The following is a 136,295-nucleotide window of genomic DNA, read 5'->3' as shown; positions in this document are numbered from 1 at the left end:
CAATCAGGTTTGTGAGACATGACCTGCCCCCTCAAAAAGCCATGTTGACTATATCTAGTCAAACTATGGTTTTCCAAGTAATCATAAATCCTGTCTCCCAGAATCCTCACCAATACTTTGCTCACCACTGATGTAAGATTGACTGGTCTATAATTCCCAGGATTACATGGACAGGTTTTATCAGTTAGGACCATATTCACTGGAGTTTAGAAGAATGAGGGTGTATCTCATAGAAACTGATACAATTTGAACAGGATTATACAGGGCAGATACAAGAAGGATGTTTGCAGTCATCAGGGAGTCCACAACGATGGGATACATTTTCAGGATAAGTGGAAGGCCGTTTAGGACTTAGATTAGAAGAAATTTCTTCACCTCATGTGTGGTGAGCTTCTGGAACTCTCTTCTACAGCAAACTGTTGAGACCAAAATATTGAAGACTTTCAAGAAAGATGTCGATAAAGTCCTTCGGAATAAACAGATCAAAGGATATGGAGAGAAGATGGCAACATGACACAAAATTTGATGATTAGCCAGACTCAAAGGGATGAATGACCCACTCCTGCTCCTATTTCCTAGGTTTTGAAGGGGTGGGATGATGATAGAGAATTAATGATACAATGTTAACAGTGTGCAGGGGATTCTAGTGCAAAAGCTGTTGAAAAATTGGTTTAAAATGCCCATTGGATCCAGGACCTCATAACTAGTTGGTTCGAATACAAAAGGAGGGCAATTATGCTGCCAGAAACTAAATGGAAAATGCAGAAGAAACTCAGAAGATCTGGCAGCATCTGTTATGGTGCACCTTTTCAAAACCGATCATGACCAATGGTCACCACACGTTTCAAAAGATGTAGAGTCCTTAGGTGCATGCAAAGCAGGTCAACCAGACTGGTCCCAGACACAAGGGTTTTAAATTAGCAGCTTGGGCTGGCAAGGCTCACATTATAACACTTGGTCAAAAGGGCATTGAGGGGAGATTATATAACAGGCAATCAAACTATGACATATCTGATAGTACAAGAACAAGGTGACATAGATTAAACATTTTGGGCATGACATGCAGGTGGAGTGTGGAAAAGAACTGCTTTAGGCAGCCAGTGTTTGATTTAAATGGAGGGGTTTTCTTATGAGGATAGTTGGACCTGTGGTCATTGGAGTTGAGAGGAATGAGAGGTGATCTTAGTGAAATGTACAAGTTTCTTAGTGGGCTCAGCAGGATAGATGTGAGAGAGTATAAGTTCAAAGAATGTAGTCTCAGTGTAAGAGTTTGTATATTTAAAACAGAGATGAGGAGGAATTTCTATTCTCAGATCTCAGAGCACAGTGAATCCGTGGGATGCTTTTCAGTAGAGTGCTGTCAAGGTTGGATCATTAAATACATTCAAGATTGAGATAGTCTTTTTTTAAGTCATTATAGGAATGAGAGTGACGGGGAAATGTCAGGAAAATAGACTCTCAGATCAGCCATAATCTCAATGAATGGAGGAACCGACTGGACGGGCTAAACGGCCTACTTCTTGTGCCACCTCTTACGGTCTCTACTTAGACCTCACTGAACATGAAGGTGGTGGAAGCGTAAAGAATGATTTTGAAAGTGAGAGAGTGGGGATTTGAAAAAAAAGCTACAAGAATTTAGAGGGGAACTGCAACTCAATGATTTGCTCCGGGAGCAGCCAGTGAGGAGTAAAATGATGGAATAGCCCCCTTCTGTGTCGTAAGTGATCCTACGAAAAACCAGGATTCTTTAGTTTTCCTAAATGACCTAGAAAGATACAGGTTTGAAATAGTCACAACATGTCAATGTGAGATTGCTGCCAGATCACAGAAAGACCGCATATGTCCTCAAAATGCGAGGAGGATAAGACTTGCAATTGGAGTCGAGTCAGCCTTACATCGGCGGTGGGGAAACCTTTAGATGAAATGAGCATAAAGACATGTTTGTCTTTCAGAACATTTTAGTCGAAGAAACGACCTTCAGCTGGGACTTCAACAAAAGCAAATCTTTGGTAATTAATTTGAACTATTTGCTCAGACCAGAGCAATTCAGGAAAGACTAATAAGCATTGAGAACAGCAAGAGACTTCATCAGACATCGATGGGTTGGGAAAATGTAGAGACACAACCTCATGGTTACATTGCGGTTGGAAGAATGCGGCTTTGCGATTTGAACCAAATGGCGTAATTGCAAAATGACCGCAAGCATAGAGAGACCTGCGGAGGTATTGCATAAATCTTTGTCACAGGAGAAGATGAGGAGAGGCATTTTAGATCGGTTGGCATCATAAACAGAGAAACGCATTTAAAGGAAACCAAGAATGTATGCTCCAGCAGCTTAGAGCCGTGGCTCAGCCTCGGCGGCATTATTACGTTTATTATGCCAAACCTAAGGCGAGTTTACACATGAAAGGGCGTCGGATTTTAATAATGCGGCGACTCTGGGTGATATCATTGTGCAGAGACATTGATAAGGGTGTAAGGCGTCATTGCTGAGTTTGGTAGAGTTCATAAGGAGAACATCTTTCCCGTGACAGAAAACGCCATGGCGACAGAATAGTAACGATTTGCGAAGAATCAGATGCAAAACGTGCAATAAGTTTTTGTAGAGATTTATTAGTAATGCCGAACTGCCTACCTGAAAAGTCATTCACTGGTATTACTCAAAACAAGTCTGTTAACTCCTTAAATCAAATAAATGCAGGGCGGCGAGAAAGTGTTTGAGAATGGAATTAACTGTATTTTTCCATTTCCACACAAAAAGAAATCAGCCCGGAAAGAATGAGCTGAATGCTATTATTAATATATATCCTTCTGCGTTTTGCTGATTCGAAATTACTGGCCATGCCTCCGTGGAATTTAACTTCTATAAGATGACTTCTTTCACAGGCAACTAGCAAATAAACCACATTGCTGAGAAAAGTGTCCCAGGAAAGCACAAAATCCGAACGAAAATACAATGACTCAATATGAGAGGCAGGTCGAAGCGGACAGCAAGTCCAATGAGGCAGAAATTGGGCGACAAATCGGCTCTGGAATTAAAGATCGGTTAGAACGATATCAACACAGGTGGAAACAAACAGAAAATTCTGATAGACGCAGAAATTCGGCTGGTCAGATCTTTCTTTCTTTCGTTCGCTCTCTCTTTCTCGCTTTCTCGCTTTCTATCTCTCTCTAACTAAAGAAGATGTCATGATTTATTGTACCTTACAGAACTGTAGATTAAAACGGATTATGGATCCTCGCCGCTATAATTCTCTTTCTCTCTCACTGGGCACGAAGTTCTGACATTGACGGGAGGCTGCTGGTCACATGCCCCGATGTATTCTTTACCTGCGGGGCATTGTCTTTTCTGTTATATGTAATTCTATATAAAGGCAGGGAAAGTTCAATAGGCGTTAATGAAATTAAATATTATTAACTCCCCTTCATAGCTGATAAATTTGAATTCTAATCAGAAACCTGTCGGGCAACTTCGAGGTCACAGAACCCCGCCCCCTCTCACGCTTTTAACTTTAGTTTTGCCTAAATTGGTAATAACATCGGTTATTGGTTCGTCGATTCCAGTCGTCTGTGCCGTTGAAAACAAACTTTGCCAGGCCCAAATTTAACAACGTCTTTCTGCTGAACAAATAGATCCGCTGGTTAATGAACCCCACATCATCTTTTGACTGAATTTAGGTGCAGTTTTGCACAGATCACTGATCAGGTTCTCCTGCCTATCTCTGTAATACATTGGCGGAAATGCAGCGCTTGGGGATGTCTTTGCTGATTCTATACATTTCAGTGGGTAAGTAGGTCGCAATCGCGCTTTCCTGAAATCTGGAGATGTACTTTATCTCGGAGTGGTTTATTATTTTCCAGACATTCGCTATTTACTGGAGAATGTCCTTTTTAATAATTCTTTTTCTCATTTTACACAGCTCCCCAATGTTATTGTTGATTGTTTCACAAATTCCTATTCCGCAAAGACCAGAAAGAGACAAAAGTATAGGAAAGTAAATTCCCATTTGCTGATAAATGTTTCTTGAGTAGGTGTCGTTTTCTATTTCCTGTTCTGTGCACTGATTATGGAATACAGGTTTCTGGATTTGCCTGCTACCATGGAATTAGTCTCAATCCTTGTCTTATTTAAACACAAGATGCGGCGAGTGAATATTTTGCTGCGTGAGCTGGTGGACATTTAAATGTATTTATTAATTATATAATGTGACATGATAAAACGCAATGTATTAGGTTAAATTAAATAAAATGATTTTAATAGGTAGCCGATACTGCTTCATCCACCGAATGAATTCCGAACTAAAACATCAAAACATTGTCATTCCCGGTTAGTGTGAATGTGGTTTTATGATTTATGAGTTAATATTTCAAGCCACCTAAGGATAACATCGATTAAAATCCGTGAAATTATTTCTTTTGTGTGATTACAGTGAGTTTCCCGTTTTGATCTTGTACACATTTGGAATAATGATTTAATTTCATTAATCCACGTCACTTCCCACAACGGGGACGTTTCTCAGTCTGATAAATTGGAACCCAGTGGCAAACAGAGTGTAGACGATTTTCGACTTTTGTTATGCTCCTGCAGAAAGCAAGGTGTTAAACAAGACGACAAGAAGACGAATCAACAATTCCGGCGTTTCAGTAGCGAATAATTTATGGTTTCAGTTTGTGCAACACCGTTGTTGTTCTACAGGTTATCAAATTCTCCTAATATACCCGACAGAGACAAAAAAATCCACAAGAATGACATCTTCCGCCTTTCGCAAGAGTTCCTACGAGCACAATTTCAGCAAATGTACATTATTCTGAAAAAAAGGCACTGTAACATTTAACTTCTCAGGTGGATGTCTAAAGACTTGGTGAGAAACTCTCCTAATGTGCGCCAGATTGATGTTAACCAACTCTTTGTTTGTTCCTGTGTGCCGTGGGGTGATTGATGGCGGTGTTTAAAAAGTTCTGCAAAATAAAACACCAGAAAAATGCCAGATCCAGCCACACTCATTCGTCACCCGAGCGAATTAACTGATATTCTGATCATGTCCTATTATAACGATGGCTTGTGTGGCGGTTTCATTCCGTCCAGTTGTAACTTCTTTGATCAGATCCTCGACTTGATGAGAGTGGTGCTGGAAAAGCACAGCAGGTCAGGCAGCATCCCACGAGCAGGAAAATCGACGTTTCGGGCAAACGCCCTTCATCAGGAAGGACTGATGAAGGGCTTTTAACCGAAACGTCGATTTTCCTGCTCCTGGGATGCTGCCTGACCTGCTGTGCTTTTCCAGTACCACTCTAATCTTGACTCTAATCTCCAGCATCTGCAATACCCACTTTCACCTCGATCCGAGTGTTAATGAAAGGAAAGTCAGGCGCGTTTGTTTTTGCGGAGGCACACTGATGCCATTTTTATAATAAAGCAGGAAAACTCAGTAGTTTCAAACTTTGAAATGGATAAAGAAACAGGCGATATCAGAACTGCGCCACATTATCTCTCTCATCCTATGGAAAACAATATCCACACAATAAATAAAATGGGCTGCAAAATCGCTTTGATTTGAGCCCTATATTAGAGTTAATCATTCCAGCACCATTTAAAAGAATACCGTGCTGGTTTGGGAAAGGACGTCACGAGTAAACTAAATTTCTGAAGCTCTGATATTCCACTTTGTAAACATAACGCTCTTTCGTTTTTTGAACACTCTTCCACGTACTACCACACTGTCTCGGGTTGGTGCCGTACGAAAATAATTCCTTTACTCTGCGTCAAATTCTACCTGGTTACGCTGCCGTGAAGCAAATTTCGGCATTTTATGACGTGTGCAATTGTTTTATTGTGACTGTTACAGAACTATTAACATTATTCACGGTGATCTAAAATGTCAGAATTGACACACGTGAAAATCTGAATTCCATTTTAACGTAACGAACAGACTGAGACAGAAACAGTCCCTTCCATCGAGTCTCACAACGAGCTGTTTTAGAGATCCCTTGTTCCTCACTGGGAGACAAGTTTAAATACCGAGCAGGTCAAAGCCTCGTTAGCGGCGGGCTCACAAATTCACAGCTAGAGCTGCTAGCAGATGCAATGGTGGAAGTGTTGTTCAGCGTGTAGATCGGTGAATGTAGCAGGAAGATTTATAACAATCCAAAACCTATACCAGCCGTTAGGTGGCTGAAAGAAATGGCTGTCGCTAAATGCTGGTTCATATGCGACACAGCAGAAAGATGTATCGCAATTGTCTCTTTAGTAAGGATTCTGCTCCTAGATACTTTTAATTAACCTGTTATTATTAATCAATTTATGATTCTAACCTGTTCAGAAGTGTCATGGTACTCCATTGAGACGGGTGGGACTTAACCTTCTACTCCAGGGGTCGATATACTACTGTAGCACCACAAGAGCCCAGGATATTGTTCACAGATATTTTGTATCAAATCTGCTCAGCGGTGTTATTGCACACCTCTGGAGCAGTCGGAGACTAGTACAGGACCATTCTGGTCTCAGAGATAGGGACACTGTCACTGCATGAAAAGAGCCAAAGGGCTTTTATAAATTATGCGTAACTTTCATTTCTGTACGTAGGAAGGTGTAAAAATATTTAATCAGCCTGTGTAGGGATGTTATGTGTCACCTCTGGAGTAGGTAAGACCTGGACCTGGGCTTTTCTGACCACTGTTGCTGTGGGTCAAGTTTCTGATAATTCCTTCCTTTCAGCATTGTGGTTATAGCTACACCACATGAATGGCAATCGTTCAAGAAAGCAGCCAAACAGTACTTTATCATGACCGAATAGTAATGGTTAATAAATATCAAGCCAAGCCATATCAGAATTGTTACAATGCAGAAAGAAACCATTCAGTCCTTCACATCTGTGAAAATATAAACATAGTTCTAATTCCCAATCTGTTTCTCATAACTTTGCAGATTGCATCTATTTCAATAGTCACCGAATGCCATCTTTAATGCCTCAATTTAACTTGCTCCTACCACACTTTCAGGTAGTGCATTCCGGATACTAATACCCAGAGGGTAGGAAAATTGCTTCTCATTTTAAATTTGCTTCCTTTGCGAAACAGTTGAAACTGAATCTTCTGATCCTCAATCAATTGAGGAGTGAGGAAGGGTTCTTTTAAGCCACTCTGTTCAGAGCCTTCATGATTTTCAAAACTTCTGCCAAATCATACAACATCCAGATAAAGTCTAAAGAATAATAACACATTTTCTTTGAAAAGCTTCCTTGGACTTTTGTTGTTAAATTTTAATGTGAAGCTGGAATAAACGAACTACTTGCAAGGTTTCCATTTATGCAAAACGGCCATAAACTACACTGTTAGTAAAACTGGAAACCATGTTGAATTTATTCACAAATAGCATATCTGAATAAGTGCCAGGTATGATTAATGAAGCACAGAGAGTGTTATTTCTCTGACTAATGGTGTGATGGGATAAGTGATGTTAAATTGAGAATGTTTTTCTCATTGCTACATTGCTGAAATTCTGTGTACTTCCATGACTGGTGAGTCGACAGTAAATAGAATTTTTAGGATACATTTCAGTCATTCTTCTGTTTCTCATTATTACTGCTGATTTACATTGCGAGGTTACTCAACGATCAGTTTCAAATTTTGAGGGAAAATTGGGAAAGAGCTGAGGAGAAGATCTAACTAGATTTAACTTCAAAAGAGATTACCTGGCCTCAGTGGACAGAATAACATCCCAAGTTGGTAAATTCTTTGCTTTTCTGATTCTAATCTTCCGACAGAACATGATGTCAGGCATTATGCAATAAATATAGAATGTTAAGAAGTAAGAATTGGATATGGGATTACTTAGGTTCAGTTCCATTAATGCTACTAAACAGTCTCTGTTCTTAAATTTTTGCTTCTTAGAATTCACTTTCTTATTTTTCAGTTTCAACAATTGGTTCCTCTGTGCAACCTTCCAGTGAAGATACTACAGTTGAACCAGGCAAAGGTAACTGTTCTATCCAATTGGAGTTTAATATTTTGTAAAATATTAATTTTCATAATAAGATAATCTGGTGCGCTGATGTAATAACACTTGCTTGGAAGATAAGCGTCATGCATTTAGTTTTATGAACAAATACTTTATATGAATGATTTGGATGCAAATATTGGAGGTGTGGTTAGTACATTTGCAAAATAGGTGGTGTATTGGACAGTGAAGAAGATTATCTTAGAGTACAAAGGGACCTCAATCAGGTGGGCCAACAGGCCAAAATATGAGGTGTGAGGTGTTGCATTTTGGTAAGGCAAACCAGGGCAGTACTTATACAATAAAAGGTAGGGTTGTGGGGAGTGTTGCTGAACAAAAAGACCAAGAGGTGCAGGTGCGTGGTTCCTTGAAAGTGGAGTCACAGGCGGACCGAATAGTGAATAAGGCATTTGACACAATTGCCTTCATTGGTCTCAACATTGAGTATAGGAGCTGGGATGTCATGTTGCGGCTCTACAGGGTATTGGTGACGCCACTTTGGGAATACAATTGGTGTAAAATTCCGGTCCATTTTCTGCAGGAAGGACGTTGTTAAACGTGATAGGGTACAGAAGAGATTTGCAAGGATGTCGCCGGGAGTGGAAGGTTTGAGCGACAGGGAAAGGCTGAATAGATGGAACATTTCCCCCCAAGTACCAGAGATTGAAGGGTGACCTCAAAGAGGTTCATAAAATCATGAGGGTCATGGACAGGATGAATAGTTAAGGTCTTTTTCCTCGGGGGTGACAGGGGAGTCCAAAACTACAGGATATATGTTTAAGGTGAAAGGAGAAAGAGAAAAATGGACCTGAGGGGTAACTTTGTCACACCGAGAATAATGCATGTCTGCAATGAGCTGCCAGAGGAAGTAGTGGAGGTCAATGCAATTACAACATTTAAAAGGCATCTGGATGGGTATACAAATAGGAAGGGTTGAGCAGTCTCTGGGCAAGATACCAGCAAATGGGACTAGGTCAGATTTAGATATCTGGTCAGCATGGATTAATTGGACCAAAGGGTTAGTTTCCATGCTGTATTGCTCTCTGACCTTTTGGAAATATACTGGGACTCAGGGCCAGTAATCTGCTTTGCTCATTTGACAATGCTAAAAGGCATGCTCATAAGATGGTTTTGCTTGGATATGTGATTTCTTGTTTTAACAATAGTTAAATTCAGTTAACCTAGCAGAATGATCCGAAGTTTGCTAAAATATATCCTGCCATCATGTTTTAGGTACTGCACTTTCTTTCAATATTTCCAATATTTCTATATTGTGTGGATATTGAAGGGAAGGACATGGTTTCATTTTTGAATTTTGAGAGTTGTTTTGAAATGCGCTTGCTTGTATTTAAATGCAGTTTCTTAAAAAAAAAAGTCCTTGAGGTGAATAGTTCCAACTTCAGGAAGCAAAGCAGAGAAAAACATTGGGCTCTTGAGTCAGAAAAATGTTTCAGAATGATAGAAGGAGACAGAGGTAGAAAACATTTGTTTTAGAAAGACGGCACCATCCATAATCCGGTGAGTATGGAGGATCCTACCAGGCACAGTTTGCAGGTTTCTCTCAGAGAGAACAGCTGTGTGACAGCAAAGGGATTGTGAGCTTAGCAGTCTCCAAATCAGTTTTGCTACAAAGCCCACATGCGTGGTTTATTATCAGTTTAGATAGAAGGCTAGAAACAGAAGATTCTGGAAGAAGAATTTTAGATGCCCATGAAATGGAATAAGTTAGCTGTGTTAGTTCATTTAAGAGTCTCACAAAGAGATGTCAATGAAAGCTAAAGTTGAGTGAATCCAGAAGTTGGCAGGAAGAAATTGATTACAGTTATGCCAACTAAAGAAGGGATTTTAAAGTCAAAACAGGATTACGCTTCACTGAAGTTTGAGTGTCTGGAAGGTCGTTGAGGATAAAAAGGTTGAGTCATTATTTCTCATCTTTGTATTGTGACTATTTCCATGAATTCTTGTATTGTGCAAAATCGTATGTTTTGCTTTGTTTTCATGTGAGTAACATCGATGTTGTTTTAATGGTAAGTGGATTGTCAGCCTTTTGTCAATATGTTCAGTGACTGACCACTAAGATAAATAAATTACAAAAATAAACCTTATTATCTACCAATCCAGGGTTCACTCTGGGAAATACTTGTCCAGAATTATCATCAGCTGGAATGGGAACACTTGCAAGTGATAACCACTAGGTCATAGTCAAACTCAATAGTGATCCTAAAGAAATTAGAAAACGTTTTGCAGCAGAAAATAAACAGAAATTGTGAGAAACCTACATCCAGTTGTTGTGCTTTGTTTGTCCTGCAGTGTGACAACATTGCCTCACACAACGGACCTGAAAATCTCTTGCACAATTCCCTTGGAAGTTAAGACCTATAAGGTCTTATTAACTCCTTTGCATCTTGAATAATGCCTACAACTTTTACTTCTTCTACACGTTGTAAGCTCAAGTTGTGTCAATGGCCTCCAAATTACTAAGAGAACAAATAATTTCAAACACTACGCCAATACGTCAGTGATTGGAGCAAGGTCCCTTTACTAATTTCAGTACAAAAATGAAACAAAATCTGAAAATGTCACTTATTATAACTTATTTCCTCGCCTTATAACAAAAAAACTTAGAATTTTACTCAACATTTACCAGCGGCAGGTCCCATTGATTGTGATTAGAGACCAATCGAAAGCACAAAACACAAATATCACACCTTTTTTTGTCCATTCGTGGTATAAAGTTTCAAAGCTAAAAGTAATGCAACATGGAACAGTGAATCAATGCATACATATGCACTTGAATAGTAATTGGTGTACAGTAAATAGTGGTAGATTGAAATCCAACGAACTGAATTTTGCACAATTTGAATTTCTCGCCGATTAGTATTGAATTTAACATGCTGATAGATTTTCACTGATCTTAGTACTGCAATTTAGAACTATTTGGTCATGTAGGTAATACAATAAATAATTGCTAAAAATACGATTTTGCTTGTTTTTGCTCTGGATCGGTGGTACGTAATCTCAGTAATTGGCAATGCAGCCTTACAGCGGTTCAATTCCATCCTCGGGTGACTGCCCATGTGGAGTTTGCGTATTCTCCCCGTGTCTGCCATGGGTTACCTCCGGGTGCTCCGGTTTCGCACACAGTTTAAAGACGTGCTGGTTCGCTAGATTGGCCCGGGGTTTGGTGGGGGTTGGGTCTGTGCGCGATGCAGTTCGGAGGGCTCGATAGGCCTAAATGGCCTGCTTCCACACTCAAAGGATTCTATAATTCTGTGGACGTGTGCAACACTGGCAGTATCTCGTGTAATTTACGTTTCGTACCATCTCAGTTGACCTTGAATAATTCTGAATATATAATACATTGTTTCAAAGTCTGTAAGTTACATAAATAAAACATAAACGTGGATCAAAGGTAGCAAAAGAAAATTTCGACATGGATGCAAGTTAACTATCAAATAATTTTAAACCTTTAATTTAAAGTTAACGATTCCAGGATGACAATGTTACATCAGTCTGGGTGGTTTGCAATAATTAATGTCTCTGCTTGAATGTTTCACAGATTTGAGCGAATTGAGATTGGTGAGTCTGGAGGGGGCATGTGCTGGACAACTGCAGGTTCGTTACCGAGGTCAGTGGGGCTCCGTCTGTAGTAGCCTGTGGGATTCAACAGCTGGAGAAGTCGTCTGCAGACAGATTGGTTGCAACGCCTATCACACAGCAATGTTTCTACCCAACTCAGAAGAAACGGGACCTGTTTTGTTGGAGAAAGTTCAATGCAATGGAACTGAGTCATCACTGTCGGAATGCTCATTCAGTGCTTCAGACCAGCCGAGCTGTGAAACTGGGATGATTGTAGGCTTCTTATGTAAAGGTATTTGCGTCGTTGGCGTTTAATATTGGATACGCTTTTTCACATACCTTGATTGTTTGCATGTAGCATGTCCAAGAAAATATATGGCATTCCCCAAAGTGATCGTACATTGGCTATGCAGACACTAGAAGACACCTGCAAGGGGGACACGGAAAAATTCTGTAGAACGACAAACTGGTTAAAATATACTTACTTATACTGATAATCTACGTGTTTCCTTCAAAGTGACATGTGCAGATGCGAAAACTAATTTCAACATTTAAAACTGGGACACCCAGTTTTCCCTCATTTGTCTCAACCTGGCTACTTTGCTCAAGTTATCAAACTATATATCCAGTGCCCTGGGCTGGATAGAGAGAGGTTTGAAGTCAAGGTCTTCCCCCCCTGCCACTAAATCCACTGTCCAGTTACAGTTCCAACTCTGCCCAGAAATTGACTAAGCCGAAGCCTGGACATTTCATATATAGCTCCAAACTGCCCACATAGTGGACTAATTTTAACTCTGTAACATCATCCAGAAGCGGTCTGTTTAGCTCCTATGGCTCCCAATTCAACTCCGCGGTCTTTTAAATACCTTGACTTCCATATCAGTAATTTCTTGGTTTTTAAGCTCTTGATCCTGGCATTTAAGTCTCACCATTCCCTAGCCTCGCAACATATCTGCAAAAGTTCCAGGTCTACATTGTATTAAAGTCGCTATTTCCGACATATTATAACATGCTTGGGTAGGTGCGTCTTAAATCCCTATCACAAGGCACCACACTGCCACTGTACCATTTGAACCTTTACTCAAGTGCTGCAAGATAGATATTTTTTAATCAACCTGCTCTGGGATATCATCACAAATGTTTGAGGCAGGTGGCACTTGAACCCGGTCCTCTTGGTCTCAGGTAAGGAGACTACCACAAACACAAGAGCGCTTCAAATTATATGAGCTTTCCTCACTTCTTTATTTCTGGTCACTTGAGCAACAACACTTTTATCATTAATGGGGATGCCTACAGCTCCTTGGTCCCTGAACGTTGAAATTCCTTATCTAACTGGCTATGTCTCATTATCTTGCTTTACTCATTTCAGACACTCCTCAGTCCTAACTCTGATTATCTTCGTTAATTTTTCGCCATGTGGCAAGGTATCTTGCTTCTTTTATAGTACTTCTGTGAAGCAAGTTGTGACATTTTATACCCTTAAAAGCACGATGTTATTTTAAAATTGCATTGATTTATTGCCGGACCAAAACGTCTGAATGTACACCTAATCTGACATCATGGAGCTCAACATCTGGCATTGTTTATATATGGAGAAAGTGATGCTGGAGAGTCAGAGTTGAAAGGTGCAGTGCTGGAAAAGCACAGCAGGTCATGCAGCATCCGAAGAGCAGCAGAGTTGACGTTACGGGCGTAACTCTACTAAGAAAAGATGTTTTCTGTAGTTCCATTCCTGGATGTCCGTTGTCATTTGTGCCTCTGCTTCTCTGGTGATATCTTTCAGAATTCATAGTTTAAGAAAATCAATTGTGATAGTTGCAGTCAACCAAATTCAGCTGCTAACTACTAAACACTTTGTGTTCCTAACTAAAATTGTTCATACTTATTTCGAGCAAAGTCAAATGAGAATATTTGTTGCCTTCTATATCGCTAACATCTACTTTTCCAAAAAACTCTTTAACCATGTGTAGCTTTGACTAGTTAAGTTGTCCAATGGAAAAACATGACTGATCATAGCATGAGACATAATTTGCGGATACTTTGATGTCTTAGTCTCAATCAGTAAATAAGATACTAGGAAGATCAAAATGAATCTTGCTTATTCAGGCACATTGGTAGAATCCCTGCCTCTGGCCTATGATACCAAGTTTCAAGACCCACCTAACCCAACGGTGTGCAATAACAGGTGCAACCAGGTTGATTCAAGGTTCTTATAAAATTTGAAGCAATCCCAGACCACATCCTCTACCCCCCCCCCCCCCCCCCCCCCACTACTTCAAAAACAGAGGGTTAACACTTAGCTTGCTCTTTTTTTTGTGGGTGGGTGTTCACGATTGGCTAATGGATAAAGTTGCGTAACATACAAATGCACCCACCTCAACTTCATGACTGCCGCACTTTTTTTTATCCTCAAAGTTGCTCCTGTCCTCTACATTCAACCATGGCTGAGTTACATTGTCTCAAAACAGTGAGGTGCAACCAACCTTCTTTTATGGCAGGCTGTAATTTTTGAAAGAAAGTTGCGTAAAATTTGATGTTGAAAACTAACTTATGCCAAAGTGAACATTCAAACAGTAATGCCAAATTATCGGGTGATGGATATTGCGTAAGAGTGCTCAAAGAATGAGGTGAAGGCATTATTAGTTTGTGTTTTGGCTAGGAAACTCAAGTACGTTTAAGTAGTCTCATATCAGAAAACAAAATGCGCATAATCAACTGTCTCACATCAAGAGACACTTGAGACAAATGAATGAGATAATTAGTTTGGTTTTACCAGCTCGATGTTACTGGAATCAGGGAAAAATATGACATCGTTGTAATGTTAGTGGACCAGTTTTTAGCACTGATTGACGGTAGAATGGTCTATCAATGTTGCAACTGCAGGATAATTCTGTTGCTTTTATAAACTAAAACAATAATCTCCACTCCAGCTGATTTCTAATCTTTGTACTTCCTTTTGCACTGTCCACAATTCCAAATTAGATTTTTATCCATTCTGTCTGTTTTTTTTTATTCATAGTAATAATTACTAATGATCTATGACTTCTATTAAAACATCGCATGTTAAAAGATTGCTCTCTTGCTTCTATTGACCAACAGCTTTTATTTCTTCTTCTTCTCTGTAATGGTAAAGCTAACCTCTTGCTTGATAGACTTATATCAATTGAATGCTTTCAAATAGGAAGGATGGCCATAATATCTGTCGCGAGGTGATTTTAAACTGACGGCTTATTGCCTTTTGTTAAATTGGTGCATGAAAGCTAATGTGAATAATCTCAAATGTTCTTCCCTGACAGTCAGGCAAGTAGCTGCGCTGAAGGATGGAGGCAGCCCTTGTGCTGGAAGAGTTGAGGCTACTAGCTTTTCAGCAACTCGTATCCTCTGTGGCCGAATGTGGGATATGAATGAAGCTCATGCTTTCTGCAAATTCCTGAGCTGTGGTAACGCTGTATCTGCATCAGCAAATTCTCAGTTTGGGGCTGGTCATGCCCCGATGCTGAACATTGAACTTTACTGCAAAGGCACTGAGGATGATCCCTGGAAATGTGAGGTGAAACCTTTGACTCACAGAAACTGCTCGGCAGAGAAAGAAGCAGCTGGTGTTGTTTGTTCAGGTAACTTCTCTGCGTATATTATTTCAGATAATAAAATGCCATTGGCACTATTGTATTCCAAAACACTGACCAAATTGTGCAATCATGAAAAGTATGGCGTGTGTGCATTTATTGCCCATCCCAGTTGCCAAAGAGAGCTTGGTAGTGATTTGCTGTTGAACTACATACAATGTTGTTAAGTATCAATTTCCAGGATTTTCCCAGTGGCACTGAATGGATGGTAAATATTTCCAAGTCAAGATCATGAGTGGCGTGGAGATTAGTTTGCAGATGGCGGTATTCTCATGTACCTGCTGCCCTTGTCCTTCTACATGGTGGTGGTCATAGGGTTGAAAAGTGCTGTCCAACTTTGTGAATTTCTATAAGCCATCTTGTAAATGGTACACATTGCTGCTACTGAACATCAGTGACGGAGAGAGTGAATATGTTTGGTAACAAAGCAGTCAACTGTTTTGCTCTGGATTGTTCTGGGTGGTGACTGTGAGTGTTGTTGGAGTTGGATCATAAAGGAGATTATTCCATCACGTTTCTGATTCGTGCCTCTGACTCATAGACAAGACTCCGGAGAGTCAGGAGTTCAATTATGTGCTCCAGAATATTGTACTGCTGACCTGCCCTTGCAGGCAAAATACTTATATGACCTACAAGGATTGAACATGTTGCAAAGCTTTATACATTATGCAGTTCTTACTTTGGTAATCTCTTCTTGCAGTTGCTAATTTTTGGCGAGGATTAGAAATTACAGGGAAGCCTGTCTCTGGTTCGAACTAAAATGTTGCTTCAGCTGTGAAAAAGGTGCTGAGGGATAGATGGTATTAATTTACTCGCACGCTACAGCAGGCTGTCCAAATTGCAAGGAATAGAACTTGCTATAGGTTAGAGGGTGATAATAAAATGTAAGACACAGGAACATAAATAGACTATTTGTCTCATTAATACTGCTGCATCAAATTAGTTTATGACAAATTCATTTTTTATTTCACACATGGGATGTGGCATCATTTTCTCGGCCAGCATTTATTTCATTCCTTCATTGCTGTGGAACTGAATGGCTTGCTAGGTCATTTCAGAAAGTAGTTAAGAGTCAATCACAAAAAATGAAACTGCTGAAGAAGCTCAGCCGGTCTGACAGCGTCTGTAGAAAGAAAAGCAGGGTTAATTTTTCGAGTCCACAGAATCTTTGTAGGAATACTGCCATCAGTTTGAGATACACATGTAAACCAGAGCAGGTACAGATGACTTTCTTTCTGTAAAGGACATGAGTGATCCAAATGGATGTTTTATGACAATGGTTTAATGGTCATCATTAGAATCTTAATTCCAGCGTTTTATTGAATTTAATTTGCACCATCTGCTAGAGTGGGATTCGAATGTAGGGCCACAGAACATTACATGGGTATCTGAAATCCATTTGATAATCCGCAATTCCACTACCCCGCGTTTACCCACTATCACGTGACTTGTTCCTTTATAAAGAAATATTGCACCCTATATATTCTGAATGACATAACCTTGACAGCTTTCTGCTGTAAAGAACCCCACAGATTCACTATCCAACCATCTAAGAGAAGACATTTAAATTCATCTCTGTCTTGGAATGACAACACCTTATTCTGAAATAACTCCCGCTGGTCAAAGTCTCTCTATGCTAGCGAATACAGGAATAAGCAAATAGAAAAGATAAATGTGTGGCTGAAAAATTGGAACAGGAGAGAGCGCTTTAGGTTCCAGGACCAGAATCAAATTCATTTCAGGGCAAAATTTGAGTAGTTCAAGTCTGACAGTTTGCACCGGAACTGAACATACTGAACATACAAGGGTGTTCGGTCGTAAAGGTGGTGGACATTTAAACTAATTTGCCTGGTGATAGAATACAGATTGGATGGACAGTAGAGGATCATCGACAGACAAATAGAGAAGAACCAAGTCCGCCTAGAAGACAGTTCAAATATAGTCAAGTTAATACACAAGGGATCTTGGCAAGTCTGAATGGCATTATTTTAATGCATGAAGTAACGCAGATGAATTAACTGTTGTTTACGCAAGAGAATGCATAAAATTGCTGTCATAGAGACATGATTGAGGGAGGGACAGAAGTGAAAGCTCAATATTCCAGAGTGCAGTCACTTTAGGCAAGGTAATGAGGTGTGTAGAAGAGGAGGTGGTATCACAGTGGAGAACAATTTGTCAAGTACTGCAGCAAGGAAGGATGACATCCTGGAAGGTTCCATGAATTAGACCATATGAATAGAACTCCAAAACAAAGTGAGGGCAGTCACTTTGCTGGGTGCACTATAAATACCCAAACAGTTAGAGGGAGGCAGCAAGATAGACATGTAGGCAACTTCGAAGTGAAAATCTAATAGGATAACGATATTAGGTGATTTAACTTTCCCAATATTAATTGGAAAATACAATGTGTGAAAGGCTGAGAGGGATGGAATTCTTAAAATGTTCCCAGGATAATTTATTAAGCCACATTGCAGAAACTCCTTCAAGAGAAGGGGTGCAGCTGGATTGAATTTAAGGGCACTAAGCCATGCAAATGGGATGATTTGGTAAACGTAGCTATGATTCAATAAGATTTAACGTTATAATGGATAAGGTTAAAGCTATTCTGGAAATAAAGTTTTTATATTGAATGAATGTCAATTTTACTGAGATAAAACAGGATCGGACTAAAGTGGACTTGCAGGAAAATCTACGTCAAAGCAGTCAGAGACATTCAAAAGGGTAATAAACAAAATGCAGAGCCGTAAAGGATTAAATATATGAAGCGCATGAGAATAACCAAGGAAAGAAGAAGACCAATTAGGAACCAAAGTGGCAATCTGTATGCAGAACACAAAGACATTGTTGAAGTTTTAAATGAGCACTTTGCAACCATATTAATTGCAGAGAAGGACAAGAAACCAGGGATAAGAATTTGACGTGCTTGAATGAATTAGCACTGAGATATTAGTATTAGCATTCATAGTTTTAGCAGGCTCAACAGTGGAAAAATCCCCCACGCCCAGAAGACATGTATCTCAACCTGCTGTGGAAGGCAAGATAGGAGATTCCATAGGCTTTAAAATTAATTTCAAATCTTCACTGGCCACTGGAGGGATGCCGGATGACTGGAGAAGAGGTAATGTGATATTATTATTCAAGAGTGACAGGGATAAGCAATGAAACTAACAAGGAACAGAATTAATCTGTCTACAGGAGTAGTGCCAGAAGATTGGAGGCTAGCAAATGTGGCTCCCTTGTTCAAGAAGGGGAGTAGGGATAACCCTAGTAACTATAGGCCGGTGAGTCTCACTTCTGTTGTGGGCAAAGTCTTAGAGAGAATTGTAAGGGATGGGATTTATGAACATCTGGATAGGAATAATGTGATCAAAGATTGTCAGCATGGTTTTGTGAAGGGCAGGTCGTGCCTCACAAACCTTATTGAATTCTTTGAGAAGGTGACTAAGGAGGTGGACGAGGGGAAAGCAGTAGATGTGGTGTATATGGATTTTAGTAAGGTGTTTGATAAGGTTCCCCATGGTAGACTACTGCAAAAAATATGGAGGTATGGCATTGAGGGTGAGTTGGAGGTTTGGATTAGGAGTTGGCTGGCTGGAAGAAGACAGAGGGTAGTAGTTGATGGCAAAGGTTCATCTTGGAGTGCCGTCACTAGCGGTGTTCCGCAAGGATCTGTTTTGGGACCATTGCTGTTTGTCATTTTTATAAATGACCTGGAGGAGGGGTTAGAAGGTTGGGTGAGCAAGTTTGTGGATGATACGAAAGTCGGAGGAGTTGTAGACAGTGAGGAAGGATGCGGCAGGTTACAGCGGGATATAGATAAGCTGCAGAGCTGGGCAGAAAGGTGGCAAATGGAGTTCAATGTAGGTGATTCAAAGTGTGAGGTGATTCACTTTGGTAAGAGTAACAAAAAGATGGGGTACTGGGCTAATGATCGGATACTTGGTAGTGTGGATGAGCAGAGGGATCTTGGTGTCCATGTACACAGATCTTTGAAAGTTGCCACCCAGGTAAATAGTGCGGTGAAGAAGGCATTATGGCATACTGGCTTTTATTGGTAGAGGAATTGAGTTCCGTAGTCCTGAGATCATGTTGCAGTTGTATAAGACTCTGGTGCGGCCACATCTGGAGTATTGTGTGCAGTTTTGGTTGCCATACTATAGGAAGGATGTGGAGGCACTGGAACGGGTGCAAAGGAGGTTTACCAGGATGTTGCCTGGTATGGTAGGAAGATCGTATGAGGAAAGGCTGAGGCACTTGGGGTTGTTTTCATTGGAGAAAAGAAGGTTTGGGGGTGACTTGATAGAGGTGTACAAGATGATTAGGGGTTTAGATAGGGTTGACAGTGAGAATCTTTTTCCACATATGGAGTCAGCTATTACAAGGGGGCATAGCTTTAAATTAAGGGGTGGTAGGTATAGGACAGATGTTAGGGGTAGGTTCTTTACTCAGCGAGTCGTGAGTTCATGGAATGCCCTGCCAGTAGCAGTGGTGGACTCTCCCTCATTATGGGCATTTAAGCGGGCATTGGATAGGCATATGGAGGATAGTGGGCTAGTGTAGGTTAGGTGGGCTTGGATCGGCGCAACATCGAGGGCCGAAGGGCCTGTACTGTGCTGTATTCTTCTATGTTCTATGTTCTATGGATTGACAGCGATTAATCAATGCTAGTCAACATGGCTTTGTAAGGGGAAATTATGTCTCAGAAAAATGTGTGAATTTTTCAAGATTTGGAGATGCCAGTGTTGGACTGGGGTGTACAAAGTTAAAAATCACACAACACCAGGTTGTAGTCCAACAGGTTTAATTGGAAGCACACTAGCTTTCAGAGCGACACTCCTTCATCAGGTGATAGTGGAGGGCTCGATCGTAACACAGAATTTATAGCAAAAATTTGCAGTGTCATGTAACTGAAATTATACATTGAAAAATTGATTGTCTATTAAGCCTTTCATCTGTTAGAATACAGTGATAGTTTCACTTCTTTGATGTGTAAATCACAAAATCTTTTTTTAAAAGTTGCATTCTCGGGTTAGCTGTTAACAATGGTGATAGCTAGACAATATGTTGAAGGTGTTAGCCCCCTGTGTTCTCTGAGGAGAAAGTGAAGTCTGCAGATGCTGGATATCAGAGATGGAAATGTGTTGCTGGAAAAGCGCAGCAGGTCAGGCAGCATCTAGGGAACAGGAGAATCGACATTTCGGGCATTAGCCCTTCTTCAGGAACCTGTGTTCTCTGTCTATGACCTGATGTTTAGATTGATTCTAATCTAAAAAGTGAGATAACAGAGTTTTACATAAATTCATGCAGTTTTTGAGCTCAGAGTTCTTCATGAATGTATGCAGTTTTTGAGCAAAGTGTAATGTAACTCTGAAAGTACAAATTCACCCCACAAAATATATGTGTGCATGTGGGTCTTTGTCTGTCTGTGTGTGTGTCTGTCTGGGGTGGGGGTTGTGAGTGTGAGAAAGTGTGTGTGTGTAGTGAGTGCAGAATGTCTTAAGTCTGTGAGGGGTGCATGTGCGAGTGTGGGAGTGTGTGTGTCTATAAGGGAGTGTGTGTGTGTCTGTGTGCGCATCTGTGTGTACCTGTGTCCGTGTGTATGTGAGAGTGTGTATGTGTGTAGGAATATCTGTGTGTGTGTGTGTGTAGTGCAATGGTGATCACCTGTAATGTAACATGAACCCAAGGTCCCGGTTGAGGCCCTCCCTATGGGTACTGAACTTAGCTATCAGCCTCTGCTCGGCCACTTTCCTCTGCTGCCTGTCCGGAAGTCCACCATGGAGGATGGTTACCCCAAGGTCCAAGGCTGAATGTCCTGGACCACTGAAGTATTCCCCAACTGGGAGGGAACCCTCCTGTCTGTTTATTGTTGTGCAATGCCCATTCATCCGTTGTCGTAGCCTTTGCTCGGTTTCCCCAATGTACCATGCCTCTGCAATGTATAAGATAGACAACATTGGCTGAGTCACATGAGTACCTGCCATGTACAAGGTGGGAGGTGTTCCCATGCGTAATGGTAGTATCTATGCCCACAATCTGACACATCTTGCAGCGTCCACCGTGACAGGGTTGTATGGAGTTGTATGGTTGTATGGAGTCACCCCGGACAGACACACAGACAGACAAAGACCCACATGCACACATATAATTTGTGGGGTGAATTTGTACTTGCAGAGTTACATTACATTTTGCTCAAAAACTGCATACATTCATGTAGAACTCTGAGCTCAAAAACTGCATGAAATTATGTAAAACTCTGTTATCTCACTTTTTAGATTAGAATCAATCTAAACATCAGGTCATAGACAGAGAACACAGGGGGCTAACACCTTCAACATATTGTCTAGCTATCACCATTGTTAACAGCTAACCCGAGAATGCAACTTTTAAAAAAAGGTTTTTTGATTTACACATGAAAGAAGTGAAACTATCACTGTATTCTAACAGATGAAAGGCTTAACAGACAATCAATTTTTCAATGTATAATTTCAGTTACATGACACTGCAAATTTGTGTTACGATTGAGCCCTCCACTATCACCTGATGAAGGAGTGTCGCTCTGAAAGCAAGTGTGCTTCCAATTAAACCTGTTGGACTACAACCTGGTGTTGTGTGACTTTTGAATTTTTCAAGGAGGCGACAATGTGTATGGATGCTGCTAATGAGCTTGATATGGTTTACGTTGACTTCAGTAAGGCTTTTGACAAGGTCTCACTTCGCAGATGATACATTGAAATCTGGCAAATTAGTTTAGTCACAGGAAGCAAAGAGTGATGGTCAAACAATGCCATGTGCCTGTAAGCTTGAGTCCAGTGGTGTACCATAAGGTTTAATGTTGGCTGTTTTGTGTACATTAATGGCTGAGCATGAATGCAGGTAGTATGATCATAATTTTGCAGATGCCATACACATTAGTACCTGATAAATACAAAGAAGAATGTCGTAGACTACACATTGATGTAGCTAGATTTATCATATGGGCAGAACAGTTGCAAATGGAATACAAACCTGAAAAGAATGAGGTAATGATTTTCTGAGGGATTATCAAGGCAAGAGAGTACACATTGCATGGTAACAGCTTTGGAAGTACAGAGGATCTGAGGGATCTTGGTACCTATGTTCAAGACCCTGGAAGGTAACAGGGTGGAAAGATAAAATGGTTCAGAAGGCATAAGGAATATTTAAGGAGAAAGTGAGGACTGCAGATGCTGGAGATCAGAGCTGAAAATGTGTTGCTGGAAAAGCGCAGCAGGTCAGGCAGCATCCAAGGAACAGGAGAATCGACGTTTCGGGCATAAGCCCTTCTTCAGGATTCCTGTAAGTAATGTGCATTTCTGGTCATCACACTATGAGAAGCATGTGATTGTATTAGAGAAAGTGCAGAATAGCTTCATGAAGATGTTGCCTGGTCTGAAGTGATTCAGCTTTAAAGAGATTATATAGGCTGGGGCTGTTTTCCTGCAAACAGATAAGGCTGCAGAGTATCTGATTGAAGTGTGGAAAAACCCTTTGTTCCATCTGGCCCATGCCGACCAGAAATCTGAACCCAATCTAGTCCCACCTGCCCACACCTGGCCCACATCCCTGCAAACCCTTCCTAATCATATACCCCTCCAGATGCCTTTTAAATGTTGCAATTGTACTAACCTCCATCACTTCCTCTGGCAGCTCATTCCATACATGTACCACCCTCCACGACAAAGTTGCCCCTTACGTCTCTTTCATATCTTTCCCCTCTCACGCTCAACCAATGCCTCTGGTTATGGACTCCCTGACCCCAGGGAAGAGACTTTGTTCATTTATTCTATTCATGCCCCTCATGATTTTATAAACCTCTATAAGGTCACCCCTCAGCCTCTGGCACTCCAGGAAAAACAGCCATAACCTATTCAACCTCTCCCTATGGCTTTAATCCTCCAACCCTGGCAACATCTTTGTAAATCTTTTCTGAACTATCTCAAGTTTCACAACATCCTTCTGATAGGAAGGAGACCTGAATTGCATGCAATATTTCAAAAGTGGCCCGACCAATGTCCTCTACAGCTGCAACATGACCTCCCAATATCTGTACTCAATACTCTGACCAATAAAGGAAAGCATACAACCACCTTCTTCACTAGCCTATCTCCCTGCGACTCTACTTTCAAGGAGCTATGAAACTTGAACTATGACTCTAAGGCCTCTTTGTTCAGTAACACTAGGACCTAGATTTGCTTTCCCAAAATGCAGCACATCTCATTTATCTAAATTAAACTCCATCTGCCACTTCTCAGCCCATTAGCCCATTTGATCAAGATCCTGTTGTAATCTGAGGTAACCATCTTCGCTGTCCACTACACCTCCAATTTTGGTGTCATCTGCAAACTTACTAACTATATCTCTTGCTCACATCCAAGTCATTTATATAAAAGTAGTGGACCCAGCACCAATCTTTGTGGCACTCCATTGGTCACAGGCCTCCAGTCTGCAAAGCTACCCTTCACCATCACCCTCTGTCTTCTACCTTTGAGTCAGTTCTGTATCAAAATGGCTAGTTCTCCCTATATTCCATGAGATCTAACCTTGCTAATCAGTCTCCCATGGGAAACCCTGTCGAATGTCTTACTGAAGACCATATAGACCACATCCACTGCTCTGCCTTCATCAATCCTCTATGTTACTTCTTCAAAAAACTCAATCAAGTATGTGAGACATGATTTCCCACACACAAAGCCATGCTGACTATCCATAATCAGTCCTTGCCTTTCCAAATACATGTACATCCTGCCCCTCAAGATTCCCTCCAATAACTTGCCCACCACCGATGTCAAGATCACTGGTCTATAGTTCCCTGGCTTGTCCTTACCAGGCTTCTTAAACAGTGGCACTACATTAGCCAACCTCCAGCCTTCCAGCACTTCACTTGTTACTCTCAATGATACAAATATCTCAGCAAGGAGCCCAGCAATCACTTCTCAAGATTCCCAAAGAGTTCGAGGGTGCACCTGATCAGGTCCTGGCGATTTATCCACTTTTAAGCATTTTGAGACATCCAGCACTTCCTCCTCTATAATATGGACATTTTTTCAAGATGACACCAACTATTTCCCCACATTCTATATCTTCCATGTCCTTTTCCACAGCAAACACTGACGCAAAGCACTTTTTTATTATCTCTCCCATCTCTTGCGGTTCCACACAAAGGCTGCCTTGCTGATCTTTAAAGTGCCCTATTCTCTCCTTAGTTACCCTTTTGTCCTTAATGTATTTATAAAACCCCTTTGGATTCTCCTTAACTCTATTTGCTAAATCTATCTCATGTCTCCTTTTTGCCCTCTTGATTTCCCACTTAAGTATACTCCTACTGCCTTTATACTCTCCTAAAGTTTCACTTTGTCTTTCCCTGACATTTGCTTCCTTCTTTTTCTTAACCGAAGCCTCAATTTCTTTCGTCATCCAGCATTCCCTACACCTACCAGCCTTTCCTTTCACACTAACAGAAATATACCGTCTCTTGACTCTCGTTATCTCATTTCTGAAGGCTTACTATTTTCCAGCCGTCCATTTACCTGCGAACATCTGCCCCCAATCAGCCTTTGAGGGTTCTTGCCTAATACTGTCAAAATTAACCTTCCTCCAATTTAGAATTTCAACATTTGGATCTAGTCTATCATTTTCCATTACTATCTTGAAACTAATATAATTATGGTCACTGGCCCCAAACTGCTCCCCCACTTACACCTCAGTCACCTGCCCTGCCTTATTTCCCAAGAGTAGGTCAGGTTTTGCAGTTTCTCTAGCAGGTACATCCTCATATAGAATAAGAAAATTTTCTGGTACACACTTAACAAATTTGTCTCCATCTAAACCCTTAACACTATGACAGTCCCAGTCTATGTTTGGAAAGTTAAAATCTTTTACCATAACCACCCTATTTTTCTTACAGATAGCTGAGATCTCCTTACAAGCTTGTTTCTCAATTTCCCTCTGACTATTAGGGCATCTATAATACAATCCCAATCAGGTGATCATCCCTTTCTTATTTCTCAGTTCCACCCAAATAACCTTCCTGGAGGTATTTCCAGGAATACTCTCCCTCAGTACAGATGTAATGCTATCTCTTGTCAAAAACATCAATTCCTTCCTCTCTTGCCTCCCTTTCTGTCCTTCCTGTAGTATTTGTTTCCTAGAACATTAAGCTGCCAGTCCTGTCCAACCCTGTGCCACATTTCTGTAATTGCTAAGATATCCAGGTCCCATGTTCCTAATTATGACCTGAGTTCATCTGCCTTCCCTGTTAGGCCTCTTGCATTGAAATAATTGCTCTTTAATTTATCAGTCCTCCCTTTTTCTATGTTTTGTCTCTGCCTGCCCTGACTGTTTGACTCACTTCTTTCCTCAACTGTACCAGTCTCAGATTGATCTCTTTCCTCACTATCTCCCTGGGTCCCATCCCAACCTTACTAGTTTACATCCTTCCGAGCAGCTCCAGCAAATCTCCCTGCAAGTATATTAGTCCCCATCCAATTCAGGTGCAATCTATCCTTCTTGTACAGGTCACTTCTACCCCAGAAGAGATTCCATGTACCAGCTCCTCAGCCATGCATTCATCTGCGCTACCCTCCTATTCCTACCCTCACTAGTTCTCAGGGCCAGGAGTAATCCAAATATTACTACTCTCAAAGATCTCCAGAATCTCATTCTTTTTCCTTCCTATGTTGTTGGTTCCAATGTGTAAAATGACCTCCTGCTGGTACCTCGCCCCCTTAAGAACATTCTGCATCTTCTCTGAGACATCCTTGATCCTGGCACCAATGCATCATTCTGATTTTTCCTTGCTGGCCACAGAAACGTCTGTCTGTGCCTCGGACTAGAGTCACCCAAAACAGAATTGATCTCTTGGAACCCGATCTATCCCTTCTTGCATTAGAGCCAGTCTCCACACCAGAAACTTTACTCACATTAAGTGTGGGAAGTAAATTACAATTTCTGTGTTTCTCATAATACAGACTCCAGGTGTGACTAACTAGTGATGCATGGAATCATATCTTTTATTGCTATTTCATGATGCTGATATATGTGGTAATTCTTAAATGAAAAGAATGTTGGGTCATCATTCTTTTGGATACCAAATAACCTTGATAATAAAAATAATGTAGTTATGTACTTCATAAATAGCATTGCTAAGGTGAGGATTTATTTGATTGATTCCATCACCCGATTTAGATATGAGCTAGACTAACATTTACTGCCCGCCCTTAATTGCATACAGGAAAGTGGTGATCAGACATCTCTTCAACCCAAGAGTCCTTGTGGCATAGATAGAATCATAATGCCGTTAGGAAGGGATTTCTAGAATTTTACCACCTGGCAGAGGAATGGCAATATATTTTTAAGTCAGAATGATTATGATTTTGAAGGGAGCTTGCAAGTGTTGGTGTTTCATGTATTTGCTGCCTTTGATCTTCCTTTAGTGAGCAGTAGCAGTTGTGGAGAAGCCTTGCCAAGTTGCTGCTGCCCATATAGGAGAGGACACACAGTTGTCGCATTTCCTTTTTGTTCCCTCACAAAACAGTTAACATACTCAACTGTGTTAATTTCCACCTTTTTCATGTGGTAAGAACACTTGTAAAACCTTTTATAACTGTCAATAACAATTAATAATTGTGACATTTTGATGATAGAGAATTGTGGAATGGATAAAGATTTAGGAAAGCTATTTATTACCTATTACAGACGCATTTTACGACTTGATAACACTTTATTCCAAACGTATAGCTTGAAGGTTCAAATTGTAAAAATAAAATTCTGAGTTTGTATCAGTTGTGTGAACTATTTGAAATCCAACTTTGCATCGCAATGCTTTCAGGCCAATTCCTCATTTTATGTTTTTTTTTCACTGAGACTTAAAAATTAAAATGACAAGGTAAAATACAAATGAAAGCTCAAGTGTGATCCAGAAGCTCATGTTGAACTGTACCATGTGAGTCACTAAAAAATTGTAAAACAAAATATTATTTACTATTTGTAAGAAATAAAATGTGAGGAAAGGTCAATCAAATTTCATCATGAATTACCATTTCATCATTTGAACAATGCTAATCCCTGTTCGAAATAATGTTTTTGTTTTATGTTGTGGATTCAAGCTAATTATGTTGAAGATTTTATCCAATCTGTTTAAAACAACAGAACACAGAGAGCCAAGACTGGTTGGTGGAACGGATGGATGCTCTGGAAGATTGGAGATACAGAAAGGGAATACTTGGGGCACAGTGTGTGATTCACATTGGGATTCACAAGACGCTCGTGTGGTTTGTGCTTCCTTAAAATGTGGCGAAGTGATAGCAGTGCTCAGAGAGGCTCCGTTTGGAGAGGGCAGTGGTCCTGTGTGGCAGGATATCTATGAATGCCAGGGGAATGAGACCATTTTCTGGGACTGCCCGATGAGACCAAACAATCAAAAGAATTGCACACACAGACATGACGTCAGTATCATTTGCTCTGGTAAGTGTTTTGTAACTTCCGACTCCTAGATTCGAGTGGAATGCGAAGTTTAAAGTTCGTGCTATTTTCCTGTAGATTCGACATTTTTTCCAGCTTATGCGTCCGTCACTGATGTGAGAAACGTGGTTGATTTCAACATTTGGCCCAGATTGCTGTTCGCGTTTCAACGTGAGGATTCGAAGTGACGCTGGGCATTCCTTTCAATGTTTACGATCAAATTGATTTAATCGCCGTTTTCAAGGAGAAAGTTCGTTTGTGGTTCAAATTGAGCTAAAGAATCTTGTCCCAAAAAAGCAGCAGACAATGAAAAGGTTGGGAAACAAAGCTCAGAAACTAATACGAGAGCCGCTTCAACCCATGTTTCACAAAACCCCTCGGATTTCAATAGATTTTGTTCTCACCTGATAAACATGCAGTCAGAACAATAAATGCCCAATAGCTTCCACATGGTTCAGTCAATTTTATTCCGTGTTGCCACTTCGACATTTTATGAAATGGAAAGAATATCGTATCCGTTGTTTAGTTTCCACATTTTTTTGCACCAGAATCTCCAATAAATAAGCATCTTCCTGAACTATAATTCTATTTCGTTATTCTGTTTCACAATAATCTGGTGAATTTAACGTGAAAGCCTCCCTTCAGATGATTACTTCTGTTTGGCTTCCTTTCATTCACAGAATGTTGGTGTCACCCCTAATATTGAATTTCATCTTGACAATCAATATGTGTCCTACCTGTTGTATCTCCACAGCTCCTTCCACATCATCTATCCGTTATTACAGCGACATTTTGCTGTTGTCAAAGCTTCTTTGTCTCATAAAATTGTGGCACTGCAGACTCAATCTTTACTGAAATATCGAGATTTCCTTGCTCAAACAATCGCTTCAATATGCACTGTAGAGATGTACATTAGAGACATTTTTTCATTAGAATATGAATACAGCTTATGAACATGTATTGTTTCTGCACCAAGGTCAAAAGGGACCACGATTAGTTGGTGGTAATGATACCTGCTCAGGACGACTGGAGATACTGCTGGGTGACACCTGGGGCACAGTCTGCGATACCGACTGGGATTTACAGGATGCAGCTGTTGTCTGCAATCAACTCGGTTGTGGAGCCGCAATAGCAGCACCAGGAGGTGCATATTTTGGAGAGGGAACTGGGCAGATATGGAACGATATCTACGAATGTATCGGCAATGAAATGCACTTGCGTGACTGCCCGGTTTCATCCTCGGGACACCAAAAGTGCTCACACGGCAATGGTGCTGGGGTCATCTGTTCTGGTAGATGTTTCATTCAGCTTCACGTATTCGTTATAATCTAGCTGTATCTATTTTAATGTAAGATTTCTTGAGCGCATTGTATATCACGGTCCGTTGTCAGTGCGAAAGTCCGAATTCTTCTGCTTTGTAATAATTCCGCAAATTTGGATTGTGATAATTTCAGAGACGTGGGATGCAGCAGAGTGAGGGGTTCCTGAGAGCAGGATACCAGAGTCATTTACTTCCTAGCTTCAATGCATCTCCTTTGTCAGAAGAGATTGAAATTAATCAGATTTTACACTTCCTATGAGGAATATGCGCAGCACTAAAATATATAACCACAGGATGCCGAAAATTGTAAACAAGAACAGAAATTCCTGGAGGAACTCCGCAAGTCAGGCAGCACCTGTGGAGAGAGAAAGAGTTAATGTTTCGAGTCTAGGTCTGAAGCAGGGTCAGTGGGCTCTAAACGGTAACTTTGCTTTCTATCCCTAGATCCTGGCAGATTTGCTGAGCTTCTCCTGCAATTTCTGTTTTAGTTATAAATTTTCACAATTATGACACTCAGTAGAAACTAAAACCCCAAAATCTGTTGGAAATTCTGTTCCAAATGAGAGGTATAATTTGGCACTAATGTGAGTACGAGAGTGTGGTGCTGGAAAAGCACAGCATCCGAGAAGCGGGAGAATCGACGTCTCGTGCATAAGTCCTTCATCAAGAAGCATCTGCAGTCCTCACTTTCTCCATCAATGTGAGTACCTCAGTCTCAATATTGGCTTCCTAGTCTTTAGTGTAATTCGAACATTTATTTGGCACAAGAGGATCTCAGCAGTTCTGGCAGATATTCACAACTTAAGGATAGAGTTCTGAATAAATGTCACACTCAAAATGTTAACTCTGCTTCTTGCACTACATGCTACCAGACAAGTTGAGTTCCTCCAGAATTCTGTGTTCATTTTAACATGAGGATGGACCTGGTAGCTCAAAGGAGCACTATTGCAACTCACCAAAACTCTCTACCAGCACATTTCATTCCCAAGAAATCTACTACCTCTGAAAGCAAAGGCATTAAGCATAGAGTAATGTCACCCGTTCCAAGGCACCCTTCAGTTCACAGGCCGCCATGACTTGGAAACATATTGCCATTTCATCATCATTCCTGAGGCAACATATTGTACCTCCGTCACTCATCTGTGGCTGTAGGAACAGCATACAATCTGCTGTGGGATCAAAGGTAAACTCTGGCCTTTCCAACGCTATCGACATGTTCCGAAATACGAAAACAAAATGGCACTTCTATTTTTATTCATTCATGGAATGTGAGTATATTTTGGCGCACACAAACCGCACTTAAACTGAATGCTTTGGAAGGCCAGATGAAAAGGCGCTTCGGAGAAGACAATTGCTATGGGCTTGTGGCCACATCAGACGAAATGAGGAAATGCATTGTCCTTCTGATCAAAAATGTTCTGACTGAGGCTTCTCTTGAAACCTGAATCCCTTATCTAACTTGTTGATAACCTTTACAAAATGGATTTGTAATGCATGCCCCTTAAATTAATTGCATAATGGTAAACAGAATAACAATTTTTATAATTGATGTGCACATTTCAACTCTAAAATGCTAATTAACGTGGATTATCAAATTGCATTTGTACAGGTGAAGATTGGCAGATACGACTGGCCAATGGGGAGACCATTTGTGATGGCCGAGTCGAGGTTTATTATCGCGGCACTTGGGGGAGAGTGACTGACACTCAGTGGAATTTCAAGGATGCAGCTGTGGTTTGCAGACAACTGAATTGTGGCTCTGCAATTAACATTTACAACCACTCGAAGTTTGGCAAAGGCACAGGTCCATCCTTGATCAACAATGTCAAATGCAATGGCAATGAACCCTTCCTATGGAATTGCAGTTTTACACAAATGAAACAGTTGTCTGTTGCTGATGACGTGGGTGTGGTTTGCACTGGTAAGCGCTTCTTTAATTATGTAGGTTAAACTGTGTGCATAATTTTGCATAAAAATGAATATAAGCAGTCCGGGATAGTTTTTTTGAGCTTGTATTAGTTGAGCTTGACCATTTCATGCAGCTTTTACGTTACGTTCACCGAAGTAAGTTAACAAAGTCAAAATGCCATTTTGTACGAATATAGAAGTCAAAGAAGCTAAGAAGCTGTTAGTTTAAAAAAAAATGCACAGCTATGTATCCCAAAGAACTTATTCAAAAATTAATTGGTGTTTTGGTCTAAACCTCAATTAAGTTTACTTGAAGAAAAATAAATGAATCCAGTAGTTACCATGACTGGGCTTCATCGATTATGCATTGACAATTAAAATTACACTGCAAGTAATCAAAAATTTTAACTATATTGCTAATGGCATTTTGGAGAAGGAAATATTTAGTCACCTATATATAATCTTCCAACCCCTTGGCCAACTACAGCAGTGTCTATAACGAACAGAAGACTGTTGAATTTTAGATAAAGAAATTCTCATGTCATTACGTTCTGTGCTGTGAGGGTATGGGAGCAAATGACCACAACTTACGAAATTGATCCAGCAGCAATGTGCTCAATGTGATAAGTACAATAGGTTCAATTCATCATTAAGTAATGCCATTCTGGGGTAAAAAAATGAATTCTGTCAAAAACATCTTCAGTGTATACTGCAGTTGAAAGTGTGGGACGAACCTTTTCTACCCTTGCATTAAATATTCTTCACAAACCCACCTCCAGTTCCCTCTGTGGTAAAGACATTTATAGAAAAAGTACTGCGAGAGATGAAATTCCTTTCCATTCCTCCCTTAAGTGGGTGTCATTTGTACTGAAATGATGCTGTTTCCTTCTGGATTCTGCCACAAGAGAAAACAATCTCTCAGCATTCACCCTTCCAAATCCCTTAAGATTGTTATGTTTAAATAAGTGCAATAGCCAGTTCTGAAGAACGGTCTCTCAAACTGAAACGTTCCTCTTGTCATTCTTCTGAATTCCTGTCAGTTCAAACCAAGTCAAGTCAACCTCTCCTGATATGAAAATCCTTCCATCCCAAGACTAACATGGTGAACTCTCACTGGTTTGCTTCTAATTCCAGTAGATATTTCCTTTAATAAGGTGAACAAACTGTTCACATTATCACAAATGTAGTCTGATTTTTGCCTTGTACAGCACGAACAAGTGTGCCAAGTTTTTTTGCTCCCTCACTTAATCTGTCCTCACAGTTGGACTCCCTGTGTCATTCCTCACTATTTGCCTTCCCACCATTTTTTGTGTCATTTGAAAACTTGACAACTCATTTTCATCATCCAAACCACTAATAATTCTTGTTCCAGCACTGATTACAGTAGCACTCCTTTAGTTACAATTTGGCATCCAAAATATGTGCATTCTATCCCAATTCAGTCCTCAATTAATAAGTCTTCTATCCATGCTAAATTATTGCCCCAAATCCATAGATCCATGCTTTATTAAGCAGCTTAAAAGTGTGGCACCTTATCAAATTCCTTTTGTTCATCCAAATATATTACATCTAATGTTCTAATGTTCCTCTTCATCTATCTTTTTTTTAATCTCTTCAAATGTTAAGAATACAATAATGCTTTTCAGGCATGATTTCCCCTTCATGCAAAGTGACTCTGATAGAATTAGTGTGTGCTTCTAAATGCTTTGCTATCAAATCATAATACAGTAAATTCAAAAATTTTCAAAATGACAGGTGTTAATCTAACTGGCCGATAGTTACACGCTCTGTTTTAAATCTCCCTCACTTTTTGACCAAGAAACCTGTGGGCAGCTCCCAATTCTCTAAGACCTTTTCAGTTTGCAAGGTTTATTGAAAGAAGACATTTATTTACTGTCTCTGTAGCTACTTCCTTTTAAATCCTCAGGTTCAACCCATCAGGCACAGAACTTTATCAGACTTTAGCGCATTATTTTTCCTAATACTTCTTATCTAGTGATAGTTATTGTGTTCAATTTCTTTTCACTTTGCCCCTTGATTATTTAGGCTTTTTTGTATTGTTACTTGTGTCCTCTAACACGAAGTTTGCTATAAAGTATTTGTTCAACCCCTCTGCCAATTCTTGGCTCCTGTTATTATTTACTTTGCCCCATTCTTTAAGAAGCTAATCTTAATTATGGCCTCTCTCTTTTCCTTTTAACGTATTTAAAGAAGCTCTTATAGTCTATTTTTATGGCATTTACTAGTTTGTTTTCATAGTTTATTTTCTCCCTCTTATTATTTATTAATCATTTTCAGTTGGTTTTTAAAACATTCACAATTCCCTGATTTCCCACTAACTTTTGCCATAGCATTTTTTTTTCCAATTTATACTTTCCATTATTCCCCTGGATAATCATGTTTGATTGAACCCCTTCTTAGATTTTTTTTTTCTAACTGGACATGTCTTTAAGCAATTAATTGGTAGCATCATAACAGATTGTGGATTATGGATATTTCAACCAGAATTCCTGAAGAAGCGCCTTAGGGAAATAACATATCAAAATCGGTAATAGACAGGTTTATGCATTTTTTATACAACATGCTGATTGTCAAAATAAATTCAATCAGATCAAAACTCAAACTTTATATCATAAATATTCAAGAAAATAATGAATCATTTGGGAATAAAATCATTCACATAGCCAGTTTATTATCCACAATCCAAAGGAGCATTATTAGTAATACATCAATCCTTAAAGCTCATATTGAAGGGAATTTGTCAGGAATGACGCAGTGTTTCAGATGAATACATTCCCTTGTTACTGTTTATCATTACGGATGTCCTCAGTGAATCCACAGGAGTCAATACTGTTGAACAATACATAGATATTAGTACCCAAAAATTGATTAAGCAAAATGTTGAACCTAAGGCTCAGGGACAAGATTTTTTGCCTTTGTTAGATTTCGAAGAAAAAGCAAACTCAGTGTGAGTTGGCCAAAGAAAAAACGAAACTCTCAACAAACAACAAAACCAGATTAACAAAGTCATACAACTCAGAAACAGACCCTTCAATCCACCTCGTGTGCATTGAACAGACATCTCGATCTGACCGAGTTCCATTTGCCATTATTTGGCCCATATCTCTGTAAAATGTTCCTGTTTGCATACACATCCAGATGCCTTTTAAATGTCTTCATTTTACTAGCCTCCACCACTTCCTTTGGCAGCGCATTCCATACACTTAGTATCCTCTGCATCAAAACATTACCCTTCCGGCCCATCTCACCTTAAAACTATATTCTGTAGTTTTGGACACCCCATCCTAGGAAAATGACGTTGGCTATTCACTTTATCCATGGCTCTCATGATTCTATAAACTTCGAGAAGACTCAGCCTATTAAGCCTGTCCCTATAATTCAAATAGAAGAGACCTTAATTCGACATGTTGCTGGAGCGAATCTATTAACATTGACACCTGTCTTTGGGGAACAATTAAAATATCTGTTGCTCTTGGAAATTTGACTTGTCTGGTATCGCCATCACCTGGCATTGTAAAAATATTTTTCTTGTGTTTTACCTGATTGAGCCCTTTCAATTCCAGTGGTGTGACGGGTTACTGAGAAACCAAAGAGTCAAATTCCTAAAGATAAACTGAATTAAATCTAAATTTACAGGATTTGCCTCTTAAATTGCTGTACTTTCAATTACCATAACCTTTCTCGTATCACTGGATTAAAACCAAAAAAATATTAATAGCAAATACAAAAAAAGAAATTTATAGAATCTTAGTCAGAATTTATATATTCAGTCTTTATTGCCACGTTATTTCTTGCCCAATGACCCCTCGAACTATGCTGTTTACAACGGAAAATGCTGCAAATAACAATATCATGCAAATAGATTTCACGATCAACGTGACAAAAGAACTAATAATGGAGAAAAATGTCGTCATTGTTGTGCAGAACCATAACAACAAAGCGTTGTAAGAGAAATCAACAGTTAGAACAATTTTAGAGTTAAGAATATTAAGATAAAGCTGGACCATAGTGCTGCTCTCTCATTAGAGAGAGATGACTGTGGCGGTTTGACCTGAAGGTCACCACACCTTAGGCGAGGGCAGGTGTTGAGAGAGTGTTCATGTTAATCTCAGTCTATATGAGAATTAAAGTCACACTGACGGCATCACTTTGCATCACAAATCAGTGGTCCGCCTATGGAGGTACCGACGCCATGTTACGAGTTTGGGAATATATTTTGAGAATTGTAAATCATGCAGGTACCGTTCCCAGGAGCAGAAACTGTTTGATTTAATGATCCCTGTCCTGCAGATCATATTCAGATAAGATTGATGGATGGTGGAAGTCGCTGTGCTGGAAGGGTGGAGCTTTATTTCAGTGGAACCTGGGGAACTGTGTGTGATGACTCCTGGGATTTAGCAGATGCCCAAGTTGTCTGTAACCAGCTGAAGTGCGGACAGGCTTTAAATGCAACGATTTCCGGTTGGTTTGGTCCAAGCTTGGGGCCTATTTGGTTAGACAATGTGAAGTGTGGAGCGAATGATTCTCTCCTGTGGGAATGTCTGCCAGGCCGGTGGAGTGAGAACGACTGCAACCATAAAGAGGATGCTGGAGTTATCTGCTCAGGTGAGATTACTTTCAAAATTCAGCACTGCCAACGATACCTTTAATAAACCTAGAATCTGGATAATTGATTATTAGACTTGGTAATAATTGAATTTGACACTTTTAGCCTATTGCTCTTGCTGACAGTGAAAATTCTGTCAACCTAATCGCACGCCAACACTACGGAGTATGAGATATTAAGATGCAGTCTGCCACATTCTTTATGAAATTCTTTGAAATAATTGTCTACCGAGTGTTCTGCGAAAAGGAAAATCATCAAATTAATTTAGTTACGGATCCGCTTGATGTTGATTTATGCTCATTGTTTGTGGGTGGGCTGGAAACGAACAGAAGATTAATCTGGGCTTTGTTCTACAGAGCACAGGGCTCTGAGGCTGCAGGATGGAGCGAATCCCTGTCAGGGCAGAGTCGAGATTTTCTATAATGGAACCTGGGGGAGTGTTTGTTTCGATTCCTTTGGAATAAAGGAAGCGGACGTTGTTTGTCAACAACTCGGATGTGGCTCTGCCCAAGCTGTGGATCGTGATGTTACATTTGGAAGTGGTTCTGGACAGATCTGGCTCGACGATGTGAGCTGTCGTTCGTCTGACACAGTCCTGTGGGAATGTCTATCTTCACCATGGGGTGAAAATAACTGTAATCACCAGGAGGATGTCGGAGTTATTTGTTCAGGTGAGAACTGTCAACGGAGCCCGTTCGTCTTGAAATATTTCGCTAATGTTTAAACATTTCTATCACTCATAAACGTGAGATCACCCACAGCTCTGTTTAAGTCTAATAAGCCGAGTCCCATCACAACTGTCCTCGATGGCCTACATGCGCTGAGTGTCTGGCATTACTGGCTACGCCGGTATTGTCCAACCTTAATTGCCCGAGAGGAGGTGGTGGTGAGTCAGCCTCTTGAACGGTGATATTCCATGTACAGTAGTGTAGTAACATTCAAAGTGCTTATATGAAGAGATTTCCAGGAATTGAACGCGGCGTCAGTGAAGGGCGATATACTTCCAAGGCAGGATGGTGAGCTCCTTGGAGCACAACTTCAGGCGGCAGTGTACCCTGTAATTGATGTTCTAGGTGGCCATTTCGGGATTTTGAAATAAATTCTCATCCTCCTTTACAATTATCTACACAATTTTATCTATCCCTTTATCCGTGAACATCTCCAGTCCCACAACTCTCTGATATATTTGCCTCGCGTTAATTCTGACCCAATTTTCATGGTTAAGTTCAATAGCTCCACTATTCGTGACAATGCCTTCGGTTGTCTCTGTTCAAAGCCCTCTATTTCGCTTCTATAATCTCTCTATTTCTCTACATCCCTTCCCCCTTTTAACACACACCTTACAGCCTGCATCTTTGACCACGTTTTCTGTCATCTATTTTCATATCTCCTTCTACGCCTCGGTTTCATACGTTAGTTTTTAAATGTTCTCGTTGAAAGCGCTGACTAAAACAGCGACTGTTTTTTGAAGTAATCGATTATTCACTTTCAGAACTAAATCCTGGGAAAATGCACAATGATATGGACAGGAGGAAAAGTAACATGGAACCACTTTTGGAAGATTTTGGTAATTATTTTTAAAGATCCAATTCGTGATTAATAATAAAACAAATACAATCTATAAATGTCGTCACTTAATATTAATACAGCCAAGAGTGGGCAATTATCTTCCGCTGTGCACGCTGGTCAACTAGTTTAATTTTATATAACGCTACACAATGATCGGGAAAGGAGAACACATTTGCTTTTGACATCGACGAGCAGAGTACCCCGATCAGTGAGAGACCCAGGATCTTTAATAATGGTGCAGTCAAAGTAACTTCGTTGTTTGGAATTTGGAGCAGGGCAAATAAAGTAAGTGCCTAATTTCAAGTTGAGGTACCCCCTGGTTTCTTAGGAAATCTTTGTTTTTCTCTGCAGAGCTGCGGCTGGCTGCGGGATCGAACAACTGTTCGGGAAGAGTTGAAATATTTTTCAGTGGGACATGGGGAACGGTTTGTGATGATTCCTGGGACAGGCATGATGCCGCTGTTGTTTGCAGACAATTAAATTGCGGCGAGCCGGTCTGGGCTGTGGGAGAGAAGCTATTGGACCAAGCAAACGGCACAATTTGGATGGACGAGGTTCAGTGCAAGGGAAGTGAACTCTTCCTGTGGGACTGCCAATTGTCAGCAATGGGAGATCATGACTGTGACCACAAGGAGGACGTCAACGTGATCTGTTCTGGTACACAATTTTGACTTTAGCTTTTACTTTATCATTTTCAACTTTGCCTTCAAATCTACGGATAATGTTGTCCTTCGTACTGCAACCAACTCCCTCCCGAGAATTCACCAATTCTGGTCTTCTGCTCATCACTGCATCTTTTCACCGCTGTCATCGCCTCTTCTCCTCTCCAGAAACTAAACACTGAGATTCCACACCCAAACACACTTCATCACTTTGTCTTACCCTATGTTTTACATTCAGCGTGAAAACGTACTTCTTTGTCCAAATTTTCGGTCACCTAATCTAATAGATGTGAATCTGTGTCAAGTGTTCCCTCCTAATGTTCTGGAGGACAGTTAGTGGATTTAAATCTCACTATGGACGCTGCATAAATGCAAGGTGAGTGTGTAATCAATGTGTGGGAAAGAGATTCAAGGAACATGAGGAAATGTGTTAATTTGGGAGGAGTAATTAAAAATCCCTTACTGCTATATGTACACACTGACCTTTTATATTGTTGTCCATATGTTTCTTTTATGCAAAATGCATTAATTTGTTTTCTAATAGCACCAATCGACTGGGCTGTGCTTACTTTTAATACCAGGACTTTTAGGACACAAGATTCCTGTACAGGATATCACCGTATGTACAGAACCTGTAACTGCTGATGGAAAACTCCAGAGTTTATATAGCCCACTCTCATAACAGTCCCAAATGCTACACTGTTGAAGATAAATATGCTGTTCTGCATTTAGGTGCCACCTCATTACATTTTTGCACCATTCACAAGTTTTCAATGATACAGGTACTGGAACTTGTACTTATCCATTACAACCCTAGTGTGTTCATTTTCATGAATTACCAAATAATCTGATCTATCAATCTTGGAACCAAAGTGTACCACCTCACATTTCACTGCATTCAGCTCAATCAACTTTATGCCAAACTGATTAATCTATGAATCTGCAAGTTCTGCTCATGACTATAGTATGCATTTTTCCAACTATCTTGGCACCACCATGAAACTCGAATAATGGTTTCTTGCTTCAATTATAAAGTCATGTTTTACATTTATTTTCCAGCACCTGAACAGAATGGAACCACTTTTACAGTCAGTGCAAACAATGGTTAATACCAGTGTGAGATTGAAAAATGTCCAAACTTTCAAACGTTGGATTCATTTTGCATTCCTCAACTAAACTTCAATTAAATTTTGCCTTGAGTAATCAATATCATAATGCAATAACAATGTGTTCAACTGTAGGGTTAACCAGAAAAGATTTACAAGTGTGTTGCTGGGATGACCGGGTTTGAGCAATCAAGAGAGGCTTTTTTCCCAGATGTGTCAGAGGCTTATAAACCTTATAGAGGTTTATAAAATCGCAAAGGGCATGGATAGCGTGAGTAGTCAAGGTCTTTTTCCCAGGGTAGGGGAGTCTTAAACTCAAGGGCATATGGTTATGGTGAGAGGGGAAAGATTCAAGAGGGACCTGAGGGGCAATCTTTTTACAGAGTGTAGTGCACATATGGAATGAGTGGAGGAACTGGTGGAGGCTGGTACATTTACAGCATTTAAAATAATCCAGATGCGCACAAGAACAGGAAGGGTTCACAGGGATATGGGGCAAATTCTGGCAAATAAGACAAGATCAGTTTAGGATAATTGGTCAACATGGGCGATTTGGACTGCAGTTCTGTTTCCATGCTGTATAACTCTATCACTCTAAACTTTTCACTGTCTTTATTACATATTTTTCATTACAGGCCATCAGAAACACAGAGCACTCTTCAACCAGGAGAGACCCTCTATTTTCATTATCCCTTGTATATTTGTTGTCCTTTTGATTGCTGTTTCACTTGCTTTGGCTGCAGAATTGCCGAGAAGCTTCCAGAAAGGTTGGTCAATTTTAAATTAAATTCCCTGACCCAGACGTAGCAAGCGTAATTCCTGATCATCTCCTTGTTCTGCAACTCCTACTGCATTCACAATCTGAGTGAGTGCTTTGCAGGAAGTTGGGCATCAAAAGAGAGAGGTTGTAAATGTAATCAACTAAAATGTTACACAGATTGAGAATTTTAAATATGAAAACATGTTGCGTTGGTTGGAGTTGTTTTCTGTCATACACAAGGAGACAAAATGTAGAGTAGTGGTGGGGGGAGGGGTGGTATATATGATAACGAAGCATTTCGACAGACCATATAGGGCAGAATGATCTTCCTTCACTTGGAGGCCTGGACCTGAGGTTTAAAGCAATTGGTAAAAGGCTGAGTGTGATTTGCTTTCATGTAGAAGGGACTGAGAGAGTGAAAAGTTGGTGAGAATATTCAAATTGTAGTTAGCTGCATACCTGAAGTCCCAAACTGTGTGCTACAGCCCCACATTGGAAAATGGGCTGCAATGGTGGTGCAGTGATACTGGGATTGGTGACTAACCCACAAGGCATTGGATCAAATCCTACTGTGGTGAAGGTGGTGAAGTTTGACTTCAGGTAAAAACCTGAGATTTGAAGCTAGCATTAGAGATTTTTAAAAATACCTGTTTTACTAATATCCTTTTGGGAAGGAATTCTGCCATTACCCAATCTAGTCTACATTTGACTTCAGACCCATAACAATGTAATTGCCATTGCTCCATTAGGAAGAGGCAATACATGCGAGTGCAGCCAGTGAAACTCACTTCCTGTTGATGATTAAAAGAAATTGTTGTGCAGCTGACTTTCAGTTGGGACAGACAGTATGAGTCAAATCATCATATTAAATTTCTATAATTTCAACGGCTTCTCTGATTTAATAACATCCTCTACATTAGAATCATAAAGTCATAGAGATATACAGCATGGAAACAGACCCTTCAGTCCAACTCGTCCATGCTGACCAGATATACCAACGTAATCTAGTCACATTTGTCAGCAGTTGGCCTATTTCTCTCTAAACCCTTCCAATTCATATATCCATCCAGATGCCTTTTAAATGTTGCAATTGTACCAGCCTCCACCACTTCCTCTGGCAGCTCATTTCCATACACACGCCACCTTCTGCCTGAAAACATTGCCCCTTAGCTCCCTTTTATATCTTTCTCTTCTCACCCTAAACCTATGCCCTATAGTTCTGGACTCATCTACCACAGGGAAAATACTTTGTCTATTTCTCCTATCCATGCCCTCATGATTTTCTAAAGTTCTATTAGGTCATTACTCCAAGTCTTCTGTTTTTGGGACTAACCTGGAGATTCCCTGACACTCAACATGTGCAAGAAAATATAACTAAGGCAAATAATTTTGCACTGATATGCTGTTGGATAATCATAATAACATAGGAGCAGGAATAGGCTATTCAACCTATTGAGCCTGCTCTGCAATTCACTATGAACAATACCAATCAATAACTTCAATACAGGATAGCCAGAAGGGAGCTGAAGAAAGGGATTAGGAGAGCTAAGAGAGGGCATGAAAAGTCTTTGGCGGATAGGATCAAGGATAACCCAAAGGCATTTTATGCGTATGTGCGAAACATGAGAATGACGAGAATGAGGGTAGGTCCGATCAAGGACAGTAGTGGGAGACTGTGTATTGAGTCGGAAGAGATAGGAGAGGTCTTGAATGAGTACTTTTCTTCAGTATTTACAAATGAGAGGGACCGTATTGTTGAAGAGGAGAGTGTGAAACGGACTGGTAAGCTAGAGGAGATACTTGTTAGGAAGGAAGATGTGTTGGGCATTTTGAAAAACTTGAGGATAGACAAGTCCCCCGGGCCTGACGGGATATATGCTAGAATTCTGTGGGAAGCAAGAGAGGAAATTGCAGTACCGTTGGCAATGATCTTTTCATCTTCACTGTCAACGGGGGTGGTACCAGGGGACTGGAGAGTGGTGAATGTTGTGCCCCTGTTCAAAAAAGGGAATAGGGATAATCCCAGGAATTACAGACCAGTTAGTCTTACTTCGGTGGTAGGCAAAGTAATGGAAAGGGTACTGAGGGATAGGATTTGAGTATCTGGAAAGACACTGCTTGATTAAGGACAGCCAGCACGGATTTGTGAAGGGTAGGTCTTGCCTTACAAGTCTTATTGAATTCTTTGAGGAGGTGACCAAGCATGTGGATGAGGGTAGAGCAGTGGATGTAGTATACATGGATTTTAGTAAGGCATTTGATAAGGTTCCCCATGGTAGGCTTATGCGGAAAGTCAGGAGGCATGGAATAGAGGGAAATTTGGACAGTTGGATAGAAAACTAGCTAACCGGTCAAAGTCAGAGAGTGGTGGTAGATGGTAAATATTCAGCCTGGAGCCCAGTTACAAGTGGAGTTCCACAGGGATCAGTTCTGGGTCCTCTGCTGTTTGTAATTTTTATTAATGACTTGGAAGAGGGAGTCGAAGGGTGGGTCAGTAAATTTGCAGATGATATGAAGATTGGTGGAGTTGTGGATAGTGAGGAGGGCTGTTGTCAGCTGCAAAGAGACTTAGATATGATGCAGAGCTGGGCTGAGTGGCGGCAGATGGAGTTCAACCCTGTCAAGTGTGAGGTTGTCCATTTTGGAAAGACAAATAAGAATGCAGAATACAGGGTTAACGGTAGGGTTCTTAGTAAGGTGGAGGAGCAGAGGGATCTTGGGGTCTATGTTCATAGATCTTTGAAAGTTGCCACTCAGGTGGATAGAGCTTGTAAGAAGGCCTATGGTGTATTAGCGTTCATTAGCAGAGGGATTGAATTCAAGAGTCGTGAAGTGATGTTGCAGCTGTACAGGACCTTGGTTAGGCCACATTTGGAGTACTGTGTGCAGTTCTGGTCGCCTCACTTTAGGAAAGATGTGGAAGCTTTGGAGATGGTGCAGAGAAGATTTACCAGGGTGTTGCCTGGAATGGAGAATAGGTCGTACGAGGATAGGTTGAGAGTGCTAGGCCTTTTCTCATTGGAACGGCGAAGAATGAGGGGTGACTTGATAGAGGTTTATAAGATGATCAGAGGAATAGATAGAGTAGCAGTCAGAAACTTTTTCCCCGGGTGCAACAGAGTGTTACAAGGGGACATAAATTTAAGGTGAAGGGTGGAAGGTATGGGGGGGATGTCAGGGGAGGTTCTTTACCCAGGGAGTGGTGGGGGCATGGAATGCGCTGCCTGTGGGAGTGGCAGAGTCAGAATCATTGGTGACCTTAAAGCGGCAATTGGATAGGTACATGGATGGGTGCTTAAGCTAGGACAAATGTTCAGCACAACATCATGGGCTGAAGGGCCTGTTCTGTGCTGTATTGTTCTATGTTTTATGTTCAATGCCTCTGACTCACAATATTCTGCTAACCCTACACAACAGTGGGAATCAACCATCGATTAAATTCTATTTTAGACAAACTAAATATTCAGCTTCCTCGGCTCAATGGAGTACACAATTCTAAAGATTCTTCATTGTACGACCTGCTTAAGATAATTAATGGTACTGTAATTTTATGTAAGCCCTGATGGTGTGCAATATTAAAGGGATGACTCATTTCATTTACCACATGAGAAATTTTCAGATTTGCCTGAAATGGAAAAGGGGTAATAATCTTTAAAGTTATGTCCCCCCCAGACAAACCATTACAACACCATTTCCACAATGTTTTGTGAATGGATAGAACTTGGATCCAGCAATTGCTTTTGGTTTATTTGTTTTATCATGGAAATAAGCAGTGAAGGACCTGTCAGGACCCTCTAAGCACAAAACAATCTCATTATGGTGAGGGTGCTGTCGTAGTCATGAAGAGGTCAAATAAATCATTGTGAAGTACATTGATTCATTGGTGTGGACGGCCTTCATTGTTTGGGATACAAATATCCTAGTTTTGGTCTTGAACCTGGGCCCAAAGTGGGACAGAACAAGTCAGTGGTTTATCAAGCCTTTTTGTATATGAATCTGTATTGTAAGGTTTGTGTCCTTTTTATTTCTGAGTTATTTTTGTTAATAGTGAACTGAAATGAAAATGAACAAGTTTCAAATGTTGAAACTATGGCTGCAGTTTGGATGTTCAGTTAACCTGGCACCCATTAAAAACATCATGCAAACAATCATTTGAACAGACAGTAATTGAAGGTTGAGTTGCAGACTATTTGGTTTGGAGAGGTTGTGTAGTTGGAGATTTGCAGGAACAAGAAGGTAATTTGGGTTTTAGATAGTTAACCTGAGTGGGGTGAGGAGGGACAATGTTCAGTTGCATGGAAATTAGGAAATCAAAGGTAAAAGACAATAATTCATGACTCTCAGCAATACTGCATCCCATTAAGAAAGAAAGATTCTGAGAGAGGGATAAACCAAACATGACTGACTAACAAAGTCAAGGACATTGTGAAGTTGGAAAAAAAAGCACATAATGATTGACTAGTGATTGACTAGAACACTAGGATAAATTCTCCATGGAAGGAGAACTAACAATAAAAAAAATATTTTCTCTATTTTAGCAAACAAGTGAGGATTATAAAAGCTGACAATAAGAACTTATTTAAAAATATAAGAATTCTATCTGAGATTAGATTAGTGATGGCCTTGATTGTTACCAGAAAATAAAAAGACTGGGCCGGAATTTGTGAATGGGATATTGTGTCAAGGATCCTTGATAACAAAACAAACTTAAATGCTTTGGAACAAGGTAGATGAACTGAGGATGCAAATTGTAGGAATTGAGGATGATCTCATATCCATTACACAAAAATGGTAACTAGGAGTTCAATATTGGGAAGTTAACTTACAGGGATTTTGATAGTTTGGTCAGACAGGAAGGATGGAAAAGATGGTCGGGGTAGCCCTGTTAACAAGAAACAAAAAAGAAAGGTGTGAGGAATGAACTCAACTCTGCTTTTTTGGTTGGAGGGTAAATAATCAAACTGCAAAGGAAAGAAGGCATTAGTGAGTATTGTATAGATCCCCAAATGATAGCAACTCTTTTGGAAAGGCTATACATCAACAAGTAATTTGAACATGTTAAAGAATAGATCAATAATTGTAGGTGACTTTACTCTTGATGTTGATTGAGTTAATCAAAATGCAAAGGGTAGCTATGAAAATGACTTTAGTGCATTAGGGATAGTTTCCTAGAGCAACATGCCATACTGTCAACCAAAGAGCATTCTACATTGATCCAATAAGAGGAAATGCAGCAGGTTTAAGAAATGATCTCAAGTAAAATATCCCCTTAGAATTAGTGATCATAACATGACTGAATTTAATATTCAGTCCAAGAATGAGAATCTTGGATCAGAAACAACTGTGATTAACTTAAATAAAGAAATTTCAATGAAATGATGACAGAGTTAGCTGGAGTGAACTAGATGGATAGATTAGTAGGAATGACAGAATGTCAGCAGTGACAGACTTTTAACGAGCTAATTCATGACTGTCATGAAAGCGGCATCCAAATAAGAAAGAAAGATTCTGCGGGTCTGAAGTCACATGTCAGCCAGACCAGATAAAGATGGCAATATCCATCCCTAACTGACAGTGAACGAGATGGGTTTTTCTGACAATTGACAATGGTTTCATGGTCGTCATTAGACTTTTAATTGTGAGCAAATATGAGGTCTTGGACTTTGGAAAAAAGCATGGACTATTTTCTAAATGATGAGAAAATTCATAAAGCCAGAGTACAAAGGAATCTGCAAGTGTGAGTCCAGGATTCTCTAAAGGTTGACTTGCAGGTTGATTCCGTGGTTAAGAAAGCAAATGTAATGTTGTCATTTATTTCGAGTGTTGGAATGTAAAAGCAGCAATGTGCTACTGAGACTTTATAAAGCTCTGGTGAGGCCCCATTTAGAATACTGTGTCCAGCTTTGGGCTCCACACGTCAGGAAGAACATACTGGCATTGGACTGTATCCATTGGAGATTCGCACGGATGATCCCTGGAATGGTAGGCCTAACATATATGAATGGCTGAGGATCCTGGGATTGTATTCATTAGAGTTTAGAAGGTTGAGGGAGATCTAATAGAAGCTTACAAGATAATGCATCGCTTAGAAAGGGTGGATACTGGGAATTTGTTTCTGTCAGGTGGGCATACTAGGACCCGTAGGCACAACCTTAGAATTAGAGGGAGTCAATTTAGAACAGAAATGAGGAGAATTTCTTCAGCCAGAAAGTGGTGGGCCTGTGGAATTTATTGCCACGGAGAGCAGTGGAGGCTGCCACATTAAACGTCTTTAAGGCAGAGATGGATAGATTCTTAACCTCGCAAGGAATTAAGGGATACAGGGAGAGTGCGGGTAAGTGGCGTTGAAATGCCCATCAGCCATGATTGAATGGCGGAGTGGATTCGATGTGCTGAATGGCCTTACTTCCACTCCTATACTTTATGGTCTCATGGTCTTAATTCCAGATTCTTATTGACTTCAAATTCCACCATCTGCTGTGCTGGTCCTTGTCTGCAAGTTAACAAGAGTACCTAGGTAGATAAAGCAAGCAAGTAGGAAGGAAAATGGTATGTTGTCCTTGAGTATAAGATGGTTTTAGTTAAAAAGTAGGAATATCTTACTCCACTCGTATGGAGCCTTGCTGGGACTGTAAATGGAGTATTACAGAAGTGCAGCTTTGGCATCCCTACCTAAAAGAAGGCAATTGGGGAGTTCAGTGGAGGTTCTTTAGGCTGATATTGGATTGTCAGGGCTCTCCTATGAGGAGAGATTTGTTTGGCTGAGCCTGCTTTTACTCAAGTTCAGGAGGATGAGAGGGGACCTGTTGAAATGTATTAAATTCTGACAGATTGGACAGACTTAATGCAGGGTGAATGCTTTCCTTGAATAGGGGGTCTAGAATTAGGAACAGCAGTCTCAGGATATTGGTAAACAATTTAGGACTAGGATGAGCAAATATTTCTTCACTCAATGACTAGTGAATGTGTGGAATTCTGTACCCCAGACTGCTGTAGAGGTCAAGTCACTGAACTAGTCAAGGAAGGGATGGCTAAATTTCCAGACTTTAAAGGCCTTAAAGTCTGTGGGGCAAAAGCAGGAACATCAAATTGAAATAGAACCTCAGTCACGATCTGACTAAGCAGTGAAGCAGTGTGGAAGGGCTAAATCATCTAGTCCCGCTCCTCCTTTCTCTGTTTTTACACTGCACTTCTCTTTGCTGCCAATCAGTTTCTGGCTTTTGCCGGTTTAAGTGAATACTTTTGTAACATTCATAAACATATAACTTTCTCTGAGAAACAAGCAACATCAGTGCTTATTAGCCAGGGTGTTATGGTACGTAAATAATCCCAGTTTTTACCTTGTCAAGTCCACTTCGGGAATTTTGGATTATTTTACCAGTTTGAACCAGAAAAATACATTTACATAAGCCTTAACTAGCTAAGTACAAATCACTAAGTTGCCAATTATATAGTTCTTCAGTCATTGCTGCCTACCACTCTCCACTCACCTTCATATATCCCCTCAACATGGTGCTATCAACAATTGAGTATGCAATGACAAAGCAGTGACAAAACTCATATAAAAAGTAGCATGCTATTTATGAAGATTACAAGTTACTCATATTGACAAGTATTGTTGGTAGTGTGGATGTGCGAGGGATTTTGGAGTCCATGTACATAGATCCCTGAAAGTTGCCACTCATGTTGATAGTGCTGTTAAGAAGGCATACAGTGTGTTAGGTTTCAGTGGTAGAGGGATTGAGTTCCAGAGCCCCTTGGAATATTGTGTACAGTTCTGGTTGCCACATTACAGGAAGTGTGGAAGCATTGGAAAAGGTACAGAGGAGATTTACCAGGATGTTGCCAGGCCTGGAGGGAAGGTCATATGAGGAAAGGCTGAGACTGGGTCTGTTCTCATTGGAAAGAAGAAGGCTAAGAGGGGATTTGATAGAGCTGAAAATGTGTAGCTGGAAAAGCACAGCAGGTCAGGCAGCATCCAAGGAACAGGAGAATCGACGTTTCGGGCATAAGCCCTTCTTCAGGAAGGGCTTCTTCAGGCTTATGCCCGAAACATCGATTCTCCTGTTCCTTGGATGCTGCCTGACCTGCGCTTTTCCAGCAACACATTTTCAGCTCTGATCTCCAGCATCTCCAGTCCTCACTTTCTCCGAGGGGATTTGATAGAGACATACAAGATGATCAGAGGATTAGATAGAGTAGACAGTGAAAGTCTTTTTTCTAGGACGATGATGTCAGCTTGTACAAGGGGACGTAACTACAAATTAAAGGGTGATAGGTTTAAGACGATGTCAGAGGCAGGTTCTTTGCTAAGAGAATGGTAAGGGTGTGGAATACCCTGCCTGCCAATATAGTTAACTCAGCCACACTAGGGAGATTTAAACAATCCTTTGATAAGCACATGGATGATGATAGGATAGTGTAGGGGGACAAGCTGAGAATAGTTCACAGGTTGGTGCAACATTGAGGGCCGAAGGGTATGTTCTGCGCTATATTGTTCTATATTCTATTAACACCAAGGCTGGAGATTCAAAATATATAGAAAGAGTAATCGTTGATCATAATTCTTGCATTGGCTTCTTCAAAATAAGCCTCATATGAACTCAAACAGTGACAGAATACCTAGGCACTGTTAGGATCATCCCAAGATCCCACGCTTCTCCTACAATGCTCTCAAGCTACCCGAGTCAAAATATTCAGCCATAGAGAGGTCAGAAAGATATTCAGGATTTAGGGCTCCTTGGGAGCAGGAAATTGGTAATCAAATTAGTGTTAGTTTCCAGGCAGCATATTGAGAGATCAAATGAGGAACATGGGTATAAGGGATGTGCGTATTTCTTGCTGGTTAACCATCTATGATGTGGCATTCTTTGTTCTTCAGCTAACAGAAACAGACAATATCATACCACTGGATTTCCTGATCCCATTTATGAAGAGATTGAGGTTCAGGAGCTTGGAACAAGCACAGGTAATTATCTTTAAGATTTACACATTTGACATTTTTCAACCTAAATTAAGTTTTTATTTTATAATTATAATGTATTTCTTTACTAGGTTTGAACTCTATCAGTTCACTAAACAAATTGGAATATTATACAGACAATGAGTTACATGAATATGAAGCTGCAAATATGGAAGGTAAGCTAATTTGACATCGTGTCACATGCTTTGCTTCACAATTGCCCAATGAAGAGCGAAACTAACAAACTATCACCCTCATAGTCAGTCTAGGATAGTTTATAAATGCACAATGATCGAGAAATAGTGACTTTTAGTGTAAAATCGGTTCAGAAATGCAATTACAATCCAAAACATTGTCATTGTATCTTTCAACTCAAGCACGCTGACTGCATTGCTCCAAAGATATATAATTATTTAATTGTGTTCATAAGACGTAATTAGAAGGATTTTATTTAGATACCCATATGCACGGGGATGAAAAACCTATGAGTACACCGGGAGATAATTGGTCATTGTTGAAAACCTAAATATTGGAGTCCAAGTCTAAAAAGTAAAACCACAACATTGTGTCAATATAAGTCTCAATACTCTAAATTCCCTTTGCATTTGGCAGTTAGGAGATGCATAAATTATGCACCTGTACATGATACACAATATAACCATTAAAAATGTAAACAATGGAAAGCATGGAATTGGTAAGGTGTCTTTAACACTCCTCCCTCAATGCATGTTTCAATAAATCAAACCCATGTTTATTTGAAAAAAAATATTATTCTGATGTATTTAGTGTGCTTCAGTGGAGTCAGCAAAAAAAAAGTAGATCACTCAAATAAAGTAATTTCAGGCATTTGTCATGGGGGTGATAGTTGAATAGATAAACAGAAAGATCACATGGTTTGACACTGACATGCTAAAACATGTATGCATTAGTTTGTGGCTATCTTGACTAATGTAAGCTAAATATAACTAAATGGTTTCCTTTTTAGATTCACTTACTCTTTATGATATTGAACTTGGAAGACAACATGATGATGTTCAATAATTTGAGATGGAGTATGAACAATGACCAGCACTTCAGCTTCTTCCCAAATGTTTCATGTAAACCCTAATGTCTTCATTATTTACGATTTGCTATTCATTTTAATCAAATTGTGATCATGGAAATGAAAAATTTAAATGTTGCTTATTTAGAAATAAGCAATGAAGGAAAAGTTGCAGGCAAAATTTCAATGAAATTAAATGGGCTATAATTTGCTGTGTGGAAATGATAAATTTACATTTGTTTAGGAGTCAGTCACCAAATTGAAGTTAAAAAGATTTAGATCATTGAACAGTACAGAACAGTACAGTCCCTTCAGCCCTTGATGTTGTGCTAACCTTTTATCCTACTCTAAGATCAAACTAAGTTACATACCCTTCAGTTTACTATCTTCTATGTACCCACCAAGAGTCACTTAAATGTCCCTAATGTATCTGATTCTATTACCACCACACTGTGTGAAGAACTGACCTCTGGCATCTCCCCTAAATCTTCCTCCAATTATGCCTTATAATTATGCCCCCTTGAGATGGCCATTTCTGCCCTGGGAAAAAGTCTCTGACTATTCACTCTATCTATGCCTCTCATCATCTTGTACACCTCTATCAAGTCACCTCTCATCCTTCTTCATTCAAATAATAAAAGCCTTAGCTCCCTTAACCTTTCTTCATAAGACATGCCCTGCAGTCCAGGCGACATCCTGGCAAATCTCCTCTGTACTCTCTCTAAAGCTTTCACATCCTTCCGGTAATGAGGCGACCAGAACTGAACACAATATTCCAAATGTGGTCTATAGAGTTGCAGCATACCTCACATCTCTTCAACTCAATCCCCTTGCTAATGAAAGCCAACACACTATCCACTTCCTTAACAACCCTATCAACTTGGATGGCAGCTTGAAGGGGTCTATGGACCTTAATCCAAGATCCGTCTGTTCATTCACACTGCCAAGAATCCTGTTTTTAACCCTGTATTTTGTATTCAAATTTGACCTTCCAAAATGAATCACTTCACATGTTTCCAGGTTGAACTCCATCTGCCTCTTATCAGCCCAGTTCTGCATCCTTTCAATGTCCCGTTTCAACATTCAACAGCCTTCTGCACTATCCACCGCTCCACCAACTTTCGTGTCATTGGCAAACTTACTAACCCACCCTTCCACTTCCTCTTTCAAGTTTTTGTAAAAATCAAAAAGAGCAGAGGTCCCAGAACAGATCCCTGCAGAACACCACTGGCTACTGAGCACCAGACTAAATATTTTCCATCTAACACCCTCTGTCTTCTATGGCCAGCCAATTCTGTATCCAGACAGCCAACTTTCCCTGTATCCCATGCCTCCTTACTTTCTGAATGAGCCTACCATGGGGAACCTGATCAAATGCCTTGATGAAATCCATGTACACCACATCCGCTGCTCTACTTCACCAATGTGTTTTGCCACATCCTCAAAGAATTCAATAAGATTTGTAAGGCATGACCTGCCCCTCACAAAACCATGCTGACTATGTCTAATCAAACTAGTTTTCCAAATAATCATAAATCCTGTGTCCCAGAATCATCTGCAATAATTTGCCCACCACAGACGTAAGAATGACCTGGTCTATAATTCCCAGCATTATCTCTATTCCCTTTCTTTAACAAGGGAGTAACATTTGCCACCCTCCAATCATCTGGCACTACTCCAATGGACAGTGAAGACGCAAAGATCATCACCAAAGGTGCAGCAATCTCTTCCCTTACTTCTGGTAGTAACCTTGGGTAAAACCCGTCTGGCTCAGGGGACTTATCTATCCTGCTGTTTTTCAAAGTTTTAAGCACATCTTGCTCCTTAACATCAACCTTTTCAAGCATATCAGCCTGTTTCACCCTCTCCTCACAAACATCAAGGTTCCTCTCAGTAGTGAACACTGAAGCAACGTATTCATTAAGGACCTCCCCTACCTCCTCTGACTCCAGGCACAAGTTCCCTCCAGTATCCCTGATTGAACCTACTCTCACTATGGCCATCCTCTTGTCCTCCCACCAGTGTAGAATGCCTTAGGGTTTTCCTTAATCCTACCCACTAAAGCTTTTACATGTCCCTTGCTATCTCTCTTAAGTCCATTCTTCAGTTCCTTCCTGGCTACCTTGTAACCCCCTTGAGCCCTGTTTGATCCTTGCCTCCTCAACCTTAAGTAAGCTTCCTTCTTTCTCTTGACTAGATGTTCCACATCCCTTGTTACCCAAGGTTCCTTCACTCTACCATCCATTCCTTGACTCAGTGAGACAAACCTATACAGCATTATCAGCAAGTGCTCCTCCATGTTTCTCAGAGAACATCTTTTCCCAATTTAGGTGCGCCAGTTCCTGCCTAATATCATTGTAATTCCCCCTCCCCCAATTAAATACTTTCCCATACTCTCTGCTCATATCCGTCTCCATGTCTATAGGAAAAGCCAGAGAGCTGTGATCACTATCACCAATATGCTCTCCCACCGAGAGATCTGACAGCTGGTCTGGTTCATTGCCAAGCAATAAATTCAATATCGCCTCCCCTCTCGTCAGCCTATATACATATTGAATCAAGAATGCTTCCTGGACACACCTGACAAAACCTTCTCCATCCAAACTATTTGAACTGAGGAGGTTCCAGTCAATATTAGGGAAGTTAAAGTCACCCATGACAAAAATCACCTTTCCAAAATCTGCCTCCCAATCTGCTCCTCTGTGTCTATGTTGCTATTGGGGAGGAGGTTGTGAGGCGGGGGCAGGGAGGTGGTGCTGTCTGAAGAAAACTCCCAATAAAGTGACTGTTTCTTTCTTGTTTCTGACTTCCACCCATATCAACTCTGTGGACAAACTCTCTTCAATGACCTCCCTTTTTGCAGCTGTGATATTACCCCTGATTAGCAATGCCGCTTCCTCTTGACTCTTTTTGATGGGATTAATTTTGCTGTGGTAGAATTTTGCATGTTGCACTTGTTGCACTGTTTGAGCATTTATCTCGCAATTTTGTAATCATAATCATCTGGTATTTTTCTTATTCTAGCTGCTGTGCTTTGAATTAGTTGTCCTTAGATATTGTTTTCCATGACAATGATTGTCCTGATGTTATTTTACAAACAGTGAAACAAAGAGTGGGATGACCTATGTGTTAGTGGTGTAATACATGCAGAGTGTTTTAAAATAAATTAAGCTGGATTGATAAATGCACTGTTGTCCTCAGTACTGAACTATGTACATCACTTGTATGATGTACATCCGTTTTCACTTTCAATAATGCGCACATCTGACTCATTTATTTGCCAAAAAGATAAGAAAACTAAACTCCGAAAGTTTAAAAATGGATTTTCTTTTTCATAATTCATTCCTCAAATAAATTCATTTCTAATAGATCCGGTAGTTGTATTCAAATAATGACACATTCAGACAAAGCAAATTTTAATACGGCAAACATCAGTTTGTACATCCACTTCATTTAGTTGTGTCAATGTAGATATTGCGTTTTGCTTAATTTAGTTGATTAGATGGCGGTTTAACATGCAGAGTGGGTTCAATTCCTGCACTGGCTGAGGTGACCATGAAGAATTGACTTTCTGAACTTCTGTTCTTGTCTGAGGCATAGTGAGGAAAAAAAAAACTTCAAAGATTTTTTGGACATGGAAATACAAATGACAAAACAGTATTCTATCTTTGATTGATAACCTTGCAACCTTTTTGGCTAAGTTGAACGCAAAAGGACTCGCATATGTTTGGCTCTATCCAGTCTGTCAAGTCATCACATTTGGCTCATTACCAAGAAACAACGGCTTACTTGTATTTTCCTAATGCCATTACTGACCTCAGGGTTTCCCAAAGTGCTTTCTGCCCAGATAAGCACCATTTATTTGAGTTATTTTTGCATTGTTGATAATGCAGGAAGGGGTAGTTTGACGCAGTATGATCTTTCAAATAACAACGCGGGAGATCAACCTAAAATCTGCTTTGGCTTTTGATTGTGGTATAAGAATATCGTCCAGGTCATAGATTGATATGATATCATATTCCATGGGAGATTTGACTCCTAAGCAGTCAGCTATGAATGCAGTGTAAATCATATCCCAAAGACCTCACAATCTATAGTACACCACTTCTTACATGGTGATTAAAAAAAAACACTGTAGAGGCTAGAAATCTGAAACAAACACAGGGAATACATTTTCTACATTGTGCACAGATGTGTGAAATTAGACCTTGGGCTTGAATCCTGGTCTGGGCCCGCAATCCTGAAATGTATAATCCAGCAACACACCTTGAACTTATGAGCCAGTCTAGTTCATGAACAGTTGTCTTCAGTCACCCTAACAGACAACATAAAGACATGAGCAGTTGAAAACTCAGCTTCTCAATGATCCATTTCTGAACATAAATGTTGGGAGTAGAATTTGTAATACTTCATTAAAGTGCTGAATTATCAATATCTTTTTAAAAATTATGCATATTTCATAATTGAATGGACTGAAAGCAAAGGTAATTTCAGTGAGAGGGAGGGAACTGAAGGAAATCACTATTAGTAGGGAATTTGTTTTGGGGGAAAAGTGAGTCGAATGGTCAATAAATCCCCAGGCTCAGATAATCTACAACACAAATTCAGGAAGTTGCCGTAGAAATACTGGATCATCTTCCAAGCTTCCATATAGTCAGGTACAGTTTCTATAGACTCAAGGGTAGCTAACATTACCTCTTTTTTTTTGTAAATATATTTATTAGCAAATTTTTTTATCTTTACAAACATATAAAATTATTGAAAAAAAACAATAACAAATATCAGTATAATAAAAAGAAAACATAAATTACAATACAACTACTATCTACTAACTACTAACCTACCCTCTAATTCAAAGCAAACTCTAACACTTTTCAAAGCAACATCAAAAAAAAAAGAAAAGCAAACAAAAACAAAAAGAAAACACAAAATACCGAAGAGATCTATGCTCAGCGCAAAGCTCCCAAACAAAGGAATGGGAGCATTGCATTAACTCAGGAGACCCCCTCCAGGGCCCAGGGCTTGACAAATTTAATCATCCTGGTTAAACAAACACCCTAGTTAAGATAACTGACAAATCTATATCCAAATAACTCAAGTAGGGCTGCCATGTCTTATAAAAATTATCTCTTGTGTGATGCACCATGTTTGTAAAAAATCCAAGGGTATGTGCTCCATAATTAATTTCTGCCATCCCAGCAAGCCCGGTGGGTTCTCAGACACCCAATTCATCAGAATATTCTTCCGTGCACAGTATGTAAGAACATTAAATAGTTTCTTCCCATGCCCGTCTAAAGATGGTAAATTCGGTAGACCTAAGAGGAGAGATATCGGGTCTACTTTGACTTCAGTCCTCAATACCCTCCCTATCTCTCCCGCCACAATGCTCCAATAAACATGAAGCCTATGGCATGTCCAGAAGCATGTCCAGAAGCTTATTTTACATTTGGGGCATAGTGAAGATGCCCCTTTTTGAAACTTCGCCAGACGGTCTGGTGCCAGATGAGCCCTGTGCAGAACTTTTAACTGCATAGCGCATGTCCTATTACAGATTGAGATCTTTCGAGTATTCTCCCATATGTTCTCCCATGTTTCAGAAGAGATCTCCACTCCCAGCTCTTGCTCCCAGACCTCACATAACCAGTTAATATCCTGCCAGGCCCTGCCACCCACCAGGCGATAGAGGACACTAACCGAAAGGGTGCTTGTGGAGCGTAGCAACAACCTCTCTGTATTGAGATTATAGGGCTTAGTGAGAAGCGTAGTCTTCTTCTAGATGAAATCCCTAACCTGAAAAAAACGGATAAAATCTCTGCTGGGTAGCCCGTATTTGCGGGTCAGTTGCTCAAAAGACATCATAATCTCACCCTCAAACAAGTCTCTGTAATTAGAAACTCCTCTCAATGCCCATAGTTTGAACCCTGAGTCCATCTTCCCTGGTCGGAACCCTGACATGCTGACTATAGGTGTAAGTGGCGAAGTCTTGGATAAACAACCCTCACTCTGACGCATTGCCCTCCATGCCTTGACTGTACTAATGACAATGGAGTTCTGGCAGTGGTCCATAGCTGTCCTCATCTTATCCATGAACAACAGGTTAATAAGAGGGCACTTTGCTTGGGAGGTCTCAATATCCAGCCATATTGAGTTTGGATCGTTACCTACCCAACTGCAGATAAAGGACAGCAGGGAACTCAATTGATACCTTCTGATATCTGGGAAATCAACTCCTCCCCCTCCTTGAGGCAACTGCAATTTAGTAAGTTTGATGAGGGGCTGCCCACGACACCAGACAAAGGAACCAAACCATCCCATAAGCTTCTGCAGCGTTGACCTGGGAAACATTATAGGGAGCATACGCATGGGATAAAGCAAACGAGGAAGAACATTCATCTTTAGGAGAGATATTTGGCCCAGCCATGAAATTGGAAGAGCCTCCCATCTCTGGAGATCTTGCCTAATATTGTCGAACAAGTGAGCAAAGGTAGTCCGAAATAACAGATCAAATTTGGGGGTAATAAAAATGCCTAGGTACCGCAACCCTGCCCGTGACCACTTAAAAGGGAACTTCGGGCCACCTTCAACTTCTGGCACAACCTTAAGGTTCCCCAAAGGTATAGCCTCCGATTTTGCAAAGTTAATCTTACATCCTGAAATAGCCCCAAATGAATTGATACATTGTATCAAATGGGGTATGGAGGTCATCGGGTTCGATAAAAACAGAAGGACATCATACGCGTACAGTGTAATGTTGTGTGCCCTCGATCCCACTTCCGGAGCGGTTATGTGGATGTTCTGACGAATGGCTTCTGCCATTGGCTCTATCACCAATGTCAACAACATCGGTGAGAGGGGGCAGGCTTGCCGACTACCCCTACCAATCGTAAAATTCGCAGTCTTGGTGATGACCATGGCCAGAGGGTAGCAATATAAAACCTCCACCCACCTACCAAAGACTCCACCTAACCCAAACTGTTCTAAGACATAAAAAAGATATGACCATTCCACCCGGTCAAATGTTTTCTCTTCATCTAAGGAAATCACCAACCCCTGAATCGATCATTGCTGACAAACTTGGAACACATTCAGCAACCTTCTAATATTATTAGAGGACCTACGGCCCCTTATAAAGCCTGTCTGGTCCTCTTTAATAATATGGGGCAACACCCTTTCCAATTTCAGCGCCAGGATCTTGGACAGAATCTTGAAATCTGAACTTAATCGAGATATGGGCCTGTATGAGGCACAATCCTCAGGAACCTTCCCCTTCTTAAGAATTAAGGAAATATTAGCTTCTCTCAAAGATGGTAGTCGGCATTCATGCATATAGGAATGATTGTACATCTCCAACATTGGACCTGACAGAATTCCTATAAACTCCTGATAAAACTCACCCGGAAGACCATCAGGGCCAGGCGCTTTCCCACTCTGAAGTTGCCTAGCTGCCTTCTGTATTTCCTGAACAGTCAAGGGGGCATTAAGGAGAGAGACCTGTTCCAAGGTTACCCCTGGGAGGTCCAGGTTCCTAAAAAAGGTCTCCATTTTAGCCCTCCTGTCTTTGCAACCTTCAGACTGATACAATTCAGAGTAAAAGCTCTGAAAAGCCTCATTAATCTTCTTAGCACCGTATGTAAGGACCACAGCGCTGTCTCTGATTGCAGTAATGGATTGGGGAGCACGCTTTTTCCGAGTCAGGTATGTTAAATACTTGGTAAAAACAATGACTGCAGATGCTGGAAACCAGATTCTGGATCAGTGGTGCTGGAAGAGCACAGCAATTCAGGCAGCATCCGACGAGCAGCAAAATCGACGTTTCGGGCAAAAGCCCTTCATCAGGGATAAAGGCAGAGAGCCTGAAGCGTGGAGAGATAAGCTAGAGGAGGGTGGGGGTGGGGTAGCTCTATGCTACTTTCTCCCCACCCCCACCCTCCTCTAGCTTATCTCTCCACGCTTCAGGCTCTCTGCCTTTATTCCTGATGAAGGGCTTTTGCCCGAAACGTCGATTTTGCTGCTCGTCGGATGCTGCCTGAATTGCTGTGCTCTTCCAGCACCACTGATCCAGAATATGTTAAATACTTCCCTGGCCTATCCCCATATTCGAACAGCCCCTGTCTAACAAAAGCAAGTTCTTTCTTTGCGTTTTGTGTCAGTATTGAATTCAAGGCAGCCTGAAGGGCCATCATCCGCTGTAGCTTAGTCACCGAAGGCCGCGCAAAATGTGCTGCCTCCGCGCCTTTCAACCGCGTCTCAAGTAGACGCTGCTGTTCTTCCTTATGTCGTTTCCGGCTAGCTGAATAGGAAATAGCTAATTCCCTAGCAAAGGCCATAGCAGTCTCCCACAGCATGGACGGATTACTAGCCATACCTGATTTGATAGTCAAGAATTCCTGAAACTCCTTCAAAAAGTATTCCACAAATTTGGAATCCTTAAGGAGAAAGAGGTCCAAACACCAGTGTCGCAAACCTAGCCCTTCACCCTTTGCCTTAACCTCCAAATATACTGCCACGTGATCAAAGATAGCTATTTTCCCAATTTTACAACTCATAATTGAATCCAGAAAGGCTGAGGGAGCCAGCAAGAGGTCAATCCTTGTGTGACATTTATGTGAATTTGAAAAAAAAGGTGAAATCCCTGCCGGTAGGGTGAAGACATCTCCAAATATCCACCAGCCCCAACTCCTCGCATAGGTCCTCTCTTTTTTCACAGCAGAGAGCGGCGCGAGCTGGGTGGAAGTGAGGTTGGAGCGCAGAGCTGGTCGGGAAGGTAAGTGATTGATATATAAAGAACTTACCTCGACACCAATGGTCTTTTCACAGCAGAGAGCGGCGCGAGCTAGGCGGAAATGAGGTTGGAGCGCAGAGCTGGTCGGGAAGGTAAGTGATTGATATTTGAGTGGGTGTGTCTAGACCCCAGGCCCTACATAGTAGGGCCTCCCTCCCATCCTCCTCCTCTAACCTAATTTTAAAGTACACCGGTTAGCTACTCAGTGTTCTTGTTTTCGGAGACGAGGTGTAGAGTAATGGCAGCGCAGGCAGTGGAATGTTCCTCCTGCAGGATGTTCGAGATAGGGGTGATCACCGATACTCCTGCCGACTTCATCTGCAGGAAATGCAGTCAGATCCTGCTCCTCACAGAACGAGTTAGGGAACTGGAACTGGAGTTGGATGAACTGAGGATCATTCGAGAGGCTGAGAGGGTGATAGATGGAAGTTACAGGAACATAGCTACTCCAGAGAACAGAGGTAGCTGGGTAACAGTTAGAGGTGGGAAGGGGAGGAAGCAGGCAGTGCAGGGATCCCCTGTAGTCGTTCCCCTAAACAATAAGTATACCACTTTGGATACTGTTGGGGTAGCAGGGGTAAGCTGCAGTGACCGGGTCTGTGGCGCGAGGTCTGGCTCTGAGACTCAGAAGGGAAAGGGGGAGAGGAGGAGAGTGCTAGTTATAGGAGACTCTCTAGTTAGAGGGACGGACAGGTGGTTCTGTGGACATGGGCAAGACTCTCGGATGGTTTGTTGCCTCCCGGGTGCCAGGGTCCGAGACGTCTCGGACCGTGTCTTCAGAATCCTTAAGGGGGAGGGTGTGCAGCCAGAAGTCGTGGTGCATGTTGGCACCAATGACATAGGTAGGAAGAGGGGTGGGGAGGTCATTCAAGAGCTCAGGGAGTTAGGCTGGAAGCTAAAAGCTAGGACAGACAGAGTCGTCATCTCTGGGTTGTTGCCGGTGCCACGTGACAGTGAGGCAAGGAATAGGGAGAGAGTGCAGTTGAACACGTGGCTGCAAGGATGGTGTAGGAGGGAGGGCTTCAGGTATTTGGACAATTGGACTGCATTCTGGGGAAGGTGGGACCTGTACAAGCAGGACGGGTTGCACCTGAACCAGAAGGGCACCAATATCCTGGGGGGTAGGTTTGCTAGCACTCTTCGGGGGGGTTTAAACTAATTTGGCAGGGGGATGGGATCCGGACTTGTAGTCCAGCAAGTAGGCTAGCTGTTTGTCAGGATGCCCAAGAATGTTGGGAGGCTGTGAAGAAGGTAGCACTGACAGGGAATACTTGCGGACACAGAGATGGGTTCAAGTACGTATACTTCAACGCAAGGAGTATCAGAAATAAGGTGGGTGAACTTAAGGCGTGGATCGGTACCTGGGACTACGATGTTGTGGCCATCACGGAAACATGGATAGAAGAGGGACAGGAATGGTTGTTGGAGATTCCTGGATACAGATGTTTCAGTAAGATTAGGGAGGGTGGTAAAAAAGGAGGGGGGTGACGTTGCTAATTAGAAATGGTATAACGGCTGCAGAAAGGCAGTTCGAGGGGGATCTGCCTTTGGTGGTAGTATGGGCTGAAGTCAGAAATAGGAAAGGTGCAGTCACCTTGTTGGGTGTTTACTATAGGCCCCCCAATAGCAGCAGAGATTGGGAAACAGATTTTGGAAAGGTGCAGAAGCCACAGGGTAGTAGTCATGGGCGATTTCAACTTCCCAAATATTGATTGGAAGCTCTTTAGATCAAGTAGATTGAATGGGGCGGTATTTGCGCAGTGTGTCCAGGAAGCTTTTCTAACTCAGTATGTAGATTGTCCGACCAGAGGGGAGGCCATATTGGATTTGGTACTCGGTAATGAACCGGGACAAGTGATGGGCTTGTTAGTGGGTGAACATTTTGGTGATGGTGACCACAATTCTGTGACTTTCACCTTGGTTATGGAGAGAGATAGGTGCGTGCAACAGGGTAGGCTTTACAATTGGGGGGAAGGGTAATTACGATGCTGGAAGACAGGATCTGAGGAGCATAAGTTGGGAGCATAGGATGTCAGGGAAGGATGTCGTGGAAATGTGGAACTTTTTCAAGGAACACGTACGACATGTCCTTGATATGTATGTACCTGTCAGGCAGGAAAGAAATGGTCGTGTGAGGGAACTTTGGTTGACGAGGGAGGTTGAATGTCTTGTAAAGAGGAAGAAGGAGGCTTACATAAGGTTGAGGAAACAGGGTTCAGACAGAGCAGTGGAGGGATACAGCATAGCCAGAAGGGACCTGAAGAAAGCGATTAGGAGAGCTAAGAGAGGGCATGAAAAATCTTTGGCGGATAGGATCAAGGATAACCCAAAGGCATTTTATGTGTATGTGAGAAACACGAGAATGACGAGAACGAGGGTAGGTCCGATCAAGTGGGAGACTGTGTATTGAGTCGGAAGAGAGAGGAGAGGTCTTGAATGAGTACTTTTCTTCAGTATTTACGAACGAGAGGGACCGTATTGTTGAAGAGGAGAGTGTGAAACGGACTGGTAAGCTAGAGGAGATACTTGTTAGGAAGGAAGATGTGTTGGACATTTTGAACAACTTGAGGATAGACAAGTCCCCCGGGCCTGACGGGATATATCCTAGGACTATGTGGGAAGCAAGAGAAGAAATTGCAGTACCGTTGGCAATGATCTTTTCGTCTTCACTGTCAACGGGAGTGGTACCAGGGGACTGGAGAGTGGCGAATGTTGTGCCCCTGTTCAAAAAAGGGAATAGGGATAATCCCAGGAATTACAGACCAGTTAGTCTTACTTCGGTGGTAGGCAAAGTAATGGAAAGGGTACTGAGGGATAGGATTTGAGTATCTGGAAAGACACTGCTTGATTAGGGACAGCCAGCACGGATTTGTGAAGGGTAGGTCTTGCCTTACAAGTCTTATTGAATTCTTTGAGGAGGTGACCAAGCATGTGGATGAGGGTAGAGCAGTGGATGTAGTATACATGGATTTTAGTAAGGCATTTGATAAGGTTCCCCATGGTAGTCTTATGCGGAAAGTCAGGAGGCATGGGATAGAGAGAAATTTGGCCAATTGGATAGAAAACTGCTAACCGGTCGAAGTCAGAGATAGATGGCAAATATTCAGCCTGGAGCCCAGTTACAAGTGGACTTCCGCAAGGATCAGTTCTGGGTCCTCTGCTGTTTGTAATGTTTATTAATGACTTGGATGAAGGAGTCGAAGGGTGGGTCAGTAAATTTGCAGATGATACGAAGATTGGTGGAGTTGTGGCTAGTGAGGAGGGCTGTTGTCGGCTACAAAGAGACTGAGATATGATGCAGAGCTGGGCTGAGGAGTGGCAGATGGAGTTCAACCCTGCCAAGTGTGAGGTTGTCCATTTTGGAAAGACAAATAAGAATGCAGAATACAGGGTTAACAGTAGGGTTCTTAGTGAGGTGGAGGAACAGAGGGATCTTGGGGTCTATGTTCATAGATCTTTGAAAGTTGCCACTCAGGTGGATAGAGCTTGTAAGAAGGCCTATGGTGTACTAGCGTTCATTAGCAGAGGGATTGAATTCAAGAGTCATGAAGTAATGTTGCAACTGTACAGGACTTTGATTAGGCCACATTTGGAGTACTGTGTGCAGTTCTGGTCGCCTCACTTTAGGAAAGATGTGGAAGCTTTGGAGATGGTGCAGAGAAGATTTACCAGGGTGTTGCCTGGAATGGAGAATAGGTCGTACGAGGATAGGTTGAGAGTGCTAGGCCTTTTCTTGTTGGAACGGCGAAGGATGAGGGGTGACTCGATAGAGGTTTATAAGATGATCAGAGGAATAGATAGAGTACACAGTCAGAAACTTTTTCCCCGGGTGCAACAGAGTGTTACAAGGGGACATAAATTTAAGGTGAAGGGTGGAAGGTATAGGGGAGATGTCAGGGGTGGGTTATTTACCCAGAGAGTGGTGGGGGCATGGAATGCTCTGCCTGTGGGAGTGGTAGAGTCAGAATCTTTGGTGACCTTTAAGCGGCAATTGGATAGGTACATGGTTGAGTGCTTAAGCTAGGACAAATGTTCGGCACAACATCGTGGGCCGAAGGGCCTGTTCTGTGCTGTATTGTTCTATGTTCTATGTTCTATGTTCTATGTTCTATGTTCTATGTTCTAAGTCAACCACCTGCTTGGCCTACGAAGAAATAGTTGGGGGTCCACAAGGCATCCTGTCCACTGTCGGATCCAAAAGATAATTAAAATCCCCCCCCCCTATAATAATGTGCCGTGTTCCAAAAGCACTCAACTTAGAGAAAGCACGACTCAAAAATTTGAGGGGATGCGCCGGAGGACAGTAGATGTTTAAAATGCCATATTCCTCCCCATGTATCAGGGCTTTAATTATCACAAACCGTCCTTGCTCATCTTTCACCTGCTATACTAATGTGAACTGAAGATTTTTCTGGATAAGTACCGCCACTCCCCTACTTTTAGTAGTAAAGGATGAAAAGAATACCTGGTCATAACCTCCCTGTTGTAATTTCAGGTGTTCCCCATCATCAAGATGGGTTTCCTGCAACAAAGCGATATCAACCCTTTCCCGCTTAAGGCTAGAAAGCACTTTTTTTTCCGTTTAACAGGCGAATGACTTCCCTTAATGTTCCAGATGCACCATTTAATAAGACACTTAGCCATATCCCCTTTCAGACACCCTTGAACCCCTCAGAGGGAGAACCCTGCTTACAAAGCACCGAGCATAAGACTCATAGAATCGAAAAACTACATATACAAAAACTACTCTCTCATAACTATAAACAGCTGTTACTACCAAAAATCTACAAAGAAAACCAACTATAAAACCTTGAATGGGAGACTCATCCCCCTGCCCATAGGGGGCACTCACCCTACCCATCCCCTCCTTCACAGCTCCTTCAAACCTGGACTGTGCCCCAGCCTGAGGCCAGAAAAAAAAAGATGATCCTTAAATCAACAGAAAAAAAGACAAAGTCAGGATGAGTACTCCACCCATCCCTGACTTCATGTCACCCCTACTTGTTATCAAAAGAGAAGCAGAACAAACAAAAAACAAAGGGAGACAGACAACAAAGAATATCCACAAAATTTCCCATCAGAAAATCCAGTTATTTAAAAAAAAGGAACAACTTATTCCAAAGTCTTTTCCTCCCTTTCCAAAAAGGAAATTATTAGGGAGAAAGAAAGGAATAAAAAAAGGAAGGGAAAACAGGAAAGATAGAAAAGAGAACAAACATTAACCATATTCTTCAAGCCAATCTGTCTATTTTAAAGTGTCCACAAAATTTTTAGCCTTATCCGCCGAGTCAAATGTATAAACTGAGTCATTGTGGCTGAAACGAAGCACTGCGGGGTATCTCATGGAGTACTGGATGCCTAGGTTCCTCAGCCTCTTTTTAACTTCATCGAAGGACTTTCTCTTTTGAATTACAGCTGCAGAGAAATCTTGGAAAAACATGATTTTTGACCCCTTGTACAACAGTGTCTGTGGATCTTTTCCCAGGGATGTGGAAGCTTCTATGACTTTTTGTTTGTCCTTATATGAGTGGAAGAGCAGTAGGACCGAGCGGGGGTGCTGCACTGGGCCTGACCTGTGCACAGTAACCCGATACGCCCTTTCAATCTGCAACCTGCTGGACTGATGTGAAGGCCCAAAACTTCGGCAGCTAGCTTTCAAAGAAGCTGACTGGCTGCTCACCTTCAGGGAGCCCGACAATTCAGAGATTTATCCTCTGATTTCAATTTTCGAGGTCGTCGATATGGTTTTGCAAGGCCCGCACCTCTCACTCCAGCACCTGGATCCGACTGGATGAGGACTCCATTGCAGCTTCCGAGGCCTTAGTTTGACCCTCCACCCTCTCCCCGAAGCCCTGGATCTCCTGCCCATGCTTCTGTAGCATGGATGCGATAGGTTGGACCTGGGCACGAATCTCCCCACGAATTTCCTCAACTGCAGCCGCAACTTGCAAGGTAAGTCTCTCCATCGCCGCAGCCAATTCCTGTGAGTCTGTCAGGTCCCCAAGGGGTTCAGGAGAGGCTGCTGCTCCTGCTGCAGTCGCTGGTGTTGTAGTTGCTGCAGGGGAGTGTCCTTCCTGCTGCTGTTTGCTTGCTCCTTTTCCCTTTGGCATCCTTCCCACTCCCAAATATTAACAAATACGTGTTCTGTAAGGTTTTAAGCTAATAATTCCACCATATAATTTGGCCAGGGATGGCAAAAAACACCGATATGCCTTGGCTGTTAGGCAGAGCTGTCCACAGCAGTTCAACAGAAACACCGCCATCTTGCTAAGTTGACTCATTACCTCTCTATTTAAAGGGAAGACAGAGAGAAAATCAGGAATTATAGGCAGGTCAGACTACTTTGGTAGAGTGGCAGGATCAGATAGAGTCGATACGGATGCATGAAAGAATAATCATGCGTTACAAGTCGAATGGAAATCTTCAACGATGTAATTCATAGAGTTGATGACAGGGAGCCAGTGAATCTGACTTCTTTGGAGTTTCAGAAGAATTTTGACAAAGATCCACATCAAAGATTAGTGTGACAAATTAAAACACATGAGCTTGGGGATAATGTGTTGAGACGGACAAAAAACTGGTTAACAGGCACAAAATAAAGTGTAGGAATATTTTTTTTAAAGAGCACCAAGTAACTCATAGTGTATCATAAGGATTGGTGCTAGGATCTCAGCTAATCACAATATATATATTTATGATTTGATGAGTGAACTAAATTTAATATCTCTAAATTTGCAGATGACAAAAACTAGAAGGAGGAAGCAGAGATGCAGTTTGGACAAGTTCAGTGAGCAGACAAATGCAATAGAATTCAGATTTAAATTTAGATTTTATTGTCAAGTGCACTCTAGTATAAGAGTACATGAGTACAGTGAAGAGTTTTCAACATTGCCACGCATAGCACAATCTTTGGTACAAACATCTAGGCACAAAGTCAAACGGTAAACATTGCAGTCACTCTTAGTATGGTGTAAAAAGAAAGAAACAAAGTGAGAAGTTAATTGTGTTATTCCTTCTTAGTATTATGTCAAAAACTAAACAAATAAAACCAAATGTTCAACTAGAACAGTCTTTCATAAGTGCTAGGCCTACTGGGGGTGCACTTTCTACAAATGAAGGTCTCAATCTCCTTTTTTATGTTTTCCCCACGCTGGCTCAGTCTCCCCTGCTCTCATCTTCACTGCAGATATCAGGGAAGCCTCCATCACCACGCTGGGCTCGATCCTGGGCTTTCAGACTGTCTATGTCTCGATTCAGGCCTTCAGCAGCTGTCACACACCAGACCGCCAAAGCTCTTATCAAGCGTCGTCTGCGCTGGGTCTTGGCCTTACCTTTGGTCTCTGTGTCAATGCTCAGTTTCACCTTCAGTCCATGCGCAGACAACGGGAACTCATCAAAAATCCCAGGTCGACCCCCACCGTTGCCTCACATAGGACATGCAGCCGATCTCCAAACTTAAGGAGCCTGATACCATCACTACCACTGCCTGTCTCCAGAAGATGTAGAGAGAATGCAGGGAAGGCCTACGGACTGATTTCAGGGATGGTGGGATTGAAGTATAAGGAAGCATTGCATCAATTACGATTATATTTGCTGCAGCTTCGAACATGGGAGATCTCATTGCAGCCTAGAAAATCTTCACAGGGTTAGACAGGGTAGATGCTTAAAGGATGTTCTCAATGGCCCAGGAGTCCAGAACAAATGGTTACAAACTAAGGAGTGACTGACAGGACTGACAGGAGGAAAAGATTATTTATCCAGAGAAAAGAGTCAGGCGAAAGTATTGCATGATTTCAGGAAGGACTTCGAGTTAGATTACTTACAGTGTGGAAACAGGCCCTTCGGCCCAACAAGTCCACACCGACCCGCCGAAGCACAACCCACCCATACCCCTCCATTTACCCCAACACTACAGGCAATTTAGCACGGCCAATTCACCTGACCCACACATCTTTGGACTGTGGGAGGAAACCGGAGCACCCAGAGGAAACCCACGCAGACACGGGGAGAATGTGCAAACTCCACACAGTCAGTCGCCTGAGTCGGGAATTGAACCCGGGTCTCTGGCGCTGTTAGGCAGCAGTGCTAACCACTGTGCCACCGTGCCGCCCACACGGCTTGGGTCTATGGAGAACAAAAGATATTGAAGGAAAGCAAGAACCGATATTGTGTTAAATGATCAATCATGATCATATTGAATGGCAGATCAGAGTTGAAGGACTGAATTGCCTGCAACAGTATCCCCTTTATTTCAATTTAATATTCACTTTAGTATGCAAGAATGATGTGCGTGGGACAAGGTGTGTGTGGGAATGGATCTCATAGCAATCTATAACAATGCTAGACAGAGTGAATGCAGGAATCATGCTCCCAGTGACTGGGAAGTTTAGTGCCAGCCACAATCTAAGGATGTAGACTACCATTTTGACCTGAGATGAGAAGATTTTTTTCACCGAAGAGTGGTATTTTTTGTGGAAATCTGTCACAGAATATCATTGAGACCAACATTATGAATGTTTATTAGAAGGAGTTAGATATAGTTAGATATAGGTTTCAAATGATGTGAGGAGAAAATGGAAGCAGGATGCTGAGTTGGAAGATTAACCATGATCATATTGAATGGCGGACAATGTTTGAAGAGCTGAATGGTCTGCTCCTGCCCTAATTTTCTCTATATCTCTGGATTAGGGTGCATGTTGCTTTCTGAAGTTGTAGATCAAAAAATAATTAGGGGAGAATTAATACCATTGTTTAATAAGATATGGAACTTTGATAGTAGAAAGAGAGAACCTGTTTCCACACCCAAGCTGATTGGCCACCAGAGGACCCAGCTTTTACAAAAATTGGTAAGAAAGTATATGGAGAGCACCACAATTATTTTCACATGGGCCATTGTCATTCTTTGGAATGCATTTTCTAATGCAAAGATCTTGGAAGCATTTTCTCTGATTGCTTTCAAAACTAATTTGAATCTTTCCTTGAGTCTTAAAACATATCAGGAATCTGGGAAAAGGCAAAAGTGAAATTAATTGGTAGCACTTTCACAGACTTGGATTAAACACAATGGACTTTTGATCTGTAAGATTCTAAATTCTGCATCACATTTTTGGCATACACAGCAGGATCAATGCTTGGAATATCAGGTAGTCCCCAGCTCCAATGAATTACTACTCCATCACAAGTATATCTGTATTAATGGGCTCTCAACTGGCAAGAACACAGGCTTTTTAGCTGTGCAATGAGATTGTTTAATTTTTTGCTGTCTTTTTAATTGTGATCTTCTTTATTTTTGTAGTGGACAGATAATGAAGCCTCGGTCATAAATCATAAAAAGAAAAATACTTCTGATGCTGAAAGTAAAGTAAAATGTGCTAAGGGTGAGATATATTGTACACGGAACATTAATGATTTTTTCTGTCCACAACTGCTGCCACGCCATCTGTATTTCTCCAGCACTTTTTATTTTCTATTTCATTTTGGTCTTGTTTTAAGTTTTTATTTTATTGCTGGATCTTTTCCAGATATATTCATCTTGAAGAAGCTCTGCTCTTTTCTCAGATGGGATTTCCACATTACCTTTCAGGTTCTGAAGTCCTTACTAGACTCAAAATGTTAACTTTGTTTCACTCACCACAAATACTTCCAGACCTGCTGAGCTTCCCCAGCATGTTACATTTTTGCAAAGTCAATCAGATAACACTGCAACCACACATTTTGCCTTGCGACCAGCTGGCACTCAGTACAGCTTGTAATGCTGCTTCAAGTGTTACTTCAGAAAGATAGAAGTGATTAAGTGTGTATTCAAATTTAATAAAAGATATTTAAATAAGCTAAAGTAATGGTAACGACTTCGCAGTTGAGATAATTTGTGAAGGTTGGGAACATAATTCATAAGCATGAGGGGAATTCCAGTGTATCATCTCTGTGCATAACCTCAAATATCAGAAAGGAAAAGAAATTCAATCACATACTTTAGAATGTTACTGATGAAGAGATGTTCAGCAACTCCAAGAGACTGCATTCCAGAAGAGCTCAAAGGTCAGATATAAATCAAATAAAGCTCTGCACTTTACTGGAACACATTTTATAAGCACTTTCCGGCCCATAATTTTTCAGATTCAGCCAGGATATATATACTGTCAAATATTTCAACTGAATTGAAGCAATACTCATCCTGTAGTTTGCAATCCAATTAAATGACAAATGTCACAAGATATATTTCCCAATATCTTTCTTTGGCTTCTAAAGCATTGCCCTATATCATCCCAGGCCGCTTCAGCATATTAATTGGATACTTTTTCTTTCTATTCAGCTGTCAGTCTTCAATGATATATGATTTATTCTAGGAGCACAAGTCTGACCTCACCTTTTGTAAGGGCTTAAGATGTTGGAGCAGAAGCAGGCCATTCAGCCTATCGTGTCTGCTCCACCATTCAATGAAATCTATCTTCAACTGTACATGCCTCCTTTTCCTCTGACCCTTTATTACCTGAGTGTTCCCTTAGCCCTCAACAGAATTAATGTACGAACCTCCAGAACAACTGCATCAACATGTACCCTGTCAGGGAAGAAATTATTTTCCATATCTGTTTGGCCACTGAGTCTGAGATTGTGCTTTCTGGTCCAAATCTGCCTCACAAGACACAAAAGACTTTCAATATCTACCCAGTTAGGTCCATGAAAAATCGCATATGTTTCAGTAAATTTATCTCTCATTCTTTTAAACTCCAATGAATACTGGCCCAGCTGCTCAAATGCTGTCTATAAGATATTCCCTCCATACCCAGGATTAACTTAGAGAACACTCTCTGTCTGCCTCCAATGGTAGTATATTGTTCCTTTGTTAAGAGAACCAAAATAGTTCTCAGTATTCTAGCTATGGTCTGACTAGTGCCTTGGATACTTTTCAGCAAAACCTTTCCTTTATTATACTCCATTCCCTAAGAAATAAAAATGCACATTCTATTTAATGAACTTGCATGCTAGCTAGCATTTTGTGATTCATGGATGAGGAATCCCAAATCCCTTGTACTGTAGCTTTCTGCCGTCTTTCTCCCTTTAAATAATATTTAATTCCTGGATTCTTCCAGCAAAAGTGCATAATTCCAAATTTTCTCACATTATACTCAATCTGACAAGATTTTGCCCAGTCACTTAACCTGTCTGTATCCATTCTGCAGGTTGTTTGATTCATCCTGAGTAAATGCCTTCCCACCTATATTTGATTAACATGCAAACTTGGCTATAATACACTCATCATCCTCATCCAAATTATTAATATGCATTGTAAATAATTGTGGCTGCAGCACTGAACCCTGTGTCACTGTTAGTTACAGTTTGTCATCCTGAAAGTGGTCTCATTTTCTTTACTGTCGGTCTTGTATTGATTAGCCAATGTCATATCTACGCTGATATACAACTCCCAACATCATGGACTCATGTCTTATCATGTACCTTAACCCTTTATACCTTGTGAAACACCTTCTTGAAATCCATTTACATTACATTAACAGATCCCCCTTTGATAATGTTTTAAGACTATTTGCACAATGTTAATGTTGTTGTAAAAAGAAATTGTTGTCATGATCATAACCTGCATTTTGACAATGTTCTCCAGGTCAAGGTAAAGATTTTCTGTAGTTCTTTGTATATATAACAAAGTAGTTTAGTTTCGCTGTACAAACACATGCATCCAGAAAGCATTAAAGTCTATTTATTTGAGTTGTCCTCACATCATCCTCAAGGTTTGGTATGCTTTCCTTTATTGGTCAAAGTATTGAGTACAGGAGTTGGGAGGTCATGTTGTGGCTGTACAGGACATTTGTTAGGCCACTGTTGGAATATTGCATGCAATTCTAGTCTCCTCCCTATCGGAAAGATGTTGTGAAACGTGAAAGAGTTCAGAAAATATTTATAAGGATGTTGCCAGGATTGGAGGATTTGAGCTATCGGAAGAAATTGAATAGGCTAGGGCTGTTTTCCCTGGAGCATCGGAGGCTGATGGGTGACCTTATAGAGCTTTATAAAATCATGAGGAACATGGATAGGATAAATAGACAAGGTGTTTTCCCTGGGGTGGGGGAGTCCAGAACGAGAGGGCAAAGGTTTAGGGTAAGAAGGGCAAGATATAAAAGAGACCTAAGAGGCAACTTTTTCACTCAGAGGGTACTGCATGTATGGAATGAGCTGCCAGCGGAAGTAGTGGAGGCTAGTACAAATGCAACATTTAAAAGACATCTGAATGGGTATATGAATAGGAGGGGTTTGGAGACATGTAGGCCAGGAGCTGGTAGGTGGGACTAGATTGGGTTGGGATATCTGGTCAGATGGACTAGTTGGATGGAAGGCTCTGTTTCCATGCTGTACGTCTCTATGACTCTATGACACTTTCCTGAGATGCTTACTACCCCGAAATGGTGATCTTGACCAGGTTGCCACCTGCTGTAGAGAAGCTTGAATTTCCAGCATCAGCACAATGTGTAGATTTGACACCATTCAACCTGTTCCTCTTGACTGGAATAAATGGAGCGAAGACTGCACGAATCAAATTCACGTTTTTGTTTACAATAATACACTAGTTTTTAGTCATTTATGCAATATAGAATATGAGTATTGCAAAAAACTATCACGTTCATTGAAACGTTTTGTGTGGCAGTCATCAAGACATTTCACAAGAATATTAATACCAATTTGCCAATCCATCGGCTCTCCGTTTAAATGTTGGTTCTCCCTGACATTGGTATTTCAAGCGAATTACTCTGATTAGTACAAAATGAAAAGTTTTAACCAATTTTGTAACCGCAATTTTTCAGTCACTTCACAAACTGGACTCATAAGTCCCCCGGCTAATTCCAAATTCGAATCTTCTTATTATTTAGAAAACATTTACACTGATCTCTGTCAGCTCATTATGTTATGGTCTGTGTGCCTTTACACATTCTCCCCGTGTCTGCGTGGGTTTCCTCTGGGTGCTGCAGTTTCCTCCCACAATCAACAGACGTGCAGGTTAGGAGAATTGGTCATGCTAAATTCGAACAGTGTTCAGGGATGTGTAGGTTTAGGTGCATTATTCAGCGGTGAATGAAGAGGAATACGGGAATGGGTGGGACACTCTTCGGAGGTTCGGTGTGGACTTGCTGGGCTGAAGGGCCTGTTTCCGCATTGTTCGGATTTTATGAACTCTATGCAGATTAATTCATTGTAAATGCTCATGGCTTTGTTGAAATTATGAAACTTCTTAAAAGTTTGTTTATTAGATTGTTTCCCCTCCCTAGAGAATTGTTCAGTAGACTGAAAAATCCTGGCGGGGTAAAAACAATGACTGCAGATGCTGGAAACCAGATTCTGGATTAGTGGTGCTGGAAGAGCACAGCAGTTCAGGCAGCATCCAAGGAGCAGCAAAATCAACGTTTCAGGCAAAAGCCCTTCATCAGGAATAAAGGCAGAGAGCCTGAAGTGTGGAGAGATAAGCTAGAGGAGGGTGGGGATGGGGAGAAAGTAGCATAGAGTACAATAGGTGAGTGGGGGAGGGGATGGAGGAGAGGGTGGAATGGATAGGTGGAAAAGGAGATAGGCAGGTAGGACAAGTTTGGACAAGTCATGGGGACAGTGCTGAGCTGGAAGTTTGGAACTAGAGTGAGGTGGGGGAAGGGGAAATGAGGAAACTGTTGAAGTCCATATTGATGCCCTGGGGTTGAAGTATTCCGAGGCGGAAGATGAGGCATTCTTCCTCCAGGCGTCTGGTGGTGAGGGAGTGGCCATGAAGGAGGTCCAGGACCTCCATGCCCTCGGCAGAGTGGGAGGGGGAGTTGAAATGTTGGGCCACGGGACGGTGTGGTTGATTGGTGCGGGTGTCCCGGAGATGTTCCCTAAAGCGCTCTGCTAGGAAGCACCCAGTCTCCCCAATGTAGAGGAGACCGCATCGGGAGCAACGGATACAATAAATGATATTAGTGGATGTGCAGGTCGCAAAGAGCCAGTGGTTGAAACATAAAAATGCTATTTACCGAATCAATTGTTATGAACTCAAATGCTTCCCAGGACAGTGCCAAAACCAAGTCCAATGGTAACATTAAAAGGGAACAGTGACTTAACTGAAAAAAAGTCATTGCCGTTTTGCAGGGAACAAGTAGGCCCATATGCCTATCCTGTGGCTGTCGATGAACCAGCACAGGCATGAGTAACATCCACTTTGCTTTATGAATGTTATTCCACAAAAAAATGCTAGATTTGGGATAAGGATAATATATGACATTTGAGCCTAGAAGAAAGAGCAGAGTTTGTTCTTGAAGTATCAATAGCTGCTGGATGCACAATGTTCTGAATTCAATACATAATTCGCTATCACGGTTACCAATGAGCTGCCAATCTTTTTTGAACTTGCTATGAAGCACCTTGCAACTTCCCACGACTTTAAAGTTTATGCATAAATGAAAACTTTTTGTGTGAACAGGTTTATCATTTCGCCAAGACAGTTGACCAAGGCAGGAATCAAACCCAGTTCCCTGGTGCGGTGAGGCAACAGTGCTAACCACTGAGCCACCATACCCCAGGCCATCGAAAACATAGGCAAAATAAATGTTAGCACTTTGTACTTTAACTCTACCCAATGCTCTGCAGACTGCTTCACTCGACCTTGTATTGCTGCTGCAAAATCACTTCCGAAAGATTTTAGTGCTCGATTGTGCAAAGATAGATAAGCAATTGCTGGTGGCAACAGTTATTCAAGCAGTTCAGATCATTTGGGGAAAGCTTGGTAGCATAAATCAATGGTAATTTCCTAACTCACAGTTGTTTTAGAACCACAAATGTGCTGAAAAATCAAAACACTAAACCACAAACTCTAAATATGTGAGCAACAAGTGTAACAAGTTCGAACTATTTTTTTCATAAAGTTGTTATACAACTAAGTTCTATGCCGGCTATTCTTGTATGATGCTAAATCACGAGGATAGGCTGGTGGTCTGAACAAAGTAATTCCAAAATTGTCTCCGCTTCCTCGAACTACAGTTCAGAGAGCATTTTATTTTAATTTGAGGAGTGCCTCAAGTCATTGATGCTCTGAGGACTTCATGTGAACTCGGAGACGTTACATCCCAGGCGATGGTCACACTGTAGCTCGTTAGTTTTGGAAGACCATGAGTGGGTGTTCCTTCGGTCTGTTAGGGGACAGTCAGCGCTGGAATTTTCCAAAACTATGCCAGACTTGGAAAACCAATTAGATTGCTGAATCTTGAACTGATACAGTGTAGCAGTAGTCTTAAGTCCTTCGTCATGCCTTGCCTCACTACTAATGAGGTTAAAATATGTCTCTGAGGGAGTTCTGCATGTGAATTGCCGATAGACCCAGTTATATAGAAAGGGAAATGATTGAAATTTTACAGCTAACAGTTCAGAAACCAAGAGGGAAAATCAAAAGCAGAAACTCGGAAGGTAAAAGTCCCTGGATAGTCCAATTATAGGCACAGGGGTGCATAAGAATGATATGTTACAATAGTTTAACACCTGGCTGTATAAAAAGCGTAGGGCGGCCCTAACTCACAAGATCAATTTTGCAACTTGGAGGGACTTTTAATGTGCACGTGCATTAACCAGGCTGAGTTTAATGTCCTCACTGAATGGGAGGACTATAATACAATTTATCAGGCATGTGGGCACTGGCATGAAATGGTAGTCGGGGATAGGAGTCGCAGAGTGGACTTGGAGAAAAAAACGGCACGTACATTATAACGCGCTAGTAGCAGGAGGGTTTCAAAATGTATCTCGCAGGAAATGGCTGATGAGTAGGGCGAAGGTCATTTCCTTCATAGAGTTTGGCCAATAGATGAGCGACCGGTAAATATATGAGAACGTTTCAGACTATTATCTAGTGTCTGCAGCAGAGGTTTGAAACAGGTAAGTTGTGGTCCTTAAGTTTCCATCCTGCAACACATTCAGGTCAAATATGGAAGTGAAAATTTTGTTACAGTGAGAATGGTTGTGAAATAAGCCATTATACAGCGGGAGAGGGAGTACTTAGCTGAGAGACCAAAAATATAGTCCAACTGGAATTAAAGAATAAAAATAGGATTGCTAAACTACTAGGATAACCTATATAGACCACCAAATAATATGGAGGAGCAAAATTTAAGCTACCATGAATAAACATCAAGAACCAGCTAGTAGTGGCAATGGATGACTATAGTGAATCTATATATCAGACTGGAATATTGAGGTGGAAAATAAATTAAATTCCTGTGATATTTATGAGAGGCATTTCTTGCATGGTGTGCTGTTTTCCCATTGAAGAAATAAGAAAATTAGATCAATAATCTGGAATGAATTCATCTGTGAAACATGTTTACTGGGGAAAATCTTGTTGATAATAATTAGCACAATTAGAAGTATACAGTGAAGGAAATAGAAAAGTAATGAAGAGGATTGATAAGACCATAAGACATAGGGGTGGAAGTAAGGCCATTCGGCCCATCGAGTCCACTCCGCCATTCAATCATGGCTGATGGGCATTTCAACTCCACAAGCGGTGAACATGATCTATATGGACTTCAGTAAGGCGTTCGACAAGGTTCCCCATGGGAGATTAGTTAGCAAGGTTAGATCCCATGCAATATAGGGAGAACGAGCCATTTGGATACAGAACTGGCTTGAAGGTAGAAGATATAGGGTGGTGTTGGAGGGTTGCTTTTCAGACTGGATGCCTGTGACCAGTGGTGTGCCACAAGGATTGGTGCTGGTTCCACTGCTTTTTGTCATTTATATAAATGATTTGGATGTGAGCATAATGGATATAGTTAGTAAGTTTGCAGATGACAACAAAATTGGAGGAGTAGTGGACAGAGAAGAAGATTACCTCAGATTACAACGGGATCTTGATCAGATGGGCCAATGGGTTGAAGAATGGCAGATAGAGTTTAATTTAGATAAATGTGAGGTGCTACATTTTTGAAAAGCAAATCAGAGCAGGATTTATACACTTAATGGTAAGGTCCTGGGGTGTGAGTTCAGGTTTATAGTTCCTTGAAAGTGGAGTCACAGATGGATAGGATAATGAAGAAGGCGTTTGGTATGCTTTCCTTTATTGAGTACAGGAGTTGGGAGGTCATGTTGTGGCTGTACAGGACATTGGTTAGGCCACTTTTGGAATATTTGTGCTATTCTGGTCTCCTTTCTATCGGAAAGATGTTGTGAAACTTGAAAGGGTTCATTAAAGATTTACAAGGATGTTGCCCGGGTTGGAGGATTTGAGCTATAGGGACAGGCTGAACAGACTGAGACTGTTTTCCCTGGAGCGTCGGAGGCTGAGGGGTGACCTTATAGAGGTTTATAAAATCATGAAGGGCATGGATAGGAAAAATAGACAAAGTCTTTTCCCTGGGGTCGGGGAGTCCAACACAGAACAGGCCCTTTAGCCCACGATGTTTTGCCGAGGTTTAATCCTAATGTAAAATATAATAACTTAGCCTACACACCCCTCAACTCACTGCTCTCCATGTGCCTGTCCAGCAGTCACTTAAATGTCCCTAATGACTCTGCTTCCATCACCACCGCTGGCAATGCATTCCATGCATTCACAACTCTGCATAAAGAACCTACCTCTGACATCTCCTCTATACCTTTTCCCTAATATCTTAAAACTATGACGCCTCATACCCGTCCACACTGCCCTGGGGAAAAGTCTCTGGCTATTGACTCTATCTATTCTCCTCATTATCTTGTATACCTCGATCAGGTCTCCTCTCTTCCTCCTTCTCTCCAGAGAGAAATGTCCGAGCTTTTTCAACCTCTCTTCATAAGGCAAGCCCTCCAGTCCAGGCAGCATCATGGTAAACCTTCTTTGCACCATCTCCAAAGCCTCTGCATCTTTCCTATAGTAGGGCGACCAGAACTATACACAGTATTCCAAGCGTGGTCTCATCAGGGATTTGTAGAGCTGTAGCAAAACCTCGTGGCTCTTAAACTCGATCCCCCTGTTAATGAAAGCCAAAACAAGATATGCTTTCTTAACAACCCTATCCACGTGGGGGACAACTTTGACTAATCTATGTAGTTGCACACCCAGATCCCTCTGTTCCTCCATACTACCAAGAATCCTGTCTTTAATCCTATATTCAGCATTCAAGTTTGACCTTCCAAAATGCATCCCTTTGTATTTATCCAGGTTGAACTCCATCTGCCACTTTTCAGCCCAGCTCTGCATCCTGTCTATGTTGCACTGTAGCCTGCAATAGCCCTTGATACTATCGATGACACCTCTAACCTTTGTGTCATCTGCAAATTTACTAACTCATTCCTCAACCTCCTCATCCAAGTCATTTATAAAAGCTACGAAGAGCAGAGGCCCAAGAACAGAACCTTGTGGGACTCCACTCAACAGTGAAGGCAGAATAATTTCCATCTACAACCACTCTCTGCCTTCTGTCAGCCAGCCAATTCTGAATCCAGATGGCCAAATCTCCCTGTATCCATACTTCCTGACTTTATGAATGAGCCTATCAAGGGGAACCCTATCAAATGCCTTGCTGAAGTCCATATACACCTCTTCAAAGAACTCAATAAGATCTGTGAGGCATGACCTGCCCCTCACAAAGCCATGCTGACTGCCTTTAATCACACTATGCTTTGCCAAATAGTCATACATCCTATCCCTCATAATTCTTTCCAAAACTTTGCTGACCACAGACGTAAGATTGACTGGTCTGTAATTGCTAGGGATTTCCCTATTACCCTTCTTGAAAAGAGGAACAACATTTGCCTCCTTCCAATCCTGCGGTACGACTCCTCTGGAGACTGAGGAGGCCAAGATCTTCGCAAGTGGCTTAGCAACCTCCTTTCTCACTTCCTGGAGCAGCCTAGGATAAATCTGGTCTGGCCCTGGGAACTTATCAATCTTAATGTTTTCCAAAATTTGCAGCACATCAACTTCATCAATCTTCAACTGGTCAAGCCTGTATCCCAGCTCCTCAAAGTTCTCATTCACAACAAGGTCTCTTTCCTTAGAGAAAGCTGAAGCAAAATACTCATTTAGGGCTTCCCCTATCTGCTCAGACTCCACGCACAAGTTCCCTATGCTATCCCTGACCAGTCCTACCTTCTCCCTGATCATTCTCTTATTCCTCACATATGAGTAAAATGCCTTTGGGTTCTCCCTGATCCTATTTGCCAAGCCTTTTTTATGCCTCCTCCTGGCTCTCCTCAGTCCAATTCGGAGCTCCTTTCTAGCAAGCCTGTAATCTTCGAAAGCTGTGCTAGATCCTTGCTTCCTCCACCTTACATAAGCTGCCTTCTTCCTTTTGACGAGAAGCTCCTCTGTTCTCGTCATCCTAGGATCCTTAATCTTACGCCTTCTTTCCTGTCTCAGAGGAATAAATGCCTTCATCACTTGCAACACTGCTCCTTAAACAGTCTCCACATATCTGCTGTGCCCTTTCTGTGGAACAATTGCTCCCAGTCTGTACTTCCCAAATACTGGGAAAAGCACAGCAGGTCAGGCGACTCTTTGGTACCTTCTCCCCAGCAACTCCCCTCCCCCCTCCAATTTATCTCTCCACCCTGGAGGCTCCCTGCCTCTATTCCAGATGAAGGGCTTTTGCATGAAACGTCGACTTTCCTGTGCCTCGGATGCTGCCTGACCTGCTGTGCTTTTCCAGCACCACTCTAATCTAACCTCTGGTTTCAAGCATCTGCAGTCCTCACTTTTACCTACTTCCCAAATCCTGTCTGATAGTGTCATAATTTCCTTTTCCCCAATTAAATATCTTCCCTCCGTAAATGCTCCTTTCCCTAACTAAGGCTACGTTAAATGTTAGGCAGTTGTGATCACTGTCACCAAAGTGTTCTCCCACCACCAGATCTGACACCTGTCCTGGCTCATTGCAGAGCACCAAGTCCATAATGGCCTCTCCCCTCATCCGTCTGTCTAGATACTGAGTAAGGAAGCCCTCCTGAACACACCTGACAAAAATGGTTCCATCCAAACCATCTGCACTTAGGAGGTTCCAGTCGATATTGGGAAAGTTGAAATCACCCATAATTACAACCCTGCTCCCTCTGCATTTTTCCAAAATCTGCCTGCCTATGCATTCTTCAATCTCTCTACTGCTGTTAGGTGGTCTGTAGAAAACCCCCAGTGAGATGGCTGCTCCCTTGCTGTTCCTGATTTCCACTCATATTGATTCAGCAGACAGACCTTCCTCAACAACTTTTGTTTCTGCAGCTGTGATGCACTCTCTGATTAGCAATGCTACACCCCCTCCTCGTTTCCACCCTCCCTGTTCTTTTTTAAATGTTCTAAACCCTGGAACATTAAGCAACCATTCCTGCCCCTGTGAAACCCACATCTCCTTTATGGCCACAACATCATTTTCCCCAAGTACTGATCCATGCTCTAAGTTCGTCACTCTTATTTCTGATACTCTTCACATTGAAGAAGAGACACTTTAACCAATCCCTTTGTTTCATCACATGAGAAACCTTCCCAATAGATTCACTACATCCTGTCACTGCCCCATCTGCATCTGTCCTCCTCTCAGATATGAGGCTCTGATTCCCACCCCCCTGCCAATCTAGTTTAAACCTCCCGACCTATTCAAGTATGAAGGTACTAAAGTCTGTAAATTGGAAAGAAACCAAAATGACAAGGTCCATGTGAAAGAAAAGTGAAAGGCAACTACGCTGATGATGTAGATTCCCAAGAAACTGGAAGAAAATAACATTGACTGTTCGTGCCTTCTGGCCTGAAAATTTTGTACTGAAAGTAAGACAAAAGAGCTACAGTAATCTTAATATCATAATACAACTGAGGACTATCTTGAATACATGAAGGACTACTGACATCTAAAACGGCAATACTAATGTCCAAGAGAGAAAATGGAAATGTATTTCTGTCTCAGACATGGAAGTTTATAAGCCTCAATAGCACCCGATGTACTGTTGAGGATATTTGCACCGGCATTAACTGGCGAGATATGTCCTGCCATACTCACACCAAAGAGGAAGAATAATTCCAATTGAACAATTCTCTTCCGATCAATCTACCTTGATCTATGAATAAATCAATAATGAATCACCAAGGCATTATCTGGATTCTGGTAAACGCTTGGGCTTTACACTTGGAGTCATAGAGTCATACAGCACGTAGTCCCCAATCCTTCGGTCCAAGTCGTCCATGTCAACCAAGTTTTCCAAACTAAACTAGTCCCACTTGCCTGCGTTTGGCCATATCCCTCTAAACCTTTCCTATTCATATACCGGTCCAAATGTCTTTTAAATGCTGTAACTGGCCCTGTATCTGTCACTTTGTCTGGCAGTTCATTCCACGTACCAACCACTCTCTGTTGCCCCTTGGGTCCCTTTTCAATCTTTCTCATCTAACTTTAAAAATATTCCCTCTGATTTTCAACTCCCCACCTTAGGAAAAAAACTTTGCTATTCACCTTATCTACGCCCTCATGATTTTGTAAACTTCTATAAGGTCACCCCCTATACTTCGTATGCTCCAATGTAAGAAGGCCCATCCTCTCCAGCATCTCCTTACAATTCAAATCCTCCAGCTCAGGCAATATCATTGTAAATCTTTTCTGAACCCTCTCCAATTTAATAATATCATTCCTATAGCAAGTTTAAAATCACACAACACCAGGTTATAGTCCAACAGGTTTAATTGGAAGCACACTAGCTTTCGGAGCGACGCTCTTTCATCAGGTGACGCTCCGAAAGCTAGTGTGCTTCCAATTAAACCTGTTGGACTATAACCTGGTGTTGTGTGATTTTTAACTTTGTACACCCCAGTCCAACACCGGCATCTCCGAATCATTCCTATAGCAGGGAGACCAGAACTGTATACAGTTGTTTAAACATGGTAGAATAAATTAGATGAATTGAAAGTGATGAGCTGTGACATCAGGGCCATATTCAAGGAGCCTCTATCAATGAATCCTAATAGAATTGAAGTTTGTTGAAATTGCTGAAAAGTTTTGTTATTTGAAGCCATACCGAGTGCAAATTAAGTTGGCTTGGTATAATTGGTATAATGTACTCACTTATACACTCCCACACACATCCTCTCACAGACTTAAACACCTTTACACTCACACTCACACATACACTCACCCTCTCATAGACACTCATAACTCCAACCCCCCACCGCAACCACCCCCCTCCACACATACATACGTACACATATAAGTTTGTGGGGTGAATTTGTACTTGCAGAATTACATTTTACTTTGCTCCAAAAATGCATGAATCCATGTAAGATTCTGTAAATCCGTTTTCTTAGATTAGAATCAGTCTGACCATTGTGGCACAGACAGCCTCACAGGGAGTTAACACCTTCAATACCTTATCTGGGCCGACATGACACCAATTGTTAAACTGCCCTTGAGAATGTAACTTTTAAAAAACGTTTTGCGATTTACATATGAAAGAAATAATCCGGGTCTTTTTCAATACATAATTTCAGTTACATCACACTAAACTTTTGCTATAAATTCAGTGTCGTACAATCTTTTCTCCACAATCACCTGATGAAGGAGAAGCACTTCGAAAGCTAGTGCTTCCAAATAAACCTGATGGACTATAATCTGGTGTTGTGTGATTTTTAACTTTGTATAATTGAAGGCCAATAATCGTTGTTTCAATATCGCTGCAAGAGTTCCTTACAGTGTATCAGGCCATACATTCTTCAGTTGCTACAAAAATGATCTCTACATCAGACTGTGATGCGCATTCACTGATTTAATCGTGTTAAATTCACTTCATACCGCCCAAACAGTTCAATATATTTTGTAAGCAGGAAACGTTGAGCAACACTCAACCTTTAAGCTGCACAAATACCTGACAAGAATCATCTCGCACAGCAACGAATTTGTCGAAACATTTATAATATCCCTCTTTGATATTCAACGACATCACTGTCACCGAATCTTTCACTATGAACAAACTGCGTATTACCATTCACTGGAAACTTAACTCTACTCGCCGCATGAATACTGGCGCTGTTGGAACAAGTTAGGGACTGCAAAACCAGGAGCAAGTAATTGTCCTCAAAGCCTGTTCGCCGTCGCTAAAGAATGTGAAGTAATCACGGAATATCCTCCTCTTGCGTCCACAGTCTAGAATGCCGAAACAAGAAGTTCAAATTAACTTTTTTGGATTGACAATCCACCATTACCTTTATCAACCATTATCTGCCGTGGATCACTGATACACAGTTACGCTCGTGTGTTCCATCCACCAAGGTATACTACCCTCACCTCTTCAAGGCATATTCGGCAGCGCCAACACTTGAAAAAGGTGGCAAAGAATCCGATGCAAATGGAAAACATATATTTTTGCAATGAGTTCTTGCAATGTTCGATGTTATGCCTCAAATTCCATTTCGGAAATTCAGTCAACCTGAAATCTGGCGGGTCCTTCTAGATATATCCGTTAAGCGCCACTGCCTTAAGCGCTCCTTAAAAGGTAGGCAGCACGATGTCTCCCAATCCAGGGACCCGGATTCGATTCCTGCCTTGGGTGACTGTCCGTATAGAGTTTGCACATTCTCCCTGCGTCTGCGTGGGTTTCCTCCCACAGTCCAAAGATGTGCAGATCAGGTGGATTGGCCGTGCTAAATTACCCACAGTGTTGCATTGGTCAGAGGGAAGTGGGCTACTCTTTGCAGGGTCGGTGTGAACTTGTTGGGACGAAGAGCCTGTTTCCACACTGTAGGGAATCTAATCTCATTTGTTAATTCGAAGCGCATGGCCGAGGGATTTGTGATATTTTCGACAAAAGTATTGACCAGACCTTAATGGTCCGGTCATCCAACTTCGGTCAATTTATGTTTTGGTCCGGTCATCCAACTTCGGTCAATTTATGTTTTGATGATTCTAAGTTTGTGAAAATATCTCAATGAAGCGTGTTAACAACTGAAAGCTTGTCTGACTAACAACTTTTCATCAAGCAAACGCACAAGGAAACAGCCACACTGATGATAAATAAACAACAGAAAATAGGGTGGGCCATTGAGGGAAACAGGCGGAGAGAGAAAACAGGTTTGTTCAGTAAAGGGAGCCAAACTGGGAGCCAAATAAGCTCTGAAAATAAATTAGGACAGAGATATAACGATACATAGTTAATAGGACACAAACCAATAGATCTGAATGTCGAGAAAGTAAGATAATGCTGATATAAACATGGTTCAAGAATTCGATGAGGTGTGCACCTCTTTCAAAGGGTAAAAAGCGTGTAACATGCAAAATTAGATGAATTCAACAGGCCAATTTTTTTGGTTAATTGAAACATCTGCCCAGGATCCGCAATTGGAACATATTTTAGACTTCAAAAACACTTTCAATCAACAGATCATAACACCTTAGGACATACTTTCGAGAAACTCGTGCGTCTGGCCCAGGGACGTATACGATTACTGGGTCTTATAAATTTGCTTTGATTGCTGAATTATTCGGATTTGGAATAACATGATTAACACCTGGTTGCGTTGCCACATTGTTTAAATCTGTCTGGTTGTTTTTACCGAAACATTTGTACCAGCGGATAATCAGATTCCAAAGAACTTGCTGAGGCCGCAATTCCTGAGCAGATCTTAAAATGTAAATTAAACAAGATAGTGCCTGAACTTAGTTGTTTCAACACGCATATTAAACGACAGCTTTCTGGATCCCACCAGTCATTCCCCTCTGAGACACTACCTCTATTTTTGCACTTTTCACAAATAGTAAACTGTACAATCCTTCCTTTCTTCCTTCTTTTCTCTCTTTCTTTCTTTCTCATAAATGATTGTACCTGACAGGATCATGGGATGGAACATAATATGCATCTTAGCATGACCTCTTTCTCTGGCTGGGCGCAAACGTCCTTCATAGAATGGAGGTGATTGATTTAATTCTTCGCCATGTTCTACGTAACTTTGTATGAATCATAGAACATTGAAGAGACCGTTAATGAACATAATTATATCTAATCCTCCGATGGTTTTCAAATTTGAATCGTGGTCCGAAAACTGTCGAATTATTTCGAGCTCACCTATACACCTCCTCTCCTCCCCACCCCCATCCCCAATCCACGCCCATTGCTATCGTTTTGCCTAATTTGGTTAAAAGCATAGACAATTCGTGCATCAATTCCAGTACCCTCGCTGAAACAGAAACTGAGGAAGTGGAATGAATAACCTATTTCCTCTGGATAAGTAGAACGGCTGCCGGGCGAGAGCCACACGATCGTTTCACCGAGTTGAGCTGCAGCTATTCGCTGTTCTTTGATCAGATGTTTCTTCATGTCTCTGGAGTACTCTTGCCATGAAATGCAGCACCTGGGGATATTCGTGCTGATTCTACACGTTTCTTTGGGTAAGTAGATCACAATAGTACTGTCCCGAAATCTGGAAATGGTGCTTTACCTCGGCGTGGTTTGATGCATTCCAATCATTCGCATACAACTCGTCATTGTTTGTTAAAATAAGGTTCAATTTAACGGTGGATATTTAAAAATTCCCAACATTGCACTGCCCAAGACAGAGGCGGACAGAGAGATATCATCCAAATTTAACAGTATATATTTCCGCAATAAGGGGTTTTGGTGATTGCGAATTTCCTGCACTGATCACTCGAAAAGTTTCCAGAAACTCTTCACCTGAGATAGGATTAAGACATTTCAATCAATGTCTTAATCAAACCGCAATTCCGCTCTGGTGGCTGAACGTGCGGAGAGTTTACTAACCATATTCATAATTATATTGTAAATTGAGATTCCAGCCAGTTGATTAAATCAATTAAACGTTAGAGGATTCTCATTTAGTGATTGTTCACTGATATAGAGAATAAATGAACAGCAAAAAATAACGTTTATCCATGCTGTTGTTACTGCAGTTTTATGTCGTGAATTTGTTTTTTAATTTATTAATGCAAACCACAGAGTATACGAGAAATAGATATCAGTAAAAACCATATTTAGTCTCATGGTTTTGAAAGAACCCTCCACTTGTAAATATAATTTCATTATATTAACCTGCGTTGACGGCAACAAGCAAGAAACTTGTTAAAGTTAAAGCACAGTGGTATGTTTAACTCAGAAAATGATGAATATTCGCTCCGTTCAGTTTTCCTCCGATAATGAGACTTCAAGCAGCACAATACGTTCAATAATTTGGATGAATTGAATGTTGCGACGATTCCGCTGGGAATATTTTGTAGTTTTGACTGCCGGGACGAGAGCGTCTCGTCGTTTTTTTGGATCCGCGGGAATTTGACAGCTGCCAAGTTACTTAAAAAAGTGTAGTAAAAACTTTTTCTGCATATGTATTTTTAAGAACGCCAAGGTGAACATAAATCCCTTTCACGGGGAAGCAGGACATCGCAGAGGGACTGAACTTTTTTTTCTGAGTCAGTCTTCACTGTAGAGAATATTAGTAGACTTTTCAAAAATATGAAATAATCAAGGGGCAAAAGATTGCGGGAGGAAATAAACACAACAGCTATCACTCCAGAAAAAGTACGAGCGACACGAATGAGTGTAAAGGTGGATAGGTCCCTGGACTTGATAGATTGCAGGCTAGACATTAAATTAAGTACCGACCAAGACTATGAATGCACTGGTAGAATATTCCAATAATGCCTGGAATCTGAAAAAAGTCCTAAAATGATTGGAAATTTATTTCTACAACACCCTTATTCAAAAAGGGAAACCAGAACTGGGAATTATAGGCCAGATAGCTGAACTTCTGTCATTGGGATAACATTCTAGGCTATTACAGAAACAGGTAATGTGTGTATAAATACATAACCCAATCAAACAGATTCAATATGGTTTCATGAAGGAGAAATAATGGCGGACAAATTTACCATAATTCGCTGAGGAGATAAAAGCGGGATAGATGACGGGGAACCAGCAAACAAAACATATTTGGATTTCCAAAAGATGTTCGACAAGGGATCACACAAGCTAATAGGATAAGGCCCATGGTTTGGGGGTAATATATCAGAATAAAAAGAAAAAAAACTAATAAAAGACAGAAGACCTGGACAAAGGCAGGTATTTTCAGGACCAAGTGTAGTGGCACAGAGATAGTGCAGGAGCTACAATTAACAAAGACGTGGATGCTGGAGTTAATGTACTATCACTAACTTTGCAGATGCGGTTGTTACACCATTAGTTACACCACTTTTGGAACAATGTATGCAATTCTAGTCTCCCTTCTGTCGGAGGGCTGTTGGTAAACATGAAAAGGTTCAGAAAACACTTACATGAATGTTGCCAGGATTGGAGGAATTGAGCTATAGCGAGAGGCTGAATAGGCTAGGGCTGTTTTCTCTGGAGCGTCGGAAGCTGAGCGGTGACCTTACAGAGGGGCATGGATAGGATAAATAGACAAAGTCTTTTCCCCAGGGAGGGGGAATCCAGAACTAGAGGGCATAGGTTTAGGCTGAGAGCGGAAAGATGTAAAAGGGACCTAAGGGGCAACTTTTTCACGCAGAGGGTGGTGCGTGTTTGAAATGAGCTGTCAGAGGAACTGGTGGAGGCTGGTACAATGACAACGTTTAAAAGGCATCTGGATGGGCACATGAATAGGAAGGGTTTAGAGGGAAATGGGCGAAGTGCTGGCTAATGGGATTAGATTAATTTAGAATACCTGGTCGGCATGGACAAGTTGGACATACGGGTCTTGTTTCCCTGCTGTACGCTCTGTAACTCTATGACAAAGAAAATGAAATTGAGGATTATTTGTTCAGCAATAATCTTGTTACGGAGCAAAGTCATTGGGTCGAATATTTCTCCTATTATCTTTCATGACCTTCTATGCTGTTGCATTTTGTCCACTTGTACCAATTTTGTTCTGATCTTCAATTTGTGCAAAGAGCAATGACCATTATGGAATTGAAAAGCAAGCGCATTCATGGGGCGTGCGGGTTCAGATAAGGGCACAGGACGCATGGAAGGGACCGTGTTCCACAGACTACAATGTTCCAGGAAAATAGACTGGCGGTGTATTTTCGATCTTTAAAGTAGAGTACCAGAGGACATCAGATAGGTGGACCGTCACATACCATCATTTCCAAAGGAACACAATATTCCACACGATGTAACTTCGCCTGCAAATTTAATATTTTCAAATTGCTTCGTAACTCAATACTTACTTGATTCAATCTCTGAGCCAACCGTCCATCTTTTAAAAGTGATGAGGTAGTTTATTTTTCTGGTAACCAACAGAAATATTTCAAACGCATTGATGGTTAAGTTGGATTTTGGGCGGCCTAGAAAATTGCCTGTTCTCGGAAAGAACACACACAAACAAAAACAGGCGAAATCGAAAGGAGCATTCAGCACGCGATCACGGTAATTACGATGACATTTGGGGTGAATTTGAGACTTGGCGGGGCCTTTGCCCTTTTTCCTACTTCGAGTTGCTTTTTTTTAATCTTTGAGCAAGCACTTGACGAGTTTTAACTGGAATCATGATCGAGCGAAGCACAAAGACACGCTGAATAGCAATTTACGAAGAGTTTGAGGTGAGTGCTTGAAAGAGAAAACGGTGTGAGATGTGGGAAAGGGTGTCAGAGTGGGACCAACTGAATGCTCTCCAAAGCAGATTTAATGCATCGAATGGCTTTCTGTATTAAAAGATATTTGGAATCTGTCCAAGAAATCTAGGCGGCACGTTGGCGCAGTGGACAGCACTGCAGCCTCCCAGGGACCCAGTTTCAGTGCCAGACAATGTAGAGTTCATATGTTCAACCCGTGTCGACATGGGTTTCTGCTGGGTGCTCCGGTTTCCTCCCACAGTCTGACAATGTTCAGGTTCGACAGATTGACCATGATTAATGTGAACTGAAGTGAACTGGGTGGGATGCTCGAGGTTCGGAGAATTGATTGGGCCGAATAGCCTCTTTCTGTACTGCAGGGATTCCATGAAATTAAAATATGACGTCAGAAACTCCTCTAACACCGAGAGAGTGAACCTTGTATATTTTTGTGGTATTAGGAGACATGATTATAAGCTAATGAAATGTTTAAATTCATTGTTAAACCGGAAGAGATTCTATTAAAAATGGCCTGTGGTAAAAAAAATAAAGCCACACTGTGAGAGGCCATAGAAGAATTCGCCTTAAACAGAGAGAGTGGAAACCAACCAGAAGTGAAGAGGAAAATAACTTGAGGGAAAGTAAGTGAAACAGTTACAGATACAACGGAGAAGAGATGCACCTGGTGTAATATGTGCGGGCGAGAGATAACGTATAAAACATAATTTTAAAAAAACTGCAGCCTGCACAGTAAGTAGTGGTTAGTGCAACCCTATTAGGGAAATCTGTCGCTGCAGGCAATCAGTGCGTTTGGCAACAATCCAACTGGATCCCTGCTGTTTTCTTTATCGTTAGTTTAGACAGATAAGGAAAATCCAAAAGGATTAAAAGCCTCTTCAAATTCACGATGACCCTTTTTTTCTACTGGATTATAAAAGATAACTCTTCGCCCGACGGCGCTACATATTGGAAACCAAAACAGAAATTGCTGGAAAAAACTTAGCAGCTCTGGTAGCATCTGTGGAGAGAAATCAGAATTAATGTTTCGGGTCCAGTGACCCTTCAGAATCTTCTTCAGGTTTCCAGCATCCGCAGTTCTCTAGGTTTTATTTTTTGTTTGGCGCTAGATATTGTGTGGCTGTACTTGAGCATCGTACTATAGATATCAAATCCAAACAGGTTTATTCTCACAATTTTCGGTTCGAGATAAATTTCATCTGGGACATAGCCTTCGTGATACCATTGTGGAGAGCAGATTATGGACCTTTAAGTAGGTTCAGGGAGGACAAATAAAGCAAAATATTTATGAGGCTGGTTTTGGACTTGAAAGATATTCAAGCTCATTGATTCTAAAGCAAGCAGTTAATTTCCTACGTATCACACAAAACTGAGAATACACGTACCCTCAGAATCCTACCACACCATCTTTTGAAAATTTCACTGTACTTCTATTTGTTTTATTGGCAAAAAATAGGGATTGCTGACAAATTACCGTGGTGTTGTAACCATAAGGTGTCATATTGTTAAAATGACAAGACTTATTCTGGACAGCAGAAAAAATTACCAGTTACGGTTTTTGAAAATAAATGTATATTTAACTTCCTGACTTGGTTCGATGTGATAAGTTGTGTTTCGGAAGGAATGTGTTCGGATCGCCTTTATTTGCGCAGTCCTAGAATTCCTGCGGACTCACAGCCCTCTGTCTATAACTGACTAGCGAGGCCGCAAAGGACACTCCAGTTTAAGTAATTATTTATAGTTTAGCACGGGCCTCACTGACATTATGACGGGACGTTATGGTATCTGCTTCAGATTTCGACCAAGATGGAAAAATGCGAAAAAGTACTAACTGAACAACTCATAAAGTTCGAACGCAGACTCAATCAACAGAATACTCTCCCACATTCTAATATTCTACAATTCTATTGCGTATATGGAACATTTATCGAAAATTTAGGGCTTGAGAAACTACACAGCTAAAAAGTGCATTTCTTGATGCTATACTGATCATATTCAAACATTTAACACCTCTAACCAATCGCTATGAATTTTCACTATCTATTTCTTATATTTCAGCCTCGACAATTCGATCCACGGTACAACCTTCCAATCAAAATGCTACAGTTGATGCACAGAATGAAAAAGGTAGACTTTTCTAATGTTTAGAGCTAAATGCAAAAGTACCACGTACTGGAAAAAGAACGGATCGTTAGTACTGATTTTACAATTACTGCTGACAAGACATACATCACCCAACTCATTCCTTAAGCAAGCATTCGATATTCACGTATGCTGACAGCTTAATCTTAAACTGAATTTATTGCTTCGATATAATTTAGTCATTAAGCAATATTTTAATTCGTGGTGGTTCTGAAACGTATCCTCTCATTAAATCATAGTGAGCTCCTGATACACATATTCAGAGTCTAACCTAAGGGTCACTACGCCTCAGGCGAAGGGGCGAGGTTGAGAACGCAGGACCGAAATAATGATACCTGCCGTTCATCCAACTGAGACAGCCTACACCTTTAACCCTTATCTCTATCGAACCTTACCTTTATACACTGCGCGTTATTTTTAACCAAGATTTGGGGCAAGAAGTCAAGATGTTTATAATTGTAAGACCCGATGATCATCAGGGACGCATGACAGACTCCAGTTTCTGTGTGATTACGTTGCAGAAGTATCATAATAAAATGCAGTGCCAGATGAAATTTATTACTAGAGCCAGCTATTATCTATTAATATTCAAACTATTCGGTTGGAAAACTAAAATGGTTAATTACACCGTGTATGCAGCTTTGAAGTTTGCCGACTGATGCTCAGGTATATGCAGATAGCTACACATAAACTTCACAATGATAGAAAATATATATTACGTTATTTTGCAATAGAGATTATTTTTTGGAGTACAAAAGGCAAGATGACTGACGTGTACCATTCCTTGAGTTTTGGAACTTTATCGAGTCGACGCCCAAAGAACCCTTGCTGAGGTCCTTTAAATACCGCGAGAATTCGGTTTAATCTCTGCCTCTTCCGCGGGATTTATGAATGAGCTTTCTCATGTGAAGAATTGGGATGCTGGTGACACAGCGCCCGTGTCTGTCCTTCAGTGTGGTCCAAAAGACTGTCACAGTTCGCTTAAATAACCATTTCCTAAATCTCAAAGACAACATGTCCTGCATACTTGGTGTGCCCTCATAGCAAGCCTGGATGAATTTCTTTCATCTTCTTGCTAATATGCTATTTACATTGGAATCTAAAGAGCGGTCTCAAATCTGTTATTTTTTTTTAATCAATACACTGATGTCAAAACAATACAATAATATCAGGAAATGCTCACGATTCTTCGACGTTTAATGTGTTCACCATGAACTCTCAAACGGACATCACAGAATGCAGGAAATCCTCAAGGACGAAGGTGCAGAGCCAGAGGTGGTGGTACATGTCGGCACAAATAATGTCGGGAAGAAGAGGAAGAACATACTACAGCGGGATTTCGGAGAACTAGGAAGAAGGCTGAAAAGCAGGACGTCCAGGGTGGTTATCTCCGGTTTGCTTCCAGTTCCTCGGGCTGATGAGGCCAGAAACAGGGAGATAATGGACTTGAACGTGTGGCTGGGGAACTGGTGCAGGAAGTAAGGATTTAAATTCTTGGATTACTGGAGTATGTTTTGTGGTAAGCATAAATTATTCAAGAGAGACAGTTTGCACCTTAATAGGTTGGGGACCAGCATTCTGGCAGGCAGGTTTGCTACTGCAACACAGCTGCGTTTAAACTAAGTAGCGGGGGGGGGGGGGGCAGGCGACAAACTGGATGTTTAAGAAGGAAATTGAAGGGAAAGTTAGAACAAGGGAAGTCAATAAAGGCAACTATATCAATGAAGCAGAAAACTCAAAAAGGGATCATGCTGTAAGGTTGAGTGAAATAGTAGTTGATGGGAAGGGTGAAGACAGTAACAAATTAAAAATACTATATATGAATGCACGAAGCATTAGAAATAAGATGGATGAGCTTGAGGCTCTTTTGGAAATTGGCAGATACGATATTGTGGGGATAACTGAGACGTGGCTTCAAGTGGACGGGGCCTGGGAAATGAATATTCAAGGCTACACCTGCTATCGTAAGGACAGACTGGCGGGCAGAGTTGGATGGGGTGGCCATGTTGGTAAGGGATAATATTCAGTCCCTTGCACAGGGGGACCTAGAATCAGGGGATGTAGAGTCAGTGTGGATAGAGCTGAGAAATTCTGAGAGTAAAAGGACCCTCTTGGGAGTTATCTACAGCCCCCCATACAGTAGTCTGGATGTCGGATGTAAGTTGAATCAGGCGCTGAAATTGGCCTGTCGCAAAGATGTTACTACAGTTGTTATGGGGGATTTCAACATGCAGGTAGACTGGGAGAATCAGGATGGTATTGGACCTAAAGAAAGAGACTTTGTGGAGTGCCTCTGAGAAGGATTCTTAGAACAGCTGGTGCTGGAGCCTACCAGGGAGAAGGCAATTCTGGATCTGGTATTATGCAACAAACCAGAATTGATCAGGGACCTCGAAGTGAAGGAGCCATTGGGAAGTAGTGACCATAATACAATAAGCTTCAATCTGCAATTTGAGAGGGAGAGGGTACAATCGGAAGTGACAATATTTCAGTTGAATAAAGGGAACTATGAAGCTATGAGGGGGGAACTGGCCAAAATTCAATGGTGCAATATCTTAGCAGGGATGACAGTGGAGGAACAATGGCAGATATTTCTGTGTATAATGCAGAAGATGCAGGATCAGTTCATTCCAAAAAGGAAGAAAGATCCTAGGAGGAGGAATGGGTGGCCATGGCTGACGGAAGTTAAAAAACATATAAAGTTAAAATAGGAAAAAGTATAACATAGCAAAGAAAAGTGGGAAAACGGAGGACTGGGAAGCTTTTAAAGAACAACAGAGGATTACTAAGAAGGAAATTAGATTACATTACAGTGTGGAAACAGGCCCTTCGGCCCAATAAGTCCACACCGACCCGCCGAAGCGTAACCCACCCATACCCCTACATTTACCCCTTACCTAACACTACTGGCAATTTAGCATGGCCAATTCACCTGACCTGCACATCTTTGGACTGTGGGAGGAAACCGGAGCACCCGGAGGAAACCCACACAGACACGGGGAGAACATGCAAACTCCACACAGTCAGTCACCTGAGTCGGGAATTGAACCCGGGTCTCTGGCACTGTGAGGCAGCAGTGCTAACCACTGTGCCACCGTGCCGCCCTAATACGCAGAGAAAAAATGAGGTACGAAGGTAAACTGGCTAAAAATAAAAAGGAGGATAGTAAAAGCTTTTTTAGGTATGTGAAAGGCAAAAAAATGGTTAAGACTAAAATTGGGCCCTAGAAGACAGAAACAGGAGAATATATTACGGGGAACAAAGAAATGGCAGAAGAATTGAATTGGTATTTCAGATCTGTGTTCACTGGGGAACACACAAGCAGTCTCCCTGAGGTAACAGTGGCTGAAGGACCTGAACTAAAGGGAATTTATATTTGCCAGGAATTGGTGTTGGAGAGACTGTTAGGTCTGAAGGTTGATAAGTCCCCGGAGCTTGATGGTCTACATCCCAGGGTACTGAAGGAGGTGGCTCGAGAAATCGTGGATGCGTTGGTGATTATTTTCCAGAGTTCGATAGATTTCAGATCTGTTCCTGTAGATTGGAGGGTGGCTAATGTTGTACCACCTTTCAAGAAAGGTGGGAGAGAGAAACAGGAAATGATAGACCAGTTAGTCTGATCTCAGGGGTGGGAAAGATGCTGGAGTCAATTATAAAAGATGAAATTACGACACATCTGGATAGTAGTAACAGGATAGGTCAGAGTCAGCCTGGATTTATGAAGGGGAAATCACGCTTGACTAATCTCCTGGAATTTTTTGAGGATGTAACTCTGAAGATGGATGAGGGAATCCAGTAGATGTAGTGTACCTGGACTTTCAGAAAGCTTTTGATAAAGTCCCACATGGAAGGTTAGTGAGCAAAATTAGGGCGCATGGTATTGGGGGCAAAGTACTAACTTGGATTGAAAGTTGGTTGGCTGACAGGAAACAAAGAGTAGTGATAAACTGCTCCATTTCAGAATGGCAGGCAGTGACCAGTGGAGTACCACAGGGATCAGTGCTGGGACCGCAGCTTTTTACAATATATGTTAATGATATAGAAGATGATATTAGTAATAACATTAGCAAATTTGCTGATGATACTAAGCTGAGTGGCAGGGTGAAATGTGAGGAGGATGTTAGGAGATTACAGGGTGACCTGGACAGGTTAGGTGAGTGGTCAGATGCATGGCAGATGCAGTTCAATGTGGATAAATGTATGGTTATCCACTTTGATGGCAAGAACAGGAAGGCAGTTTACTACCTAAATGGAATCAATTTAGGTAAAGGGGCAGTACAAAGAGATCTGGATGTTCTTGTACACCAGTCAATGAAGGTAAGCATGCAGGTACAGCAGGTAGTGAAGAAGGCTAATAGCATGCTGGCCTTCATAACAAGAGGGATTGAACATAGAAGCAAAGAGGTTCTTCTGCAGCTGTACAGGGCCTTGGTGAGACCACACCTGGCGTATTGTGTGCAGTTCTGGTCTCCAAATTTGAGGAAAGACATTCTGGCTATTGAGGGAATGCAGCGTAGGTTCACGAGGTCAATTCCTGGAATGGCGGGACTACCTTACGCTGAAAGACTGGAGCGACTGGGCTTGTATACCCTTGAGTTTAGAAGACTGAGAGGAGATCTGATTGAGACGTATAAGATTATTAAAGGATTGGACACTCTGGAGGCAGGGAACATGTTTCCGCTGATGGGTGAGTGCAGAACCAGAGGACACAGCTAAAAAATACGGGGAAGACCATTTAGGACAGAAATGGGGAGAAACTTCTTCACCCAGAGAGTGGTGGCTGTGTGGAATGCTCTGCCGCAGAGGGCAGTGGAGGCCTAGTCTCTGGATTCATTTAAGAAAGAGTTGGATAGAGCTCTGAAGGATAGTGGAATCAAGGGTTATGGAGATAAGGCAGGAACAGGATACTGATTAAGGATGATCAGCCATGATCATAATGAATGGTGGTGCAATCTCGAAGGGCAGAATGGCCTACTCCGGCACCTATTGTCTATTGTCTATTGTTCCAGAACTTCGGATTTTGCATTTCAAAGAGACCGTGAGCGAGATGGCGCACTTGCTGCAGTCAGTGTCCACATTTTATGAACGTATTCTGCATTTGAGCTGAGAGGAGGAAAATGAAATGAGATGCGAACACAGTAGAGCTGTCTTTTTTTCACACATTTGCACAGCAATGTTCGATTTTAGCACTGAGAATACAAAGTTGTGATACTGGGGTCTTTGAGCGTGTGCGTGATGTTTGCAGAGCGGGGTGAACTCACTGCTCTTCAACGCAGGTTCCTGGCGCCGTGAGGCAGCAGTGCTAACCACTGCGCCGCCCTTTGAAAGGGACTCAAAGTGACTAAAGATGAGAAATTCTACGAATAAGGAAAAGCCAGGGCAAATATAATAACAAGTAACAGAAAGTAAAGGTAGCATAAATGAAAGAAAATGAATACCAAGTAATCCAGCTCAATCGAAAACAAAGTGAACTCGAAGTCATGGACCCTACTGGTTTTCTAGATGACCATCGTGCAAGAAGTGCTGCCATCTACAGAAACGTGAATCCTGCATTTAAAAGCGGATGCTCAGGCCCTTTAGTGAGCAGCGGTAGTTTTCCTGTCCCAATTACGACTTACACCAGAGGGGTGTAATAACATCTCTGAACAAGTCGTTTGGCGAAAACATTACATTGTTAAGAAGTTGAGATTACCTCCTTCCAAACCATTTCGGTTCCCCGCTGCCCACCCCCACAACCCCCCCCCCCCCCACCCCCACCTTTCTCACATTTAATGGCTTGCATTGCCCTTAACAGGCCTTGCACACAAAATAATTAATCGGAAAACATGAGTGATTTACTGGTGGCGGTTAATGGATAGAAATAAAGTGAACGTGATTAGGTGATGGTAAAAAAACATACGTGTGATAACATTTTCGATTAAATACAAAAAGGTGAGGCTGCATTCACGGTGGCACATCCGCAAGGTGGACAGTTCTTTGTATTATACATTTAGTGACCTTTGAGGCAGTCCAAGAGTAACAGAAATGTGCATCGGGTATCTTCTGAGGTCCTGCTCACAAATGGGCTTTTCCTTTTTGAAGCTGATGAGGGCGCTTGTTCCTCAGTAGCCTGCTGTCAGAGCCACGCCATTGTACGGGAAGGAGGAGGAACAGCAGAGCAACAATAACTAAGAATTGGTTAGACAGAGGAATAGACGGGCATTTCTATGGCCATAGACGTGACTCCATGATATATTGTCTTCCGACTGTCAGGGTCAACGATATTCTAGATCAGGGTCAGGATTTTTTTTCTCGGAGAAGCTGAACAATCAGGTGTTGTGTTTCGCAAAGCTTGAGCATCAAGGAGGAAGTGGACCCTCAATGAGAACTCAGGAAGATGTTAGAACATTTGCATGCATGGCCTCATATTTAGTAATGTGTCACATTCAAATGAGTATAGAAAAAAGGTGATAAAGCATATCAATTCCCCGCTTGAAAGATGGAGGAGGGAGGATGCAAGTGGGAGGCGTTGCAGTTTCTTACAGAACTGTGACTGGCTCTGGGGAAGGTGGCATCTGTAGAAACCAGAAAGATTACACCCATCTATTGCTAGGTTGAGTTGCTTGGAGAATGGTTTGATAATGTTTTTGGCAGGTTCTCAAAATAACTTGGAATGATGGCTGATGCCAAGAAAGAATATTAGAGAAGGTTACTAGTGTTCACAAACCATTTAGAATGACAGATGATGCTAGCATAGAGAAGCGTAAGTTAATAGGTGATATTGGAATAAGGCAGAGTTAAATGAAGATTGCATTAGGGTTACTTTGCATGTATTTGACACATGCAGCATAGTAAATATCTCTGGGAGTCACAGACACAGTGGAAATATGATGCTCTGGCAATAAGAGAAATGTGGCTGAAGAAAGGACATGACTATGTGTTGCATATTTCTAAGTACAAAGTGTTCAGAAGAGACGGAAAAGAAAGCAAGGATGGCATTATTCATCAGGAGAGAATTGCAGTGCAAGGGAGAGAGGATATACCAAAGTTTACTATAAATGTGGTTGCAGCTGAATAAAAACAGTGCAATTAAATCGTTTTGAATGATTAGTCTACAGATCAACAATCAATGGGTGCAGTGGAACAAACCTGCTGGATAAATACAGAGAGATGCCAGCATCATCTTGTAGTTATAGTGTGAAAGTTTATTTTAAAAGATAGACTGGGATATTGGTAGTGCAGAGGACCACGAAGTGTTCCAAGATTATGTGCAGGAGATTTTTCTGCAGAAGTATTTATTGAGTTTGATGACAAAGGATGCACTGTTGGCTGGCATTTCGCAATGAGTTTGGCCAAGTGAATCAAGTTTCAATCAGGATGCATTTATGTGACAATGACCATTGTATTATAAAATTTAGGATAATGGTGGAGAATGAGAAGGAAAATCAATTGACTGGCAGGCTACTTCAATTGGGCAAGAACTGTGTCAGTTCAGACATTCTTGTTGGTATGATAAGGGTAATACTGTTGATGTGGTGTACACAGACTTCCAGAAGACATCCTATATGTTCCACACAGCAGGCATGTAACAAAAATAAGAACTCATGGAATAAAAGAGACAGTAACAAAATAAATGTTATATTAGCAAAATGATAGGAAATAGAGGTCATGGTCTTTTTTTTGTGTGGAGGTAAATTTGTAGCAGACCTCTCCACGGATTGTTGTTTGCATTTTTTAATTACTTAAATTAATAATCTAGATCTTGGTGTGCAGCGGACAATTTCAAATTTTGCAGATGATGCACAGATTGTAGGCTTTGTAACCTGTGCAGAGAACAGCATAGAATTTCAAACATTCATACATAATTTGGTGAAGTAACTGAACCTTAATGCGTATGTGCATAGATCATTGGATGTGGCTCTAAAGGCGAATAGAGGTGCTGAAAAAGCAAACAGTATCCTAGACACAGAGTACAAGAACAAAGAGGTGATTCTGAACTTATATAAGACACTTCATTGCCTCAATTGGAATTCTGTCTCCCGTTCTGGGTGCCAAACTATAGAAAGGATATGAATGCATTGGAGCGAGTGCAGAAACAATTTACAACAATGGTTCTAGGAACCAGAAGCATCTGTGTGATGAGAGATTCAAGACATTTGTACTTGTCTTGGGGTGTGAAAGACTAACAGGAGATTTGAAAAATGTTTCAGAATCATGAGCTGGATTAGATAACAAGAAACGTTTCCCCTACATAAAAGGATCAAGAATAAAAGAATACAGATTAAATTAACTCATCAAATAATCAAGAGTAATATTTTGCACATGTGTACTTTGGATCTGGAATGCAATGAACAAGTGTTCAATTGTTGAATTCAAGAGAACTATTGATGATTATTTCAATGAAAACAATGTAGGAAGGTATGTGGAACAGGCAAGAGAATTCCACTCAGATATGATGCTCATTTGGAGAGCTTATGAACAGTCACCAGGATGAATGGGCTCCTTCTACATCACAACACTTGTGTGATTCTGTGCATTCCCATAGAGAGGAACTAATAATTGTTGGCAGGAACAACTCTTGATATTTTGAGTACCTCTTCAAGTCAAATTTCTCACCACACTTATAAATAGAAAAGCAAATCATGTGTAACTGCTTCATTCTCATTTAGCTTGGTACTGTGCCATTAAATTTGCTTCAGATTTACAGTACTGTAGTTGGTCACATCACCGCTTCACTTTCTTAATTTCATTTTTATGTTACAGTTATGGACCAGGCCAGACCTGCTCAAAGCAATTCAAAGAAGTGGACCAGGCCCTAACTTTGCTAATTGTTTTAAGCAGGCATAACCTGGGTATTCCAGGATTGATGCCACTGGTCAACCCACTTAGTTTTAAACAAAACAATTTATTTACAGGATTACCAAATGAAACTCAAACAAAAGAGAACAGAATACCGAATACCTTATCCTATCTGAAAACCCAACAGACTTAGTGATGCGGTTCCAAATACTTTCAACAATGCCCATAAACACCCCTTGACACAAAAGGTAAAATCAAATACAGGTTCTTATAAGATAGAAGTCAGAGAAAGAGTACCTGCCGAGACCTGCTTCTTCAGGTCCAGCAGTTTTTTTCACACGACTGCTAAAAATCAAACTATACCAGAGTAAAGTTAAGCTGGGAGAACTTGCCACTCCCCTTTCATTGTACAAGTCCTTTTGAAAGCCTTCTGTCTGAGGCAGTATCTGTTAACTATTATTAAAATGCCTTTAAAACACTTCAGCCCCAGACTTTTCAGAGTTTGTGTTGTTTAGGACTGCTTTGAGAAATTCTAAAGACAGTATTACATTGTTAAAACAGCAGCTCCATCACATTGCCCTTTCTGCTTTCTATCTCTGTCTAGGTTTTCTGATGTTCTGGGCCCTCAATAGCTGATGTAAGATTCTATTTTGCTGTTTATCCATTCCAATGCATTCTTCAACATCTAAGATCCTTTGTGAAGCCAAATTATGATGATAACTGATCATAAGTGACCTACAAAAAGATGAAGTGTATTATCACTAAACCATTAAACCGGAGATCAGACTAATATTCTGGGGACCTGGATTCTAATCTTGTCAAGACAGATGGTGGAATTTAAATTCAATAATTATCAATAGTGACAGCGGCATGGTGGCACAGTGGTTAGCACTGCTGCCTCACAGCGCCAGGAACCTGGGTTTAATTCCCACCTCGGGCAACTGTCTGTGTGGAGTTCCCAGTGTCTGTGTGGGCTTCCGCCGGGTGCTCCGGTTTTCTCCCACAGTCCAAAAATGTGCAGGTTAGGTGAATTGGCCATGCTAAATTGCCCGTAGTGTTAAGTGAAGGTGTAAATGTAGGGGAATGGGTCTGAGTGGGTTGCTTTTCAGAGGGTCGGTGTGGACTTGTTTGTCCGAAGGGCCTGTTTCCACACTGTAAGTAATCTAATTTAATAAATCTGGAATAAGAGCCGTATGATTATCATGAAATTATTGTCAGGATAAAAACATCTGGCCTACATGTGACTCTAGACACACAGCAATTTGGTTGATTCTTAACTTCCCTATGGAAAATTAGGATGGGAAATGAATGGTGGCCTAGCCAGTGATGTCCACATCTTGTGAATGAATAAAAAAGAAAATCTGCCCACGCCACCAACTTGTCAATGTTCATTTGGAGCTCCAAACAATTATTTACAACTATTCACTGTTCTAAATTTGAAATGCAAATTTGAAATTGTTTGTTGTACGCTACCATCCAGATTAGTGACATATATTTGGAAAATTAATGATCATAATATTGACTGCTTTGGAACTCCAGAACAAATGTTCCTCCAGCTCAATAGTATTAATTGACAATTACCTTGTGTTTCTTATCACTCAGCCATTTTTAAACCAAGTTGCCACTGTCCCTTTTATGCCATAACGCATAAATTGCTTCACAAGTTTGGTGTGGGGATATTGTGTCAAATACCTTCGTGAAATCCATATATACCACATCAACAGTGTTATCCTCATCCTCGTTCTGTTATCTCTTCAAAAACTTCCAGCAAGTTTGATAAACATTAGTTCATCATTAAAAATTTATGCTGTTGTTTCTTAATCAACCCAGCATTTTCCAGGCAATAAATAATTCTATCCTGAACACTTGTTTCTGCAATTTTGTCCATCACCAAAATTAGACCAACAGATCTGTAATTACTGTGATAATTGTTACAACATTTGTAGAACAAGACCAGAATGGTCTTCAGCCTTTTGTAGCCTCCCCCAATCCAGGGAAGACTGAAATATTAAGGCTACTGCCTCTGCAATTTCTAACCATCACTTTCTTCAAATTTCATGGATGCATCTCCTCCAGTTCTGCTGCCGTGTCAAATTTAAGTGCCAACAATGTATCAAAGACTTCACCCATTTCTTCACTTTGCACTTCTTTAAGCTGCGGGCACAACATCTGATAAAAGATTATATGTGTAACTTTCAACCTTGCGGAATGGACCGACCTCCCTGCTGTACCTTTATATAAAAATAATCTGACCTTTAATTTAAGCCAAGAAGAAGGTTAATTAAGTTTTGAATTAAACAGAAGAAGCAAGAACTTCAACTTTCTTACATGCAGCTTGAAAGTAGACATAAACAAAATACCCACTGTAAGCAATCAGTTCACTGTTTTGCACTGAAAACACTTTTGTCAGCTTTATTGAATTCTGACAGGATTCTAGTTGGGATATAGCTGCTACTCCAACCGTGCTTGGTCTGAGCCTCCATCTTCAAGCAGTTATTAGGAAACTATGCTGTCACCCCTGTTCATCCTCAGGTTCACTCTGTTGCCACCATGACTTACTTCTCCATGAATCAGTATCTTTATTTATGTTCTCAGTCTGTGTCTTACATTCTGCTTCACTGTGGTGACACTATCTTACTGCGCACTCCTTTCAGTCTGTTTCACATTAATATTGACTTGATGCACACTGTCCACAGTCTGTTTCACAGTTATGCTGACTTTCTGCACACTTGTCCCACTCTGCACTTTGAAACAAATCACATTAATATATAAAGGAATGTTAATATTCTGATTATTAAATGCAACTATAATATCAAGTTTAATTTTTAAAATTGATTTTAAAATGATTATTTCAGATCATTTTATGCTCGAATTATTTTTTCTCACTTTAAATGCTTAACAGATTTCAGAGATCTGAGGTTGGTGGGGCATCTTGCACCATGCATCGGAAAATTGGAAATTTATTACCGAGGTCAGTGGAACTCTGTTTGTAGTGGTGTGTTGGATTCAGCTGCTGGGAAAGTCATCTGCAAACAGATTTTGTGCAGTTCATTTCATACATTAACAACTAGCCCAAACCCGCAAGAAACAGGTCCTATTTTACTGGATAGAATTCAGTGCAATGGAACAGAATCTTCATTGTGGGATTGTTCATTCACAACGTCCAGCCAGCAGACCTGCGAAACTGGGACAAGTGCAGTCATCTTCTGTAAAGGTATTTAATAATTGTTAATTCATGTTAAATATATTTGTTCATGTATTTTACTAGCTCACAAGGAATCTTACAGGATAATGAGGCACCAGATGTTTTTTCAGCCAGCATTGTCTGGTGCAGGGAATGACGAGCAAATCTTACACCAATCTGATGGTGTCAAGGTCACAGGCCTTCCACTGGAATCAAAGTCTGAGTGGAGGATGTTGCATCCGTAGGAGCTATCAGCTAATTAGTGATCAATATAGATTAGATTAGATTAGATTACTTACAGTGTGGAAACAGGCCCTTCGGCCCAACAAGTCCACACCGACCCGCCGAAGCGTAACCCACCCATACCGCTACATTTACCCCTTTACCTAACACTACGGGAAATTTAGCATGGCCAATTCACCTGACCTGCACATCTTTGGACTGTGGGAGGAAACCGGAGCCCCCGGAGGAAACCCACGCAGACACGGGGAGAACGTGCAAACTCCACACAGTCAGTCGCCTGAGTCGGGAATTGAACCCGGGTCTCTGGCGCTGCGAGGCAGCAGTGCTAACCACTGTGCCACCGTGCCGCCCAAAATATCTTTTGCAAAACATCACAGAGAAGCTGTTGCATCTTTTTTTTAATAAATTCAGCCCTGGCTATGTGTGTTGCCAGCTAGACCACCATATTTTCCCATTGTTAAATGCACTTGAGAAGTGGCAGTGCTCCCACACATCTGTGGTCCTTGTCATTGGAGGATAGATGATAACAGTGTGTTGGTTTGCAGCAGATATGCACTGTCCAATGGACAGAAGGGCAAGCGATGCATTGAAATATCATGACCTAAAAGTTCCCTTCCAAGCCACATACTAGCCTGAATTGGAATCAAGTCGTAGTTCCTTTGTTGATGTTGCACCAAAGTCTTGGAAAACCCTTCCTCACAATGTAGGTATGCCTACACCCCATGAACTGAAGCATTTCAAGAGTCCTACTCACCCACCACATTCTCCAAGGTAAATAGGGATTGATAATGACTGTGACAATAACTGTGACACCCACAGCACATGTACTAATATAAAAAGTCCCACTTTACAGCCTGGAGGTCTGAACATGAATTCAATAACTTTTTGGCTTCAATGAAGATTGGTTGTCACTAAAATGTAAGCATATAATACTGCAGATTTGAATACAAACAGCATGACTTTGCATTGATAAGGTTAATTTGGCATTCGAAAAACTGACATTTCTTTGGCTCTGTCAGACAACAAAATTCCCAATATCATTTTAGCAGGTCATTTTTTTCACAAATCATGCACGTACAATTCTTTCTGTACAGTCTTCCAATCTCAAAGTTGGAGATGAATCAGCATTTATTACCATATTGACTTTGTACTACTCAATGCAGAATCTTGTGCCCATTTAGTTTGAGCACCACCACGATAGATGATCACCAGCTATTATAACTAGGTTCAATAATTATACAACATAACTTTTCTTCCCTCATGAAAGCTAACTCTGTCCCTGTCTCCAATCCATCACTAATTTCTTCAGGATGCCTAGCAAGCTATCCTCCTTTCTACTGTACGCGCTGAGGCAAAGTAATTCTTGAACATGTCTGCCATTTCCCCAGCTTCAATGACAAGATCATCATTTCCAGTTTTCAGTGGGCCATCATTATTCCTGACTACCAACTTTCCCACAATGTAATGATAATATTCTTTTTTATTGATGTTGATGTCTCTTGCAAGCTTCATTTCTGGATCGTAATCTTCGGATTTCTGCCTGATGCAGTAATTTCCACGTACAAATTGGCTTAGGGACAAGAAAATTAGTGAAGTAAACACGTGGCTAAGGGAATGGTGTAGGAAGGAGGGTTCCATTTCATGGGGCTTTGGCACCAATTTGGAAGGGGGAGATCTGTACCAATGGGACAGTCTCCACCTGAACCGATCTGAAACTAGTATTCTAGCGAAAAGGATAAATAAGGTGATCACTAGGACTTTAAATTGTGAGGCACGGGGCAGGGAAAGGGAAAGCAACAGGAAGTATGGTGATAAATGAAAAGGGAAGCAACAGGTTAGCATGCATGCAGGAAGCTTTAAGTTCAAGGCAGACTATGAAAAAAGCAAAAATGAAGGATAACTCAGGAGATATTAGAGATGCTGTGAATCATGACTGTAAGAAAGCTAGCATAAAGGCACTTTACCTGAATGCTCGAAGCATTCATAATAAGGTTGACGAGTTATCGGCACAAATTATCGTGAACAAATATGATTTGATAGCCATCACGGAGACATGGTTGCAGGATGGTCATGAATGGGAATTTAATATCCAAGGGTACCAGACTATTCGGAAGTACAGACAGGCATGCAAGGGAGGTGGTGTAGCTCAGATATTCAAGGACAACATCAGGGCAGTGCTGAGAGATGGCATAGATTCTGTGGAGCATGAGGTCAAATCCATTTGGCTAGGAATTAGGAATTCCAAGAAGAAAATGTCACTGACAGATGTAATCTATAAGCCACCAAATAATAACATCACATTGGGGCAGGCAATAAACAAGGAAATAACTTCTGCCTGCAAAAATGGTATGGCTATTATCATGGGGGACTTTAATCTGCATGTAGATTGGTCGAACCAGCTCGGTCAGGGTAGCCTTGAGGAGGAGTTTGTTGTGTGTAACCATGATAGTTTTCTTGAAAGTATGTAATTGAACTGACTAGGAAGCAAGCTTTCCTCAATCTGGTCCTATGTAATGAGACAGGAATAATTAATGACCTCACAGTCAGGGATCCTCTTGGAAGGAGTGATCACAGTATGGTTGAATTTAAAATACAGCTGGATAGCGTGAAGATAAAATCCAATACCAGGGTCCTGTGCTTGAATAAGGGGGACTATGATAGAATGAGGGAGGACCTGGCTGGAAACAGAGACTTTATGCTGCAACAGCTGATGAGCAGTGAAGGACCTTCAAAGAAATGTTTTGAAGTGCTCAGCAAAAGTATATTCTGGTGAGAAGAAAGAACTGTAAGAGGAGGGGTAATCTGCATTGGGTGTTTAAAGAAATAAGGCAGACTATCAAAGTGAAAGATAAGGTGTACAAAGTGGCCAAAAACTGAAGGAACCTAGAAGATTGGAGAAACTTTAAAAGCCAACAGAAAGCCACAAAAAGAGCTATAAAGAAAAATAAGATAGAGTGAGAGCAAAAAACTAGCACAGAATATAAAAAAAAGATAGCAAAGGGTTCAATAAATATATAAAATGAATAAGCGTGGCTAAAGTAAATGTTGGTCCATTGGAGGATTAAAAGGGGCAGTTAGTTATGGGATACGATGAAATGGCTGAGGCATTGAACAGGTATTTGCATTGGTCTTCACAGTGGAGGAGACTAACAATGTGCCTGTAAGTGACAAAGAGACAAAGGTAGGAAAGAACCTGGAAACAATTATTATTAAGCTAATGGAGCTAAAGATAGATAAGTCTCCTGGCCCTGATGGAATGCATCCCAGGGTACTAAAAGAGATGGCAGGAGAAATAGCAGTTGGGCTGGCAGTAATTTTCCAAAATTTACTGGACTCTGGGGCAGTCCCAGCAGATTGGCAAATAGCAAATGTGATGCCACTGTTTGGAAAGGGAAGTAGACAAAAAATGGGGAATTATAGACCAGTGATCTTAACCCCTGTAGTGGGGAAGATACTTGAGTGTATTATCAAGGAAGAAATAGCAGGGCATCTTGAAAGAAATTGTCCCATTGTACAGATGCAACATGGGTTCATGAAGGGCAGGTCATGCTTCACAAATCTTTTGGAATTCTATGATGACATTTCAAGCAAGGTGGACAATGGGGACTAAGTGAGTGTGGTGTACCTCGATTTCCAAAAGGCCTTTGACAAGGTGCCGCACGTGAGGCTGCTGCATAAGATAAGGATGCATGATGTTAGGGGTAGAGTATTAATTTGGATAGAGGATTGGGCAAATGACAGGTAGCAAAGAGTGGGGATAAATGAGTGCTATTCTGGCTGGCAATCAGTGACTAGTGGTGTGCCTCAGGGATCGGTGCTGGGGCCACAATCATTTATAATTTATATAGATGGTTTGGAGTTGGAGACCATACATACAGTGTCAAAATCTGCTGATGACACTAAGATGGGTGGCAGAGCAAAGAATGCAGAGGACTGCGAAACTTTGCAGAGGAACTTAGATACATTGATTGAGTGGGCAAAGGTCTGGCAGATGGACTACAGTGTTAGTAAATATGAAGTCATACATTTTGGTAGGAGTAACAGGGAAATAGATTATTATTTGAACGGGAAAAATTTGCAGCATGCTGATTTGCAGAAGGACCTGCGTGTCCTTGTACATGAATCGCAGAAGGTTGGTCTGCAGGTACAACAAGTAATTAGGAAGGCAAATGGAAGTTTGTCTTTCATTGCAAAAGGGGTTGAGTTTAAAAGTAGAGAGGTAATGTTACAGCTGTACAAGCGGTTGGTGAGGCCACACCTGGAGCATTCCATGCAGATTTGATCTCTTTTCTTCAGAGCGGATGCACTGGCACTGGAGGGTGTGCGGAGGAGGTTCACTAGTTTGATTCTGGAGTTGCGGGGGTTGGCTTATGAGGAGAGGCTGAGTAGATTGGGATTATATTCATTGGAATTCAGAAGAATGAGGGGGGATCTTATAGAAGCATATAAAATTATGAAGGGACTCGATAAAATAGAAATATATAGGATATTTCCACTGGTGTGTGAGATGAGGACATGAGGGCATGACCTCAAGATTAGAGGAAGCAGGTTTAGAACTGAACTGAGAAGGAACTTCTTCACCCAGAGGGTTGTTAATCATGGAATTCCTTGCCCAGGGAAGTAGTTGATGCTACTTCAGTAATCTTGATTCGTAATTTGTAATTTGTAATTCAGTAATTTTGAAAAATAAAGGAAATAAGGGATATGGTAAAAACGCGGTTAAGTGGTGCTGAGTCAATGTTAAGATTAGCCATGATCTTATTGAGTAGCGGAGCAGGTTTGAAGGGCCGGACGGCCTACTTCTGCTCCTAGTTCTTATGTTCTTCTGTACATTTAATAATCCATTTTGGTAGCTCTTATGACTTTGCTGGTCTTTGTATCTTTTAATTGTTTAAGACCTCTGTAAACAGCTCTTCAAATGCTGGTAGCAGAATTGAAAGTGAAATTCTTAATTGAGGGTCAGGCTGAACATACATTGAACAAAAAAAAACCCAAAGAACTCGAGATAAATCAGAATCATACATGGCATGTCTGGCAAATTTCACTTATATCTTGCTGTCCTCATCAATACATGTGTTATAATATTTTAGCCTTTGTTTTCCTAATACATAGGTGATCTGCCATTCAAATTTCATATCTGCTATTTGAATTTAAAATCTGCCTTTTGAATTTCATAATTTTTGTAGTAGTGAATTCCATAAGCGTACTACTCTTTAGGTGAAGAGGTTTCTCTTAATCTTAATCCTGCAATGTTTACCCCTTATCCCTAAATTATGACCCCTGGTTCTGGACTCCTCATAATTGGAAACATTCTTCCTGCATTTAAAGTATCTAGTCCTGTTAGAATTGTACAGTTTCTATGAGGTTCCCTCTCATTCTTCTAAACTCCAGAGAATACTATCCTAACTTACTCAAACTTTCCTCATATGTCAGTCCTGCCATTCCAGGAATCAATTTGGTAAACCCTTGCTACACTGCCTCGAAAGCCAAAACATCTTTCCTTAGTTAAGGTGACCAAGGCTGCACACAATATTCCAGCTGCATCCTTTTTAATGCAATGTAGAATTGCAGCAAAACATCCTTGTTCCTGCACTCAAATCCTCTTGCTATTAAGGCCAACATACTGTTTGCCTTCTTTACTGTCTGCTGCACCCATGTTTTTATTTTCAGCAACTGGTGCCGAAAGACAGCTGCGTCTTGTTGAACATTTCCTTCTCTCACGAGTCACTGTCTTTTTCATGGAAAAAGGACAGTTTGTTCTGACTCCTTGTTTTGTGTCTGCTAACCAATTTTCTATCCCAATTCCTACACTATCCCCAATCCCATTTTTTAAATTTTACACGTTAATCTCTTACATGGGACTTTGTCAGAAGTCCAAATAAACCACATCAATTGGCTTTCTCTGATCAATGCTACTAGTTACAACCTCAAGGAATTCCAGTAGATTTGCTAAGAATGCTTTCCCTTTTGTAATTTCCATGCTGATTGTGTCTGGTTATATCACTGATTTCTAAGTGCTCTACTATAATATCCCTGATAATAACATTTTCCCCATTACGAATCTCAGACTCACTGGTCTGTAATTCCCTGTTTTCTCTCTACCCCACCTTTTAAATAGCCAGGTTGAATTAGTCACCCTCCAATCTGTAAGAACTGTTTCAGAGTCTAAAGAATCTTGGAAGATGACTACCAAAGCATTCATTATTTCTAGGGACACTTCCTTAAGTGCTCTTGTATGTAAATGCTCAGAACTTCTGGATTTATCAACCTTCAATACATCAATTTCTCTTGCACCATTTCTCTACTAATACAGATTTGCTTCAGTTCTCCCTCTTATTAAATACTCTATCCTTGAACATTTCTGGGAAATTATCTGCTACCATCTTTGTGAAAGCAGAAACAAAGCATGAATTTTGTAATGGCAGGCTTTAGGTAACCAAATACAGATGCCAAATACATTCACCTGTACCTGTGTTTTTGTTTTTGCTGCTGTTTACCTATTATTTACATATCCATGCCATTAATTCTGTGATCTGCATGTACTGCTCGCAAGACAAAGCTTTTCACTGTATCTCAGTACACGTGACAATAAATTCAATTCAGATGCCATAGTGATCACCTTTATTCTGAAACTGTCTTCTTCCATAACAGTGCAGCAAAGTGCAATTCTCCAGGGTGGAGGTAGCCCATGTGCTGGGACAGTTCAAGCCCGTAGCTTCGGTGTTTGGAATATTATCTGCGGTCGCATGTGGGATTTGAATGATGCTCATGTTTTATGTAAATACCTGGGATGTGGTGATGCTCTATCTGCATCAGGGAATTCTCAGTTTGCGGTTGGCAATTGGCCTGTGCTGAACTTTGAAATTGGCTGCAAAGGCAGCGAGGAAGATCCCTGGAAGTGTGAATTGAAGCAGCTGGCTCACAATAACTGTTCCAGAGAAGTGGAAGCAGCTGGTGTGGTATGTTCAGGTAACTCTCCTTCCTGAAATATTTGAAAACATGGAGCATGGTGATTTATTTCTTGTTATTGCATCAAATCATACAATTCTTTTGACAATATGCTATTTAATAGTACTGAAAAATATTCTACTGAGTTTGAAGGTTTTAGATTCTAAAATGAAATAAAATTCTCTCGACCATTTTCTAGATTTTAAAGCTATGTGTTTCACCTTTGTGTGGAAATTTAACTTGTGTCCTTTCATCAGGATCATAAATGAGAAGGACAAACTTTCACTGATGAAAGATTAAACAGGTTGGATTAATGGCTTACTTTGTTCATAAGCCACAAATAAGTGCTCAGGTTCCAGCAGGAACATTTCTACAGCAACATGCCAAGAGCAGGTGATAATTGTGCAGCAAAAGTAAATTATTTCTCCATCTAGAAATCACATCTGGAAATTATCTGGAGTATTGTGTGCAGTTCTGGTCACCAGTCTATGGGAAGGACATGGGGGATTTGGAGATGGTGGCAATGAGGTTTACTAGAATATTGCCTGGAATGAAGTATTTAGCTAGTAGGAGAAGTTAGATAAACTTAGATTGTTTGTGCTAAAGTATCCAGGGCTGAGGGACGACCTGATAGACATCTATAAAATTATGAGAAGCATGGATAGTTGGAGTCTTTTTCTCAAGGCAGGAATGTCAAATACTAGGGGGCATAGGTTTAAAATGAGAGGGGGACAATTTAAAGAAGATGTGCAAGACAAGCTAATTATGCAGAGGGTGGTTTGTGCCTGGAACAAGCTGTGAGGGGAGATGGTAGAAGCAGATACAATAGCAACATTCAAGAGGCATTTGGACAGGTAAATGAACAGGCAGGGTATAGAGGGACATGAACCATAGGCAGGCAGATGGGATTAGTTTCGATTGGCACTTGGTCAGCACAGACATGGTGAGTCCAGCCTTGGGTAACTTGGAAAGGGTAGATTTAAAAATGAAATGATGCCTTGCATGTCAAATCAAATTTCAGTTGCTGAGGTGGAGTTATAGATAATAAACAAAATAAAGTGTTGTCAGATATGAGAATACTGGCCAGTGCTGTAATCAAAGTTGGAATCCAATAGGTTTGGAAACAAAACAATCTTTCTGGCATCAAAACTTTTTAACTCTACAGTATCAACAGTAATGACATGAATTTTGAGAAGAGTTGTAGCTCAGGTTGAAGTTTTGGATGTAGGTTTGCTCGTTGAGCTGAAAGGTTCATTTCCAGACTTTTCTTTACTTTACTGGGTAACATCTTCAGTGGACCTCATGCAAAGCAATGCTGAAAATACCTGCTTTTTATTTATATGTTTGGGTTTCTTTGGGTTGGTGATGTCATTAGTATCCTCACTAGTATCCTCAGATATGGATGAGGAAGGACACCATTTCGACTGGAACAATACATCCATCCTAGGACAAGCCAAACAAAGACACGCATGAGAATTCCTAGAAGCATGGCACTCCAACCGGAACTCTAGCGACAAACACATCGGGTTAGACCCCATCTACCACCCCCCAGTCTCTTCCCCCCCCCCCCCCAGTCTCTTCCCCCCCCCCAAGTCTCTTCCCCCCACTGTAGGAAATAACATCACCACAGGAAATGACATCACCAACCCAAAGAAACCCAAACATATAAATAGAAATCAGGAAATTTCAGCATTGCTTTGCATGAGGCCTACTGAAGATGTTTAAAAATGTGTTGCTGGAAAAGCGCAGCAGGTCAGGCAGCATCCAAGGACCAGGAGAATCGATGTTTTGGGCATAAGCCCTTCTTCCTGAAGAAGGGCTTATGCCCGAAACGTCGATTTTCCTACTCCTTGGATGCTGCCTGACCTGCTGTGCTTTTCCAGCAACACATTTTTCAGCTCTGAACTCCAGCATCTGCAGTCCTCACTTTCTCCCACTGAAGATGTTACCTAGTAAGGTAATGAAATGTCTGGAAATGAAGCTTTTAGCTCAGCGAGCAAACCTACATCCAAAATGACACGAAGTTGAACTTCATTTTGTACAATGAACAACAAATACAATAATAGTTCAGTTAAATCTGTCTCAATATATGCTTAGGTTGAAGGAAATTACCTGATTAAAACATTATTTCATCTTTTTAAAACAACAGGTCACAAGCAGCCAAGATTGGTTGGTGGAGTGGATGAATGTTCTGGAAGGTTGGAGATACAGAAAGGAATGACATGGGGGACTGTGTGCTACTCACATTGGGATTCACTGGATGCCCGTGTGGTTTGTACATCATTGAAATGTGGGGAAGTGATATCAGTACTCAGCGGGGCTCAATTTGGAGAAGGCAGTGGTCCTATATGGCAGGATGTCTATGAATGTCAGGGTAATGAGACAGTTATCTGGGACTGCCCCATTACATCAAGTAATCAAAGGAACTGCACACACAGCCATGATGTCAGTATAATTTGTTCTGGTAAGTGTTTCATTTCTTCTTATATTTAAATTCATAACCAAAACAATGAGTTTAAAACTGCCCATTTAATCTAGTAGACGCAATTCACCTTTTCTCTTCACCTCTCACATTATATATGAGAAACATATGAACATAAAATCAAAAGTAGGTTCCAAAGTAAGTCGTTGAGCCCCGCAAACCTACTCTGCCATTCCATGGCTGATCTGATTATAACTGTAAAACTGTCTCTGCCTACTGCTGATATCTCTTCACCCTCTTGATTGACAACAACCTAACCACTTCTGCTTTAAAAGTAGTCAAAGACTCATTTTTCAATTCTTCAGGCAGAGAGGTCCAAAGACTCTCAGTTGAGACAGGAAAAAATAGTCAACACATCTCTGCCTTAAATGGACAGATTTTCTCATAAGAGGGAACATCGTCTCCATATCTTACCCGACAAGACCCTCAATGTCTTATATGTTTCAATCAAGTTGCCTCTTACTCTTCTAATCCCCAGAAAGCACCCGCCGAAACTGTACAATTTTTCCTTATAACACCCCCATTCTAAATATTAACCCAGTAAACCATCTATATATTAACTTGAACACATTTACATCCTTCCGTAAATAAGCTAACCAATACTGTGCATGTAAGTCCACTTGGAGTCTCAAGGGTGCATTACTTAAGCATAACCTTCTTACATTTGTATTCAATTTCTTTCCCAATAAGTGATCATATTCTTTTCTAAGTATTTTGTGTAACTCCACACCAACAGTTTACAACTCATGCATGAGTACACCAACATCCCGCTGCAGCTCAGCGCGGTGCAATCTCTCACCATTTAGACCATATGATTCTTTTTCAATCTTCTTGCAAGTTCAGAAATATTTAATTTAGAACCAAGAAATTTGCATGGATTGTAAACAACTGTGACCCCAAAATTTATTTTCATGGTTTTCTATTAGTAACATCCTGCCATCTTTTCTTATCCCTGTTATTAGTTTTATAATCAATTCTCAATCCAAAGAACTACATTACACCCAATCTGTGGTGCCCTAATTTTATGTCTTAATCTCCTGTCTGGGATCTAGTTGAAAAAAAACTGTTGGAAATTCGAATATACCACATCCAGCAGTTCACCTTGTTTTTAAGTCGATCACATTTATTGAGTGGTTACTATCTGAAAGATGTGACAAATAACTTCTTCAAATAACTCCCCCAGGTTTTTCAAACATGATTTCCCGTCCATAAGTCAATCTTGACTCTACTGACTTATCGAATTATTTTTAAGAGTGTCATTACCATGTTTATAAAAAATAGATTTATGTAACTTCACTTTCTGATCCTATTTGGTGCTTGCTTTCATTTTGTCTTCTAATCTTGCTTACTACTTGTTTGACTTCCAGTTACCAAATATGTGTTCCCCCAGGATCCCTTCCCCAGCCAACCTAGTCTGAAGTGTTCACAACAGCAGCAGAAAATCATAGTATGAAATTGTTATCCTGATACTGATAAGGTGCAATACATTCATCTTATAAAGGTCCTTCCTGCCCCAGACTGGTCTCAAAGCTTGAAAAAGCCTGCAGCCTACAGCCTGCAGCATACTTGGTAACTGGAAGTAAAACAAGTAGTAAGCAAGATTAGAAGACAAAATGAAAGCAAGCACCAAATAGGATCAGAAAGTGAAGCCACATTAATCTATTTTTTATAAACATGGTAATGACACACTTAGGCGGCACGGTGGCTCAATGGTTAGCACTGCAGCCTCACAGCACCAGGGTCCCCAGGTTTGATTTCAGCCTTGGATGACTGTCTATGTGGAGTTTGCACATTCTCCTCGTGTCTGCGTGGGTTTCCTCCCAAAGTCCAAAGATGTGCAGGTCAGGTGAATTGGCCATGCTAAATTGTCCATTGTGTTAAGTGTGTTAGTCAGAGGGAAATAGGTCTGGGTGGATTACTCTTTGGAGGGTTGGTGTGGACTGGTTGGGCCGAAGGGCCTATTTCCACACTGTAGGGAATCTAAATCTAATGTAGGGAATCTAAATCTACAACAATTAATCACCAACTGCTCAATTGCTTGATCCTTCTATTCACAAGTTCAAAGAACAGTGGTAGTGGGAATAACTCTGATATTACTGCTTTTAAATTCTTAGTTTTGAATCTCACTGATAGCTTGCTTAATTTTTTTTTCAGGACATCACCCTTTTAATATCTATGCTATTGGTCCCAATGTGGAACATAAACACAGACTGTTCGCTCTCCTCCATAATAACATCATACAGCTCTGATGTGCCATCCTTGCTGTGGCACCAGGGAGACAAACTTGATTCTAGAGTCAAATCTACATCTGCTGAAACACATGCTCATTTAAACACAGATTGTTCGCTCTCCTCGACAATAACATCATACAGCTCTGATGTGCCATCCTTGCTGTGGCACCAGGGAGACAAACTTGATTCTAGAGTCAAATCTACATCTGCTGAAACACATGCTCATTTAAACACAGATTGTTCACTCTCCTCCACAATAACATCATACAGCTCTGATGTGCCATCATTGCTGTGGCACCAGGGAGACAAACTTGATTCTAGAGTCAAATCTACATCTGCTGAAACACATGGTCATTCCCATTCAATGGATACTCTAACACTATTGCTGTTGTTTTCTGCTTCCTCTGCAATTGTGCAGCCCGATCAACCATAATGACACAGATTTGTCACAGACTTGACTGAATTCCACTGAGAAACTATTTCTGTCAGTATTAAACAAAATGGAAAATGCCTGGACACACGCGATGTATCAAAGATGTTTCCATTAGTAGGAGAGACGAAGACCCAAAGCCACAGCCACAGAGTAAAGGAATGACCCTTTAGAATTGAGCTGAGGAGCAATTCCTTCAGGCAGAGGGAAGTGAATCTGTGGGACGTTTTGCTACAGAAGGCTATTGATGCCAAGTCATTATGTGGCTTTAAGATTTTCAGGGATCAAGGGTTATAGGGGAAGGCAGGAGAATGGGATTGAGAAATGTGCCAGCTATGATTGAATAGCAGATCAGACTCAGTAGGCCCAATTGCCTAATTCTGATCCTGTATCTTATGATCTTATGGCAAATTATTTGCAATCTCAGAGTGATTCTCTTGCACTGCTTCCTTGATTCTCCTAGAGTTCCGAGTGGTTACCCATTCACTCCTGCGGTGTTACTACCTCCTTGAACATGGTATTCATGCCATTGCCTTGCATTTACCATACCTTTACAAGTGATTGATAAGAAGATTAAGGTACTAGTCACTCACCAATCCACATCTCACACTTTACCTCAATATGAACTAAATTCTGAAGAGTGAGAAAAGTAAGGAAGAGAAAGCTTTCCTCGCCCTCCATGAAATTTTTACATTCACTAAATTCACAGATTCTCATGTAATCTTAACTGTGCTCTAAACACTTAAACCTTTATATTTTCATGAGCCCAGATAAAAACAAAAGCACAGTCAGTTCCTCTACAGATACAGAAACTAGATTGAACGAGAAAGTTAATCAACTGATTACAGCAGCTCTGTACTGGAGGGCTGCTTACGGAAACTTATATTAAACTTCAGTCAAATGATCAATGCAGACAGCATTAGATTTTCAGAAAGAGATAGAACTTCACTCAGCACATTCTCAGCTCCTTCCAAAATACAAACTATACTCTTTTTTTCCCAACAAGTGTTCTTGAGAGTTTTCCACTCTGATTCTTCCACTGTGGTGCTTCAGCGATCCAGCGATCTAATGGATGAGAACCTGCTTCTGTGATCATTTCAGAGTTTCTGTCTCATTTCTTCATTTTCCTCATTAGAATTATTACTTTTGTGCACACTTTGATAATTAATTGAGGTGAATATTTTCTAAGTGAATATTAATCAGCTTGAAAAATAATTATTGTTTTTGGAAAAAGGTCAAAAGGGACCACGGTTAGTTGGTGGTGATAATACCTGTTCAGGAAGAGTGGAAATACTGATGGGTGATACCTGGGGCACAGTTTGCGACACCTACTGGGATTTACAGAACGCAAACGTTGTCTGCAATCAGCTTGGCTGTGGGACTGCGATATCAACTCCTGGTGGTGCATTGTTTGGAGAGGGAGATGGTTTGATATGGATGCATATCATTGAATGTAATGGCAATGAAATGCGTTTGACAGATTGCCCCTTTGTATCCTGGGGGCAACATCGGTGCACACACAGAAATGATGCTGGTGTCATCTGCTCAGGTAAGGAATCCTTCATTGCCTTGTATCAACTATTCTCATAATTATATGATCACATATTTGCACATTGACATGTGCAATTGGTTGTCCTGTTTAAGTTATATATGAGCATGAACTGAAGGACAGCAGAGTGACCAATATATCAGAGTTTTCTATCTTGCTTCACTTTTTGCTCATTTTCACAAGAAAGTAACATAAAACTATTGAACACTTCCTCTGAAGGGTGTTGCAGAAGGTATAGTGAAACAGCTATAAATCTACACAGTCTTGGGTGCACCTGATATGATATTGATGAGTTTACACCCTGAATTTTGTTGGAATCTGAGTTCCAGATATGTGGTGTAACTAATCCATGTATTTTGCAATCAACCTGTTTAGAGATATCACTGCACACCTCTTCAGCAAGTGAGACTTGAACCTGGGTTTCCCAGCTCAGAGGTGAGAACATTCCCACTGCTCCACAACAATCCCTCAAATTTTGAGATGTCTTCTCCCAAAGAGACTCTCCTGGCTCAGAGGTGAGGGCAATACTACTGCACAAAAGAACTTCACTACTAATTTTCAATACAATGTGCTTAATCTCAGCTAGATGTGAGCACATTGGAGTGAAGTGTCTACTCCTGAAAGTTACAAATTGATGAGCACACCTCCAGCCCATGTGACCATATATAGGTGCGAAGTGGATAAAATAGGCTGTGTGGTGGACAGTGATGAAGGTTATCTCAGAGTACAATGGATCTTGAACAGATAGGTTAATGGGCCGAGGAATGGCACATGGATTTTAATTTAGATGTTGCATTTTGATAACTGTGCTGTGGATGTGCCAGTGTTGGACTGGGGTGGACAACGTTAAAAATCACACAACACCAGGTTGTGATTTTGAGCATTTTGGTCAGGCAAACCAGGGCAGGACTTAGACAGTTTATGGTAGAGCCCTGGGGAGTGTTGCTGAACAGAGACCGTAGGGGTGCAGGTACATAGATTTTTGAAAGTGAAGTCACGGGTAGACAAGATGGTAAAGAACACACTTGGCACACTTATATTCACAGGTCTGTGCATTGAGGGTAGGAGGTAGGATGCCGCGTAAATGAATTGGTGAGGTCACTTTTAGAATCCTGCATTCAATTCTGGTCTCCCAGCTAAAGGAACAATGTTATGAAACTTGAAAGGGTTCAGAAAAGATTTACAAGGATGTTGCTGGGAGTGGAGGGTTTGAGCTTTCAGGAGAGGTTGTATAGGCTGGGGATGTTTTCCTTGTAGGTTTGGAGGCTGAGGGGTGACCTTGTTGAAGTTCATAAAATCATGAGGGACATAGATAGGATAAATAGACAAGGTCGCTTTCTCAGAATAGGGAAGTCCAAAACTAGAGGGCATATGTTTACGGTGAGAGGGGAATGATTTAATTGGGACCTGAAAGGCAACATTTGCACGGAGAGGGTGGTACATGTATGTAATGAGCTGCCAAAGGAGGAGGTGGAGGCAGGTTCAATTACAACATTTATAAGGCATCTGCATGGGTACATGAATATGGGCCAAATGCTGGCAAATAGGACTGGATACGTTTCGGATAGCTGGTCTGCGAGGACAAGTACGACCTCAGGGTCTGTTTCTGCGCTGTATGATTCAATGAACCATGACCCAGTCCAGACTAGGTGTATGAAACTCAGTGTCAAAGCACTCTGGGAACAATATATAGCATATGGGATATCACATAATGACAGCATATCTGCTTTCGATTAATTGAATACAAGCAGTGTTCACAGGGCTAAATTTGTGAAGAAGGTATTCATTAACAATACTTTTATGCTCTTGTAGTGAAAGAGTGGCTTGATTGTGACTTTTAATATTGTGAAAACAACAGATGGTGAAAATAAATATTCTTTTACTAGCTCGCGAAAGATTCTAAGACAAAGAGACATTAAATTATTATCACAGCCATTCAGGGAGGAATAAGCGAAGAAGCATTAATTTACCAACACGTGGAAGCGTGAATCTCTTTCAACCCCAAACTAAGATAGACCAATGGATTCCAGCTATCATGGCAACTTTAAATGTGCACATCCCTTGAAAGATTAAAAAATTGGAAAGTAGTTGCTGTCTGAAAGTTCAACTGACAATATATCTCCCTGACTTCGATTTGCTTGCCTGTAAAGACATTGTCCTTCTGAGCACAGCAGCTCAGAGTGAATCTTTTGAAACATTAATCTTTCAGAATATCTTTATCTTGCAAACCGGGCTATATTCTCTATTTGCTTTCTATTCTCAGTTTATTAACTCGGCAATAGATAAATCGCACAATAAGATTAATGGTCATATTTTATGTTCAGATGATGCCGTTTTAAGCATTGTATGAACAGTTATAAAATTGCACTCTGACAGGTGAAGATTGGCAGTTACGACTGGCAAACGGAGACAGTACTGTCCGTCTGAGCACAGCAGCTCTGACCGAGTCTTTTGAAACATTAATCTTCCTCGCGATCAATTGCCGGCTACTTTCTATTCCTGCTTTCTATCCTCTATTCATTAACTGGGGAATAGATAAATTGTGCAATAATTAATGGTCATAATTTATGTTCAGTTGATGTCTTTTTGAAACATTGCATGAACGTTGATTATAAAATTGCCTTCTTACAGGTGAAGATTGGCAGTTACGATTGGTGAACGGAGAGAGTATTTGCGAAGGCCGTGTGGAGGTTTATTATGACGGTGTTTGGGGGAGAGTGATAGACACTCAGTGGAATTTCAATGAAGCAGAAGTGGTGTGCAGACAGCTGAAATGTGGCTCTGCAATAAGCATTTACAACCAATTGAAGTTTGGGAAAGGCACCGGACCGACCTGGATCAGTAATGTCAGGTGCAACGGAAGTGAACCCTTCCTTTGGAATTGCACTTTTACAAAAACGGAGCAGTCATCAATTGGAGATGACGTGGGAGTGGTGTGCTCTGGTACGACCTTCTTTATTTCCTCACATGTAACCATTGTTCTGCTGCCAGCCATGGGATAAAGACCCTCAGAGTCGATAATTCTATTCAAGAGAAATGTATGGTTTCAGACTGTGTCTACAACTTTGAAGTTGTGATCTGCTGTGATTACAGCACTGATTCATACAAGGGACGCTAGCTACATTAAGAGTGAGATATGTTTACGAGAATAGGGCGATTGTCTTTGATGAAGATGGCTGAGAAGAGATGAGAAGTATAGAACTGTTAGCCTGAACAGGCCGTTTCTATCCTGTAAACACTTTGCAATAGTTATGCAGCATGCAAAGAAATGATAGGATGGGATATCTCAGTTATCTGTAAGAAGAATAAAGTGGTTATGGTTGAGGATTTTAACTTTTCAAACATATATTGGGACTACCATTGTGTTAAGGGTTCAGATGTAAAGGATTTTTTAAAGTGTGTGTAAGAAAATTTTCTGATTCATGATGTGGATGTACCTGCCAGAGAAGGTGTAACACTTTACCTCCTCTTGGCAAATAAGGCAGCACAAGTGACTGAGGTGTCAGTGGGGAAGCAATTTGGGGCCTGTGTAATAATTCTATTGTATTTAAAATACTGATGGAAAAAGGATAGAACAGATCAAAAGGTTAAAGTTCTAAATTGGAGAAATTTTGATGGTATTAGGCAAGAACTTTCAAAGGTTATTTGTGGGGGATGGTTAGAAAATGGAATGCCTTCAAAACTGAGATTATGAGAGTCCAGAGACAGTATGTTCCTGTTAGGGTGAAAGGCAAGGCTGGTAGGTATGTGGAATACTGGATGACTAGAGAAATTGAGGTTTTGGTCAAGAAAATGAAGGAAGCATATGTCAGGTACAGACAGCAGAGCTCCAGTGAATCCTGAGAAGACTATAAATGCAGTAGGAGTATACTTAAAAGGGAAACCAGGAGGGCAAAAAGGGGACATGAGATAGACTTGTCAAATAGGTTAAAGGAAAATCCAAAGGGATCTTATAAATACATGAAGGACAAAAGGGTAACTATGGCGAGAACAAGGCTGCTCAAAGATCAGCAAGGCAGCCTATGTCAGGAACCGCAGGAGATTGGGCAGATACTAAACAAGCATTTTGCATCAGTTTACCATAGAGAAGGACATGAAAGATATCGAAAGAGGTGAAATAGATGGTGACAGCTTGAAAAATGTCCATATTACAGAGGAAGAGGTGCTGGATGTATTAATACACATAAGGGTGGATAAATTCCCAGGACCTGATCAGGTGTATCTTAGATCTTAGAACTCCATTTGAAGATAGGGAAGTGATTTCTGAGCCTCTTGTTGACATACTTGTATCATTTGCTAATCACAGGTGAGGTGTAGGAGGACTGCAGGTTGGTTACCGTGGTGTTACAAAAGGTGGTAAGGTGAAGTCAGAGAACTTGGTCATCCTGACATCAGTGATGGGCAAGTTGATTGGAATGTTGGCAAATAGGTTTAAGGAGTTTTTTGAAGAAGTAACAAAAAGGATTGATGAGGGCAGAATGGTGTACGTGATCTATATGTACTTAGTAAGGCATTCGACAAGGTTCCTTATGGTAGACTGTTTAGCAAGGTTAGATCACATGGAATACAGGGAGAATAGCCATTTAGAAACAGAATTAGCTCAAAGGTAAAAGACAGAAGGTCATGTGGAGGATTGTTTTTCAGACTGGAGGCCTGTGAACAGTGGTGTGCTGAAGGATTGGTGCTGAGTACACTGCTTTTTGCCTTTATATAAATGATGTGGATGTGAACACAGGAGGTGTAGTTGGTAAGTTTGCAGATGACACCAAAATTGGTGATTTAATGGACAGCGAAGAAGGTTACCTCCGTGTACAATGGGCCAAGGAGTTGCAGGTGGAGTTTAATTTAGATAAATGTAAGGTGTTGTATTTTGGAAAGGCAAATCAGGTCAGAACTTACACACTTAATGGTAAGGTCCTGGGCAGTGTTTCTGAACAAAGAAACCTTGGAGTGCAGGTTCATAGTTCCTTGAAAGTGGAGTCACAGGTAGATAGGATAGTGAAGAAGGCATTTGATATGCTTACTTTATTGGTCAGAGCATTAAGAATAGGAGTTGGGAGGTCATGTTGTGGCTGTACAGGACATTTGGAATATTGTGTGTAATTCTGGTCTCCCTCCAATCAGAAGGATGTTGTGAAATTTGAATGGGTTCAGAAAAGATTTACAAGGATGTTGTCAGGGTTGGAGGGTTTGATCTATAGGGACAGATTGAAGGTGAGAGAAAAAGATTGAAACGGCATTCGAGGGATAACTTTTTCACACAAGTTAGTGGTTTGTGTGTGGAATGAACTACCAGAGGAAGTGATATATGCAGGTACATTTACAACATTTAAAAGAGATTTGGACAGAACATAATTAGGAAAGATTTAGAATGATCTGTGCCAAATGCTGGCAAATGGAACTATTTTATTTTGGGAAATTTGGTTGGCATGGAAGAATTGGACAAATGGACCTGTTTTCAAGCTGTATGACTCTATGACTGATCCAACTGCATGTAAATCGCTATGAAAGTACATAGCAAAGAATTCCAATTGTTTGGGCTACAAATGTTTCTGTGTTGTGCAGTTGAACAGTGGAAGGAAACAAAACACCCAACTGAAACATTGGTAGCAGTCTGTAATTAAAACTTGACAAGTTTATATTTTATAAGTGCTCATTGGAAGTAATATTTTTACTATAGGTGTGTTCAACTATTTGAGGGAAATTTAGTGCTGTTCAGCCTGACCAGTACATCCCTCAACCGTCAATGAGTTTAATCTCTATGCCTTCAGCACAACCTGGCCAGCCAGTAAGTTGTCATGCAACCTTTAGAAACATGGCTGAGAAAAACAAGAAATGTCATTTGTACTATAACATCGATGTGAGGAGACTGGATTTTAAAACTTGCAAATATCCTTTTAAGCAGGCAGGTTCAGATGGAGTCAAGATTAGAGTGGTGCTGGAAAAGCACAGCAGGTCAGGCAGTATCCGGGGAGCAGGAAAATTGACGGTTTGGGCAAAAGTCCTTCATCAGGATGAAGGGCCATTCCTGATGAAGGGCTTTTGCCCGAAACGTCAATTTTCCTGCTTCTCGGATGCTGCCTGACCTGCTGTGCTTTTCCAGCACCACTCTAATCTTGACTCTAATCTCCAGAATCTGCAGTTCCAACTTCTGCCTAGATTCAGATGGAGTTCAGTTCTGCATCATAAGGGTAGCCATTACTTTACACTCTTCTTTCATACCCATGACTAGCTGCAGTACTGTAATATTTGAATTGTGAATAGTTGCAAATTACATGGTTAAGCAATTAGTTTTCATTTTGAAAGTGACATAGGAATTGATTTCAGAAAAAAAAGGAACAACTAATTGACAGAAATATAACTCACTGATTGTTGTAAGGAAATTAATGTGAAACAGACCATCATTTTCAAATAAATCCACTATAAGGAAAGCAGGAATTGTTTCCTCCACCAGAAACTGTCTAATTATTCCTGTTCTGCAGATCATATTCAGATAAGATTGGTGGATGGTGGAAGTCGCTGTGCTGGAAGGGTGGAGCTTTATTCCAATGGAACCTGGGGAACAGTGTGTGATGACTCCTGGGATTTAACAGATGCCCAAGTTGTCTGTAACCAGCTGAAGTGCGGACAGGCTTTAAATGCAACAATTTCCGGTTGGTTTGGTCCAGGCTTGGGGCCTATTTGGTTAGATAATGTGAACTGCAGCATGAATGAGTCTGTTTTATGGGAATGTCTGGCTGGGCCATGGAGTGAGAGCGACTGCAATCATAAAGAAGATGCTGGCGTTATCTGCTTGGGTGAGATGTACTTTCAAATAGTGTATTTGCATGGCAATAATACAGGAATCTAACAAACATGAGTTGTAGATATTTAGTCATTGTAATCAAATTGTACATTTTTTTTGTTCAGTGCTGTCGGTAATATAGGAATGGCCCTGGTTTGCTCACATGAAAGCACAATGTATAATGAGAGTGCAGCAGACAATTGGGTATCTTCTAAATTAAATGTTTTGACTTAGATCTTATTTTAAATGGCCACCTGGACAACGTTAAGTAACAGAGTTGACACTTAACAGCCCCAGTCCAAGATGCAAATGGTTTATTCATATGTATGAGGGGAGCTGCTCAAAGGCTCTGCACCAAGTTGCAACTAGTAATGAATTTTATACATAAAATACAGTTGCACACTCCATTCCGGTCAATAACCTATCTATCACTAACCTAGGTGCACATCTCATCTTCTAACTCCTAAATAAATGTTTAATTAAGGTTTTTACATGAAAAGCCTTAAACAAAGTACAATTTTACTACAGTTAAGCAAGATAAAGTTTTTCAAAGCTGAATAAATATTTTCTGAAGCCAATTACATATTTTCATAATAGTCTTCCATTGTAGCTGAAGTGCCTAAACTTTATAATCCGTCCTGACTGAATGGCATATAATGGCATATAATACCCTGGTTGGTCAGGAGGCGCAAGCTCTACCCCTGACTTCAGTAAATCATCCTAAGAGGCATATCAGGCAACTGGTTTTCAAGTTGGACTGTGTGCAGGCCCTGCGCTATCTGTCAGAGTTCAATATGCCTCATAGTATCCTGACTTTGATCAGCATCACAGACTTGGTCTCCTACCCTGTTTACCAATAAACTCATTTTTCAGGTGCAGATAGGCCTGTGTAGTTTCTCAAGGTCAGGGGTTGGGGGGAGAGGGCACATTTTGAGGAAGGTATTTTGTTGCGTCTTCCATTTCCTTCTCTGGCAAGTTAATATTCAGGGATCTCAGTCATTTTTCACCCCATGAGCTTTTCTACTTTTTGTACTTTAATCCCTTACATCGTTGTTATCCCTCATAATACAAGGCTGTTCTTGTCTTTTATTTTACTTTATTTGACTCTTCAGCCTTCAGGGAAGCTCTTTGATAAACTGTCTTCTTATATTAATTTCGGTCTACATCAAAAAAATTGACCTTTCCTTTGTATATTTGAGCAGTGATATTTAAATGGAACAGAAGATTAAAGTTCTTATTTTTGTTCCACAGAGCACAGGGCTGTTAGACTGCAGGATGGTCCAACTCTCTGTCAGGGCAGATTAGAAGTTTTCTATAATGGAACCTGGGGGACTGTTTGTGCAGATTCCTTTGAAATGGAGGAAGCGGAAGTTGTTTGTAAACAGCTCAGCTGTGGCTCTGCCCAATCTGTGGAGCCTCCTGTTACATTTGGAAGTGGTTCTGGACAGATCTGGCTCGATGATGTGAATTGTCGTTCACATGATACACTCCTGTGGCAATGTGCATCTTCACCATGGGGCAAACATAATTGTAATCATCAGGAGGATGTTGGAGTCATCTGTTCAGGCAAGAACGGCAAATGGACCCCATTTCAGTTGAAATAATTTGTGAATATTCAAATGTTTCTATCACTCGTAAATTTAAGTTCATTCAAATTTCTGTTGGTCATGATCACATCATCCTTTTGCTCTCTGACCTACATGGACACCTGGTTCAGCAGCAAATTGAGTTTTAAATTCTCATCCTCATTTGTAAGTCTCTACATAGCATTACTTCTCTTTGCTTTTGTTGTGTCAAAGTCCCACAATTCTACAGTATATCTGATTTCCACTGATTCTTGCTTCTTCTGCATTTCCAGTTATAAATGATCCACAATTTTGGGGCTCCATTCAGTAGACATGATCTCAAATCATAACCCTCGCCTTAACATGCATCTGTTTCTTTACATTGTTTTCTCTTTTACATTAACATTAAAACGCACCTCTTTGATAAACTTTTTATTATCTGATTCAATATCACTCTGTGTGCCTCTGTGATAAGTTTAATTTTATGATGGCCCTCAAGAAGTACAAAGGGGCATTGCTGTATAAGTTGTTGTTGAAGTAATAGATGTAGTTTTATTTTAGAACTAAGTCCAAGGAAAATACACAATCAGAGGGATTCAAAGAAAAGTGAAATCCGACCTGTTCCAGAACATTTAGGTAATTATTAGTATGGATATTAATATATGCTGTATGATAGGTATTGAATTTTTAAGAAATTAACAAAGGAAAAACTGTGAAGTGGTTCTTTGAAGTGTGTCCATCATGATGACTTTTGTGCTACGAAATATATTGTTTTGCATACAGCGTAGAGTGCTATTGATAGTGTTAAGTGCCCAATTATTTTACATACAGTCATGAGTGGTCTTGATTCAGGTTAAGTGCAGTGCACGATTACCTTAGTTCCAGCTATTGTTATCTTTGCCAGGACTGATTACATTGAGTGTAGCAACAGCAATATATCAAGGCACACTTGGTAATTCAGTTTTGCTAATGAATGGAAAGCCTTGAAGGAATTATCCATTGACTAAATATTGGGGGGACAAAAGAGCTTCATGAGTCTGATCCAGGCAGCGCAGCATTACCTGTCAGACTGTAGCCACACAGAATTTCAAATTAGAATTCAACACATTGTTCCCTCTTAGGAACTATTCAACATTATGCATTCTGGCACATTCAGCATAACAATTGCACATAGCTTTATGTCAGGCTTTTAATTGCAGTCAGTGGGCCTAATTAAAATTAATTTGCTGACACTTCTATATTTTAAACACTCTCATTAACCATTTTTAACAGTGAACAATTATCTTCCATGATATGCATTGGAAAAACAATTTAGTTTTATTAATTGCAGTGAATTAGCCCAGATCTGTGAGTTTGTTTTAATCATCCATTAAATGTGGGTGCTGCTATTAATTGCAGCATTTATTATTGATCCTTAATTGTACTTGAGATGGTTGCTGTGATCTGCTTTCTTGAATCACACTGTCCTGTGGAATAAGGGACACCCGTGGTGCTCGCATAGAGGGAATTATGTGATATTTATTGAGCAAAACTGAAAGAGGTCCAAGACAGGATAATAACTTGCAAGTTGTGGTGTTAGCCTGCACCTGGCATCCTTCTCTGATGAGGTGAGAGAGGTTGTGAATTTGGAAGTTGCTGCTGAATGAGCCTCAGAGTGTTCCTGAATCTTTTGGTGATACATACCACTATCAATTTTTTGTATTTTTGTTCATGTTGAGTGGAAGTCACTGTTTAGACTGGCATTTATTTATTATTACTGTCATGCTTCTTGTGTGCAAGTAGAACTGTAGTCCTCCAGGCAAATGGAGAGTAATTTACCACACTTCTGATTTGTGCCTTGTAAGTGGTGGTCAAGTGATGAGGAAACTGAAGGTGAGTTATTTTGCCACAGAATGTCATTCTCTTGACTTCTCTTGTCACCACAATATTTATTTGGTTATTCAAATTCAGTTTCTGTTTCCAGAAACTTTAATCTAAATGGCATCAAACAGTAGCATGTGTGTTGGAATTTGGAACAGGGCAAATAAAATAATTTTATCAATCTGCATGTTGATACCCCAAGTTCTTATTCATATTTTGTTTCTGTAGAGTTACGGCTAACTGCAGGATTTGATAATTGTTCCGGAAGAGTTGAAATATTCTTCAGCGGTACATGGGGAACAGTTTGTGATGATTCCTGGGATAAACAGGATGCTGCTGTTGTCTGTCAGCAATTAAATTGTGGTGGCCCAATTTGGACTGTGGGAGGAATGATATTCGACCAAGGTAATGGCACAATTTGGATGGATGAGGTTAAATGCAAAGGAACTGAATTATTCCTGTGGGACTGCCAATTGTCAGCTATGGGCGATCACAACTGTGATCATAAAGAGGATGTCAATGTGATATGTTCTGGTAAGTGTTTTTGAAAGTGAACTATTTACCATTCACATTCTTCCCTTTAAAACTCTCCATTATTTCACTCACCCTATCCCTGCATTCTAAACTCTGGTCTTTTGGTCATGACTGAATATAATTCTTTCACCATTGACAGCATCTCTTAATTTAGAAAGTACTCTGTTCCCTCAAACTTCAGTCCAAAGTGTATCACTTAAAACGATCCCAATCTGAGCTCTAATTGCCACCATTCCACTAATTCAGCTACTCTGCCAATGTCCACTTGCAGGTTACTTTCCTTTCTGCAATATTTACTTTGCTAACTATCTTGAAACCATTATTAAACTTGAATATATGTTTACTCCTTCATACATTGACATTACATGTTTACGTTATTCATGCTATAGCCCATTATCTTCCCACAACTGAAACATTTGTATATCGTCAGTACAATTGCACTGTACACCAGGGTGAGATTGACAGCTGTACAAAGGTTGGAAAGGGAAAGATTGAGATTATGTGTCCTTGCTGAATCATAACTAAGTTGTTATTTTAAGGTAATTGTAATGAGAAAGAGAATAACATAGCTCTGGTCAGGTAATGCTCAATTAAATCAACAAAATATTTCAATTCAATCAATCACAAGGAAATGTGTGAGGCAGAATTTCCCTGTGTCATTATCATTCTTTCATTAATAATTATTATTACTTTCTTACAGGCCAGCAGAAACTCATAGCACCTTTCAACCAGGAAAGCCCCCCTACTTTCATCATCCCTTCCATTCTTGTTATTCTTTTGATTGCTGTCTCACTTGCTTTGGCTGCAGAATTACAGAGAAGCTTCCAGAAAGGTTGGTTAATTTCCCATTAATATTGCTGCCCCATAAATGGAGAATCTGATTGTTGCTCCTTTATTGTTCTGCGATTCTTAAAGTTTACAATGTGATCGCACACAAGAAATTACAGAGGTGATATACCATGAACTTGCTGTGATTGACAATTTTTTGTCCTTGAGGAAAGATTATGGCATGTTTGGGTCAAGACTTCTTTTTTGAATGGATGAGATCTAAAGGAAATCCAATCAATACGTACATGATAATGAAGTCTGGAATAGAGTGGATGGGGAACCTATCTCATTCGGATGAAAATTCAACAGCCAGGAGGCATAGAATTTAAATCATTTGCAGCAGAGTTGAGGGAACTTGAGAACTGCTTTCATTCAGAGAGTAAACTGGTTCGGAAAATGTGGTGTGAGCATGGGTGAAAAGGAAACATTATTAAAGTGATGAAAGGTATCTTTAACAGTGCTAACACTTGCTCAAAGATACCCACTATGGTTTTTGTAATGGCCACTCCACTCCTGACCTCATCATTGCCTTGGTTTATACATGGACAAAAGAGCTGAATTCCAGAGGTGGGGTGACAGTGACAGCCCTTGAAATCAAGGCCACATTAAGCTCAGTGCAGTATCAAGGAGCCCTAGCAATAATGGGAATTGGGGGAAGACTCTGCTGCTTGGAGGCAGAAAAACACAAAAATGTTTGTGGTTTTTGGAATGCAAATCATCTCGGCTCCAGGAAATTTCTACAGGAGTTCCTCAGGGTGCAGTCTGGGCCCAACTAATTCATATGCTTCATCAATGATTTCCTCTCCATCAATATGTTAGAAGTGGAGATGTTCAATAACTATTACACAATTCATATCTGTTCAGATACTGCAGCAGCCCATATACAAATGAAGCAAGTCTTGGCCAATATCCAGGCTTGGGCTGAGAAGTGGCAAGTAACATTCATTGCACACAAATGCCGGGCAATGACCATCTCCAATAAGAAACAATCTAAACACTGTCCCTTGACATTCAAAGGCATTGCTATCAATGTATCCCTTAATACCAACATCCGGGAGAAACTACTGGCCATAAACTGAAATAAAATTGCCATATAAATGCAGTGGGTTGAAACATATATCAGATGCTAAGAATACTGCAACAAGTAACCACCTCCTGACTCCCTAAAACATGTCCATCATCTGCAAGTACAAGTGAGAAGCATGATAAAATGCTTCCCATGTGCCTGGATGAGTGCTGCTCAAATAGCACTCAAGAAGCTTGTCATTATCCAGGACAAACAGCAGCCTAATTGATTGGCATAACATCCACAAATATTCAATCTCTCCAACACTGACATTTAGTAGCAGCAGTCTGTGCCATTGAAAAGAAATGCTGCAGAAATTAAACAAAGATCCTTTGACAGCACCTTCCAAATCCACAATCACTTCCATCTCAAAGGATATGGGCAGCTGTTATATCGAAATAACACCAACTGCAGGTACCCTCAAAGCCACTCACCTTCCTGATTTGGAAATATATCGCTGTTTCTTCACTACCAATGGGTCAAAATCCTGGAATTCCCTTTTTAACTCATTGAAAGTCTACCTATAGCACTTGGATTGCACTGGTTCAAGAAGGCAGCTCACCATTAATTTGTTAAGGACAACTAGGGCTGGGTAATTCTGAAAAAGCATCACCAGACTTGAAATATTAACTCTAACTCTACTTTCTCCTCACAAATGCTTTGACACCTGTTGAGTTTCACCAGCAATTTCTGTTTTTCTATTAGCATTAGACATTTGCTCATCTATAATCTGACATTCTTCATTCTACAGCCAACAAAAACAGAAATTTTGACCCTGTTTATGAAGAGATTAAAGCTCAGGACATAGGTGCAGGGCCAGGTAATTATTTTTAATATTTATGCATGTGATAACCTTTAAATTCAAGACTGCAGACCTTTCGGGTTATATGTTTACATTCAGAGGTTCACTGAATAATATCATAATGGCAATTAATGATATAAATGTGATATACATATCCAAGTTAGGCCAAATTAATGACCTATAACACACTATTCTATCCCCACCCCGGACAAAGACTGACATAAAAGAAAGGAATACCTTAAAAAGGAAGTACGACCAATGCCTCTACGATCTCCTCAGCCATCTACTTTGCTGCTCTGAGGTGAAATACATCCAGTACAGGGATTTATACACCTTCTTAATGATAGCCACTTCACTCACTTCTACCCCCAAACTCTTGAAATTATAGTATGCTGCTGGTGTCTTCCACAGTTCATCTGCGTTTTCTTTGCTCCCCAAAAATACTTTTCCAGCCTCATTTTCTAGCAGTCCTGTGTCCACTATTGATTCCATCTCACTTTCATACATCTTAAAAACCTCATGCATTCTTCTTTTATATTACTGGCTATCTTACCCTCATTTCATTTTCTATCCACTTATTGCTTTTCAGTTATCAATGGTGGTTTTAAAAGCTTCCCACATTTTTCACCACATTGTATGCTTTTTTTAAACACTGTCCATGACTTCCCATGTTGGTGATGGTTGCCTTGTCCTCCTCTTTTAGTATGTTTCTTCTTCCTTGGCCCTAGAAACTCCTATCATTGCTGTTCAACCATCGTCTCTGTCAGGTGCCCTTTCCAAACACTCTGGCTAATTCCTCCCTCATGTCTTTGAAGTTACCATCAATTAATTATAATACAGTTACATCTAATTCCACCTTCTCCCTTAAACTGCAGCATGAATTCTATCATGATTACTGCTTCCCTGAGGAGTTCTATCACCTTAAGCTCATAACACATCATCAAATGTAGAATTGCCTCTTCCTTAATGGGGTCTATCACAAGCTGCTCTGAAAACAAAACACCTTGTAGACATTCCAGGAATTTGTTTTCTTTGGATTTTTTGTAGTCCACCTGCATATTGAAGCTCCCCTATGGTTATGATAATATGTCTTTTTTAACTCCTGATTTACTTTCTGCCACATATCCTGAGGACTGCTATGGGGACTATGTATACCTCCCATCAGAGTCTTTTTCTCTTTTGTAGTTCCTCAACTCTGCCCACGCAGATTCTAGGCTTTCCAACTCTATCATTTCTGGCTATCAATTTAATTTCATTTCTTATGAACAAGAATACTCCATCCCCTCTGCCTATCTTCCTGTCACTTTAATAGGACTCTTATCCTTGGATATTTAGTTCCCAGCCAAAATCTCCTTGCTACAATATCTCTGTAATAGTGACAACTTCGTACTGGCCAATATCAATCTATATTACAAGCTCATTTACCTCCTTTCATATACCATGCACAATTAAGAGTAACCTCCTGAGTCTCACATTGACTGGGGCAGCACAGGACTTCGGGCCAGCATGGTGGCTCAATGGTTACCATTGATGCCTCACAGTGCCGGGGATCCAGGTTCAATTCCAGCTCAGACTAGGTGGGTTAGCCATGGGACATGCAGGGTTCCAGGGATAATGGTTCTGGGTGTGATGGTATTCAGTGGGTTGGTGTGGACTTTCGGGGCCAAGTGGCCTGTTTCTACACTGTAGGGATTCTATGACTGTCAAGATTAGAGTGGTGCTGGTAAATCACAGCAGGTCAGACAGCATCTGAGGAGCTAGAAAATTGACGTTTCGGGCAGGAATCCTGACTCGTGAATCTGATCTCCAGCATTTGAGGTCCTCATTTTTGCCTATTCTATGACTGTCCCCTTATCTACTGTGTGTGAATCTAAATCCTGAACAAGTACAATTCTGAAAACTTTAATAATTTTCTTCAGAGCCTCCCCATCCCTCTTTTAAAATTTTCCATAATTTCTGTTCCCTGCACCAATACTTTGTTTAAAGACTTATCCACAGCCCTCATTATGTATTTCACCTGGATCTGGTCCCTGCATGATTCCAGTGGAGTCTGTCTCATTAGAACAGTATCCTCCTTCACAAGTACTGTGCCAATATCTAATGAATTTGACACTAATTTTTGAGCCACATGTTTACCTGTTTAACCTGGTTGACCCATTGCCAATTTATTCATGGTTCAATTAAGAATCCAGGAATTATTACCTTTTATGGTTCTGCTATTAATCTCACTCTGAGATACTCATATTCCCTCGGCAAAATCTCTTTCTTTTTCAGTATGTTATTGCCTACAATAGCTGGATCTTTTCCCTGCCAAGCCAAGTTCCTCTCCAGCCCAGATGAGATATCTTGAACCTGTTCATCTGGCAGGAAACACAATCTTCAGGACTCTTGATCCTGGCAACAGAGAACATTGACTATTCCACTGACAATACCATCCCGGATTAGAAATATATTTCTCTTTTGATCCCCTCTTGAATGGCTCTGGGTACCATGATGCTATAGTCACTTTGCCTATCCTCCCTGCAGACCTAGCTCTTATCCATACAGGACGAAAGAATCTCAAAGCTGTTAGATAGGCTCAAGGGTTGATGCTCCTTCAGCGCTACCTCCTAGATCCCTTCAGCACCCTTATTTATAGTCACACCCTCCTGTTCCTGACCATTGACCGAATTCTCATGGTTGTGACTGCCTTCTGAAAGTGTTCAGGTAACTTTCCCCCTCTCTGATGTGTTATAGTGTTCAAAGTTCAGACTTCAGCTCATCAACTCTGAGCTGCATTTCCTCAAGTAACCAACACTCGTTCCAAATGTGTTCACTTGCAAATCAAAATGGGGTCTATCAGCTCCCACATCATGCAGGTACAACTCACGGCCTGGCCCTGCATCTCTGTTTTATTCAATTAGATTTTAATTAATGCTTTTAAAAAAATTCTTTCAAGTCTTTTAGTTCGTAACCTCTAAATATTTCTCCCATTTATCTTAAATCTGAAAGTAACCTTATAATAGTGAAATACATAGCTGTTACCAATCAATGAATTTATAATTTTCCTGTGATGCCACTCATGCTGGTCTGCTGGACCCCCGTCCTCAGCATCAACCTATTACAAACTATGAAAAAAAAGCAAGCAATCAACATCCCTTCCCCCTCTACACTGAATTCCTGTGCTGCCTCCAAACTCCTCAAAGTATATATTCACTCCGGATATTTCTTACCCTGATGTGAACTCTCTCTCCTGACTCTGCGCAACTTGCTGGACTTTTCATTGGGAACAAGAATACATAGTAAATAGGTCTATCGATTTAAACCACTTCTAACACTTTTTTGAGTGAGTCGTGGCTGAAAAGAGATGTAGAATTATAGTAATAATTAATGGTAAAGCAATTTGTTACATTATCGTTTGGAGTGGCTGTTTGAAAACACTTGGGCCTAAGTCGAGTGTAATAAGTTTATTATGCCAGCCTGTTTTCCTTTTTTTAATTAGATTTGTTTCCTCCATCTGATGCTGAACTTGAAAGGGAATATGATGAAATTCAATAATTTGAGATGGAGTTGTGAGGACTTTCATCTGAGCAAAAGTGTAATTGAGGACGACATTTACAACAAAGTATGTTACAGTTACCTGTTTTTCGACAATGACTTGGCACAAATATTGGTGTTGAAATTCACAAGTTGTATCCAACCAATTCAGCAATTATTACAGTTGGCTAAGCTCCATGGAAAGTTTGTGAGATTCCTAGTAATTAATTTACCATGTGGAGAATGGTAAATCAGGACAACCTTTATATTCAGAACAAAATAAAAAATCATTCTAGGTTTAGTGTGGATTTGACTTTATTGTAGTACAAATTCTACATGTTAGTACTTTTATGCTTTGATAATTTGATTTGGAAAGGTTTAGTCATGAACACCTTCCTCTATCTTATTGTGCATATGTGAATTACTAAATATGTTATGATATTGTAATGATGATTGAAAACTGTTGTAAAATAGTTTAATGAAACAGTGAATGAGGCATTATCCTCTCTCCTGAGCAAACAAAATCTAATTCAGTTGTACGCTGCAAACTTTTCATCTTGCAATATGTAGACATATGAATTGTTATTTTCTCAAAACTGTGAACAAATATGAAATTGAACTGTTAAAAGGAGAGATTTTTATTGATAATTAATTCCTGAAAGGAGACTGTATTTCACACACCCAAAAGTTTCATTTAATTTATAACATATCTGGGGAAAATAGCTTTTTGTAGGGAAAACATTAATCTGTACATCAATATTTTCAGTTGCAGCTAATGAATTGCAACAATTCTTATAGACTGATGTTGAATGAACAACAAACATATAAAAAAATGACAAGTCATGGAACTGCAATTCCATCCAAACTATAGAGGATATAACAAATAAAGGGAAGCAAACAAGCCAACATTATTATTAAAAATGTCTGTAAAATTAATTTTTAAAATTGAATTATCAATAATAGCTGTAACCTTGAAATGCAACCAATTCTAAAAGTTAAGAGAAATTGACAAATCTGGCTTTTGTAAAAGACAAATATAGTATCTCAGAACCTGTAATATGTTTCAATCATTCAACCAATTCAGCAGTTGTCATCCAATGAAAATAAAGGCATTGCATTTAAGTTGGTTTCGATGTTGCCAAGTGCATGTAAAATAAATTTGAGATCATTATTGAGTTATATCAAATTATCAATAAATACTGCTTTGACAATCAGAGGTAATTGTGTGCTTCAATAACCAAAGATCAAATCTTTGCAAAACTATCCACACAAATTTAGAAAGATTTCTGAAATAAGAACACAAATTATTAAATAAGACATTTTGTACGAGACTATTTGACACACTCATCTCTATCTAGGTGCAGCATTTTTGACTGGAACATAAAGGATTCAATTTCAATTTGAAACATCAACTTATCATAATAATTCCAGAATGCTGCACAGAAACAACAAGTGTTGACTATTAAGTGTTGAACAAGTATTGTCATCTGAAGTACTGATAATATTGCTGATAATGGTTACCCAAAAACATTACATTTGGAGTTTTTGAGACAAGATGAAATAAAGCTGCATGAGAAAACTATTGTTGCTGGATAGCTGAAAGCATCACTGCGGTTAAACTGATCCATCAGTGACAGGTCAATTGTTTGCTTTACGCAGTCTTTCTAATTGTCTCAGTTTGAGCTGCAACAAAAATCGCAGTCATATATTCATAGAGACGTACAGCATGCAAACAGACCCTTTGGTCAAATTGGTCCATGCCGACCAGATGTCCCAACTCAATCTAGTCCCACCTTGTCAGCACCTTGCATATATTTCTCCAAACCTTTCCTATTCATTTACCCATCCAGATGTCTTTTAAAATGTTGCAATTGTACTCGCCTCCACCACTTCCTCTGGTAGCTCATTCCAACCATGCACCACCTTCTGCATGAAAAAGTTGCCCCTTAGGTCTCTCTTATATCTTTCCCTTCTTGCCCTAAGTCTATGTTCTCGAGTTCTGGTCTACCCCACCCCAGGGAAAAGACCTTGTCTATTTACCCTATCCATGATTTAGAGATGCTGGTGTTGGACGGGGGTGTACAAAGTTAAACTATAACCTGGTGTTGTGTGATTTTTAACTTTTTATACCCTATCCATGCCTCTCATGATTTTATCAAACTCCGATGCTCCAGGGAAAACAGCCCTAGCCTATTCAACCTCTCCCCATCACACAAATCCTCCAACCTTGGCAACATCCTTGTAAATCTTTTCTGAACCCTTTCACATTTCACCATATCATTCCGATAGTAAGGAGACCAGAATTGTATGCAATATTCCAAAACTGGCCTAACTAATGTTCTGTACAGCTGTAACATGACCTGCCAACTCCTGTACTCAATACTCTGACCAATAAAGGAAAGCATACCAAACGCCTCCTTCACTATCCTATCTACCTGCGACTGCACTTTCAAGGAGCTATGAACCTGCACTCCAAGGTCTCTTTGTTCAGCAACACTCCCTAGGACCTTACCATTAAGTGTATAAGTCCTGCTAAGGTTTGCTTTCCCAAAATGCAGCACCTCACATTTCTCTAAATAAAACTCCATCTGTCACTTCTCAGCCCATTGGCTTATCTGATCAAGATCCCATTGTAACCTGAGGTAACCTTCTTCTCTTGTCCACTAAACCCCCAATTTTGGTGTCATCTGCAAACTTACTGATTATACCTCTTAAGCTTACAGCCAAATCATTTATATAAATGATGAAAAGTAGAGGATCCAGCAGCGATCACAGGCCTCCAGTCTGAAAAACAACCCTAAACCGCCACCCTCTGTTTTCTACCTTTGAGTCAGTTTTGTATCCAAATGGCTGTTCTCCCTGTATTCCTTGAGATCTAACCTTGCTAACCAGTTTCCCATGGGAAACCTTGTCGAATGTCTTATTGAATTCCATGTAGGTCACGTCTACCACTCTGCCCTCATCAATCTTCTTTGTTATTTCTTGAAAAAACTCAGTCAAGTTTAGATTCCGTCCAGTCTGGAAACAGGCCATTCGGCCCAAGAAGTCTACACCAACCCTCCGAAGAGCAACCACCCAGACCTATCCCCTTACATTTGACTAATCGACCTAACACTATGGCAATTTAGTATGGTCAATTCACCTGACCTGCATATCTTTAGACTGTGGGAGGAAACTGGAGCACCCAGAGGAAACTCATGCAGACACAAGGAGGATGTGCAAACTCCACACTGACAGTCACCCAAGGCTAGAATTGAATGTGGGTTCCTGGCATTCTGAGGCAACAGTGCTGACCTTTGAGCCACCATGCCACCCTATTTGTAAGACATGATTTCCCAGGCACAAAGCCATGTTGGCTATCCCTTATCAGCCTTTGCCTTTCCAAATACATGTACATCCTGTCCCTCAGGATTCCCTCCAACAATTTGCCCACCACCGACGTCAGGCTCACCGGTCTATAGTTCCCTGGCTTGTCCTTACCACCTTTTTTGAATAGTGGCACCACATTAGTCAACTTCTAGTCTTCCGGCACCTCACCTTAGACTATCGATGATTTAAATATCTCAGCAAGAGGCCCAGCAATCACTTCCCTAGATTCCCGCAGAGTTCTAGGGTCCACCTGATCAGATCCTGGGCATTTTATGTGTTTCAAGACATCCTGCACTTCCTCCTCTGTAATATGAACATTTTTCCAGATGTCACCATCTATTTCCCAATATTCTGTATGTTCCATGTCCTTTTTCCACAGTAAATACTGATGCAAAATGCTCGTTTAGTATCTCGCTCATCTTCTGCAGCTCCACACAAAGGCCACCTTGCTGATCTTTGAGGGGCCCTCTTCTCTCTGTAGTTACCCTTTTGTCCTTAAGGTGTTTGTTAAAAACCCTTAGGATTCTCCTTAACTCTATTTTCCAAAGCTCTCTCATGTCCCCTTTTCGCCCTCCTGATTTCCCTCTTAAATATAGTCCTACTGCTTTTATACTCTTCTAAGGATTCACTCGATCTATTCTGTCTGTACCTGACATATGCTTCCTTCTTTTTCTTAACCAAATGCTCAGTTCCTTTTGTCATCCAGCATTCTCGATACCAACCAGCCTTTTTTTTCAACCCAACAGGAATATACCGTCTCTGGACTCTTGTTATCTCATTTCTGAAGGCTTCCCATTTTCCAGCCATTCCTTTACCTGCGAACATCTGCACCCAATCAGCTTTTGAAAGTTCTTGCCTAATATCGTCAAAATTGGCCTTTCTCGAATTTAAAACTTCAACTTTTAGATCACGTCAGTCTTTTTCCATCACTATTTTAAACCAATATAATTATGGTCACTGGCCACAAACTTCTCCCCCACTGACACCTCAGTCATCTGCTCTGCCTTATTTCCCAAGAGCAGGTCAAGT

At 40.8% G+C, this 136,295-nt stretch overlaps 2 protein-coding genes across 2 annotated transcripts; both read left to right on the top strand.

The window, feature by feature from the left end:
- Positions 1–2,956: 2,956 nt before the first annotated feature.
- Positions 2,957–52,278, top strand: LOC122555636 (scavenger receptor cysteine-rich type 1 protein M130-like). Its single transcript, XM_087993944.1, has 16 exons — positions 2,957–3,045; positions 4,697–4,824; positions 7,913–7,975; positions 11,556–11,867; positions 14,872–15,189; positions 27,370–27,684; positions 28,658–28,972; positions 30,612–30,923; positions 35,222–35,536; positions 35,894–36,208; positions 37,030–37,074; positions 37,458–37,763; positions 39,510–39,641; positions 48,516–48,602; positions 48,689–48,772; positions 49,582–52,278. Exons 1-16 carry the CDS (start codon positions 2,957–2,959, stop codon positions 49,635–49,637), a joined length of 3,192 nt encoding a protein of 1,063 aa, XP_087850070.1. The 3' UTR covers positions 49,638–52,278.
- A 12,022-nt stretch (positions 52,279–64,300) lies between these two features.
- LOC122555635 (scavenger receptor cysteine-rich domain-containing protein DMBT1-like) lies at positions 64,301–133,105 on the top strand. Its single transcript, XM_087993943.1, has 15 exons — positions 64,301–64,372; positions 67,716–67,797; positions 89,014–89,082; positions 100,778–101,089; positions 107,954–108,271; positions 110,400–110,714; positions 114,628–114,942; positions 117,574–117,885; positions 121,425–121,739; positions 122,978–123,292; positions 123,853–123,897; positions 125,380–125,685; positions 126,386–126,517; positions 128,331–128,399; positions 131,863–133,105. Exons 1-15 carry the CDS (start codon positions 64,301–64,303, stop codon positions 131,916–131,918), a joined length of 3,033 nt encoding a protein of 1,010 aa, XP_087850069.1. The 3' UTR covers positions 131,919–133,105.
- The last annotated feature ends 3,190 nt before the right edge of the window (positions 133,106–136,295 follow it).

Source organism: Chiloscyllium plagiosum, unplaced genomic scaffold (assembly GCF_037043375.1).
Source record: "Chiloscyllium plagiosum isolate Xiang-an unplaced genomic scaffold, Cpla_swu_hap1 HiC_scaffold_13, whole genome shotgun sequence".
In the NCBI taxonomy this organism is placed as follows: domain Eukaryota; kingdom Metazoa; phylum Chordata; class Chondrichthyes; order Orectolobiformes; family Hemiscylliidae; genus Chiloscyllium; species Chiloscyllium plagiosum.
The sequence above is the reverse complement of the archived record's forward strand: the minus strand, read 5'-3'. Positions and strand labels throughout refer to the sequence as shown.

Excerpts from the sequence above, each read along its gene's own strand:
- LOC122555636 (XM_087993944.1), top strand. The coding sequence starts at position 2,957 with ATGACTCAATATGAGAGGCAGGTCGAAGCGGACAGCAAGTCCAATGAG. Across the intron at positions 36,209-37,029 it reads TGTCGGAGTTATTTGTTCAG|AACTAAATCCTGGGAAAATG; the intron begins GTGAGAACTGTC and ends ATTCACTTTCAG. Across the intron at positions 39,642-48,515 it reads GCCGAGAAGCTTCCAGAAAG|CTAACAGAAACAGACAATAT; the intron begins GTTGGTCAATTT and ends TTTGTTCTTCAG.
- LOC122555635 (XM_087993943.1), top strand. The coding sequence starts at position 64,301 with ATGGATGCGATAGGTTGGACCTGGGCACGAATCTCCCCACGAATTTCC. Across the intron at positions 101,090-107,953 it reads TGCAGTCATCTTCTGTAAAG|TGCAGCAAAGTGCAATTCTC; the intron begins GTATTTAATAAT and ends CTTCCATAACAG. Across the intron at positions 126,518-128,330 it reads ACAGAGAAGCTTCCAGAAAG|CCAACAAAAACAGAAATTTT; the intron begins GTTGGTTAATTT and ends TTCATTCTACAG.